Source organism: Rhododendron vialii, chromosome 12a, assembly GCF_030253575.1.
Source record: "Rhododendron vialii isolate Sample 1 chromosome 12a, ASM3025357v1".
NCBI classification, from domain to species: domain Eukaryota; kingdom Viridiplantae; phylum Streptophyta; class Magnoliopsida; order Ericales; family Ericaceae; genus Rhododendron; species Rhododendron vialii.
Genome location: NC_080568.1, coordinates 29409494 through 29532173, shown reverse-complemented (window position 1 = coordinate 29532173; position 122680 = coordinate 29409494). Strand labels below are relative to the sequence as shown.

General features: G+C 38.8%; 6 protein-coding genes and 1 pseudogene across 10 annotated transcripts; all 7 read left to right on the top strand.

The window, feature by feature from the left end:
• Positions 1-6601: 6601 nt before the first annotated feature.
• LOC131310686 (cytochrome P450 736A117-like) lies at positions 6602-8608 on the top strand. The gene is made up of 2 exons (XM_058337850.1): positions 6602-7590; positions 7863-8608. Exons 1-2 carry the CDS (start codon positions 6673-6675, stop codon positions 8463-8465), a joined length of 1521 nt encoding a protein of 506 aa, XP_058193833.1. The 5' UTR covers positions 6602-6672; the 3' UTR covers positions 8466-8608.
• A 15610-nt stretch (positions 8609-24218) lies between these two features.
• Positions 24219-25859, top strand: LOC131310696 (cytochrome P450 736A117-like). The gene is made up of 2 exons (XM_058337860.1): positions 24219-24751; positions 25025-25859. The coding sequence occupies exons 1-2, from the start codon at positions 24230-24232 to the stop codon at positions 25625-25627; spliced, it is 1125 nt and encodes a 374-aa protein (XP_058193843.1). The 5' UTR covers positions 24219-24229; the 3' UTR covers positions 25628-25859.
• A 2218-nt stretch (positions 25860-28077) lies between these two features.
• On the top strand, positions 28078-29397 carry LOC131309639 (cytochrome P450 71A6-like). The gene is made up of 3 exons (XM_058336247.1): positions 28078-28197; positions 28797-29045; positions 29284-29397. Exons 1-3 carry the CDS (start codon positions 28078-28080, stop codon positions 29395-29397), a joined length of 483 nt encoding a protein of 160 aa, XP_058192230.1.
• Positions 29398-57087: 27690 nt separating this feature from the next.
• LOC131310693 (cytochrome P450 736A117-like) lies at positions 57088-89711 on the top strand. Of its 4 annotated transcripts, XM_058337858.1 has the most exons (3): positions 57088-58126; positions 58414-59058; positions 59183-59416. In XM_058337858.1, exons 1-2 carry the CDS (start codon positions 57224-57226, stop codon positions 59017-59019), a joined length of 1509 nt encoding a protein of 502 aa, XP_058193841.1. In that variant the 5' UTR covers positions 57088-57223; the 3' UTR covers positions 59020-59058; positions 59183-59416. The 4 variants fall into 4 exon arrangements, with proteins under 4 accessions (XP_058193841.1, XP_058193838.1, XP_058193839.1 ...); XM_058337855.1 differs by having other exon boundaries at positions 58414-59417; XM_058337856.1 differs by lacking the exons at positions 58414-59058; positions 59183-59416 and adding an exon at positions 88951-89711 and having other exon boundaries at positions 57120-58126.
• On the top strand, positions 71940-117684 carry LOC131310701 (cytochrome P450 736A117-like). Of its 2 annotated transcripts, XM_058337867.1 has the most exons (3): positions 71940-73137; positions 74644-75071; positions 117131-117684. In XM_058337867.1, the coding sequence occupies exon 1, from the start codon at positions 72151-72153 to the stop codon at positions 72916-72918; it is 768 nt and encodes a 255-aa protein (XP_058193850.1). In that variant the 5' UTR covers positions 71940-72150; the 3' UTR covers positions 72919-73137; positions 74644-75071; positions 117131-117684. The 2 variants fall into 2 exon arrangements, with proteins under 2 accessions (XP_058193850.1, XP_058193851.1); XM_058337868.1 differs by lacking the exons at positions 74644-75071; positions 117131-117684 and adding an exon at positions 73285-73432.
• Positions 95851-101611, top strand: LOC131309638 (cytochrome P450 736A117-like; annotated as a pseudogene).
• LOC131310681 (cytochrome P450 736A117-like) lies at positions 111092-113209 on the top strand. Its single transcript, XM_058337843.1, has 2 exons — positions 111092-112075; positions 112360-113209. The coding sequence occupies exons 1-2, from the start codon at positions 111110-111112 to the stop codon at positions 112963-112965; spliced, it is 1572 nt and encodes a 523-aa protein (XP_058193826.1). The 5' UTR covers positions 111092-111109; the 3' UTR covers positions 112966-113209.
• Positions 117685-122680: the final 4996 nt, after the last annotated feature.

Below are 122680 nucleotides of genomic sequence, written 5' to 3'. Positions count from 1 at the left end.
AAGGCATGGCATGATTGAAAGGCATGAGATGACAACTCAATGGAGCAAATCCATGGGAGAAAGGAGAGAAGGGGGGGCCGGCCATAGAGGATGGAGGAGGAGCTCAAGTCTTGCCTATAAATAGCAAGCCATTCCAAGCATTTCAACTCACACCTTCACTTCTTGCTCTCACTTCTCTCTAAAAACCATTTCTGTTTTTCCAGGCAGCCTACTGCCCTTCGTAAATCCTCAGTTTTCCCCCGCTTAGGCTAGTTTTTAGAACCAACTCCCTTCGGAAAAGTTGTAGAGCACTTCGAAACCTTCAAGTTAGACCCAAGAACCATCCCAATCGGTGAAGAAATGACAAAGATATTGGCATCCGAAGTTCAGTAAAAATCTCGGATTTTCATTTCCAGACAGCATACTGTCTCCTCCTTTATCTCCATTTTTCTCCTACCTAAAGTAGTTTCTAGGATTAACCTCCTTCACGAAAGTCGTAGAGCACTTCGAGAGCTTCAATCTCGACCCAAGAACGATCATATTCGGGCAAATATTGACCGAGTTACTGCCATCCAAAGTTTGGTCCAGATTTGCGAGTTTCACCGCCCGTAGAAAACTTTCAACTAGCTTATTCGGCCCCGACTAGTTTCGGATCAAGGTAGATTTTCTCTACTCACTTCCCTAAGTATAATTAGAATCTCTAGTCTACTAACTCTACATACAAAATCGTATGTTGGAAAGTAAAATGTCCGTAAGATCAAAATATAACTTTCTTAATCGTTTTCTCTAGAGTAGATAAGGTTATCTATTGTTTATAACATTGGAATGCATGATGGTTAACGAACTTATTTTCGCTAATGGCATGTTGGAATACTCGACTATTAACTCCGAATAAACATATGTTGTTTAGAATTTCTCAAAAAGTAAGATAGAACGAATCTCGAAAGATATGATTTTTACGCTTGACTTGAAGTATTCATCTTTTGATCTTTGAATGGTTATGAGCATGATTATTAATATAGAATTGGATGATCTTGCTAGTTTAGTTTCAAGATTACAATGAATGATTTATGTTTGTAAAAAGTCATACCGCAGAGTCTATGCATGAGAACGAGACACGAAAATCGAGAAAATAGAAACATAACACCTAGGGTGTGGATAATGATGAGATGTGTTTTGAAACCGCAGTGTGGCCGGACTTGGTAGTCCATTGTGTGTATGAAAACCCGCGATGAGGCCGGACTTGGTAGCCCATCGTGTGGATTGTGAAAACTGCAACGTGGCCGGACTTGGTAGCCCGTTGTGTGAATGAAAACCCACAATGTGGCCGGACTTGGTAGCCCATTGCGTGGATTCGTGAAAACCTCAATGTGGCCGGACTTGGTAGCCCATTGTGAAGATTGCCAATGGGGCCGGACGTGGTAGCCTCATTGGTAATGTGGCTTGGTTATCCGCGGAGAGGAGCCAATGCAAGTTTTGTGTGCCAATGGGAACCCGGTGCGGCGGAACCATTGTGAGGATACTCGGGAACCCGGAACGGCGGAACCGAGGTTGGGTGTGTTAAAAACGGATTTTGAAAATGTTGATTTGGATATGAAAAGTGAAAATGGAGGCACGCTCTACGATGAGTCGCGTAGGAGAAACACATAAGAAAATCATGGACACCAACGTTGATTGAATATCAAATGCGGATGTGTCATTGTTAACTATTTTGGCTAGTTAAGCTTGCACTATGTGGAAATTGTTGATATTGTCTGTAAGTTAAGGGTTAGAGGGCATGAGTTATTCTATTGAGCTTTTGTAACTCACGGTGTTACCTTTGGTGACCCTGACATATTATATTGGTGGCGACGCCGGTATAATGTGTCAGATCTTATAGATGAACAGGGTGAACTTTACACCTTGAAAACGTTTGGAGCCGAAGAGCTGGCCAGAATGGAAGAAGAGGCGGAGCTGTAGATAGGAACCCTAGTCTACCCTCTTTTTGTTTAATAAAGTACTCTTGGGAGAATTATGTTGTAATAAAGAGCCAGACTCTATTTTGAAGTTTCAATAAAATTTCCCTTTTAACGTTCACAAAATTAGGGGCGTTACATTATTGCACTCAAAGAGGTAAGAACTCCATCATTTTCGAATTTCTCTCTCTCTCTCTCTCTCTCTCTCTCTCTCTCTCTCAATCACTTGTTGAACCTCACTTTTTCCTCTTGATCTTGGGGAATCTTGGACCTAGATCTCGTATTGTAGCTTGGGAGGAGCTAGATCTTGGTAGTTTCAAGCTTGGGTCACTTAGGGTTTTGCTCAAAACCCATTGTGGTAGGAATTTTTTTATTTTTGTCATACGTTTATATACCTAGATCGTGCTTTGTTTCGCGCTTGGTTGGATTTTGCATTTCGGTTGAATCTGGAAATTTCAGCCCATTTTTTGAGTTTCAGTCAAATTCAAACAGTCATAACTTCCTCGTCCGATATCCATTTCATACGAACTTTATATTGAATTGAAGGTCTTGAAGTCAGCTTTCCATTACAACCGAAATCACCTTAAAACTCTTAGTATACAGAAAGTTATAATTATTTGAGTGGAGGTGTGTTGGTTTGCCAATGTCTGCTGGCTATTCCTAAGTTTTTTTTCGTTCCGTGTTATGACTCTCTATATGATTAGAACATGTTTAAGTCACTCTCGAGTATGATTATTTGTGTCTTAATGACTCGTTATTCGATCTTGTCTCTTGGCACTCATTAGAGTATAAACTAGTGTCGTTGGGTAAGGAATGTACCATAAGGTTGATAGGAGTACCGTGGACAATAGGGGTAATGTGATGAGTGTTATGGGTAGACATGAGCTTGTCTAGTGATCCGATGAGCAGTATTGAGACTTGTAACCACGTGCCTCATCTTGTTGAGTTCCCTAGGTTCCTTTGGCACTCGTTTTATAAGATTTTCATTTAGAACCTAGCCAGTGATGTGTCGTGGAGTTATTGTGGGTTCGGTACGTGACTTAGGGCGTTGTGATAGACTTAGAGGAATAACAAGGACTTAAAGTAGTTATCAATGTGCAATGTGGTATGCTTATGAGTTTGTAATATATTGTTGATGATGTATGAACAAATGTGAACTTGGAAAATGATGTCTACTTATATACGTATTGAAAATGCATTTGTGTTTATGTGAGTTGTGAATTTTGAATTGAGGGTCCTGCAACGCAAGGTGTGGCAATGCGGAAATACAGGCGAAGAGAATTCACTGTAACGCAAGGAGTGATAATACAGTTGAATGTCTCGCAATGACGAAGGGAGTTATGATTGATTATAAAAGTTCTTCTTGTTGTTTGGGCTGTGCAGTACTTGAGATTGTAACTGTTGAAAAAAAAAGGAAATATAAACGACTGATTTCATTAAAGTTTTTGAAAAGAAAGGAATTTGGTTTTGGAAAAAGGATTTTTAGGAAAAAGGATTTTTATGAAAAATCTTCTGGTATTCAAGAGCGAATCAACGATTCTGGTATTTGGACACAAATCAACGGATTTCGACATTCAAATTTGAATCAACGGAGCTTGACCTGTAATGGTCTTGAGTTTTCTCAAAACTATTTTGGTAATCAAAAAGGAAAATTTTTTGAAAAAAAGGTTTGACGGCAAATGGTATTGAATGATGAGGTTATTTGTGGCATTCATTTGAGTAGTCGTAAAATGGTTGAGAAATCGTCGTGGGTATTTAGAGTGATGTGAGTTCAATGCTGCTTCTAGATGATGTATGAATGGTTAGGGATGTCTTTAAGATGTATAGAATCCCGTAATCGTAGTTTGTCGGTTCATTGTGGTACCCCTTTGTATCTCATGTCCGTTTATTGGAACTCATTCATTCTTGATGCATACCTTATCACATTTTCATATAGCTTGTGTAAAGATTTCTCTACTGGATTAGTGTAACTCAATCTATTATCATTTTTAGGTACAAATTCTGGTTAATGGCTCGCATGCATTGAGTGCTTGGATAAAGAAGAATACTTTATTGGAAGCTATCCTATGTAGTTACTTGACCTTCTCTGTAATAACTTTCTTTCTAAAAAAAAGAAAGAAGAAGAAGAAGATGCAATTGTAACTAAGTTTTACAGATTTCCTTTTGACTGATATAGTTATATTTTCTTTAAACTTTGAAGTTGGATTTGTAATTGGAACTTATGGTAATTATGGACTATTTTGGGTATTATGTTAGTTAAGCGCGAGAATTTCCTTTAAAAGATTTATCTATTTATGTTGAAAATCGAGAGCGTAACATATTAGTTGCAAACTGTTAATTGATTTATCACGATGAGGACATTGCCCACGTAGAAAAAAAATAGTAATACTGTATTATTGCTCTCTTTGTTTCCAAATCTATGATTTCCGACCCAATATGAATGCCTTTTAAAAGCATATTTGGAAGTAAAAATGGCACAAACCGTGAAAAAATTTACATTTTCGTCAATTCTAACTGAATAACAAACAGACTTGCTTTAGTCCATAGTACAAGGGTTGTAAGTGTTTAAAAATATAGTTGATGAGATATCTCTGAAATCGCTTAAAGTGCAAGGGGTGTAAGTGAAAATTCCCCTCTTATCGTATTTATAGGATACACATTTAATTATTTCTTTTATTACAAGCATACTGAGAAAGAAAAAAAACCACTCGAAATAGTATTTACTTTTATTAGAATTTCAAGCCAGGATATTGTATGGGATTTACTTTGGCATTTTACAAAGGGCACAAACGACCATTCTAATTATTCTTAAGAATAAAATAAAGAGAGATGCTACATATATTACATAGTTACACTACACGTCATACTATACTTTATGTGTATTTTTCTGAATTTTCATAAGACCTGAAATAGACTGCACACAAAAAAAGAAGAAGAAGATATAGTGTAACTATATAATGTACATATCATTCATTAGTAATAAAAATAACAAATATTTTGTCACAAGAATTAAAAAGTCCCCTAGCCTAGAAGCACGCAGATGGACCCCTCCTACTGGTAAGTGTGTAGTCAATGTTGATGGTGCTCGAAATCGTGAAGGCATGGCCACATCAAGTGGTTTGTTTGATCAGAGAATCTTCGCAGGTAATTAATTGGATTCATTATTGCTTTCAGACGCCATATTGGAATTGAGTCTAGTCTGGTGCAGAATTGTGGACTCTTCGGGACAGGATAAATTTAGCGGTGATATAAGAAGCTTTAGGCTCCGTTCTAAAAAAGAAAATAAATATTTATGTTCTAAAAGAATAATTTCAAGTTTAAAAATTATATTTTTACGTAAATAATTTTTCTATCAATATGAATCTTATTTGATAGTTCTCATTGAGATCTTTTATACAGTGCAAAAAAAATTGAAAAATTATTTTTTATTTACATTAATTATGAGTTTGAAAATATAAAATAAATATTTATTTTTTAAGAAGGTATTCTGGAACGGAAGATTTCGGATCCTCAAGTAGATATATATGGACGTTAATTGGTTGTGTTATTGAATTTTTTTTTATTCTAAGCCAAAAGGGGAGGAGGTGGCCGACCAGACATAGCAACCCTCTTTAGGGTATGAGCGGAGCGCACATATATAGGAACTCCGCATCAACGGCGGGCTCTGGTAATGGGCAAAGAGCCATATATAGCAACTACTGTCCTGTCAAGAACTAGTGGACCACAGTCGGGCTTCGCTGGAGGACTAAGTTTGAGAGGACATTGTTAATACGAATCAAACCCAAACCCTATGGGAGTGAGCCATCCATTAATGCCACGTGCGGCTGATAGCCTGATATACTAGTTGTGGAGGGAAGCCAGGCCAATAGAGCGCAGGGTAGATCGATTTGTTAGAATAAAACGCTTTCAATTTCACTAATCTTAGTTGTTAGGAGTATGTTTTAGTTGATCCTCCTCCATCCTTATATGTTGCAACAATTTCATGACAATAGGTCTTGGGCTGAAACGGCAAATGAAAACAAAGGAGAAAGACAAAGAATTTCGGGCCGTTTGGGTTCTGTCTTCTAAATGGCGTCGTTTGAGAAACAAATTTTTTTTTTTTCATATTTTGAAAACAAAACAAAAAGTGAAGTGTCATTAGCTAAAAAATGATGAGGTGGGCCTCCCTTTTGAGTGGGTGTGTGCGTGTATTTGGACTAATAAGTTAGGTGACTTATTTTTTTGTCTTTATTTAATTTATTTTGCATTTGTTTGTTTTGCGTTAAACTTTTGTGACTTATTGATTCGTCTCGTTGAGAGGAATCGAAAAAAGAAAAAAATATGATCAAAACTCATATTTTTTTTGAATAAAGGCAAAAATAAGTCAATAAATCCGCTTTTTTTTTACTTATTCTTATTTTTTTGAAAAAAATTATGAGTTTCGATCAAAATTTTTTAATTTTTTAATTTTTTGATTACTCTTGCCGAGACGAATCAATAAGTCACAAAAAGTTTGATACAAAACTAAAAAATGTAAATAAAGACAAAAAATAAGTAAAAAACTGTTCCAATATTCATGCAACCCGACTTTTCTTGGCCTAAGTTTTGAGAAATTTGTTTGTGCTCGACTTTTCTTGAATAAGGGCAAAGGCAGTGAGGTTATAAATTTCCTATAAATAACTGTCCCAATGTTCATGCAACCCGCACCACACATGCATACAGGGTATACGTATTTTCAAAATTTGTTGGAACCAGAGCCATGCATTTCTCACTATACCCCTTCATCTTCTCTCTCCTTCCCTCGTTTCTCTTCCTAGTTTTCCTTCTCAAATGGCTCTCCATCACCGCCCGACCACCGCACAAAAACCCACCCCCGTCCCCCCGAAAGCTCCCTTTGATCGGAAACCTCCACCAAATGGGCCCCTTCCCCCACCGCTCCCTCCACTCCCTCTCCCAAGTCCACGGCCCCTTAATGCTCCTCCATTTCGCCGCCGCCCCCGTCCTAATCGCCTCCTCCTCCTCCGCAGCCCGTGACATCATGAAAACCCATGACCTTATCTTCTCCAACCGACCCAAATCGACCATTTTTGAAAAACTCATGTATGGAGCGAAGGATGTGGCTTTCAGCCCTTACGGCGAGTATTGGAGGCAGATGAAGAGCATCTGCGTCGTCCAACTACTAAGCAACAAGCGAGTCCAATCCTTTCGTGATGTTAGGGAAGAAGAGACATCGCTCATGATCGAGAAGATTTCGAATTCTGGTTCTGATGTGGTGAATTTGAGCGAACTGATTGGGGAGTTAACGGGGGACGTGATGTGTAGGGTGGCGTTGGGGCGGAAATATGGCAGTGGCGGCGGAGGAGGAGGAGGAGGGGGGAGGAGGGGATTTAAGGATGTTTTGGGAGAGTTGGGGGAGTTACTGGGGTTTTTTGATATTGGAGATTTTGCCCCATGGCTGAAGTGGGTGAACAGAGTAAATGGGGTGTATGGGAGAGCGGAGAGACTCGCTAAGGAGTTGGATGAGTTTTTGGAGGGTGTGGTGGAAGAGCATGAGGGTAGAGAGAGAAAGGTAGGAGAGGAGGGAGGGCAGGATTTTGTGGATGTGTTGCTTGAAGTCCAGAGAGAGAACGTGGCTGAGATGCCTATTCATAGAGATAGCATCAAAGCTATTATTTTGGTAAGGCCTGAATCTCTGTTCTTTACGACCATCTCGTCGAAAAAATATTTAATGCTCCTGGAATAATGTTGAGCACGAATATCTTATTTTGTATTGACCAATTGTTTTGTAGCCTTGTTTTTTTATATCCTACTTCAATTACTTTCTATGATTTTTGAACAACAGTAACAATTAACTTGTTGTCAAAGAGATTCTTCTTATCTATCCTTTATTTGTCTCCTTATCAAATAAACAAATAAAAATATTTACTAAATTGTTTTTTTTCCTTGTAGGATGTATTTTCTGCTGGAACTGATACTATATCCACAGCCCTAGAATGGGTAATGACAGAGCTCTTAAAACATCCTCAAGCCATGAAAAAACTCCAAGCTGAAGTTCGACTTATAGCCCAACCCAACCATTCTGTAATTGAGGATGATCTAGACCAGATGTCCTACTTAAAAGCCGTGATCAAAGAGACTCTACGCCTCCACCCTCCAGGTCCCCTTATCGTGCCCCGGGAGTCAACCAAAGACGTCCAAGTAATGGGCTACGACATTGCGGCCGGGACACTTGTGCTCGTCAATGCTTGGGCAATCGGGCATGACCCGACGTCATGGGAAGAGCCCGAGGAGTTTAGGCCCGAGAGGTTTTTGAACAGCTCGGTCGATTTTAAAGGACAGGATTTCGAGTTGATTCCGTTCGGAGCTGGGAGGAGGGGGTGCCCGGGGATTCAGTTCGCGGTGGCGATCGACGAGTTGGCTGTTGCAAATCTAGTGCACAAGTTTGATTTTGCACTGCCTGCTGGGGTGGAGTTAGATGTAAGTGAAGCTGCTGGTATCACTGTTCACAAAAAGTTCCCTCTGCTTCTTGTTGCAACTCCTTGGTCTTGCTAATTAGTACAATGTTAGGTCCTGTTCCGCTAAGAGAAATAAGTACTTATTTTTTGAATTTCAATGACTTGTCTCATAAAACAACAAATAAGTACACTATCAAAACTTTTGATCATTTGTCAACTAAAGCTAGAACCTTGCATGTCTCTTCTTGTGTCCATGTTCCTTATATTGTCTTTGGTGCCGATGTTTTTTTTTTTTTTGCATTGCAATGGGATCCTCTCCCGTCTCTTAAAGAGATTAAAGGTTCTCTTGAGTTCTTTATGGATCTTTCATTGGAACATTAGTCGCCAACCGTTAATTGATTTATCACGATGAGGACATTGCCCACGTACAAAAGAAATAGTAATACTATATGTTGCTTGATTTGTTTTCAAAACAAATTTGTACGTGTTGACGGTAATTTTTTTTATGTAACAATTCATTGAAAGATAGATGTGTTCTATATATACATTCAACATGATTTTAGAGTGAGTAATGTTCTTGATGAGCTCTAAAAATCATGAAAATAACAATTAACTGAGATTATTTCCCCCAAATCAAGCATCTTTCCAAAGAGTAGTGCTTGACCGATTTCTAGACCTAAAATAATGGGTTGCCCCAAGCGTAAGGCTGAGACCGACGTAGCACAATATCCGGTAAGACCGGAGTCGAATCCACAAAGACGGTGATGTGTGCTGACTAAAAACTCGGGTTGTTAGAATTTAAACGGGCTCTTAGGTAGCCACCCTTTGACGATTGATTGAGATTAACTAAAACCTACTAATTGATTGAACTTTTCAAATAATTAAAAGAAGGTATGGTCGTAAGGTTCATAGCACTTGTAACTAGTTCGGATTAACCTGCTCTGTTTGAAGTTCTTAAAAACGTTTAATTTTAGATTGAACAAGATACCCCGCAAGATGCGACACCCTATGGTCGCCGTATACCCATGCGCAGCGAAGAATGAGTTTTGGACCCCCATTCTCCCGTTCACATGAGCTCCGACGATGCCCGGGTTCGTCCGCGGGAAGTATTTTCCAATCTAAAATCATTTTTTCATTGTTCGATAAAAGGAGCAGTGCCCGAACTAGCCACGGTGTGCTAATCACCCCGCGACTCTACCCGTACGACTACTCACTAATCATCATGCATAAAATAAAAGAAATCCTAATTTGAAACATGCTTTTACTGCTCGGAATATAGAATAAACACAGGATCTAAGTTAAACAATAACCAACGAACAATTTTGATAAAAAAAAGAAAAGAAAATCAATACGAGTTATCGGAGTGCGAACAATTGAACAAAACTTCTAATAACATGAAAGAATAAAAAGCTTGAAGAAAACTAAATAATATTCAAACCTAAAGAATTAATCAGGACAGCCCCGTTCGTTTCTATTCCGTTCGTGGTGACGACAGTAGCTTTTTCCTTCTTTTCCACGCAGCGTGATCCCAATAAGATATCACGGCAGCCTCCTTTCTTTGTTTTTTTCGTCCCAAAAGAGTAGTGCTTCGTCCGTCAGAGATATCAGTCTTCCTTCCGCAAAAGCTGCTGCTGCCGCCTCCTTTTTATAATATATTATAATAAAACCTATTCCGTTTCCTTTTTGTTCCAGCCGACTCCAATAATTTTCCATGGCCCACCATTTAATTGTTAACTAATAAACATTAGGCCCAGTCGATGAAATTGAAACCCGTGGACTAATCAGTAAACTCTTGACTCCATATAACCATTCAACGGTTCGCTTCAAACACCATTTAATATTTTAACTTTGTGCTTTTTGTATCAAATTCTTCAACTATCGGCTTCAAGGTCTCGCAATCCAATCTTGACGTAAAATCCATCTTATTCCTGCAAAACTTAACAAAAATCCAAAAACAAAACAAAACACGGCATCAAGTGGAACATGAGATAAAAACGCGCCTCTAACGCGCTAATTCACCCTACTTAGGCGCTCATATCTATGATATCACGCGCCTATCACACCCCCCAATTTGAGCGTTGCTAGTCCCTAGTAACGAACGAACGGAAAGATAACAAAAGGAATACTAACAAGACACAAACGAGGATATAGAGGTTATGCAAGCTGTATAATAACTAGGCGGGCAAGAGATTTTCCGCCTCCTCACTCACCTGCAACTCAAAAACATGCATGTCTTGGCAAAAAGATGAACAAAATTAGTGCCGAAACACATGCAGAGATAAATGCCCCCACGAAGGCAACGATACTACACTCGCTCACTAGAAACACTCAAACATCCCATGAAAAAGCGTTTGGCGAACTACGTGAGACCGAAACAAAGGCCTCCACGCGCCAATCAAAGACAACGCTCACAAAGAATAAAAGCACGATATAACAATCACGATTCCACAAAATGAGCAACATTAATATAAAACATGCATGAACGAGAGTTTAACAACGTGCACAAGATCCACTATGGACTTAATTAGGCTTATAATGACCGCGGTTTCAATTGAAAGGGAAACTACAAAATTAGGCGGCGGCCTATAATAGCGCAAGGTCATCTACCCAGACTGGCCGCCGCCTTACCCTTAGCTACCAACCATGCACCACTGGTGCCAACCAAACCATGTCTAACATGAAATAAAAAACAACATCCACCATAATTCTTATAGACCCACAAAAAATAACAAAAATAAAAAATAAAAAATAAAAAATAAAAAATCACCGACATTAAAGACTTGAAATGACACATAAAGTAACGATAACACCACCACTCTAGCTCCATGCATCACAGAAGTCCGAAATCAATCTGAACCGCTCTTGGCAAAGTCGTCATTAACCTCCAACTCTAGAAACTCGGGATTCTGACAGGAGGTCGAAGACTGTCTTGTAATACGACCATGCAACCACCTGTTCTGATGTGCCAGCATGTGTTGGACCCAACCAACTTGCCTCAACTCATTATCTATTCCACTTTTTTTTTCTTTTTCCTTCTTTTTTTTTTCTTTTCTTTTTCTTTACTTTTTTTTTCTTTTTTTTTTTTTTTTTTTTGAACTTAGCTTTATGCCTTGAAGGTTGGGTTTGGTTCCAAAACATGACACTCATCAAGACTTCTTCACATTCACTTTTGACGACAACGATGCTCCAAATCCAATGCAACAAGACACCCATGATGCACAAAGCTAGACCCCCCAACTACAATCCAACCCACACACCGGTTTCCTAGGCTAGACTCAGGAACTGACTCAAACTGGTTTAAGATTGGTCAATGGGACTCATTTATGGTCTAATCATGCAAAAATGCCTTGTCTCATCCCCTATGCACGTTACCAACTCTCACAAATGCATGCAAAACATCTTACTACTCAATTATGAAACAAAAGCCTACTATTTTTCACAAATGCGAGAAAAAGAAATCAAAGAATATGGAAATGTTTATCAGAATGTATTATTAACTACGTGGGGACACATACTCAACATTATTTATGGCACAAACATGTTCACAAAAGGCACCAAATATATGCATGAATTTAAATTAAACAGGCATAATAATTCGGCTAATTCTAACATGCTTGCCTAACAATACAATCAAGCATAACAACCGTATCCTCGAAAAATAAAAATTAAAAATTAAAAATTACCACCCTAGCAACGCACAAAAACATGTACAAAGTACACTCTCCCCCCAACTAGAAACATGCTATGTCCCCAGAGGATGGAGACACATCAAAAGAAAGCACAAGGGAGAAGAAATCGACCTACGGGTGGCAGCCAACCACCATGACCTCGGCCGATGTTCAAGAAATTTCCTGTCACCCGACCTCAGGGCCAATCACCATACCCTGCAAAAAACATTAGTACCGCCCGGTTCGTGGTATCCGGGCTCCCAAGACAAAAAGAAAAATAAAATACTCCACCAAATCGTCACGCGATCAACGTGTCATACTTTTCTCCCCATCCCTCGCCGGCGGGCAAGAAACGGGTGGCTATACAAGACCATGATGCTATTTTTTTTTTCCCAAGTTTTTAGTTTTTTTTTCTTTTTTTTATTATAAATGAGATAAACAAAAACAACTAAACAAGCGACAAGAACTAAAGAACTAAGAAATGAAAGACAATTATACATAGATTGTGCAAAAAACACCAGAACTTACTAAAATTCAATGTTACCAACACAAAATTGCCCTTACTAACCGGAGCTGGGCACACGATCCTTATTTTGATAGCGGCGTGCGAAGCTATAAAACCCAAGTCAATGATGGGTACCCCTATTACTAGGGGCCGGGTCCACTTCTCAATGAAGAGAGTGGTACGCAAAAGCTACCCGTCAAAACGTAGCCACAACGGCTACACAACAGGGTCATCCGAATAAACAGGATTGACCAACACCGCAACCGGTTCACCTACTTCACCCAGGATCGGCCAACACCTTCATCAAACTCCCTAATTCTGGAGAATCTAAGAATGACGCCTTCTTGGCTATCTCCAGAAGATCCTTATACAAAATATTATCGACATGCTCCTGCACCAGCGTGTCGATCAAACTCACCTCATCATCCTTGACTCGGCTATCCGCATTGAACACTTTCACCTCCATTTTCAAGTCTCCAAACGACAGTTGAACTTGTCCAGTTTTGCAATTCATGACAGCACTGGAGGTGGCTAGAAATGGACGGCCAAGGATGATAGGAGTCTTCTCAAAGACCTCCGGTATCGGACACGTATCCAAGACAATAAAGTCGACTGGAAAAAGGAACTCGCCCACCTGAATTAAAATATCTTCCACTACCCCCTTTGGAACTCTCACACTCCGGTCGGCCAATTGTAGCGTGACCGGTGTGGCTCTCAGATCGCTTAGGCCAAGCTTTAAGTACACCGAATAGGGGAGCAAGTTGACACTTGCTCCTAAATCCAGCAAAGCCTTATCGAATTTTTGGCCCGCGATAGCTATAGGGATGGTAGGACAACCAGGGTCCTTGCACTTGGTGGGGATCTCAACTTGGAGAATGGAGCTCATTTGCTCCGTCAGAAGCACTTTGTCCTGACTCTTGGTTCTCCGCTTTGACGTGCACAGATCTTTTAAAACCTTTGCAAACTGAGGAATTGCGTCAATGGCTTCCATCAAAGAGATAGGAAACTGAACTTTCTTGAATAATTCAAGCATTTGAAAGTTCACATTGACCTTAGGTTTCGCCACCAAGCGATTTGGATATGGAGCAACGGGTGGCGTTGGAGTCATGGGGGCCGCATGGGCAGACACCACCACTTCAGGAGACTCTGCCTCTTTCTCTACCTCAGGGACACTTCCCAAGTCTGGAATGACTGCTGGTGCAACCACCGGCACCAGGGGTGAAACCGATTTTTGCTTTGGAGGTAAGTCCTTATTGATCACCTTCCCACTTCTGAGAGTGGTGATCGTCTTAGCCTCTTCCAGACTGAGATTTGAATTGCTCGGGCCAGAAGAATTACCCACATAATGGGTACCAGCGACATTGACTAAAGGTTGAGAAGGAAACTTTCCCTTCTCTTGTTGAACTTGTCCAACTGCCGCCGTCAACTGGGTCAATTGGGTCCTAATGTCACCAATTGCCTGTTTGGTTTGTTCAGTAAAGCTTAATTGAGACTGCATGAGAGCCTTCATCATCTCATCAGTCTGCTTATCCCGCGGGGGATGGGTTATGCCTGGGGGTGGTCCAAAAGATGAAGGACTGAACCCCTGCTGCTGCTGAGGTGGGTAACGAAATTGGGTCATTTGGCCTTGAGGAGGCCGGAATTGCTGAACTTGTGGCTGAGGTGGTGCTTGGGGTTGCACCGGGGCGTTTTGATCCCTCCAACTCAAAAGTGGGTTTTGGGCCCACCCTGGATTGTAGGTATTTGAATAAGGATCCCAACGCTGGTTAAGTGCGTTCACCTCAGCCCGGTTACTATGGTATGCGTCTTTGACAATGGGAAATGTGGGGCAAGCAGTGACAAGATGCCCCGGACACTCACATAACGCACACACCTCTTCGACTCTCACCTCATTCGCCTGATGGACTTGCTTAAGCTTCAAGTCCTCTAATTGTTTAGCCATCTTGTCCAGCTGAGACTGGACATTGTGCTCTCGCACACTAGAAGGAAAAATGCCAGACCCACTAGGTCCTTGTGCAGCCATGGCCCTATCACCGAGGTCGGAAGGTTCCCAACTTCGGTGTTTCTCGGCCAACTCATCGAGAAAGTCCCACGCATCTTCCGGGGACTTATCTAGAAAATCCTCCTCTTTACAGAGGTACTCCATTTGTTGGACCGTAGCAACATTCAAGCCCAAATAGAAAAATGACACCAACTGGTGTTTCACGAAACCATGATGCGGTAAGGACAACAGCAAGTCCTTGAACCGCTCCCAGCACCTTAAAAATGACTCGCCCTCTTTCTGCTTATACGATTGGACTTGGCGAGTCAGGTATTTCGATTTACTTTCCGAGAAATAATTCTTGTAGAATAAATCTCGGACAGCAGCCCACGTCGTGAGAGATTGTGGCTTCTGCATCCGCAGCCACTTATCTGCATTGTCCCTGAGCGAGGCTGGGAAAAGCTTAAGGCAAGCATTCTCCCACTGAGTAGTGGTGGCCAGGGTGTGCACCAAGCCCTCGAAATGACGGACGTGCTCATACGGATCCTCATTCTCCTTCCCACAAAACAGGGGAAGGGCATTATGCGTACCAGGTTTAATGGTGAAAGCATTACGTGCTTCCACCGTCTCGGTTGGTAATACAATTGGACTGAGAGGAGTGGTCCTCTCAGGATGCATGTGTGCACGCATTGACATCGGTGGTTCTGCTATTGGTGGCTCAATTATTAAATCAACAAAAAGGGCACCGATATCAAAAGAATCACCACTAAAAGACTCTCCCTCCACGATTACTCTCGTCTCTCTCTCAATGGCTACGAGACGTCTGGTATTGTCTCGGTAGTACTTAGGCTTTAGAGGTGATTGCTTTCCTACGATGGAGGATTGCGCACCTCTACCTATGATGGCTTAAACAAAACTAAAAAGAAAAACAAAAATAAAACTAACTACCCGAATTCTTTAACACACGTTACCGTCCCCGGCAACGGCGCCAAAAATGCTTGACCGATTTCTAGACCTAAAATAATGGGTTGCCCCAAGCGTAAGGCTGAGACCGACGTAGCACAATATCCGGTAAGACCGGAGTCGAATCCACAAAGACGGTGATGTGTGCTGACTAAAAACTCGGGTTGTTAGAATTTAAACGGGCTCTTAGGTAGCCACCCTTTGACGATTGATTGAGATTAACTAAAACCTACTAATTGATTGAACTTTTCAAATAATTAAAAGAAGGTATGGTCGTAAGGTTCATAGCACTTGTAACTAGTTCGGATTAACCTGCTCTGTTTGAAGTTCTTAAAAACGTTTAATTTTAGATTGAACAAGATACCCCGCAAGATGCGACACCCTATGGTCGCCGTATACCCATGCGCAGCGAAGAATGAGTTTTGGACCCCCATTCTCCCGTTCACATGAGCTCCGACGATGCCCGGGTTCGTCCGCGGGAAGTATTTTCCAATCTAAAATCATTTTTTCATTGTTCGATAAAAGGAGCAGTGCCCGAACTAGCCACGGTGTGCTAATCACCCCGCGACTCTACCCGTACGACTACTCACTAATCATCATGCATAAAATAAAAGAAATCCTAATTTGAAACATGCTTTTACTGCTCGGAATATAGAATAAACACAGGATCTAAGTTAAACAATAACCAACGAACAATTTTGATAAAAAAAAGAAAAGAAAATCAATACGAGTTATCGGAGTGCGAACAATTGAACAAAACTTCTAATAACATGAAAGAATAAAAAGCTTGAAGAAAACTAAATAATATTCAAACCTAAAGAATTAATCAGGACAGCCCCGTTCGTTTCTATTCCGTTCGTGGTGACGACAGTAGCTTTTTCCTTCTTTTCCACGCAGCGTGATCCCAATAAGATATCACGGCAGCCTCCTTTCTTTGTTTTTTTCGTCCCAAAAGAGTAGTGCTTCGTCCGTCAGAGATATCAGTCTTCCTTCCGCAAAAGCTGCTGCTGCCGCCTCCTTTTTATAATATATTATAATAAAACCTATTCCGTTTCCTTTTTGTTCCAGCCGACTCCAATAATTTTCCATGGCCCACCATTTAATTGTTAACTAATAAACATTAGGCCCAGTCGATGAAATTGAAACCCGTGGACTAATCAGTAAACTCTTGACTCCATATAACCATTCAACGGTTCGCTTCAAACACCATTTAATATTTTAACTTTGTGCTTTTTGTATCAAATTCTTCAACTATCGGCTTCAAGGTCTCGCAATCCAATCTTGACGTAAAATCCATCTTATTCCTGCAAAACTTAACAAAAATCCAAAAACAAAACAAAACACGGCATCAAGTGGAACATGAGATAAAAACGCGCCTCTAACGCGCTAATTCACCCTACTTAGGCGCTCATATCTATGATATCACGCGCCTATCACACCCCCCAATTTGAGCGTTGCTAGTCCCTAGTAACGAACGAACGGAAAGATAACAAAAGGAATACTAACAAGACACAAACGAGGATATAGAGGTTATGCAAGCTGTATAATAACTAGGCGGGCAAGAGATTTTCCGCCTCCTCACTCACCTGCAACTCAAAAACATGCATGTCTTGGCAAAAAGATGAACAAAATTAGTGCCGAAACACATGCAGAGATAAATGCCCCCACGAAGGCAACGATACTACACTCGCTCACTAGAAACACTCAAACATCCCATGAAAAAGCGTTTGGCGAACTACGTGAGACCGAAACAAAGGCCTCCACGCGCCAATCAAAGACAACGCTCACAAAGAATAAAAGCACGATATAACAATCACGATTCCACAAAATGAGCAACATTAATATAAAACATGCATGAACGAGAGTTTAACAACGTGCACAAGATCCACTATGGACTTAATTAGGCTTATAATGACCGCGGTTTCAATTGAAAGGGAAACTACAAAATTAGGCGGCGGCCTATAATAGCGCAAGGTCATCTACCCAGACTGGCCGCCGCCTTACCCTTAGCTACCAACCATGCACCACTGGTGCCAACCAAACCATGTCTAACATGAAATAAAAAACAACATCCACCATAATTCTTATAGACCCACAAAAAATAACAAAAATAAAAAATAAAAAATAAAAAATAAAAAATCACCGACATTAAAGACTTGAAATGACACATAAAGTAACGATAACACCACCACTCTAGCTCCATGCATCACAGAAGTCCGAAATCAATCTGAACCGCTCTTGGCAAAGTCGTCATTAACCTCCAACTCTAGAAACTCGGGATTCTGACAGGAGGTCGAAGACTGTCTTGTAATACGACCATGCAACCACCTGTTCTGATGTGCCAGCATGTGTTGGACCCAACCAACTTGCCTCAACTCATTATCTATTCCACTTTTTTTTTCTTTTTCCTTCTTTTTTTTTTCTTTTCTTTTTCTTTACTTTTTTTTTCTTTTTTTTTTTTTTTTTTTTGAACTTAGCTTTATGCCTTGAAGGTTGGGTTTGGTTCCAAAACATGACACTCATCAAGACTTCTTCACATTCACTTTTGACGACAACGATGCTCCAAATCCAATGCAACAAGACACCCATGATGCACAAAGCTAGACCCCCCAACTACAATCCAACCCACACACCGGTTTCCTAGGCTAGACTCAGGAACTGACTCAAACTGGTTTAAGATTGGTCAATGGGACTCATTTATGGTCTAATCATGCAAAAATGCCTTGTCTCATCCCCTATGCACGTTACCAACTCTCACAAATGCATGCAAAACATCTTACTACTCAATTATGAAACAAAAGCCTACTATTTTTCACAAATGCGAGAAAAAGAAATCAAAGAATATGGAAATGTTTATCAGAATGTATTATTAACTACGTGGGGACACATACTCAACATTATTTATGGCACAAACATGTTCACAAAAGGCACCAAATATATGCATGAATTTAAATTAAACAGGCATAATAATTCGGCTAATTCTAACATGCTTGCCTAACAATACAATCAAGCATAACAACCGTATCCTCGAAAAATAAAAATTAAAAATTAAAAATTACCACCCTAGCAACGCACAAAAACATGTACAAAGTACACTCTCCCCCCAACTAGAAACATGCTATGTCCCCAGAGGATGGAGACACATCAAAAGAAAGCACAAGGGAGAAGAAATCGACCTACGGGTGGCAGCCAACCACCATGACCTCGGCCGATGTTCAAGAAATTTCCTGTCACCCGACCTCAGGGCCAATCACCATACCCTGCAAAAAACATTAGTACCGCCCGGTTCGTGGTATCCGGGCTCCCAAGACAAAAAGAAAAATAAAATACTCCACCAAATCGTCACGCGATCAACGTGTCATACTTTTCTCCCCATCCCTCGCCGGCGGGCAAGAAACGGGTGGCTATACAAGACCATGATGCTATTTTTTTTTTCCCAAGTTTTTAGTTTTTTTTTCTTTTTTTTATTATAAATGAGATAAACAAAAACAACTAAACAAGCGACAAGAACTAAAGAACTAAGAAATGAAAGACAATTATACATAGATTGTGCAAAAAATACCAGAACTTACTAAAATTCAATGTTACCAACACAAAATTGCCCTTACTAACCGGAGCTGGGCACACGATCCTTATTTTGATAGCGGCGTGCGAAGCTATAAAACCCAAGTCAATGATGGGTACCCCTATTACTAGGGGCCGGGTCCACTTCTCAATGAAGAGAGTGGTACGCAAAAGCTACCCGTCAAAACGTAGCCACAACGGCTACACAACAGGGTCATCCGAATAAACAGGATTGACCAACACCGCAACCGGTTCACCTACTTCACCCAGGATCGGCCAACACCTTCATCAAACTCCCTAATTCTGGAGAATCTAAGAATGACGCCTTCTTGGCTATCTCCAGAAGATCCTTATACAAAATATTATCGACATGCTCCTGCACCAGCGTGTCGATCAAACTCACCTCATCATCCTTGACTCGGCTATCCGCATTGAACACTTTCACCTCCATTTTCAAGTCTCCAAACGACAGTTGAACTTGTCCAGTTTTGCAATTCATGACAGCACTGGAGGTGGCTAGAAATGGACGGCCAAGGATGATAGGAGTCTTCTCAAAGACCTCCGGTATCGGACACGTATCCAAGACAATAAAGTCGACTGGAAAAAGGAACTCGCCCACCTGAATTAAAATATCTTCCACTACCCCCTTTGGAACTCTCACACTCCGGTCGGCCAATTGTAGCGTGACCGGTGTGGCTCTCAGATCGCTTAGGCCAAGCTTTAAGTACACCGAATAGGGGAGCAAGTTGACACTTGCTCCTAAATCCAGCAAAGCCTTATCGAATTTTTGGCCCGCGATAGCTATAGGGATGGTAGGACAACCAGGGTCCTTGCACTTGGTGGGGATCTCAACTTGGAGAATGGAGCTCATTTGCTCCGTCAGAAGCACTTTGTCCTGACTCTTGGTTCTCCGCTTTGACGTGCACAGATCTTTTAAAACCTTTGCAAACTGAGGAATTGCGTCAATGGCTTCCATCAAAGAGATAGGAAACTGAACTTTCTTGAATAATTCAAGCATTTGAAAGTTCACATTGACCTTAGGTTTCGCCACCAAGCGATTTGGATATGGAGCAACGGGTGGCGTTGGAGTCATGGGGGCCGCATGGGCAGACACCACCACTTCAGGAGACTCTGCCTCTTTCTCTACCTCAGGGACACTTCCCAAGTCTGGAATGACTGCTGGTGCAACCACCGGCACCAGGGGTGAAACCGATTTTTGCTTTGGAGGTAAGTCCTTATTGATCACCTTCCCACTTCTGAGAGTGGTGATCGTCTTAGCCTCTTCCAGACTGAGATTTGAATTGCTCGGGCCAGAAGAATTACCCACATAATGGGTACCAGCGACATTGACTAAAGGTTGAGAAGGAAACTTTCCCTTCTCTTGTTGAACTTGTCCAACTGCCGCCGTCAACTGGGTCAATTGGGTCCTAATGTCACCAATTGCCTGTTTGGTTTGTTCAGTAAAGCTTAATTGAGACTGCATGAGAGCCTTCATCATCTCATCAGTCTGCTTATCCCGCGGGGGATGGGTTATGCCTGGGGGTGGTCCAAAAGATGAAGGACTGAACCCCTGCTGCTGCTGAGGTGGGTAACGAAATTGGGTCATTTGGCCTTGAGGAGGCCGGAATTGCTGAACTTGTGGCTGAGGTGGTGCTTGGGGTTGCACCGGGGCGTTTTGATCCCTCCAACTCAAAAGTGGGTTTTGGGCCCACCCTGGATTGTAGGTATTTGAATAAGGATCCCAACGCTGGTTAAGTGCGTTCACCTCAGCCCGGTTACTATGGTATGCGTCTTTGACAATGGGAAATGTGGGGCAAGCAGTGACAAGATGCCCCGGACACTCACATAACGCACACACCTCTTCGACTCTCACCTCATTCGCCTGATGGACTTGCTTAAGCTTCAAGTCCTCTAATTGTTTAGCCATCTTGTCCAGCTGAGACTGGACATTGTGCTCTCGCACACTAGAAGGAAAAATGCCAGACCCACTAGGTCCTTGTGCAGCCATGGCCCTATCACCGAGGTCGGAAGGTTCCCAACTTCGGTGTTTCTCGGCCAACTCATCGAGAAAGTCCCACGCATCTTCCGGGGACTTATCTAGAAAATCCTCCTCTTTACAGAGGTACTCCATTTGTTGGACCGTAGCAACATTCAAGCCCAAATAGAAAAATGACACCAACTGGTGTTTCACGAAACCATGATGCGGTAAGGACAACAGCAAGTCCTTGAACCGCTCCCAGCACCTTAAAAATGACTCGCCCTCTTTCTGCTTATACGATTGGACTTGGCGAGTCAGGTATTTCGATTTACTTTCCGAGAAATAATTCTTGTAGAATAAATCTCGGACAGCAGCCCACGTCGTGAGAGATTGTGGCTTCTGCATCCGCAGCCACTTATCTGCATTGTCCCTGAGCGAGGCTGGGAAAAGCTTAAGGCAAGCATTCTCCCACTGAGTAGTGGTGGCCAGGGTGTGCACCAAGCCCTCGAAATGACGGACGTGCTCATACGGATCCTCATTCTCCTTCCCACAAAACAGGGGAAGGGCATTATGCGTACCAGGTTTAATGGTGAAAGCATTACGTGCTTCCACCGTCTCGGTTGGTAATACAATTGGACTGAGAGGAGTGGTCCTCTCAGGATGCATGTGTGCACGCATTGACATCGGTGGTTCTGCTATTGGTGGCTCAATTATTAAATCAACAAAAAGGGCACCGATATCAAAAGAATCACCACTAAAAGACTCTCCCTCCACGATTACTCTCGTCTCTCTCTCAATGGCTACGAGACGTCTGGTATTGTCTCGGTAGTACTTAGGCTTTAGAGGTGATTGCTTTCCTACGATGGAGGATTGCGCACCTCTACCTATGATGGCTTAAACAAAACTAAAAAGAAAAACAAAAATAAAACTAACTACCCGAATTCTTTAACACACGTTACCGTCCCCGGCAACGGCGCCAAAAATGCTTGACCGATTTCTAGACCTAAAATAATGGGTTGCCCCAAGCGTAAGGCTGAGACCGACGTAGCACAATATCCGGTAAGACCGGAGTCGAATCCACAAAGACGGTGATGTGTGCTGACTAAAAACTCGGGTTGTTAGAATTTAAACGGGCTCTTAGGTAGCCACCCTTTGACGATTGATTGAGATTAACTAAAACCTACTAATTGATTGAACTTTTCAAATAATTAAAAGAAGGTATGGTCGTAAGGTTCATAGCACTTGTAACTAGTTCGGATTAACCTGCTCTGTTTGAAGTTCTTAAAAACGTTTAATTTTAGATTGAACAAGATACCCCGCAAGATGCGACACCCTATGGTCGCCGTATACCCATGCGCAGCGAAGAATGAGTTTTGGACCCCCATTCTCCCGTTCACATGAGCTCCGACGATGCCCGGGTTCGTCCGCGGGAAGTATTTTCCAATCTAAAATCATTTTTTCATTGTTCGATAAAAGGAGCAGTGCCCGAACTAACCACGGTGTGCTAATCACCCCGCGACTCTACCCGTACGACTACTCACTAATCATCATGCATAAAATAAAAGAAATCCTAATTTGAAACATGCTTTTACTGCTCGGAATATAAAATAAACACAGGATCTAAGTTAAACAAGAACCAACGAACAATTTTGATAAAAAAAAGAAAAGAAAATCAATACGAGTTATCGGAGTGCGAACAATTGAACAAAACTTCTAATAACATGAAAGAATAAAAAGCTTGAAGAAAACTAAATAATATTCAAACCTAAAGAATTAATCAGGACAGCCCCGTTCGTTTCTATTCCGTTCGTGGTGACGACAGTAGCTTTTTCCTTCTTTTCCACGCAGCGTGATCCCAATAAGATATCACGGCAGCCTCCTTTCTTTGTTTTTTTCGTCCCAAAAGAGTAGTGCTTCGTCCGTCAGAGATATCAGTCTTCCTTCCGCAAAAGCTGCTGCTGCCGCCTCCTTTTTATAATATATTATAATAAAACCTATTCCGTTTCCTTTTTGTTCCAGCCGACTCCAATAATTTTCCATGGCCCACCATTTAATTGTTAACTAATAAACATTAGGCCCAGTCGATGAAATTGAAACCCGTGGACTAATCAGTAAACTCTTGACTCCATATAACCATTCAATGGTTCGCTTCAAACACCATTTAATATTTTAACTTTGTGCTTTTTGTATCAAATTCTTCAACTATCGGCTTCAAGGTCTTGCAATACAATCTTGACGTAAAATCCATCTTATTCCTGCAAAACTTAACAAAAATCCAAAAACAAAACAAAACACGGCATCAAGTGGAACATGAGATAAAAACGCGCCTCTAACGCGCTAATTCACCCTACTTAGGCGCTCATATCTATGATATCACGCGCCTATCAAGTAGTTCTAGGACCACACCTATTTTACACATACATCCAAATGCACACCCATACACACAAGTGTGTGGGCTCCACACACAATAGAGTGTCTAGTGTGTGTGGAGCCCACACACTTGTGTGTGTGGGTGTGCATTTGGGTGTGTAAAATGGGTGTGGTCCTAGAATTATTGCTTTCCAAAACAGAATCCTCCTTCCAATATTTCTAATATTGAAAGTTGTGTTATCTAGAAGGGGTGTTAATTTCCACCAATCTAAAAGCTGTGGACTATAATTTTTTTGTTTTGTTCTTATTCAATTTTTTTTGTTAGTTAATTTTGCGACAAACTTTTATGTATCATTGGTTCGTATCGATGAGAGGAATCGAACAAGTCCAAAATTATGTCTTTTACACGAGTTTTTTTTTTGGAAATATCCCAGAAAAAGTCCAAATAGTCAACATTTGGGCCTTTTCTTGGATATTTTCCAAAACAAAAAGGGTAAAAATCAGGATTTTTTTCTTTTTCCAATAATACATAAAATTTTTGAGGAAAACTAATAAATGCAATTTTTTTTATAAATAAAGAAAAAAGTTTACAACTTATGGATTAGCAAAAACGGGGCCAAACAAGTCGCTGCATGTCTCAATTTGATCTCCATCACTATCATTCCAAACTCTAGAAACCCCTTCTATATATTTAGGGAAATGATTTTCACATACTCTTTTTTTGATAACGGCACTCTATTTTTTTTGTCTTTTAGTAGAGATTTTGTGTGTATTTTTTCACTAAAAAACAAGAAAATGAGTTTATTTATCAACAAGCGAGTACTGGAGGCAGATGAAGAACATCTTCGTCCTCCAACTGTTGAGCAACAAGCGAGTCCAATCCTTTCGTGGCATTAGGGAAGAAGAGACGGCGATCATGATCGAGAAGATTTCAGATTTTGGTTCTGATGTGGTGAATTTGAGCAAACTGATTGTGGAGTTGACGGCGAACGTGGTGTGTAGGGAGGCGTTGGGGCGGAAATACGAAGGCATTGGGGGCAGAGGAGGAGGGGCGAGGAGGGGGTTTAAGGAGGCTTTGGGGGAGCTTGCAGAGTTATTGGGGGTTTTTGATATTGGAGATTTTGTACCATGGCTGAAGTGGGTGAATAGAGTAAATGGGGTGTACGGGAGAGCGGAGAGACTTGCTAAGGAGTTGGATGAGTTTTTGGAGGGTGTGGTGGAAGAGCATGAGGGTAGAGAGAGAAAGGTAGGAGAGGAGGGAGGGCAGGATTTTGTCGATGTTTTGCTTGAGATTCAGAGAGAAAATGTGGTTGGGATTCCTCTTCATAGAGATAGCGTCAAAGCTCTTATTTTGGTAAGGCCGGAATCTCTGTTCTTTACTGTTGTCTCATCGAAAAAATATTCAATGCTCTTGGAATAACGTTGAGCACGAATATCTTATTTTGTATTGACCAATTGTTTAGTAGCCTTGTTGTTTTATATCATACTTCAATTACTTTCTATTATTTCTGAACAAGGGTAACAAGTAACTTGGTGTCAAAGAGATTCTTCTTATCCATCCTTTATTTGTCCCCTTATCAAATAAACAAATAAAAATATTTACTAAATTGGAATTTTTCCCTTGCAGGATGTATTTGTTGCTGGAATTGATACTACATCCACAGCCCTAGAATGGGTAATGACAGAGCTCTTAAAGCATCCTCAAGCCATGAAAAAACTCCAAGCTGAAGTTCGACTTATAGCCCAACCCAACCAGCCTGTAACCGAGGACGATCTAGACCAGATGCCCTACCTAAAAGCTGTGATCAAAGAGACTCTACGCCTCCACCCTCCGGGTCCCCTTATTGTGCCCCGGGAGTCAACCAAAGATGTTCAAGTAATGGGTTACGACATTGCGGCCGGGACACGCGTGCTTGTCAACGCTTGGGCAATTGGACACGACCCAACGTTGTGGGACGAGCCTGAGGAGTTTAGGCCCCAGAGGTTTTTGAACTGTCCAGTTGATTTTAGAGGACACGATTTTGAGTTGATTCCGTTCGGAGCGGGGAGGAGGGGGTGCCTAGGGATTCGGTTCGCGATGGCGGTCGACGAGCTAGCCGTTGCAAATCTCGTGCACAAGTTTGATTTTGCACTGCCTGATGGGGTGGAGTTGGATGTGAGTGAAGCTGCTGGTATCAATGTTCACAAAAAGTTCCCTCTGCTTCTTGTTGCAACTCCTTGGTCTTGCTAATTAGTAGGTACAATTTTAGGTTCCGTTCCACTAAGAGAAATAAGTACTTATGTTTTGAATTTGAATGACCTATCTCATAAAACAAAAAATAAGTACACTATCAAATCTTTTGATCATTTGTCAACTAAAGCTAGAACCTTGCAAGTCTCTTCTTGTGTCTATGTTCGTTATATTGTCTTTGGTGCAGATGTTTTTTTGCATTGGAATGGAATCCTCTCCCGTCCCTTAAAGAGATTGAAGGTTGTCTTGAGTTCTTTATGGATCTTTCATTGTTACGTTAGTCGAAAACCGTTAATTGATTTATCACGACGAGGACATTGCCCACGTAGAAAAGAATTAGTAATACTATTTGTTGCTTGATTTGTTTTCAAAACAAATCTGTACGTGTTGACGGGATTTTTTTTTTTTTTTTAACACTTCATTGAAAGATAGATGTGTTCTATATATCCATTCAACATGATTTTTAGAGTGACTAATGTTCTTGATGAGCTCTAAAAATTATGAAAATAACAATTAACTGAGATTATTTCCCCCACACGCATCTTTCCATAACAGAATCCTCCTTCTAACATTTCTAGTATTGAAACTTACGTTGTCCAGAAGGGGTGTTAATTTCCACCAACCTAAAAGTTGTGGACTATAACTTTTTTGTTTCCTTCTTATTCAATATATTTTTTTTAGTTTTGTGACAAACTTTTATGTATCATAGGTTTGTATTGACGAGAAAAATCGAAAAAGTAAAAAATTATGTCTTTTACACAAATATTTTTGGAAATATCCTAGAAAAGTCCAAATAGTCAACATTTGGGCCTTTTCTTGGAAATTTTCCAAAACAAAAAATGTGAAAATCAAGATTTTTTTCTTTTTCCAATAATACATAAAAGTTTGGAGGGAAACTAATAAATGCAATTTTTTTTATAAATAAAGAAAAAAGTTGTAGTTTACAACTATGGATTAGCAAAAACGGGGCCAAACAAGTTGCTGCATGTCTCAATTTGATCTCCATCACTATCATTCCAAACTCTAGAAACCGCTCTTATATATTTAGGGAAATGATTTTCACATACTTTTTTGATAAAGGCACTCCTTTTTTTTTGTCTTTTAGTGAAGCTTTTGTGTGTATTTTTTTTTCACTAAATGACAAGAAAATGAGTTTTTTTATCAAAAAAAGATTGTCAAAATTACTATTACCCTATATTTAAATGCGTAGTTGGAAACCAACTTTCCTCTTCTACAAATTAATGATTCTTCTCCATAATGTTTGTTTAATTGTCTTTCCCAAATCTTTGATTGTCGGACAGTATATATGGCATAATAATGCTTTTGTTTGAGAAAGAACACTCTTCAAATTGCCACTGACGGACGGACGGACCCATATGGGTTTCGCTTCGCAGGGAAAAGGTCCCTTCTCGATTTTGTAAAATTATAGTAATTCTTACATACTCGTATTTTAGTTCTATTCAACATTTAGGATTGTGATTCAATAAAACTACTCTAGATTTCATTTATGAAGATTTTTGCCTGATCTGTTTCTTAGAGTGCTAAAATTTCACATCTTTCTGCACAAACGTCAGCCCCTTTTCTAATAATTACAAGATGAAGTTACATAAATTACCAACAATTTGTCATTTAGACCGTGTACACTCTTTTTCATTTTACTCCTGATCTAAATAATCCTATACTTTGATACTGTATCTATCATTTAGTAGCCTCTTAAGATACTTTTTCATCCATAATTGGACGTCAAACTCCAAGATGACATGCAAATATGAGTAATTTTTGACCATTATGCCCCATTTCACCAAAATATTAGTACAGAACATTTTTTGTCATCAATTATTGACATGTGCAAATCCAAAGTTTAAGGCCAAATTTGGACGGAAGAGGGAGGGGAGAAGTGAAGTGATCCTAAAGGATAAATTAATTAAGGGGAGGGGGGGTAAGTTGTAGAGCTTTTTAGATTACGGAGGTAAAATGGAAAGGGGTGACAACTTAAGGGGGTAATCTGCAATTAACCCAATGAAAATCAGTCGCCTAAATCTCTGCGTTTGACACATGTCTCAAAGTCACGACCACATTTTCAAAGAAATATTAGGATACATGATTATTGGTTCATGAAACTGAACATGAAAAAAAATGAATGGTCCAGATTGTACCAGAGCTCTTCATGTTAAGATTAAAAATATTTTAAAATACAAAATTGGTAAAATAAAAAGAATATAAAGGTTTAAAAAATGAAAGAAATAGTGGAGTAATTTAGAAAACACCAACAATAATCTAGAAAAGACAAGCACAAGCCAATTGGTCAAAAGTTTAAGGCGAAGTAAATGATTTAACAACAACAATAATTTAGAAAAGACAAGCACAAGCCAATTGGAAAAATGAAAGAAATAGTGGAGTAATTTAGAAAGGATGTGGCTTTCAGCCCTTATGGTGAGTACTGGAGGCAGATGAAGAGCATCTGCATCCTCCAACTGCTGAGTAACAAGCGAGTCCAATCCTTTCGCGATGTTAGGGAAGAAGAGACGGTGCTTATGATCGAGAAGATTTTGAATTCTGGTTCTGATGTGGTGAACTTGAGCGAATTGATTGCATGTGGAGTTGACGGGGGACGTGGTGTGTAAGGTGGCGTTGGGGTGGAAATATGGCGCCGTCGGGGGTAGAGGAGGAGGAGGAGGGGGCAGGAAGGGGTTTAAGGCGATTTTGGGGGAGTTTGTGGAGTTACTGGGGGGTTTTTTGACATTGGAGATTTTGTGCCATGGCTTAAGTGGGTGAATAGAGTAAATGGGGTGAGACTTGCTAAGGAGTTGGATGAGTTTTTGGAGGGTGTGGTGGAAGAGCATGAGGGTAGAGAGAGAAAGGGAGGAGAGAGAGAGAGAGAGAGAGAGAGAGAGAGAGAGAGAGAGAGAGAGAGAGAGAGAGAGAGAGAGAGAGAGAGAGAGAGAGACCAAGATTTTGTGGATGTGTTGCTTGAAGTCCAGAGAGAGAAAGCTGCGGGGATTCCTATTCATAGAGATAGCGTCAAAGCTTTTATTTTGGTAAGGCCTCAATCTCTCTTCTTTATGAACAATCGAGAAATTATTCAATACTCATGGGGTAATGTTAAGCACGAACCTAGACCATACATCGTGCTCAACGTTACTTCTTTCTTTCTTTTTGTGCCCTGTAGGATGTATTTATTGCTGGAACTGATACTACATCCACAACCCAAGAATGGGCGATGACAGAGCTCTTAAAATATCCTCAAGCCATGAAAAAACTCCAAGCCGAAGTCAGAAGAATAGCCCAACCCAACCAACCTATAATCGAGGACGATCTAGACCAGATGCCTTATCTAAAAGCTGTGATCAAGGAGACGCTACGCCTCCATCCTTCGGCTTCCATTATCCCGCCCCGGGAGTCGACCAAAGATGTCCAAGTATGGGCTACGACATCATGGCTGGGACACGCGTGCTCGTCAACGCTTAGGTGATCTGCGGGATCTAGTGTCGTGGGACGAGCCCGAGGAGTTTAGGCTTGAGAGGTTTTCGAACCGTCCGATCAATTTCAAAGGGCAAGATTTCGATTTGGTTCCGTTTGGAGCGGGGAGGAGGGGGTGCCCAGGGATTTAGTTTACGGAGGCGATCGATGAGCTGACCGTCGCAAATCTTGTGCAGAAGTTTGATTTTGCATTGCCTAATGGGGTGGAGTTGGATGTGAGTGAAGGTGGTGGTATGACTGTTCATAAAAAGTTCCCTCTACTTCTTGTTGCAACTCCTTGGTCTTGCTAATTGGAGTACCATGTGAAAATACTTAAGGCTCCTATTATTGTTAGTATGTATGAAACATATATCAACTTTAAATTCAAAAAGCTCATCTCCACCGTAGCAACTATGATTGGTATAGTTAATAAAATTCGATAAAGACATACCATTTAGAAACTACCATATTTCCAATAAGACCTTATAGAATCAAGGTTGTCAATTGATTATGTTACTTTTCACGGCAATATCATGGTTTCAAATATCTAAATTCTTGGAAAAACTCATCCTCATAAATATGACCATGTTGTTTGTATTCCAAGAATTTTTCTAATTTTTTTTCGATGAAAATAATGCATACTCCTAATTTACTTCATGTGTATCCATCCAAATACCTGGGCAAAATACCTTTCTTCGAAACAAACAGAGCCGCCTTGTTAATAATCTGCTGTTCTCCAACCCATTTCCTGCTAAATACCCACTCGTTTCGTGCCAACCATATATGCCTACCATTAACAACCAAAGAGACCCAGCAGTTATTTGCGCTTAGCCCCAGAGGCTGATTCCATTTACCCTAATCCACATTTCTCCCAACCGTGCCTCCACCATCTTCTCCGGTCTGTAGCGAAAACGGGGATAGTAACCACACTCTATGTTGAAAAATGTATGCATTATAATTTGTGAAAATTTATATGCATCTCTATTAATTATTTTGATGATTAATTCAATGATATTTTTATTCGGCAAATACAAAATTATCGAAAAGTCGATTCCCGAATTAAATATTTTCGTGACCTTGAAATATAGCATAAAGTCTCTTGGATTCATGATTTATATTTACAAAGACTTTATTGAGCTCAATACATGCTTTAACGGTTTATTTAGATGAAATTGTGAGCCACAGGTTGACGAACCGGCTGACAAGCCGGCTGTCTGAACAGAAAGCTGTGACAACCGGACGACCACCCGGATGACCACTCTATCAAACGGCTAGTTTCAAACGGCTAGTTTCCAACGGCTAGTTTCAAACGGCTAGTTTCCAACGGCTAGTTTCCAACGGCTAGTTTCAAACGGCTAGTTTCCAACGGCTAGTTCCAACGGCTAGTTTCCAACGGCTAGGAAGCATATGGATGGCTATATAAGGCATCAAGAACTCATTAATGAGTACACACACAAGCTACAACATTCCATATTATTGCAAGAGCAAATTCTCAAAAGATCAAAGCCAAAAATTCTCATTGTTCTTCCACTTTCATATTATTCTTGAGAGAAAATTTGTACAAGTTGTGAGCGATAATTTTCATACCTTCTTCACATACTTGTATTTCCTAAGTGAGTGTTTGAGTCAAACACTTGAAAGCTTAGAAGACCAAATTCGGGTTGGAATTTGGGTGTTATTGTTTTTGAGAAGTTTTCGGAGAAAATTCTTGCGGTTGTGCTAGCTCCTCGGGAAAGCTAGAGGCATTCGGTTCTTGTAAGCACCCGCAAAACTTACAAGTTGTAATCTTTTAAAGATTAGTCTAACCTTCAAGTAATTGCTTGAGGAGAAGTGGAGTAGGGCCGGACCGTGGACAAATCCGGACCGAACCACTATAAACGGGTTCTATCTCTCTATCTCTCTATTTTGATTGCATACTTATTGTTTGCATATATTGTTAGAGATAAATTTTTATTGGTAATTATTACTAGCAATCCTATTCACCCCCCCTCTAGGTTGCATAATTTGGGTAACAATTGGTATCAGAGCCTCGGCTCTTGTTTGTAGATTTAACCATCTAAGAGTTAAGATCCATGGCAACCACTAGTAATGTTTCTTGTATCGAAGGTCAATCGTCCAATAGACCTCCCTTGTTCACCGGAGAAAATTACTCTCATTGGAAAAATAGAATGATGATCTTTATTCAATCCACGGATTATGATCTATGGAAAATTATCAAAAATGGTCCCATTATTCCTACTAAGAAAGTTGGAGAAGAGACTATGCCTAAACCAGATTATGAGTGGAGTCATTTGGAAAAGGCTTCAATAGAAAAGAACTATAGAGCTATGAACCTTCTTTTTTGTGCTATTACTCCCAATGAATATGATTGTGTTTCCGCATGTGAATCGGCTAAAGAAATATGGGATAAGTTAGAAATGTCACATGAAGGAGATAGTCAAGTTAAGGAGTCCAAAATTGATATTCTTGTGCATAGCTATGAGCTCTTCAAAATGAAACCGGATGAATCTATATCTCAAATGTTTGCTAGATTTGCTAGTATTACTAACGGTTTAAAAGCTCTTGGAAAGATTTACAGTCAATCCGAAATGACAAGGAAGGTGCTCCGTTCCATGCCAACCAATTGGGACACTACCACCTCCATCATCCTACAATCCAAAGATTTCTCAACATACACGATGGACAAGCTCATGGGATCTCTCATGACGGAGGAAATGCATCACAACCTCAAGGGTGAAAAAGAGAAGAAAGTTAAGGATCTTGCCTTCAAAAGTACAACAAGCAAATCAAAAAGCAAGGAGGATTCAAGCAACGAAAGTGAGGATGATGAAATGGCGCTCATCACAAAAACGTTCAAGAAACTCCTCAAAAATAGAGCATCTCACAAAGGCAGAGGATTTTCAAGAAAAGATGGAGGCAAAGAAGAAAGTAGTAAAAAGGATCCAATCATTTGCTACGAGTGCAAGAAGCCCGGCCACATCAAAAGTGAATGTCCATATGCAAAAAAATATTCAAAGAAGGACAAAAAGAGAGCTATGATGGCCGCATGGGACAATAGTGACGATAGTAGCTCCGATGAGGACGATGAGCAACAAGAGGTCGCTAACTTGTGTTTCATGGCCATCGAAGAAAACGAGGTAGATCTCGACTCATCCTATTCCTTTGATGAATTATTTATTGCCTATAAAGAGTTGAAAGTAGAATTTGAAAAGGTTGTTTCTAAAAACAAATTTCTTAAAAAGGTTGCTAAAGATCTCTCACTAGAAATGGATGATTTAATTGAAGAGAAAGATATTTTGGAGGAAGAAAATGAAAGTTTAAGAACCTCTTTGGCAAAAGAAAAAGAGTATTTGAAGGATACTTCCAAAAACGAATCTTTAGAAAAACAAATTGATGATTTAACTAATTCTCTTTCAAAACTCACTAATGGAAAAGAAAGTTTAGACATTCTTCTTGGAAAACAAATGGTTTCTTTTCACAAGGCCGGAATTGGTTATAATCCCACTCAACACAAAAATCTTTTTGGAAAAGATGTTCCTCCTTCTAGCCATTCTAAATTGACATGTCATTATTGTGGTAAAATTGGTCATATTTCTCCTACTTGTCCTATGAAAGGATACTCATCTTCTAATGCAAAAAAGGTCTGGGTTCCTAAGAACCGTATCAATGCTAACCTTCAAGGACCCAAGATGATTTGGGTACCAAAAGTCAAGAATTGATGTGCTATTGTAGGTATGCTTCAAAAGTTCTCTCAAGGAAGGAAGTTGGTACCTTGATAGTGGATGTTCAAGACACATGACCGGTGACAAGAGGGCTTTCAATTCTCTTTCGTCTAAAGATGGTGGACATGTCACATTTGGAGACAACAACAAAGGTAAAATCATAGGAATCGGCAATATAGGTAATTCTCCTATTATTGAAGATGTTTTACTTGTTAATGGTTTAAAACACAATCTTCTTAGCATAAGTCAATTATGTGATAGAGGAAATCGTGTTATCTTTGAAAAATCCAAATGTATCATTGAAAATGACAAAAGCAACAAGACACTCTTCGTTGGACAAAGATTTGAAAATGTATATGTTTTTAATCTCAATGATTTAAGTAATTGTGATATAAAATGTTTTTCCGCTTTGAGTGAAAATAGTTGGCTTTGGCATAGGCGCCTAGGACATGCAAGTATGGATGCTATTTCAAAACTCTCTAGAAAAAATTTGGTAAAAGGTCTTCCTAAAATCAAATTTGAAAAAGATAGACTTTGTGGTCCTTGCCAACAAGGAAAACAAACCAATGTTTCTTTTAAGTCCAAAAATGTTGTTTCAACTACTAGACCTTTGCAATTACTTCATATGGATTTGTTTGGACCAACTCGCTCTCCAAGTCTTTGTGGAAACTATTATTGTCTTGTTGTTGTTGATGATTTCTCTAGATATACATGGGTGATGTTCCTAGCTCATAAGAATGAGGCTTATCCTAATTTCACTAAACTTTGTAGAAGAGTTCAAAATGAAAAAGGATTTGTTATTTCTAACATTCGTACGGATCATGGAAAAGAACTTGACAATTCTTTATATGAAAAGTTTTGTGATGAACATAGTATTGGTCATAACTTTTCCGTACCTCGTACTCCTCAACAAAATGGAGTAGTAGAGAGAAAAAATCGTACTCTGGAAGAAATGGCCCGCACTATGCTTTGTGAAAACTCTTTGCCAAAATATTTTTGGGCGGAAGCCGTTAATACCTCATGCTATATTTTGAATCGAGTTTTAATTAGGCCTATCCTCAAGAAAACTCCTTATGAGCTTTGGAATGGTAGAATACCCAACATTAATTACTTTCATGCCTTCGGTTGTAAATGTTATGTATTAAACAATGGAAAAGATAACTTGGGTAAATTTGATTCAAAATCGGATGAAGGCATCTTTATCGGTTACTCTCTTACTAGCAAAGCATATAGAATTTATAATAAGCGCACTAATCTTGTTGAAGAATCTATTCACGTTTCCTTTGATGAATCTAATCCTTGTGCTACTAAGGATGTTGTTGATAATGATGACTTAGAAATTACACATGAGATTCATGACTTGAAAATTCAAGAAAAAGTTGATGGTGATACTCAAGTAGAAAGCTCTCAAATCAAAGAAGATGAAGTTATTAATCAACCTCAAGATGCCATGGGAGACAACCAAGATCTTTCCAAGGATTGGAGATTCGTGCAAAACCATCCAAAGGACTTGATTCTTGGAGAAGTTTCGAAAGGGGTAACCACTCGCTCGTCTCATAGAAATTTTTGTGAAAATCAAGCTTTTGTTTCTCAAATTGAGCCTAAAAAACTTTCCGGAAGCTCAAGATGATGAAAATTGGATTTTGGCCATGCAAGATGAGTTAAATCAATTTGAAAGGAATAAAGTTTGGGCATTAGTACCTAAGCCTCTTGATCACACTATTATAGGTACTAAATGGGTTTTTCGTAACAAGCTAGATGAATCCGGAAATATTGTTAGGAATAAAGCTAGACTTGTTGCTCAAGGTTATAATCAAGAAGAAGGTATTGATTTTGAAGAAACTTTTGCACCGGTAGCTAGATTAGAGGCTATTCGCATATTACTTGCCTTTGCATCTTTCAAAAATTTCAAGCTTTATCAAATGGATGTGAAAAGTGCATTTTTGAATGGGTTCATAAATGAGGAAGTTTATGTCAAACAACCTCCCGGCTTTGAAGATCATGTATACCCCGATCATGTTTTTAAACTCTCAAAAGCTTTATATGGTTTGAAGCAAGCACCACGTGCATGGTATGATAGACTTAGTTCATTCTTGCTTGACAATGGCTTTACTCGTGGAAAAATTGATACTACTCTTTTCATTAAAGCCAAAGGTAAAGATATGCTCATTATTCAAATATATGTTGATGATATTGTCTTTGGTGCCACTAATGATAATATGTGCAAAGAGTTTGCTAAGTGTATGCAAGGTGAATTTGAAATGAGTATGATGGGGGAGCTTAACTTTTTCCTCGGACTTCAAATCAAGCAAACTAATGAGGGGATCCTAATCAACCAAGCCAAGTATGCGAAAGAACTTATTAAGAAGTTTGGCATGGAAGGATCAAAGCCAACGAGCACACCAATGAGCACATCAACTAAGCTAGACAAAGATGAGAATGGTAAGGCCGTCAATGAAAAGATGTATCGAGGTATGATCGGCTCATTACTTTATCTCACTGCAAGTAGACCGGATATAATGTTTAGTGTTTGCATGTGTGCTAGATTTCAATCATGTCCTAAAGAATCGCATTTAAAAGCTATTAAACGTATCTTTAAATATGTTGGCGGTTCTCATGACTTAGGATTGTTTTATCCACGTGGAGTTGCATTTGATTTAATTGGTTATTCGGATGCGGATTTTGGAGGTTTCAAAGTTGATCGTAAAAGTACAAGTGGGACTTGCCAATTTCTAGGGCACTCTCTAGTGTCTTGGCATAGCAAGAAACAAAATTCCGTAGCTCTATCTACCGCCGAGGCGGAATATGTAGCGGCCGGAAGTTGTTGTGCCCAAATATTGTGGATCAAACAACAAATGGAGGATTTCAATTTGCAATATGATCATATTCCTATTAAATGTGATAATACTAGTGCAATTAGCTTAACCAAGAATCCAATTCAACATTCTCGAACAAAACATATTGAGATTAGACATCATTTTATAAGAGATCATGTTCAAAAAGGGGATATTGAACTTAACTTTATTAGTACCGACAAGCAATTGGCGGACATTTTCACAAAACCCCTTGGTGAAGAACAATTTTGTTTCATTCGACGAGAACTCGGCATGTCTAATCATTTATGAAAAAGTTGTGTTCTTGATGTCAAAAGTTTTTTTTTGGATTCAATGTTGAGTTGATTGAATTCGTAAATATCATACTTGATGGAGAGTACAAATGATCTTGATAAAGAAATCACCCTCCAAACATTTTATCATATGATTCATTTTCCTGTGTTTGGTATGCAGAAAAACAGTTTTATGGTCTTTAATGCTACTCCTCTTAAACGTTTTCTGGACTTAACCTGCATTTGTCAGTGTAGAGACCCGTATTTTATTTCCATAATTCTTTATGTTTTATTAAGGCATGAGTTGTGATATAAAATGGAGAATGAGTTCGGATGTCGAATGTCGAATGTGCTAGAATTTAGAAGTTCGGGATGCAAGTGTAATATGCATGGGTGTATAAGTGAAGGTGTGTGTAGGGGATAATTCTCCCCCACATATATTTCTTTTCTTTTCCGGGCAGACACACACACGTTTCTCTCTCTCTACTCCCTCGACCGACTCTCTCTCTTTCTCACCTCTCGTCCAAACTTCTCTCTTCGATTTCATCGCCTTAGAATGAGATTTCGGAAAAATCCCAAGTACTAAAGTTGTTCTACGCGACGAGATCTTCCTATTGATCGAAGAAGAATCATGATCGGAGCACTTTGAGGTTTCCTCCATGTTCGGGCTTGCTTCTAACCCTCGAGGTAGGGATCTCCTACCTTCTTTACGTGTTTAAGTGTTGGTTAGATGTACAAGAATCAAGTTTGATCATTTATTTTGAGTCTTGAACAAATCTGTTATATGCTGATAATTTCGTGGGTTTTGGAAATCTGTCTTTTGGGAGCCCTCTGCTAGAAATCACTGGCATTTGTCATGATTAAGACCTCAAGGGGCGGGTCAGGGTCGTGACAGTCAGTCGGATGTCCAAGCGGATGTCCAACCGGACAACCGTGAGGATTGAGACTTATTCAAGCTTTTGCGTTGCTAACTCTGATTTATTAAGTCTGTTACACTTAGTTTGTATGAACTTCATGGCTTAGTGCTTAAATTGTCTCTTATATACTTCGCCGATATGAATTTCTTGTCTCTAAGCTTGCAGGGATAATCATTCTCGGTAATACCCCTCGCATTCTTTAAAAAGCTCTCTTTTAGGGGGAGCATGTATTAAGGGGACACAACAATAAACACCCGAACACAATTTTCTTCCCCTATTCTTGTTCTTTTCGGCGCCACCCCTATTCTTGTCCTATTCGGCGCCGCATCCCCTATCCTATCTCTATTCGGTGCCGCATCCCCTATTATCTCTCTTTCGGCGCAGCAATTCAATCAATTCGGCGCACCATTTCAAACAATTCGGCGCAGCATTTCAAACAATTCGGCAATCTCATACTCTATAAATTCAACAACACAATCTCTATCTCCTCATCTATCTATCTCTCCTTCTCTCTCGGCCTAAATCTCTCCAAATCTCTATCCTTCCAAATCGAGCAATGGCAAACATACCGCAAGGGTTACCGTTTGAGTTTTACGAAAGAGATGCCGAACGAGCAGAGTTCAGGTTGTTTATCCAAACCATTTGGATGCAACTCTTTATCTTCATTCTGCTGTGTGCGTTACTTACCATGAGAATACCACCATGGTTCGGATGGAATGTAAATGTGGATACTCTGTGGTATTGGATTGGCATTATAGCTGCCGTTGTAGCAGCCATTATTCGAGAATACGAAAATCAAGGACGCCAAGCTCTCAATGTACGAAGATAGAGTGCTACAGGCAAGAGCGGCATGGTGCTGGAACCATGGCCCTATTGTTTTTCTCTTTTAGTTTTTTTTTTATGATGTCACAGGGGGAGAAAAAGCCAAGTTTTAATTGATCTATCTTGCCATTTTGGGCAAATTTAAAAAATTGCTTGCTATGATCTGATGATTATTGCTATTACTCGTTGATCGTAGATAACTGCTTTGGTGCATGTATTAAGGGGGAGATTGGCATAACTCCTACTTGAATAAAAACTATCATTTTGTGTCATCATCAAAAAGGGGGAGATTGTTGAAAAATGTATGCATTATAATTTGTGAAAATTTATATGCATCTCTATTAATTATTTTGATGATTAATTCAATGATATTTTTATTCGGCAAATACAAAATTATCGAAAAGTCGATTCCCGAATTAAATATTTTCGTGACCTTGAAATATAGCATAAAGTCTCTTGGATTCATGATTTATATTTACAAAGACTTTATTGAGCTCAATACATGCTTTAACGGTTTATTTAGATGAAATTGTGAGCCACAGGTTGACGAACCGGCTGACAAGCCGGCTGTCTGAACAGAAAGCTGTGACAACCGGACGACCACCCGGATGACCACTCTATCAAACGGCTAGTTTCAAACGGCTAGTTTCCAACGGCTAGTTTCAAACGGCTAGTTTCCAACGGCTAGTTTCCAACGGCTAGTTTCAAACGGCTAGTTTCCAACGGCTAGTTCCAACGGCTAGTTTCCAACGGCTAGGAAGCATATGGATGGCTATATAAGGCATCAAGAACTCATTAATGAGTACACACACAAGCTACAACATTCCATATTATTGCAAGAGCAAATTCTCAAAAGATCAAAGCCAAAAATTCTCATTGTTCTTCCACTTTCATATTATTCTTGAGAGAAAATTTGTACAAGTTGTGAGCGATAATTTTCATACCTTCTTCACATACTTGTATTTCCTAAGTGAGTGTTTGAGTCAAACACTTGAAAGCTTAGAAGACCAAATTCGGGTTGGAATTTGGGTGTTATTGTTTTTGAGAAGTTTTCGGAGAAAATTCTTGCGGTTGTGCTAGCTCCTCGGGAAAGCTAGAGGCATTCGGTTCTTGTAAGCACCCGCAAAACTTACAAGTTGTAATCTTTTAAAGATTAGTCTAACCTTCAAGTAATTGCTTGAGGAGAAGTGGAGTAGGGCCGGACCGTGGACAAATCCGGACCGAACCACTATAAACGGGTTCTATCTCTCTATCTCTCTATTTTGATTGCATACTTATTGTTTGCATATATTGTTAGAGATAAATTTTTATTGGTAATTATTACTAGCAATCCTATTCACCCCCCCTCTAGGTTGCATAATTTGGGTAACACTCTACATGCCTATACAGCATGTGTGAGGTGGTTTCTGTTGAGATTTGTCCCACATCGGTTAATTATCTCTTCCAAAATTAGTATATGAGTCTGGGTGGCCTCTTCACTCTTTTGCAAATGGTTTAGAATTGGATACTTTAACATGGTATCAGAGCTAGAGTTTCTGAGAATTTCTTCCCCTTGTTTGTGCCATACGTTCAACGTTATTTGTTGTGATCCAAGTGTCATATGGATCCATTATTTATCTCCCCACGTACGAGTCGGAGGTCGCACGTGCGGGGGAATGTTGGGATTTGTCCCAAATCGGTTAATTATTTCCACCAAAACTTGTATATGAGTCGTGTGGCCTCTCCACTTTTTATCAACTGATTTAGAGTTGGATGCTTTAACAATTTCAACCTCCAACCCACAAACAGGACCGATCATCTCCGCTGGCACCTTAATTTCTCCGCATCGAAATAGCAATGACTAACCGAAGCGCATATCATTAAAACTGTGCAGTTCCAAATTTTATCGTCGCACTGACCCGTGGTACTAATTGGCTGGCAAAGAATCCTATCAGCATCTCCGTTATTAAAAACTGACCTCACTAGCTAGTGTCTCCCTCCTCCTTCCAAGTCTTCCCTTCATTATCAATAAGCCGTGTTTCCAACAAGGAAAAGCGGAAAAAAACGGAGGCTTTTTTTCAAGTCATCAACAAGTTTCAATATTTTATCATTTCGTTTACATTAACAAAAAAGTTGTTAGCAACAACTTCTTCAAAAAAAAAAATCACTCATATACCCATTAACAATTTATTCACTAGTGGAAACAATTTGACATTTCTTACTGACTTATTTACGATCGGAAAAAACAAACAGCTTTTCAACAACCAAAAAAAAAAATTCTCCAAAATTTTCCTTAATGAAAACACCCCGAAGGTCACTCACCATTTTACACTGCTCAATGTAGGTGTCTGTGTATGTGTTTGGTTTAAAAAAAAATTTATGAAGAATTTTGTTAGACCAATGTTACACATACAACTTAAAACACAACTTAGAAATACACAATCACATTCGGAATTTTTTTCAACGTACGTGAGTCCACATCCAACTAATGATTCGGACACGTGTCTTTTAAAGTTTTGTGCAAAAACACAATCTGAATTTGTCAGCCTCCTTTGTTTTTTCGCCTTTTATTTTGGACCGTACGTACACTTCCCACTCATTGTCTTTGTACTTGTCTCAAATTTAGATTACAATGAACAACAGCCATTCACATGCTCATCACAACTTCAATAATGTTCTATCCGCCCCACTCGTTGTCTTCTTTTTACTATTTTTATTGTTCTTCGGAAATTCCTCTCAACAATGTCGTGTGCACTCAAGAATATTAAAACACAAAATTGGTGAAATAAAAGAATAGCAAGGTTGGAAAAATGAAATAAATAGTGGAGTAATCTAGAAAACACCAACACTAAAGCACTAGCCAATTTGTCAAAAGTTACGCAAAGGAAAGAGAAATTTTTGGATACCGAGGTTACCACGTGGCTGTGCCCATGTGGTGCCCAAGCAGCCCATTCGGACTGTCAAAAAATGTGTTGGACAACCCAGATTGAAACATTCTCTCTCCTCTCATCCCACTACTCTCTCTCCACTTTCTCTCTCCTTTTTCCTTCTTCAAATTTGAGTCGTCCAAAACCGAAATGAACAGCCCGGATGTGCCGAGCAGACACCTCGTATTACCCACCCGACACTGAAAAATTCCTCCAAAAGAAATGATTGCTCTTTATAAAAATAAAAATAAAAAGCACGCTCCTTTTATTCATTGAGACTCATTTTTTGTCTTTATTCACCAGAAAGTACCAAATTGCTTTTTATAAAGAAAAAATAGCTCAAGAGACCAGAGTAATTTTTTAGATTTTCATGAATGAAAGACAAAAAAAATTCAATAAATAAAAAAAAATGTGAAAATCATTTCCGTCTCACAAAACCCGACCTGGTATAAAGTATAAACTGTTCCAATATTCATGCACCCACTGAGCCACACCACTAAGGCTGCAAACGAGCCGAGCCGAGCCGAGTTTTAGAGTGTTCGAGCTCGGCTCGGCAAAAATTTAGTTGGAGCTCGAGCTCGTGACGAGCTGCAGAACTTGAGCTCGAGCTCGGCTTGATAGGTATTTACGGAGCTCGAGCTCGGCTCGTTCGGCTCGTTTATGAAACAAATATATATAAATATATATATAAATAAATATAAATATGTAAATATATATATATATATATATATATATATATATATATATATATATATATATTATATAATCGAGCTCGCGAGCCAATTCGAGCCGAGTTTCGACTAGCTCGAGCTCGGCTCGTTTATGAAACGAGCCCAGGACTCGAGCTCGAGCTCGGCTCGTTTTTGTTTTGAACCGAGCCGAGCCGAGCCGTTATCGAGCCGAGCTCCGAGCCGCTCGTGAGCGGCTCGGATCGTTTGCAGCCCTACACACCACACATGCATATTGCATACAGCTTTTCAAAATTTGTTGCGGAGACTCATCAAACAACCAGCCATGCATTTCTCATTACACCCCTTCATCTTCTCTCTCCTTCCCCTGTTTTTCTTCCTAGTTTTCCTTCTCAAATGGCTCCCAATCACCGCCCCACCACCGCACAAAAACCAACCGCCGTCTCCCTGAAAGCTCCCCATGATTGAAAACCTCCACCAAATCGCCCCTTCCCCCACCTCTCCCAAGCCCACGGCCCCTTAATGCTCCTCCACTTCGCCGCCGCCCCCTCCTGATTGCCGCCTCCTCCTCCGCCGCCCATGACATCATGAAAACCCACGACCTTATCTTCTCCAACCGACCCAAATCGACCATTTGCGAGAAAATCATGTACGGATCGAAGGATGTGGCTTTCAGCCCTTATAACGAGTATTAGAGGCATATGAAGAGCATCTGCATCCTCCAACTACTAAGCAACAAGCGAGTCCAATCCTTTTGCGACGTTAGGGAAGAAGATACGGTGCTCATGATTGAGAAGATTTCGGGTTCTGGTTTTGATGTGGTGAATTTGAGTGAACTGATTGTGGAGTTGATGGGGGACGTGGTGTGTATGGTGGCGTTGGGCGAAAATGCGTTGGCATCGGGGGTGGCAGGAGGGGGTTTATGGAGGTTTTGGGGGAGTTACTGGGGTTTTTTTGATATTGGAGATTTTGCCCCATGGCTGAAGTGGTTGGATAGAGTAAATGGGGTCACTACAAGAAAAAGTATGTTTAGTGACGAAAAAGTGGCGACAAAATTTAATTTCGTCGCTAAATGAGTATATTTGGCGACAAAAAAATAAATTCGTCACTGTTTTGATAACTTCCTTGACGAAATTATTTTGTCACCAATTATAACTATTTAGCGACGAAAAAAATATTTTTGTCACCAAAGGCTCCTATTTGGCGACGAAATAAAATTTTCGTCGCCAAAAGAGTAAAAAAGGAGACGAAATTATTTTTTGTCGCCAAATATAACTATTCGGTGACGGAAAAAATATTTTGTCGCCAAATGAACCAATTTGGCGACGAAAAATGTTTTCGTCTTCTTTTTACGTTTTCAGTGACGAAAAATTTATCCTTTGGTGACGAAATTTATGAATTACGCTTTGTCACCAAGTATATTTCGGGCATAACTCTTTGCTCAGAACTCTGATTGAGATAATCTAAATTGGGTTTGAACAATAACATAAAGAGCTATGACTTTCATGTTTAATAAAATTGCTAATTTTAATGTTTAATAGTTCAAAATGGCGTTCAAAATATGTTTTAATGTTCAATGTATGTGTTATATATTAGATATTTCAAACATATGCTGAAAAGTTTGTGTGGTGTAGTTGGTTAAAGCTTGCATGCAAAACTTAGGAGACTCGGGTTCGAAACTCCGCAGGAGCAAGAAAGTGAGATTTTTTTCACATATAAGAATGTCTTTCGCGACGAAAATTTTCGTCACCGATGGGTCACCTTTGACGAGCCAAAGAGAATAATTTGTGACAAAATTTTTTGTCATAAAAAAAGCACAATAGGTGACGAAAAAATTTTCGTCACCAAGTCATTTTTCCATGACGAAATTTTTCGTCACCAAAAGGCACTATAGGTGACGAAATATAGATTTCGTCACCAGGTAGGAATCCTCGACAACCTTTAGTCGACAAATTTTTTTTCGTCACCTATATTATTTGTGACGAAAAACATACAATTTGCGACGATTTTCATTCGTCACCCAATGCAATTTTTCTTGTAGTGGGTGTATGGGAGAGTGGAGAGACTTTCTAAGGAGTTGGATGAGTTTTTGGAGGGTGTGGTGGAAGAGCATGAGAGAAGAGAGAGAAAGGGAGTAGAGAGAGAGCAGGATTTTGTGGATGTATTGCTTGAAGTACAGAGAGAGAACGTAGCTGGGATGCCTATTCATAGAGATAGCGTCAAAACTCTTATTATGGTAAGGCCTGAGTCTCTCCTTTATGATTGTCTACTCAAGAAATTATTCAATGCTCTTGGGCTAATATTAAACATGAATCTAGACCATACATCGTGTTCAATCTTAGTTTAATTTTATTTTTTTCACATGCTCAACCTTATTTTATTTTATTTTTTTTCACAATTTTTTTTTCTCATGCTCAACCTTATTTCAGAGTATTGGATATCTTATGTCTGAGTCCTCACGAACAGAAGACTGGCGCGCCTTTGAGATTGGACTCAGATCATCTTAAATTTGTATTGAGCAGTTGTTTAGTTGCCTTGTTACTTTATACTACGATTTCAATTACTAGTTCAATTATTTTTTACGATTTCTGAACAAAGGTTAAGGATTAGAGATATAAATTATACACGGACCCTCAGTGTAGAAGGACCAATAAAAAAGAAGACAACTCAGCGTGGGAATTTGGACACTGTCGAAAAATGTTCTTTTGAATCTTATGGAGCAAAAACTTGATTATAAGAGCTTTAAAGACAAATTTTAATGTGCAAAATACGAATTACCTCCTTGAGGTTTGTCCGTTTGGCACATGATCCTCCTGAGTTTTATTAAAGACTACATCGCCTACCTGTGATTTTGGAGTAAAGTGCAACTTCTAACTCCGTTAACGGCAAAAGTAAAAAGACCATGCTACCCTTTTCTTAAATAAATACTGTAGCTTTTACTATCCTTAACACGTTGAGAGAGAGAGAGAGAGAGAGAGAGAGAGAGAGAGAGAGAGATATGTGTGGAAATTTGGGGCAAATTGAGTCCGAGTGAAACATAGATAAGCCAAATCCAACTCAATTGATTGAAGAAGCATATCGTAAGCAAAATGGAGTTGCATTAAACCAGAAGATTGAACAGCCAAAGGATTTGAGTTTATAATGATTACTAGTTGTATCCTTTTTCTAGTGTATAGCTTTTTATAATCAATCAAAAACAGAACTGGTGGCTTATTTAGGGTTTGTTTGGATAGTTGAGAATTCTAAACAAAGGAATTTGACGTACGACACCGCCCTAGTACTGCCTCCGCCGCCGCCGACGAATGACGCCGCGCGAGTTGGCGGCGCTCGTGGCCCTGCTCTCCTTGCTCGACGGTGCTGGATTGGAGAACACGATCCTGTGGTTGGGTTTGCTGATGTCGATCTGAATCTCCGGCAGGCGGTGGTGGTGGTGGTAGTTGCGGAGGTTGAAGATGGAGGTGGATTTGGAGAGCTCCTTGTTCACGAAGATTGTGTGGTATATTGCTATCTTGGAGAGAGAGAGAGAGAGAGAGAGAGAGAGAGATGAGGGGTGAGTCAATTAGGGGAGCATTGGTGATGGAGTTTTGTTGTTTTTACAGTTGAGGAAAAGGAAGAAGACGAGGAAAAAGAAGAAGATGATAAAAGGATACTATTGTCATTTTATAGTTGATTTTGATGTTACTTTTTTTTTTTCTTACCTACTCTACTTTCTGTTAATTTAAACAGAAAATCTGTAGAGAGCTGTGTTAAATTTTTTTTTAAATTTCATAAATCGTTAGTAAAAGGAAAAAATGTAGGAAATACGAGGAATGACGTGATCATTTGATTTGAGGTTGATATGATAACTTTGTTTACAGGAGGGTGCAAGTGCAATATTTGCTTATGTTGGTATATATATTTGTGGGTGTATGTGTAGAGGAGTATTTTACTCCTCACATTCTCTCTCCATCCCCGATCTCCCCCCCTCTCTTGGCTCTCTCACTCTCTCCCACTCCATCACTCACAAATTCACTCCATCAAAACCCGTGACAAACAACCATCAATCCATCATCCAATCACGTTATTGAGCTTGAATCTCGGTGGGTTAAACTTGGAACGACGTATTTCGATTGATTCTTGGAAATTTGGGGATTCGAAGTTCTAGGACTTGATCGATCTCTTTGGGTTCGGCTTTGGTAAATGAGGTAGGGATTTCTTACTCTCTCTCTCTACATGTTTATGAGTTGATTATGTGCTTAAATCGTGCTCTAGTTGGTTAAAATTCGAAATTATGCTCTTTCTCGATTTTCTACAAATCGTGCATTGTAATGCAGTGGTACCGATACCTTGACTCTAATTGCTCACTGGATTGGTTTGGTACCGATACCTACTTTTTGAGGTATTGTTATCAATGACTCAGAAAACTGTTTTGAACTTTGTTAATCATTCGTCGATTGTGTTAATCCCCGATCACTTCTAACACTCTCCAATCACATTCTAATCATTTCTAAACTTGATTGCTCGCATTCCAGTGATTCGTTGCTTGTCACCACTCTTTCGGCTCTTGTTATAACAAAGAAAGTTGTAAAACTAGACGATTAAGGTACTTGTTCCCTTGCCTATGCATTTGGGTCATCATGTGAGCATTGTGATATGTTTTCATGAATGATATGAACTCGTAAATAACGTATGTGATGACAAGGTTGATCGTTGAATAAAACGGTGGGTGAATTGTGAGTGAAAGCGATAAGTTGACACGTGATGCCATATAGTACAAGGAATGAGTTTGGATAAGGAGTTTGGGATCGAAATGAAAATACGAGTTGGGACGTGAACCGTTTACTTAACATTAATGTCCCTCATTAACCACATTCTTGCAAACTAGAATCCTGAAAACACTTATGGTGGAATACAATACAAATGAATCGGAATCGAATGTACGGGGTCACAAGTGCCCGGAACTTGAATTGGATGTACGGGGTCACGAGTAATCGGAACTTGAATCGGATGTACGGGTCATGAGCACCCGAAATGTAAAATTGATATACGGGGTCACGAGCACCCGAAAATATTTTATGGGTATATGAGGTCCTAAGACCCGGAAGAATTTCTTAAGATCACTATTTGGTATGTTAATGGAAAAATAGCTACTTGATCGAGCTCATATCAAAGATCAATGGGAGATGTACGGGGTCCTTAAGACCCAAAATGTGAGACACTTAATGTAGAAGTGTGCGAAATGAAATCGAGAACACTTGACATAATGAAAGCGGAGAACTTAGAGATTGTTAAGCTTCTGGTATGAAAACGGCGTCGGTTATTATGTCATATCTTCTTGCTCCGGTTCATGTGGAAAATCTTATTGTTGCCATTGTTCTTTTCGGTGCATAACCATCTCATATGTATATAGTTTGAGCAAAAATTTCTCTACTGGGCTAGTGTAACTCAACCTATTATTATTTCAGGTACATTTCAAGGGCATTGATATGGAGTGCTTAATGTGCGTACGACTTCATCATTTTGAAAACTAACAAGGAAGAATTACTTTGACATCTTTGTAAAATTCTTTTGAGAGATGTAATTGTAATTTTGAACTAATCTTTTGACTTGAAAATCATGTAATCTCTAAACTTGCCGTCTTTTGCTTAACTATGAAATTTGGGGCCGGAGTGCCATTATTGTAAACTTTTAAACTTGATTGCTCTCTCGGATGAATTATGGGAAGCATTTTGGAGTATTATGATGTACTATTGCGAAAGATTTTTTATTGAAAATATTATTATTATTATTATTATTATTATTATTATTATTATTATTATGTTGAAAATCTAGAGCGTGACAAAATCTAACGGTTGCACTATACTTCAAAACCATAGGTGGGTGATGTGGTCATTAATAAAACTCATGGAGGTTATGTGGCAAATGAACAAACCTTAGGGAGATAATCCATACTTTGTCCAATTTTAATTATGACCCTTTAGAATAACATCATTAGAATAATAAGATCTTCGCACTGGTTCAAACGGATTAAATATTAGAGCACCTAATTTTTTAAGCATATTTTTTTAATATATAAACAGTTCAAAATTATTAAGCGCTTCAATTTTCAATCGTTTGAACCAGTGCGAAGATCTTTTTATTCTGATCATATTATTTTAAAGGGTCATAATTAAATTCTGTCTCTAAAGCTTTCATAATCAAGTTTCAGATCCATAAGATCCCAAAAAATTATTTTTTCAACATTGTTCCATTTTTGCCCCTTGTCCCACGTTGAGTTGTCTTCTTTTTATTGGGTTGGCGGACACTTCCTTCTACACGGATCCGTGTATAATTGGTGTCAAAGAGATTCTTAATTAATTTGGTGTCAAAGAGATTCTTCTTATCAAATAAACAAATAAGAAATGTATACTAAATAAAACTCATAGGAGTATGTTTTTTTGTTGTCCTGTAGAATGTATTTGCTGTTGGAACTAATACTACATCCACAGCCCTAGAATGGGCAATGACAAAGCTCTTAAAACAACTTCAAGCCATGAAAAAACTCTAAGCCGATGTCCGAAGAACAACTCAACCCAACCAGTCCATAATTGAGGACAATCTAGACGAGATGCCCTACCAAAAAGCCGCGATCAAGGAGACTCTATGCCTCCACCCTCCAGTTCCCCTTCTCGTGCCTCGGGAGTCGACCAAAGACATCCAAGTAATGGGCTACGACGTTGCGGTTGGGACGCGCGTGGTCTTCAACGCTTAGTCAATCGGGCGGGATCCGGAGTCGTGGGACGAGCCCGAGGAGTTTAGGCCTGAGATGTTTTTGAATGGTCTGGTCGATTTCAAAGGGAAGAATTTCGAGTTGATTCCGTTCGGAGCGGGGAAGAGGAGGTGCCCGGTAGGGTTGTTAGCCGAGACCGAAAAATCGACCAAAACCTGAAAAACCAGACCGGACCGAATTTTTTAAACCGATTGAATAATTTCGATCCGGCTCCGGTTTATAAAATTTTATAAACCGGAAAAATAATTTCTATCCGGTTTATGTGTTTTAAAAACCAATCGAAACCGGACCGGTTATATATATACACACACACACACACACACACATAGAGGAGGGGTTGAATTATGGGTTTTTGGTTTATATTTTGTGGTGTATATTTGTCTAATAAATATATTTATTATATAAAATCAATCATATATAAATATATATATATATATATATATATATATATATATAAAAACTGTTTTTATGGGCTTAATTATGTTTTTATGAGGGTTTTTTTTTTTTGGTATTGGGCTCAAAATTGATCATTTTTTGTTAGGCTCAAAAAAAGTGTTGAATTATGAATTTTTTGTTGATATTTTGTAGGTTGAATTGTAAATTTTTTGATGTGTCGAGCCCAAAATATGGCTCATGAATGAAAACTGGATAAACCGGACCGAAATTGGTTGAGCCGGTTGAAACTGGACCGATTTATCTCAACCAGTTTCGGTTTGTAAAAATCTCAAACTGGATAACCGGTTTCGACTGAAAAATACACCCAAGCCGGTCGAAACTGGACCGGTATCACTCTTAGTGCCTGGGGATTCAGTTCACGGCGGCGGTCGATGAGCTGGATGAGCTGGTTGTCGCAAATCTGGTGCCCAAGTTTGATTTTGCATTGCCTAATAAGGTGGAGTTGGATGTGAAAGAAGTTGCTGGTTTGACTGTCCATAAAAAGTTGCATCTGCTTCTTGTTGCAACTCCTTGGTTTTGTTAATTGGAGTACAATGTGAAAGTACTTAAAGCTCCTATTATTGCGCTTCCTTTGTCTATTTTAAATGCTCTTTGTATAAAGTCGTGTCATTTTGACTTTTAAAAAAATCATACTTTTTATAATCTTTTGTGGAACTTTTTTTTACCGTTTGAAAGTATTCATTGCGATCTTTGAATGGTGCGAAACAAAGTTAAAAATTAATTCCAAAAGCACTTTATTTTTTGAGGTCAAAGTTATACGGTCTCCTGTAGGGAGCATTTAAATTAATTGAGACGGAAGGAGTAATATGTATGAAATATGTATTTGTATTTTCATGAGTACATATTGGATATAATAGTAATACTGGCACATTTTGAGAGTTTTCTGTATAATTTTGATGATTCTTATATTGTTCTGGAAAGAAAAGAAAATTTGATAAACTTCACAATAATAAATAATAATTTAGAGAGAGATGAGGGTATGTGTACTCGAGTGTTCATGACACAAGAAATTAGTAAGAGTTTGGTCAATTGTTAACATAATTTTTTTATTTATTTATAGGCAGATTGACTGTAGTATTAGAGTTGATAAGTGTCAACTTACCACCAGAGGAGACAAATCTCCTCGTCCACATTGCCAATCTTTCCTCCACCCTATCTACCACAGTTTGCCAAGTTTGAATTTTTCTAAGATTAGCACCGAGTGGGAGCCCAAGGTAATTCAATGGAAGAGATCCCACACGACACTCCATCACCTGAGCTAATACTTCCACATCCTGTTCTAGACATTTCACCGGACAATTACAGGTAGCCCAAATAAAACTGAAGCAAAACACTGTATGAACTAACTCCAAATGAGTTACATGGTAGCTCCCGGAAGATTTCGAACAAAAAGCAGCATTTAGGGATGATTTATTGTGTAACAAAAAGCAAGCAACTGGGGCAAGTCTAGTCGTGCTATACATGGTCCCATCTGACTCGTTGATATCTACGAGATTCTTTTCTTTTGAAATTTTTTTGGGTGTCGGGTGGCTACTACGAGGTCGTACCAACATGGTCTCCGAGCAACGTATCTGGATCGTCCAAAGGATGTTGGACGGTCCATAATGAAACACTTTCTCTTCTCTCACTCCACCACGCTCTCTCATTTTTCTCTTTCCAAACCTGAGCCATGTAAAATCGAAATGGACGGCCTAGATGCACTCTTCGGGCACCATGTGGTGCCCATTTGGCACCCAAAAATTTCTCCATGCGAAAAAAATCAATCTACTTGGATATCTATAGGTACATGAATTCAGGGCCTCCAGGTCCAGGGCCATCACTTCTGTTGATCCATGTGTAATGCCTCTCCAGAAGACATCGACCACCTATTCAGGGGATGTGCCAAAGTCAGGGATTTATACGGGCTTGTTTCAAAAAGTTGCTGATGGTTGAGAAATAGCTTGGAATGCTCTTCTTTTTCTTTTTCTTTTTCAATCAAGGGCAAAGCCCTCCCCTAGCTTCCGCTGTCGCATAAAGGTAGTGAAAATCCTAGGGGGAGAGAGGGAAAGGAAGAGACGCGGCTAGGAAGAGACGCGTCTTCTTCTCTCTTTTTTTAAAAAGAAAGCAATTTCAAGCTCAATAATCATGTGTTTACGCAAATAATTTTTCTACCAATATAGATCTTGTTTGATAGATCTCATTGAGATCTTTTATACGGTGCAAAAAAAATGAAAAAATTATTTTTTATTTTCATTATATTTGAGTTTTAAAATTGAACAAAAGAACTTTCAGAAAAAGAAGATAAACCGGAACGGGGCCTAAATCGCATTCAGCGTGTTCTTTGGAATTAATGCTCTTTTTTTTATTTTATCCGCAATTAATGCTCCTTTGTTGACTGGATTTCGTCTAAATTTCTTGTATTGATTGTAACGTGCCTTGGAAAAATCCTACTTTGAATCATTCTCAGCTGGCAAATTTGAAAGGACCCACCTTTTGTTTGCGGGGTTAACCTCCTCACCATTACTCTACGAAGCTGGCTTCTCTACAGTCAGTCAATAGATTTGCGGGTGCGAAGTTGAATACCATAAAAAATTTAATTGAAGCGCTTCTTTACACCAATTGATTTTAGGAGAAATGCATGGTGGAAATACGGTCCTACAAAAAGAATCTCGTACATATCAAGGATAAAGGTATGAACTCTCCCCTTTGGGAGTGACATTATCAATTACCTTTTTTATACCACGGTCAGGTTTTGCTAGCACGGAAAATGATTTTCGCACCCCTTCTTTTATTCATTGATGATACTTTTTTTTTTTTTTTGGTCTCTTATTCATGTAAATTTACAAAATTGTCACTACCATGTCAATGAAGTAAATTCACAAAGGCTTTTTCTCTCTAGCTCGATCGTCTCGTCTTGGCCCATGTCAATGAAGGAAATTTCCCCATTTGGTTTTCTACTCTTTCATAATTTTCTCATAATTGGAAAATTATGTACCCCACTTTCTTATTCAGAATCTTACTAGTATTTCCTTTGCTTGTGTTTGACAAATTTGTACAACACTGTGTTTTTGTTGACTTTCCTATAAAAAAAAACTGTCCCAATATTCATGCACGGGCACCACACATGCATCGTTCAATAGATCCCATCGAATGAGATCAACAATAACCATATTGCATAAAAAATTTATTTTAGTAAGTCTATTATTTTTAACATTAAAAATTGCAAATAATTAGTATTACTTATTTTTTTAAGAAGGCTTAGCGGAACAATAAGAACAAACAATTTTACGAGGAACACTGCACAGAACCAAACAAAAAGATTACAAATAGAGGCTACTTAAGATTGAAAAATTTCATCATTGAGTTCTTCTTCATGTCAAGATCCCTAACAAATTCTGCAAGAATTTCTCACACGAAACTTGTACTAAAATCAACTCAACATTAGTTTTTCATCAATTGCAAACAAAGAAATTTCATTTTTTTTTTTTTTTTTTGTCTATGATGAATCGTCTTGAATTTCTTGTGCACTATCAAAGCTTTTGATCATTTGCTGTCTCTTCTTGTGTCTATGCTCGTCACATTGTCTTAGGTGACGATTTTTATAGCATAGGAATGGGATCCTCTCCCATCTCTTAAACAGATTGAATGTTCTTTTGAGTTCTTTTATGGATCTTTCCTGGGAACTTTAGTCGCAAACCCTTAATTGATTTATCACGGTGAGGACATTGCCTACGTATGAAAAAATAGTAGTAATACTGTATTATTGCTTGATTTGTTTTCAAAACAAATATGTGTTGAGGGGAAAATATATGTTTTTAACACTACACTGAAAGATAGATGTGACAGCCGCCTCCTCTTAGGGTTTTGAGAGTTCTAAGGCGATTTTTAGAAGTTACAGTCACCTTCTTTCTTCCCCCTCTTCCATATAGTTTTTTTCTTTTCGTTTTATCCTCCCTCAGATCTGACCCTTTCTGTTCGGCGGACTATGCCGTCACCAGAGTTGTTTGTCCGCATGTAATGCCGGAGCCCTTGTGGCAACAGTGGTGGAGGCAGTGAGGGTTGTGATCCGTTCGGCGGTTTTTAGGCGGCCGAATTTAGAGCAAGATCTGGGAGAGTTTGTAGACACCTCCCACGCGGGCATCGCCAAACAGATTGATCATTGTTGGTTACTTGTTTGGTTGTTTGCTTCATAAACCAAGATCGTGGATATTCTCATGGTTAGGAACATCGCCACACGATAGCAGTTGTCATCAAAACAGAGTCGCCACCTAATTTATGAAAACTAGGAAAAACAGATAGAGATTCCGGGTGCGGGAGCCAAAAGTACAATGAGGGAAAGGTGTGAGGCATCCCTCTTTGTCCAATCGTGACACTGACTCATAATTGTTCAACATATAATATTGAAACTTACATTCTCCAGAAGGGGTGTTAATTTTCAATAACCTAAAAGTTGTGGATTACAACTTTTTGTTTTGTTCTTATTCATTTTTTTTGTTTGCTAGTTTTTGCGCCAAATTTTTATCTATTATTGATTCGTCTCGACGAGAGGAATCGAAAAAGTAAATAATTATGTCTTTCACGAGAGTATTATTGGAAACATCCCAGAAGAAGTCCAAATAGTCAACATTTGGGACTTTTCTTGCATATTTTCCAAAAAAATGGGTAGAATTCAGGATCTTTTACTTTTTTGATTCCTTTCGTTGAGACGAATCAATAATACATAAAAGTTTGAAGGAAAACTAATAAATACAAAAAAAAAAAAAATTAAACAAAGAAATTTTTTTTTTTTTGAAAAAATGGATTAGTAGAAAACAGAGCCTAGATATAATAATAAACAAGTCTCTGCATGCATGTCTCAATCTGATCTCCTTCATCGTCATTCCAAACTCTAGAAACCTCTCCTATATATTTAGGGAAATGATTTTCACAATCTCTTTTTTGATAATGGCACTCTATTTTTTTTTTGTCTTTTAGTAGAGTTTTTGTGTGTATTTTTTTTTACTAAAAGACAAGAAAATGAGTTCATTTTGCAAAAAAAGAGTGCTTATGTCACAATTTCGCCTTCAAATATAAGGTTAGAAAACCCTAAACGTAGGGTTAGATCGTCGGTAGCATAATAAACCGGTAAGACCGGGATCGTACCACAGTGAATCAGAGATAACTTAATCGGATTGAAGGTTTAATATGGTGGATTTCGACGTTTAAGATGACCAACTTGGTTTTACTTTAAATGGTGGAAAATTATGGTGAAAAGACTAGAAAAGAGGTTTAAACTTAGATAAAATAGGCGGAAAGATATAGGGGATCAAAATGCCCGATGACTTAGCCGATTTAACCGTTTCTTCCTATCAACTCAAGCTCAAGAAATAGACAATCTTGAAACCAAAGCACTCAACGTTAAAAGCCAAGCATAATCATGGTTTAAGCTCGGAAATGACTTAATCTCGTTTAGAAGACATTTAACTCAAACGTTTGGAGCGTTAAAAGCCCCAAGCCCCGTGTGCAAAACGAAGGTTAAAACTCCAGGCAACACACGGTCAAAGAAGGTATTAGCCCTTTGGTTTGGCCGAAAATTAGAGATTATACCTCTTTCCTTACTAAAATCATGACCAGGTCATAGAAAAACCGTTAAAACTACTAAACCATGGGAGAGAGATCACCCCATGACCAAGCCTAGATGACTACTTAACCATGCTTAAAGGATTGAACACAATGCTAAAATCAACCAACATGATTAACCGATAGAAAAGTGAATAAAACTTAAGATTAAAGAGAATCTCGTCCGTATGAACAATTTTAATAAATGGGAAATTAACAAACAACAATTACCTTAAGATGTTCTTGAAGGAAAAGACTTGAAAAGCTTAAGAATAGTTATAGAGTTCCTAGAAAACAAGAAATAAGACTTAGGCCTAAGTCTAACTAATGTGGTCATCCTTTCCATAAATGGCATACAAGCCTATTTATAGGGCTTGCAAAATATCCTTACAAAAGACCAAAAGATCCCTAAAATATTCCTAAAATATTCCACAAGTGAAAACTTTCCATAAATAGAAAGTTAACAAAAATCTGCAGTTTTTTTCATGCAGTACCGGTACCCGCTTGACAGATTTTTTGGGCAACTTCGCGGGCTCGTTCCGAACACTCCAAACTTGGATTTGGGTGTTCTTTGGATCGTTGGAAAGCTTGTCAAGTCTACTTTCTAACTCAAGTGGTTTGGATCAAAAGTAATTTGTACATCAAAAGATATGACAATTCTACCCTCAATTGGTCGGAAGATGAGTAGCTTTGGTAAAAGCCTCACTTCTCCTTCAATTCCCTTGACTCTTGGGCGACCCGAGCAACCTCCAAACCATCTCTTCGAGCACCACAATGGGGTGGCACGTGGCCTTGAGTACTTGGTTGCACCCAGAGCATTCTTTGGCGTTTAAACGCGCCTTATTTATACAAATTACCTGAAATATACAAAAACCTACCTTACGTCAATATCGCATAAAAACGACAACATATATGTACAAACACAACGTACTAGAAGACTTAAGCACCAAGAATATACATTATTGGGTGCTTATCAAAGAGTGCGAAAATTATTTTCCTATATTTAAATGCGTAGTTGGAAACCAACTTTCCTCATCTACAAATTAATGATTCTTCTCCGTAATGTTTGCTTAATTTTCTTCCTCTATTTTTCCACATAGGTTATGATTTTTATCCGATCAACACCCTCCATTTTTCTTTCGATTCTTATCAAATTAAAATTAGGGCTGTTGTTGTTACTCCTTTTCTTGTTCACTTTTCAATCAATGAATCAAAAATTTCAAATCGTCTAACCAAATTAGAAGTGGAAACTGAAAATGACGGGAAGACTGAGATATTTTTGGTAGGTGAACATAGCTGCCCTGGTTGAGAGAATAGGTTTTTGGCTGAAATGACAACTGAAAACAAAGGATAAGATAGAGAATTTTTGGCTGTTCGGGTTCCGTCTTCTAAATCGTTTGAGCATCATTTTTTTGTTGTTGATATTTTTGAAAACAAAACTAAAAGTGGAGTATTATTAGCTAAAAAATCAGGACCCGGGCCTCCCACTGGGAACCATCATTTTTTTTTTTAGTGCGTGTGTGGGTGATGATCGAGGGAAAACAAATCTCATGACTATAAAGGACGGGTTATTGAAAGTGAAAGAAATCATCATTATGGAGGAAGAAAAACACCCATCAAGGGCAAAGCCCTCTCCTTCTGCTATCGCATAAAAGTAGTGAAAAAACCCTAGGGGTAGAGAGGGGAAGGAAGAGACCCGGCTAGGATTTTTTTAGAGAATGTGAACAATAAATCACATTCTGTTCTTTGGAATTAATGCTCCTTTGTTGACTGGATTTCTCATCTAAATTTCTGGTATAGATTGTAATGTACCATGGAAAAATCCTATTTTGAATCATTCTCTGCCAAATTTGAAAGGATCGTAATAGGAAGAGTTTCCGATTTTTTTAGAGAATGTGAACAATAAATCACATTCTGTTCTTTGGAATTAATGCTCCTTTGTTGACTGGATTTCTCATCTAAATTTCTGGTATAGATTGTAATGTACCATGGAAAAATCCTATTTTGAATCATTCTCTGCCAAATTTGAAAGGATCGTAATAGGAAGAGTTTCCTCACCGATGGCGTAAGTATAACTAGACTAATGTGCTGAGAATTTCCATGTACAGGTGATGTCAAAGTTAATACGGATGGCGGTTGGTATAATTTTAGCTAGTGACAAAGGAGGATTCAACGGCATTTTCAGAAACTCTACAGGAACTTTATCAATTTTCTGGCAAATTTAAAATTGCTAAAAGTAAAAGGAATTGTTCTCTATCAATTTTTTTTTGTTTTTTGAGTGGACGTGTGCGTGTGTGGGTGATGATCAGAATTGAAAGGACCCATTTTTTTTTTTTTTTGTTGCAAATATCCCAGAAGTGGAAACTGAAAACGACGGAAAGACTGAGATATTTTTGGTAGGTGAACAAAGCTGTCCTGGTTGAGAGAATTGGTTTTGGGCTGAAACGGCTACTAAAAACAAAGGAGAAGACAGAGAATTTCTGGCCGTTTGGGTTCCGTCTTCTAAATAGCGTCATTTGAGCATTTTTTTTGTGTGCATATTTTTGAAAACAAAACTTAAAATGGAGTGCCATTAGCTAAAAAATGAGGAGGTGGGCCTCCCATTAGAAACTATCATTTTTTTTTGAGTGGGTGTGCTTGTGTGTTTGGATTAATAAATTAGGTGACTTTTTTTTTTCTTTATTCAATTTTTTTTTGCATTTGTTAGTTTTACGTTAAACTTTTGTAACTTATTGATTCTTCTCGTCTAGAGGAATCGAAAAAGTAAAAAAAAATATGATCAAAACTCATAATTTTTTAAATAAGGACAAAAATAAGTCAATAAGTCAATTTTTTTTTTTTTACTTATTCTTGTCTTTTTGAAAAAACTTATGAGTTTCGATCAAAATTTTACTTTTCCGATTTCTCTTCCCGAGACGAATCAATAAATCACAAAAGTTTGATACAAAATTAAAAAATGTGAAAAAAGATAAATAAAGACAAAAAAAAAGTAAAAAATTGTCCAAATATTCATGCAACCCGACTTTTCTTGGCCTAACTTTAGACAAATTTGCTTGTGCTCGACTTTTCTTGAATAAGGACAAAGGGAGTGAGGTTATAAATTTCCTATAAAAAACTGTCCCAATATTCATGCAACCAGCACCACACATACATACAGCGTATTCGTACTTTCCAAATTTGTTGGAACCAGAGCCATGCATTTCTCACTATACCCCTTCATCTTCTCTCTCCTTCCCTTGTTTCTCTTCCTAGTTTTCCTTCTGAGATGGCTCTCCATCACCGCCCGACCACTGCACAAAAACCCACCGCCGTCTCCCCGAAAGCTCCCGTTGATCGGAAACCTCCACCAAATGGGCCCCTTCCCCCACCGCTCCCTTCACTCCCTCTCCCAAGCCCACGGCCCCTTAATGCTCCTCCACTTCACTACTGCCCCTGTCCTAGTTGTCTCCTCCACCGCCGCCGCCCGTGACATTTTGAAAACCCACGACCTTATCTTCTCCAACCGACCCAAATCGACCATTGGCAATATAATCTTGTACGGAGTGAAGGATGTGGTTTTCAGCCCTTACGGCGAGTATTGGAGGCAGATGAAGAGCATCTGCGTCCTCCAACTACTAAGCAACAAGCGAGTCCAATCCTTCCGCGACGTTAGGGAGGAAGAGACGGCACTTATGATCGAGAAGATTTCAAATTCTGGTTCTAATGTGGTGAATTTGAGCAAACTAATTGTGGAGTTGACAGCAAGCGTGGTGTGTAGGGCGGCATTAGGGCGGAAATACGACGGCGTTGGGGGCAGAGGAGGAGGGGCAAGAAGGGGGTTTAAAGAGGTTTTGGGGAAGGCTGCGGAGTTATTTGGGGTTTTGGATATTGGAGATTTTGTACCATGGCTTAAGTGGGTGAATAGAGTAAATGGGTTGTATGGGAGAGCGGAGAGACTTGCTAAGGAGTTGGATGAATTTTTTGAGGGTGTGGTGGAAGAGCATGAGGGTAGAGAGAGAAAGGGAGGGCAGGATTTTGTGGATGTTTTGCTTGAGATTCAGAGAGAAAATGTGGATGGGATTCCTCTTCAAAGAGATAGCATCAAAGCTCTTATTTTGGTATGATCTGAATCTCTGTTCTTTAGGAATTACAACTATCTAGTTAAGAAATTATTCAATGCTCTCGGGGTAATGTTGAGCACGAATTTCTTATTTTTGTATTGACCAATTATGTAGTAGCCTTGTTATTTTATAATTCAATTACTTTCAATGACTTCTGAACAAGGGGAAGGATTAACTTGGTGTCAAAGAGATTCTTATCTATCCTTTATTTGTCTCGATCCTTATCAAATACGTAATAAACAAATAAAAATATTTACTAAATTGTAATTTTTTTGGTCTTGCAGGATATATTTGTTGCTGGAACTGATACCTCATCCGCAACCATAGAATGGGTAATGACAAAGCTCTTAAAACATCCTCAAGCCATGAAAAAACTCCAAGCCGAAGTTCGACTTATAGCCCAACCCAATCAATTTGTAACCGAGGACGATCTAGACCAAATGCCTTACCTAAAAGCTGTGATCAAGGAGACTCTACGCCTCCACCCTCCGCTTCCCCTTCTCGTACCTCGGGAGTCGACCAAAGACATCCAAGTAATGGGCTACGATGTTACTGCCGAGACGCGCGTGATCGTCAACGCTTGGTCGATCGGGCGGGATCCGGCATCATGGGATGAGCCCGAGGAGTTTAGGCCCGAAAGGTTTTTGAACAACCATTCGATCGATTTTAGAGGACACGATTTCGAGTTGATTCCGTTTGGAGCGGGGAGGAGGGGATGCCCAGGGATTCAGTTTGCGGCGGTGGTCAATGAGCTGGCGGTTGCAAATCTTGTGCACAAGTTTGATTTTGCACTACCTGATGGGGTGGAGTTGGATGAGAGTGAAGTTTTTGGTTTGGCTGTTCATAAAAAGTTGCCACTGCTTCTTTTTGCAACTCCTTTGTCTTGTTAATTGAAGTACCATGTGAAAGTACTTCAAGCTCCTATTATGGTAGTATGCATGAAACAAATATCTGTATTTTCATAAAAAGTTTTGCCTCTGCTTCTTGTTGCAACTCCTTTGTCTTGCTAATTGGAGTACCATGTGAAAGTACTTCAAGCTCTTATTATGGTAGTATGCATGCATGAAACATATGTCTGTATTTTCATGAGTACGTATTGGATATTAATAATAGTGATACTGGGCCGACCCGAAACACATTTTCCAGCACAGGCAGCATTAGATGTTAGTAGACCAGTAGTTAAACTACAAGCGGACTGTAAATCCATCTATTTGAACCTGAGACTTTGCATAGGTGCAAAAGTGTATTGAGAAAAGGGTAACATATTAAATTTATGTGGATAAAGGCAAGATATTGTTTGGTCACGAAATGGCTCATGGACTGAGTGCGGGCGAGCCAAGACTTGTCGCGTCTAACGTAAGGACTGGATGTCCCTTTTCTGACTTTGTAACTGTAGCAGCAAAAGTGATGCGAACCTAAGGGTTAGATCACAGTGACGGTTTGTGGTTTTGCCACAACGAACGTGAACTTCATAAATTTTTTAACCGTGTAGGAAAGAGAGCAACGTAAAAAAAGGACTTTATTATATCAGAATAACAAAGTCAGGTACAAGGAAAGTAAAAACCCGAATTACTTGAAGAAGTAATTGAGTTGAATATAGAAAAAGTTAATATAGTTGCTTCGCTGAAAAAACTTTGGTTAAGCATTGGACTTGGTCGGTGTGGAAACCCTTTTTTTTTCCCTTCGGATCTTGTATTATAGGCCAAAAGCTTCCACGGTTCTGCATGTAAGGGTATCAGCTGGCTCCTCCCTGTGACACCATGTGTCCCATGATTGAGCTTTTCCCTCCTAAGCAGCGGTTATTGGAAGTTGGCAGGATATATATGGCACATGTTGTCAATCATGGGTAGTTTTCGTGAGACTGAAAGAGAATGGGTCATTTGACTGGGTGGTCAGTCAAATGGCCATGTGGCATAGCATATTCCTATTTTTGCTCGTGCAATTCCATCACGGGCTTCCACCTTCCAAGGCCAAACTTTGTATTCTCTGGGTTCCAATTTAAATAATATAACCCATAGCCCATAATTTCAGAATTTCAACAGTAACGGATTAAAACTAACTGGGCCCATTCAATACTATCTTGGCCCATTAATTTTAATCCAATACATCACTATTTTTCTGCTCAATTTAATCGAAATCCAATTAAATGGCCCTCCAACGCTAGTTTAGGATTGGGTGCCAAAAACGGGTATAAACAGATATGCAGTGTGGATTGTAAAAAAAAAGGAGTGTGAAAATCACTTCCCATAATAAATTATGTAAATTATTATTACAAAACTTTGTTTGTTTTGATTTGTGTGCTTCTAGTAAATATCTGCGAGAGGTTGAGCTTACCTAAAAAATAAGTATTTATTTACAATTTTCAAACTTAAAATAATGTATTTACGAAAATAATTTTTCAATTTTTTTTGTATCATTCAAAAGATCTCATCGAGATCTATCAAATAAATCCATATTGCATAAAAAAATTATTTTAGTAAGTCTATTATTTTTTAAGAATGCTTAGAGGGACAATAAGAACAAACAGTTTTACGAGGAACATTGCACAGAACCATACAAAAAGATTACAAATAGAGGCTACTTAGCTGATTGTGTTGAAGTCTTTTGAGGGAATTCCATGGCTTTTCTGGATTGCAACCGAACTTGCTTAAAAGTGCCATTTATTTTGCTGGTGTCTCTACCTCCAATAAGCATGCCTTCATTGACCTCTTGGGAATTACTGAAGAACAACTGCCAGTAAAGTATTTGGGGGTGCCATTGATTAGTACCATGTAACGCCCCAAAAAATTCGGAGACATTAATAAACATTTCAAAGATTATTTTCACAAAAGAATTTCATGGATTTACTATGTCACCATTTCAAAAGCATATGTTATTATATTACTCCCTCCGTCCCTTTTTAAGTGTCCTGCTTCGTAACTCTAACTTATTAAAAAGACATCATCATTACACATTTCACATCAACTTTTTCCTCCACTTTTCCTACTTACCCATCATCATTACACTTTTACTCACTAACTTTTCAAAATAAAATCTACTTTTAGGGACAAAATAGACAATACACCAACTTTTACCTCCCTAACTTTACAAAATGGACACTTATTAAGGGACAGCCCAAAATGGAATACTGGACAAAAAAAAAGGGACGGAGGGAGTACAACCGTTTCGAATAAATCAAAATACTACAATTTCCAAATAAACTTAGAAACTTCCAAAATAAAGTCGTCTTAAATTAATCAGAGCGACTATGCGCACGGAAACCAATTAATTCTTCCTTAATAGGATTGAACTCGATTGAATCGTACGACACTTCTGTTCCGTCTTCGGGACCTGGTGTTCGAGCTACCAGGGCAACATAGTACCATGAGCGATGTCGCTCAGCAGCCAAAACCCACCCGAACTCATAATTTACAAACAATAGGATATATAATTGAAATGCATTAAAATAACATAAAAAGAGAACAATTAATCATTTTATTACTATTCTTCACCCTATGTGAAATCTCGGATCTTATCCACAGATCCGTTCCTACCCATAACCTCTGGCACAAGACACTGGCGTGGTCCGACTCCCCTTTTTCAGATCCGGATGAAAAATACCTAAGTTATGTACTTGGGTATCCCATCCGTGACCATAAGTTCGGATAAAACTTCACCGGCAACGCTCAAGCGACGTCTAGCCTGAGTTGTGACACAAGCACAATGCCACTTTTATGTCTCGTCCCAACATCCGAGAGCCGATCACCACCATGCCGTACCCAGGGTTTCGTAAATCAACACTTTCAACAAATCATCACCAATCATCCACCAACAATTCAATCCCCGGATTCCTTGTCCGGAATCACAATCACAGTCTCTCACTTTATTTAATCTTCCATTAAGCCTATTTTCACGTCTAAGGTGATAAATCCATACTTTGTAACTAACCCAGGAACCTATTTGTCCAATTTATCAGTACAACAATGTTTCACACAAATTAATATTTCAACTAAAAATACTAACAAGTCAATAATACATAAGCATGCGATAAAACTAATCATATGATTAAAACAATTTACGTGATTTCTTTCATTTTCTCTCTTATTTTCCAAACCAAAGTCTACATTTAATCTACATCACCTCAAAGTGTTGACAATATTAGAACAATTTATTTTTGCAATAAATCTAGGATCGAACCGGAACTAATTAACTTTGAGGCTTTTAATGTTACATTGCAATACACTAGGGTTAGATTTATAGCTACACAAACTCGAGGGACCAAACTGTAATTAATCCATATATTTTTCCAAAAGCCAGCGACTACTGTATTCGGAAAAGAAAACCGGGGGGTTTGGCCGGACTCGACTGGCGACGTCGGGTTGGATTATAATCGTACCGAAATGCTAAAATCAATACAGAACATAACATATATTTAGGGAGGTGAGTACGGACTACCTCGCGTCCAGCGAAAGGTAGTCCGGCGAAAGGATTTACAGAAAGGTTCGGAGCGGCGACGGAGTTCGGTACGTGGCGGTGGAGCTACGTGGTGATGGTGACCCGGCTGGTGGATGTGGGTCTGGAATGACGGCGGAGCTCGGCTGGAGGAGGTGGGTCCGGTGGCTGCTACGGAGAAGGAGGAGCCCAGGGAGGTGGCGTTCCGCGGCTGGAGAGGAGGAGGTGGCTACCAGCGGTGGTGGACGGAGGTGGTGCCGAGAGATGGAGGAGGGACGGAGGAAGTACGGGGGAGGTGGTGGTTATGGAGGTGGTATATGGTGGAGGTGTGATGGCGACTGGATCGTCGGAGGAGGTGGCTGCTGGACCGGTGGGGGATGGCCGCCTCTTTCTCTCTCTCTCTCTCTCTCGCGGACAGATGGGGATGGGGAATGGGGAAAGTATGTTGTGTGTATTTATGTGTATATAATAAAGGGAAGAAGAGAGTGGGGAGATATAATAATGGGGTAGAATTGGATGGGATAGGAGGCAGGGGGGAGTGGGGCTGCCTAATCTGGCAGAGGGAGAGGGTGATGGAGTATCGGTTTGATAATAGTTTGGTTAGAATTCTAGTTTAGGATTTAATTAGGATAAAGTTTTGGTAAAATGATCCAGAACAAATGCATGCATATAATAAGAAATTAACTCGCCAAATACACGCGTGCACAGTCGATTATGGAATAAAATTTGGGGTGACGACATAAATAATTGTTTTCGCATTAAATAAACTAATGAACAAAATAATATCTTTGTTTTAGAAAATTATTATTATTTATTAAAAATACCAGGTCTTTAAATACAACTCACCTCACGAAATAATTTAGTTGTCCACGCCATATCATCACATGTACATTAGCTTAAAAAGAATACAAATGGTCTATTTTCATAATTAGTATTTTCTTTCAAGATTTCTCCTTTTTGATCACACAATAGGTGCATATGATATGCACCTTAAATGGGTGTGTATTGAAGATTTCTCCTTTTTTTTTTATACGTATCGGGAAATCATGTGATTACAACTATTAGATCAAATTGATTTTTCTATACTCTCTCAATGCACCCAAACCTCCAAAATAATCGAGTAATTTAGTTTTTAAGGTTTTTCTCATCATGATGAACTAGCAAAATTAAAGATTTTGTTGATTTTTGTGGGGCCCGTTACGTGTCCTAAAAAGATGATTTAAATTGCAAGTTATTCTTAAAATATTTTTTATGGTTTCTTGAAAAAATTTAGCTCAATCTGATATCGGTAACAACTGTTTCAGAATTCGTAGGGTGTTTTAGAATTCATAGGGCGCTCTACAAATTCTGAAACAATCTTACTAATATCGAGTTGAGCTAATTTTTTTAAGGAACCCATAGAAAATATTTTTAGAATAACTTGCGGTTTGAATCATTTTTTAAAACCTATAATGGATCCCACAAAAATAAAAAATAAAATAACAAGGGTGAAGGCCAACCAAACAAACGACCAGAATTAAAGCCAGCAGCCATCGTTTCGAATGGAGGCGTTTTTGCCGCTTGGCAGGGGACAAAAGGTGGCGTCCCCGGATCAGTATATGAACACGTGTAGAGTTGATTTTTTATTATTTATATAACTCATGTGTTTAAATCAGTTTATATGCAATTTGATTGATCTTGGGAGCCGATTTCACCGGATAGTACTTGCGGAAAGCCCAAGTAAAATCAAAGCAAAATACCGCATGAATTGACTCAAAATGAGTTGCTTGGTAGCTCCCGGAAGATTTCGAACATAAAACTTATAGGAGGAAGCATTTTGAGTTTATTTTTATAGTGGAACAAAAAGAGCGCAACTGGTGCAAGGCTCGTCGTGCTATGCATGGTCCCATCTGATTTCTTGATATCTAACAAGATTCTTTTCTATCTGAGGAATTTTTGGGTGCAGGGTGCGTATCTCATGGCCATGCTCATGTGGTGTCCGAACAGCGCATCATGGTCGTCCAAAAGTGTGTTGAACAGTTCATATTTAAACCCTCTCACCCCGCACTCTCTCTCCTCTCTCTCTCCTTTTTGTCTCTACAAATCTGAGCTCTCTAAACCAAAATAGATGGCCCGAATGCACTGCTTAGCCACCAAGTGATACCCGCTTGATGATAGGCCCGTAAATGTTCACATTAGCGCCCCCTAATTTATCTTTGTTAAGTCCTATTTATATTATTACTTTGAGATTTATGCTTAGCTTGTGTATTGTAGATATTTGGAGGATTTGGTACAAAAAGAGCGCAAAGTCGAAATATTAAATTGTGTTCGAAGTTGCTTCGTTTGGATTCAATCAAGTGGAGTGCCCGAATTGCAAGTCGAGAGTTTGGCACTGGATTTAATTAATCTATAATCGGAGACCCTTGTCTTTTAATGGGCCTGATAAGTATTTGTTATTGTGACCAATGGTAGGCCCAATGTTTATTGCTCCATGGTTGGTTAAAGACTTAAAGTGGTGGGGCCAAGTGAAAGAAGGAGAAAAACCAATTCTCAGCAGTTACCGTGGCCCAAGGCTCTCGGGCAACAAGGAATAGGGTTGTTATATTTTTACAAAAGTAAAGCTGAGAGCAGCAGCTTTTGCGGACGAAAAAAAAAAGGGAAACGCAGTAACGGACGACAGTGAAAAGAAGAAAAAGAAAAAAAGGCTGCGGCATCTGCACGGAGATCTGATCATCGGGGAGAAACGTTGCAGCAGTTTTTTCTAATTGCGTCGTTATTGGAGAGTCCCTTTTCCTTTCAAATTCTATTTGAAGTTTCGTTCGATTACTTGCATTCCGGTAATTTATTTTAATTTCTGTTTTTTATAAAAGTTATTCGTTGATTTTTTGTTTAACTTAGATCTTTTATTTATTTTTCATCTCGCGTTATAAAAGCATAATTAATTATAGGGTTTCTTCTATTTTTTATGCAATGATTAGTGAGTAGTCGTCGGGATAAGGTCGTGGAGTGATTAGTACACTGTAGCCGGATTGGATGCGTTCTGCTCCTATTTCGAAATAAAAAATGCAAGAAAAATAATTTTAGATGTGTAAAATACTTCCCGTGGACGAACCTGGGCATTGTCGGAGCCCATGTGAACAGGGGAATGGGGGTCCAAAACTCATTCTCCGCTGCGCATGGGTAAACGGCGACCATAAGGGTTTGCATTTTACGGGGTATCTTTTCAGTCTAAAATCAAACGTTTTAAAGAACACAGATTGGAGCAAATGAGTCTGGGCCAGTTGCGAGTACTATGAACCCTACGACCATACCTTCTTTTAATTATCTGAAAAGTTCAATCAATTTCTAGGTTTTAGTTAATCTCAATCAAAACGATAAGGGGTGGCTACCTAAGAGCCCGTTAAATTAGTAACAACCCGAGTTTTTAGTCAGCACACATCACCATCTTTGTGGATTCGACTCCGGTCTTATCGGATATTGTGCTACGTCGGTCTCCGCCCTACGCTTGGGGCAACCCATTAATTTAGGACTAGGAAATCGGTCAAGCACTTGACACCCAAAAATTTCTCGGTGCGAAAAAATGAATCTACTTGGATGTCTATAGGCACATGAATTCAGGGCTTCCAGGTCCAGGGCCTGAGACATCACTTCTGCAGCAGGGTCTCTTACAAAAATACTTCTGTTTATCCTTGTGTAATGCCTCTTTGCAAGGGGAAATTTTTCAGTGTCAGGTGGATATCACGTGATGTCCGCTCGGTGCATCTTAGTTGTCTATTGTATTTTTGGACGACTCGAATTTGAAGAGAGAAATATATTGACCACGTGTTCACGGGATGTGCCAAAGTCAGGGAGTTATGGGCTTGTTTCAAAAATTTGCAGATGGTTGAGAAAATAGCTTGGAATGCTCTTTTTTTCTTTTTCTTTTTCCCACCAAAATGAAATGGTAATAGCTTCATTAATAAGAAACTGAGATATACAAAATAATCAGTTGGGTTGACTGCTTTTCTGATAAAACTGTTGGGTTGATGATGTGCAATTATAAGAGTATCCACAATTCTATAATTAAAAGTAAAAAGGTTTTTAAAGTTAACAATGTTGGTGAAAAATATGCCTCGCAATAAAGGGTCATTATCGGACCAGTCCGCCAAGTCACTACGGAAGCTTGTTCGCAGGCTGGGCTTAGAGGGTTTTTATTTTTATGGGGACCGGGCTGTAAACTTAAAGTCTAGGCCCATCCACAGGCTTAGCCCAATCGACGGGCCCGCGTTTGGACGGATCAGCTCACAACGGTTAGAATTCAAAAATTGATTAAAATATGAAAAGCTATATGCACCCGCTACCTAAAATTGGAAAAGCCTAAAATTGGAAAAGCTGAGCACCCAAATTTGATTAGAATAAATTTGCTTCGTTTGAGCAATAGACTAAAATTAAAAACAAAAAAAACAAAACAACACACAATGATGGAATCTTTGCCTAAAAAGTGGGGGTTTTTTTACATGTACACATTGTTTGTGTATGGACAGTTTAAAAACTCCCCAAAGTTGGTTTCTTGGTCCCCAAATGGATAGACAACTTGAAAATAATAAATTATTTTTTTCAAAAAACAAGGAAATTTTAAGGCTTGCAGCGGGCTTGCGGGGCGGACCGACGGCAAACTGAGTAAAATTCATAGGCCCAAGCCACGCCCATAAAAACTTCGGGCTGGGCTAGCCCGCTCATTGGATAGGCTCCGGCCGAGCAATAGCCCAATGGGCTGGGCAGGCTTCGAGGGGTCGCGGGCCTTCGGGTTAAATGATGACCCTTACTCACAATGTTATAATCAAACTTAACAACCTCTTTTGAAATAATCAAATTTTGGGATTTGGATAACCGAAACTAGCAACATTTTGACAATAACCAAATTTTATAAACCCTACGTATTCTTAATCAAATACACCAATCATTATACAAAAATGTTATATCTCTCCTCTTTTCCTCTCTCTCTTTCTTTTCGAACAATATTTTTGAAAAAAAATATTTTTCTAATTTTTTTTTTTGTAGAAAACTGTTTTTTAAAAATAGTTTTTTTCAGAAAAAAATTTTAAAAACTATTTTCTATTTCTAGTAGTAAATAGTTTTTATTAGTTTCAAAACTATTTTCTACTGTTCACAGTTTTTAGTTTTTTATAGGTTGAAAAAATTATGTGACAAGTTTTGGTTATCCAATTTTGATTATGCTGTTGTAGACATCTACATTTTTAATCTTAGCAATCTCTTAAATGAATAATCAAAAGCTGATGTGATAACTTTTGGTTATCAATTTTTAATTATAGTATTGTGGATACCCTAACTCTAGTCATTTGGAAATGGATATATCCATCTTTATATCCATCAAATGCATTTTTCATACCCAATGGGGCCTTGATTTTTGCATTTGGGAATGAAAAATGATTATCCATTTCCCATTAGACTTGCTCTTGAAAGTAGCATCCGCCTTGAATCAAAGGACTAAAAATCTACAAACAAACCACGACTACCCCTACAAACAAACCATTGAATCAGTTTAAACTCCAAAAAAAAGTCATTATCAATCTCTTTGTGAATGTTAGACGATTGAAAAAAATAAATAAAAAATTGCTTTGTGAATGTTTATAAAAATATGGAACCGGTTAAATAACACAACATTTGAGACAAGGTGTGGGACCCATTGTGAAGTTTCTCGTGCCATTCAATTTATTTAAAACAAGTTTTTAAGATGTTTGTTCCTATATTTGACAGGATAAAAATTGAACAAATCGATCAAGTTCTAATTATTAAAAAAAATGTTTTAAACAAATTAAATGGCTCCGATTATTAGCGTGTGACTCCAAACAAGATTTGTGTCAAATTTTGTGTTAAAAACTGTCTGATTATTCATGTAACTTGCTTGTGTTTTTCCAAATGAGTTTGGTTTATTCCCCCCAAGAGAGAGAGAGTACTTAGAACCCGGATCCCCTGTTTGACTGCCCCTGTAGGACCCGCTTATCTCAACCCTCTCGGCCGTTGATCTTGCAAATTAACGGCTGAGATGAGCTGAGCACTTTTTTCTTAAAACAACGTTGTTTTGAAGCAAAACATGCTCGGCCTATCTGAGCCGTTAATTTGCGAGATCAACGGCTGAGAGGAATGGGACAAGTGGGTCGAACAAGGGATCTCAGTCGGAGTAATAAATGCTGTACAATACTCCTATTTCCCGCACTTTAGGCGGTTAATGTTATGCGAGCATGAAGCACCGAAGCTGTGAGCATAATTCAGATTCGTGGTGGGTGCTGCGCAACCTTGCCGACATCGGTCTGATGATCGGGGACGTTTACTGCGTAGTGCTCATCGAATACTACAAGTGTACCAAAATCAACTCGATCAAATATCGTTCTTGGACGTTGTTTTTTGATGGATCAAAGACTCAAGAAGTCTCAGGCTGTAGAGTAATTATCATTTCTTCCCAAAGCCTGAGGACTGAATTATCTTTTCAATTTGATTTCCCATGTACAAACAATCAAGCTGAATATAAACCAATTGTTATAGGCCTTGAAATCCTTAAGGATCTAAAGGCCAGAGAAGTAAAAATTATTGGAGATTCAAACCTTGTAATCAACCACTTGGCAGAGACATTCAAATGCTATAGTGAGAACTTAGCCTCTTATTATATGGCAGCCGTGCAATTAATTCAAGATTTTGACAATATAACTGTCAAACACGTTTCAAGTCTTCATCGGAACACATATAACTTGAAAAGAATTGATTCAGTGGTTTTGATCTAGTGTTTCGTATCCATTAGGATTCATTTTTTTTTCAAGTTATATATGTATTTCGATGAGGCACTTAACAATATTTGATTGAGTTAATTTTTGGTACACTTGACGAGTTCTACCCAGTGGACGTCTCCGATCGTCGGATCGATGCCGGAAAGGCTGCGCCGGCGACCGCGCAACACCCACCCCGAGTTCGCATATTTCCTATTAGAATAATATTAGGATATGTTACCAAGTTTTCTAGGATTTATTATTATGTTACCTGTTTAGGCCGATTGTTATTGTCAGTGGAGGTCTTTCAATTTTTGAGTTTTTAAGTCATAAGGTCCAAACATGTTCAGGCACTTTTATAGGGTTTTAATGGTTTAGGCGCTTTCATAGGGTACCTTAGGGTTTTAGGCACTTTCATATATATGGTACCATAGAATTTTTGACACTTTCATAAGGTACCCGTAGAGTTTTAGGCATTTTTATAAGGTATCCTAGGATTTTAGGCACTCTTATAGACACATTTGTCCTTATGTTTGATTGCAAAAGGTGCTTATCTTTGAGCTCAAAAAATGTAAATATTATGAATTTTTTGCTAAACCTCCCATTGTTATTTATGTCTCCTAATTAGTCTGGTTTCCTTGTTATGGGTATTTTCTTTATTCGTTAGTTTCTTAATCACCAAGTCCTATAGTCTATATAAAGGCATGTTAGGATTTTGTACACAATCAATAATACATCTTTACGCTTTTTTCTTCACATCTCCAAAAAACGACTTACGGAAATTTCGGAAGTAAAACATTTTGCATGTGTATCCATCCAAATACCTGGGCAAAATATTTTTCTTCGAAACAACCAGATCCGCGTTTCGTGCCAACCATATACGCCAACCAATAACAACAAAGAGATCCAGCAGTTCTTTGCGCTTAGCCCCAGAGGCTGATTCCGTTACCCTAATCCACATTTGTCCCAAGTTCCAACCGTACGTGCCTCCACCATTGCCTCCGGTCTGTACATAGCAAAATGGGGATAGTAACCACACTCTACACGCCCTATATATCACGGCTAAACAGCTTGCATGTGTGAGGTGGTTTCAACCTCCAACCCACAAATCGGACCGATCATCTTCACGGGCACCTATATATTAAAACTGAGAGGCCTGCGCCACATAAACATCTTCGTCTTCATGGCAGTCTGTTAAGAATACGTCGTCCCACATGACCACATCTTTAGCAGTCGCATAGGCTGATTTCACTAAGAACTTTCCATTGGACGTACGTGCAGTTCCAAATTTTATCATCGCAATGACCCGTGGTACTAATTGGCAGGCAAAGAATCCTATCAGCATCTCCGTTATTAAAAACTGACCTCACTAGTGTCTCCCTCCTCCTTCCAAGTCTTCCTTTCATTACCAATAAGCCGTATTTCCGGTAAGGAAAAGCGGAAAAAACATAGGCGATTTTTTCAAGTCAACAAGTTTTAACATTTTACTATCTCGTTCATACTAACAAAAAAGTTGTTAACAACAACTTCTTCAATAATTTTTTTCACTCATATACCCATCAACAGCTTATTCACTTGTGAAAATAACTTGACATTCTTACCAACTTATTTACAACCGGAAACAACAAATAACTTTTCAATAACAAAAAAAATTCTCCAAATTTTTCCTTTAATGAAAACACCCCAAAGGTCACTCACCATTTTACACTGCTCAATGTTGGGATTTGACCTCTCAAAGAAAATAGTAACTCTAAAGCAACACAAGTCATATTATATGAGTAGAGCGTGTAAGTGTTTGGTTTTAAAAAAATTTTACGAAGAATTTTGTTAGACCAGTGTTACACATACAACTGAAAACACAACTCAGAAATACACAATCATATTCATAATCATTTCAATACACACGCGTGAGTTCACATCTAACTAACGGTTCGGACACGTGTCTTTTAAAGTTTTGTGCAAAAACGCAATCTGAATTTGTCAGGCTCCTTCTTTGTTTTTTCGCCTTTTATTTTGGAACGTACGTATACTTCCCACTCGTTGTCTTTGTACTTATCTCAAATTTAGTTTACAATGAACAACAGCCATTCACATGCTCATCACAACTCCAATAATGTTCTATCCACCCCACTCGTTGTCTTCTTTTTACTATTTTTAGGGTTCTTCGGAAATTCATCTCAACAATGTCGTGTGCACTCAAGAATATTAAAACACAAAATTGGTAAAATAAAAGAATAGTATAAAAGTTGGAAAAATGAAATAAATAGTGGAGTAATCTAGAAAACACCAACACTAAAGCACTAGCCAATTGTCAAAAGTAACGCAAAGGAAAGAGAAATTTTTGGATACCGAGGGTACCACGTGGTTGTACTCACGTGGTGCCTGAGCAATCCATTCGGACCGTTCGAAAATGTGTTGGACGATTCAGATTAAAACATTCTCTCTCCTCTCACCCTACCGCTCTCTCTCCAAATTTGAGCCGTCCAAAACCGAAATGGACGGCCCGGATGTGCCGAGCGGACACCACGTGGTACCCACCCGACACTGAAAAATTCCTCCAAAGGAAATGATTGCTCTTTATAAAAATAAAAATAAAAAGCGCTCTCCTTTTATTCAGTGAGACTTCTTTCTTTTTTTGTCTTTATTCACTAGAAAGTACCAAATTTCTCTTTATAAAGAAAAAATAGTTCAAGTGATAAGAGTAATTTTTTAGATTTACATGAATGAAAGACAAAAAAAATTCAATAAATAAAAGAAGAGTGTGAAAATCATTTTCGTCTCGCAAAACCCGACCGTGGTATAAAGTATAAACTGTTCCAATATTCATGCACCCACTGACCCACACCACATATGCATATTGCATACAGCTTTTCAAAATTTGTTGCCGAGACTCATCAAACAACCAGCCAAATGCATTTCTCACTACACCCCTTCATCTTCTCTCTCCTTCCCCTGTTTTTCTTCCTAGTTTTCCTTCTCAAATGGCTCTCCATCACCGCCCGACCACCGCGCAAAAACCCACCGCCGTCTCCCCGAAAGCTCCCCATGATCGGAAACCTCCACCAAATTGGCCCCTTCCCCCACCTCTCCCTCCACTCCCTCTCCCAAGCCCACAGCGCCTTAATGCTCCTCCACTTCGCCGCTGCTCCCGTCTTGATCGCCTCCTCCGCTGCCGCCGCCTGTGACATCATGAAAACCCACGACCTTATCTTCTCCAACCAACCCAAATCGACCATTTGTGAAAAAATCATGTACGGAGAGAAGGATGTGGCTTTTAGCCATTACAGTGAGTATTGGAGGCAGATGAAGAGCATCTGCGTCCTCCAACTACTAAGCAACAAGCGAGTCCAGTCCTTTCGCGACGTTAGGGAAGAAGAGACAATGCACGTGATTGAGAAGATTTCAGATTCTGGTTCTGATGTGGTGAATTTGAGCAAATTGATTGTGGAGTTGACAGGGGACGTGGTGTGTAGGGTGGCGTTGGGGCGAAAATACGGCGGCGGCGGGGGTGGGGAAGGAGGAGGGGGCAGGAGGGGGTTTAAGGAGGTTTTGGGGGAGTTCGTGGAGTTACCGGGGTTTTTTGATATTTTGATATTGGAGATTTTGCCCCATGGCTGAAGTGGGTGAATAGAGTAAATGGGGTGTATGGGCGAGCGGAGAGACTTGCTAAGGAGTTGGATGAGTTTTTGGAGGGTGTGGTGGAAGAGCATGAGAGTAGAGAGAGACAGGGAGGAGAGAGAGAGAGAGCAGGATTTTGTGGATGTGTTGCTTGAAGTCCAGAGAGAGAACGTGGTTGGGATTCCTATTCATAGAGATAGCGTCAAAGCTCTTATTTTGGTAAGGCCTGAATCTCTCTTCTTCATGACTGTCTACTCAAGAAATTATTTATTGCTCTTGGGCTAATGTTGAGCACGAATCTAAATCATACATCGTGCTCAATCTTATTTTAATTTTATTTTTTTCACATGCTCGACCTTATTTCAGAGTATTGAATATCTTATGTCGAGTCCTCACGAACAGAAGACTGGCGCACCTTTGAGATTGGACTCCGATCATCTTAAATTTGTTTTGAGCAATTGTTTAGTTGCCTTGTTATTTTATATCCTAGTTCAATTACTTTCAACGATTTCTGAACCAGATTAAGGATTAGAAGACAACTCAGTGTGGGAATTGGGACACTGTTGAAAAATGTTTTTTATTTTTTTTATTTTATCTTATAGAGCAGAAACTTGATTATGATAATTTTAAAGATAAATATGACCCTTAAGAACAATGTCATCGGAATAATAAGATCTTCGCACTGGTTCAAACGGATTAAAGATTGGAACACTTAATTTTTTTAAGCATATTCTTTTAATATATAAACAGTTCAAAATTATTTAGCGCTCCAATTTTCAATATATTTGAACCAGTGCGAAGATCTTTATTATTCTAATTATATTATTCTAAAGAGTCAAAATTAAATTTTGTATCTAGTGCTCTCATAATCAAGTTTCTACTTTACAAGGTTTCAAATAAAGAATGGATACTTAATTATGAGAGCCTTAGAGACAAAATTAATTATGACACTTTAGAAATAACATGATCAGAATAATAAGATTTTCGTGCCAGTTTAAACGGATTCAAAATTGGAGCGCTTTATTTTTTTGAACGGTTTATATATTAGAAAATATGATTAAAAAATCAAGTGCTCCAATTTTTAATCTATTTAAATCAGTGCGAAGATCTTATTATTCTGATCATATTATTCTAAAGGGTAAAAAATGGGACAATGTTGAAAAAATGATTTTTTGGGATCCTATAGAACAAAAACTTGATTATGAGAGTTTTAAAGACAAAATTTAACTATGACATTTTAAAATAATATAATCAGAATAATAAGATCTTCGCACTAATTCAAATGGATTGAAAATTAAAGCGCTTAATATTTTTGAAATATTTATATAATAAAAAATAAGGTTAAAAAATTAAGCGTTCTTATTTTTAATCCGTTTGAATTACCAATGCGAATATCTTTTTATTCTGATCATATTATTCCAAAGGATCATAGTTAAATTTTGTCTCTATAACTCTCATAATCAAGTTTTGGATCCATAGAATCCCAAAAAACCATTTTTTCAACATTGTCCCATTTTTGCCGATTGTCCCGCGCTGAGTTGTCTTTTTTATTGGGTTGACGGATACTTCCTTCTACACAGAGGATCCGTGTATAATTGGTGTCAAAATTGGTGTCAAAAAGATTCTTAACTTGGTGTCAAAGAAATTCTTCTTATCAAATAAACAAACAAGAAATGTATACTAAATAAAACTCATAGGAGTATGTTTTTTTTTGTTGTCCTGTAGGATGTATTTGCTGGTGGAACTGATACTACATCCACAGCTCTAGAATGGGCAATGATAGAGCTCTTAAAAAATCCTCAAGCCATGAAAAAACTCCAAGCCGAAGTCTGAAGAACAACCCAACCCAACCAGCCCATAACCGAGGACGATCTAGACCAAATGCCCTACCTAAAAGCTGTGATCAAGGAGACTCTACGCCTCCACCCTCCGGTTCCCCTTCTCGTGCCTCGGAAGTCGACCAAAGAAGTCCAAGTAATGGGCTACGATGTTGCGGCCGGGACGTGCGTGGTTGTCAACGCTTGGTCGATTGGGCGGGATCCGGCGTCGTGGGACAAGCCCGAGGAGTTTAGGCCCGAGAGGTTTTTGAACCATCGGGTCGATTTCAGAGGGCAGGATTTCGAGTTGATTCCATTCGGAGCGGGGAGGAGGGGGTGTAACGCCCTGATTTTTCGGGAACAATATAAAATAATTTCTTAAGAAATTTTTGTTAAATAAATATAATTTTCCAAAATAAAGGTTTAGCTATTACAATCTCAAGAAAATTTACTAATTCAAAATACATTAACTTCAGAGCTGACTCTAGGCTTGACACGAATCCCGAGCATACTCGATCTCCGTTCCTGATATTCTTTCTGTGTCGAACTGCACCATCATTGAATCTCCTCCATTGAATCCTGCACCCTCTGGCAAATCGTTTGCTTCGCCGAAGCAAACGATTTGCCAAGATACAGACATATCCGTGAGTGATAAATCACCCAGTTGAATAATCCAACCGAATTACCCCTCTTACTTTACAGCTAGCAAGTAACAAGATAATAATGATGCGAAGAAGTAAACAGAGATTTTTCACATAAATCGGTTTATTACTATCCATTAACCCTATGTGAGATCAAAGATCTCATCTGCGAGATCCTTTCCTCCCATAACCACTAACTATGACCGTGTCTTAGAAAATCCCCCCATAACCACTAACTATGACCGTGTCTTGGAAAATCCCTCCTTGCTTGTCCTGCACATAGGGTTTTAAACGAATTCATCTAAGTTATGTACTTCGCATGAATTCATTTAAGACCATAGCAGGGGGCACGATTACCCTTTGGAACGTTCCATGGTGTACCATACATTAAGGTCGCCACCATACTTAAGCCACTAATTATGACCGTGTCATGGGACAATCCCCCTTGCTGGCCTTGCAAGGCACGATTACCCTTTGGAACTTCCCATGGCGTACCATACGTTAGGGTCACCACAATAACATCGCCGGGCCCCGTAGGTCACCCTTAGCCATGGCCAAATCATAATCCACAATCTCACAATTTCAACACTTTACCATTTTTCATTAACTTAGCATCGTCTAGGTTATTTCTATTCGCATACTACCCCATGTCTCTAGGGTCCAATCTAGCATTCAAATCAAGTATTGGAATAATACGCAATTAATCAAAATAGTAATTAAAATAATAACAAGCAATGCAATCACATAACTTTTTATGAATGGGCCATTACGCTTAGTCTTGTATGGCTAAAAAGTTAATACTCCCTCCGTCCCATAATATTTGTCCGGTCCGCAAAACGGAGACGTAAAAATAATACAATTTTTGTAAGAAAAATTGAAAAAAAATTCAACAATTTACTAAATCTTGACGAGTTCTTTTAACTTATGAAAAAAATTTGAATTTTTTCTTGAAAGAAATATATTATTTTATAGTCTCCGTTTTGCGGACCGAACAAATATTATGGGACGGAGGGAGTAATTAAGCAAGAAACTTTTATCTAATTATTAAAATAATAATAATAATAATTTTGGTCAAAAATTAGTAAGCCTAGACTTATACTAGTTTTATTTAAGAATTTAAAATAGATAAATAACCATGATAACTTAAACAAATAGATGATAGTATTGAGTGAAGTAACATGACCTTAAAACGAGTCCTACAGTCCTATGCAATATGTTTGAGTATCAAAAGTTGGATTCGAAGGGTCGTGGAAATATTTAAGAAAGGATATTAACGAAAGTTGCCGAAAGTAAAATAAATAGATAAAAAATAATCTAATAAATAAAATATGTTGAGATTAACAAAGTTTCATCTTAGAAGTGTAAAGAGTCAAAAGAAATTATTTGGGCAGTAATAACATAGTTTTATAAGGTTCTAAAGTAATTTTGATTGGAAACACTTTAAAATAATAATAAATAGCAAATTTAAATAAAAAAATATGCAATTAGCAAGATCTCATCTATGAGATGCGAGAAATCTAGGAAAAATAGTTTGGGTGGTAAAAACGTTCTTGGGAAGGTCGCAAAGATTTTTCGTTTGTAAACTTTGAATGAAAACAAGTAAAAAATATAATAAATAGGGAATAAAAAAAAATGATATTAAAAAGTTATGATCCTTGAGATGTGAAAAATCTAGGAAATATAGTTCGGGTGTCAAAAATTGGGTTTGGAAGGTCGCAAAATAGTTTCGAACCAAAACAGTACATACCGCAAGGTCTGACCGGGTTGACCTTGCGGCCCGCAAGGTTGGAGGGTCTGGTTCTTGCGGCAGCAGAATCCAAAGGTTGCGGCCGCAAGGTCCGCAACAGATTTCGTTTTTTCGTCTTTTCGTCATGGTTTCGATGCATGAGTTTGTTCAGGGCATGGAGTTAAACATATAAACACTTAATATACTTAGAGAAGCGGTTGGAATGAGTTATAATACATTGGGTTGGTAGAATTGGATCAAAAACCGAAAACTTTGAATTTGGAGAAGATGACTTTGGGTCTGGTCAAGGGGGGACCTTGGGGCCGAATTGGATGATGTTTAGGGATGCTTGGAGTTGTGAGAAGTGTTTGGAATGGTCAATTTGGGTTTCGGTTGGTTTTTGAACACAAATCCACTTTTCTCTCTCTTTCTTTCTCTCTCTAAAACTCCATAGATTGGAGCTTTGTTTTCATCTATTTTTCTCTTGGTTCTTTCTCAAAGGAGTGTGGAGGGTGTAGGGGTGATCTCATATGGTAGTGGGTAGGGGTTTATATAGGTGAATTTAGGAGAGGTTGGATAAGATTGTATTTATAGAAGTTGGGTTCGTTGAACTTGGATTGGACGAATTAGGGACAGGTTCGAAGTCAGAGAAGAAGCATGAGGTGGATAAGGATGAATTGAATTTCGAATTTTCTTGGGTATGAAGGATTTTTCCGTTTGGCGCGACGGGGATGAATATGGTTTTCTTGGAGGGAAAGAAATGGAGAGAGAGGGAGCTGTGGGCGATGGTGAGCTGTGGGAGGAAGAGAGAGAGGTTGCAGGAGAGAGTGAGGTGAGGGAGATGAGAGTATGTGCATGCATGTACGGGGAAGAAAAAAAGAAAAGAAAGAAAAATGCATGCATGTAGTATAAATGCATGCATATATGTGTTTTAGGGAAAAAAAAGTATTAAGAAAGTAATACTAGTAATAATATTATTAACACTATTAATAATATTAACACTATAAAAAGAGGATCGAAAATTCGGGTCGTTACAGGGGGTGCCCGGGGATTTAGTTCTCTGCTACGGTCGATGAGCTAGCCGTGGCAAATCTTGTGCACAAGTTTGATTTTGCATTGCCTGATGGGGTGGAGTTGGATGTGAGTGAAGTTGCTTGTAATATCCGTCCCGGATATTTAATATTTTGAATTCATATTTTAATTGAATTATATGTTTCTGGGGTTAACCGCATGTAGTAGAACCTCGAGGGCCTTGTATGTGATTTGTGGGTTGGAGTATAAGTTGTATATGGTTTCGCTTGCGTGGAATGATTTTCCCTGTGTTAACAAAATATCCTCGGGAGAAATATCTCCCCCTTGCCCTTATCATTTCACGTAGAGAGAGAGAGAGAGAGAGAGAGAGAGAGAGACGGCAGGAAGAGGGGAAGAAGAGGAAGGAAAGGGAATTGCTTGGGGATGATCATTTTGTCCTGGAATTGAAGTCCTAACATGGTAATTCATGCTTTCTTGTATTTGATTTCATGTTTATTATGTTTAGTTCATGTTTTGGGTCAAATTCGTGGGTTTTGGTAATCTGTCTTTTGGGGGCCCTTCTGCTAGGAATCAATTTTTGGTGTCTTCATAACTGTAAAAGTACGTTTCAATACGAAGATTTCGGTACCAAGATCATGCAAAACCGATAATCACACAATTAGTTATGAATTTTTGAATACTGGCTGTTTGCTGGATGTGCGATTCTGTGCGTGGCTGTCTTCTTTTAACTTTCTGGGTATGATGAACATTTTGGGTGGCTTTGGGTCTTTTACAGGAGCTGCATATTTAAGTTAAGAAGAGATTGGCGTTGGAATCAAGTAATTTGGTTAAGTATACAATTTTTGGTGAATTTCTAAAGCAGGGTTGGTTGACTGGGGCGAAAATGGATGCGAATCGGTTTTTCTTTTGATTGTTGGGTTAACCTCCTCTCGTTTCTGAACCTGGGATTTTAACTGAGTGTAGGGCTTGTAGTGGTGCAACTTTTGGTGTTGGTTTCAATATTTTTGGGTTTAAGATGAAAGAGTTATGATTTTTCAATCAATTTTACTTATTCCCGCGTAGAATCTGACAGCACCGACGGACTTTGGTATAATGGCCATAACTCCTAGCTCGGGACTCGAAATGACACACCGTTTGTTTTGTTAGAAACTAGACACATAGAGCTTTCCAACGACACATCCCATGCATCATGGGTATGTCCGAGCGATAACAGATTTGTATCTAAAGTTGACCTAAATTCTGCCTTTGCACCAGTTTTTACTGTTTTGTTGAGTTGGTCTGTTTGGTTGAGATTGTACACTTGTGGGTCTTTATATTTGATATTTTTGGGTGTGTTGGAGTACCTTGGAGTATGGAAGAGATGTGTGAGGTCTCCCTGGTACGTGGGTACTCCCGGACACCTCTAGAGATTTTGGTGACTTTGTGTAATGGTTGCCCCATTAGCTAGTGTAGAAGGCATGTTATGATTTGTTAGTCTAGCATTTGGTTTAACATTCCTAGATGTTCATATGCTAATATGGGTTAACTTGTGGCTAGGTAACGAGCCGGTCTTTTAGGAGGTGCCGAAACCGTAAATTTGGCATACTCCAGTCGAATGAAAGGTGAGTGTGTCTGATATGGTTCTTCTCAATAAGATATTGCTATGGTGGTATGTATATATCTTGCTAATGGTATTTTAGCTTTCAATATGATTATCGATATGTAAATAATGCGGTGGAGGTGATCATATATCAATGATATCATGCTAATCGAGGTTTAGCTATTGATATGGATATATGTAGTCGAAATTGTATATCATGCTATATATTGTTTTAGCTAATGGTATGCATGCTTGTTGTATGTTGATTGTACCCGCGAAAGGATTGTGGAGTGAGTCACGCCATGTCGTATGCCATTCCGTCTACTTAACGGAGGTTGGGAGCATGGTTTGCGGGACACAATGCCTTAGGTACATGGGAATGTGGCAGACGTGTCACTGCATGCTTGTGTGATTTATATTCATGCTGTCGTTGATTCAGTTATTACTATGTGGTTGTTTATTGGATAATATTGCTATGTTTGGCGGATGTGGTGGTTATAACTAATGTACTCATATGGGTATTGCAGTTACGTTGGTGGTGAATATTCTTATTGATATTCTTTTGGGTATTGTGACATTTTATTGAGCATTTCTATATCTCACACACTCTGGTTTTCCTTTTTGGACTGCCAGATAGCAGGTGGCTTAGAGTGGGTCCACTACTGGTCAACGCCTTGGAGAGTACTGAGACTCGTGTTGGGTGATGTCTTTGGTTAGATTGTTGTGTAGCTGATTCGTCTAGAAGTTAACCTACATGTTATGTAATTAATTGGAGAGAGGGATATTTATTATAACTTGTGAGTTGAGGTTTTGGTGTTGACTTGGTTGTATTTTAAGTGAGAAGTCTTCCGCTAAGTTGTATTCTGATTGGTTGTAGAGTGTGGTGTGGTCTTTTGTGTGGAATACCACGTGGCCGCGCTGACTCGGGCCCATTCTGGGTGCCGTTTGCGGGGCGGGGCGTGACATTGCTGGTATCACTGTTCACAAAAAGTTGCCTTTGCTTCTTGTGGCAACTCCTTGGTCTTGCTAATTGGAGTACCATGTGAACGTACTTAAAGCTCCTATTATTGCACTCCCTTCATCTATTTTAAATGCTTCCTGTGTAAAGTAGTGTCATTTTGACTTTTGAAAAAATCATATTTTTTATAATCTTTTTTGGAACTTTTTTTTACCGTTTGAAAGTATTCATTGAGCTCTTTTGAATGGTGCAAAACAAAGTTAAAAATTAATTTCAAAAGCACTTTATTTTTGAGGTTACAGTTATACGGTCTCCCATAGGAAGCATTTAAATTAATTGAGATGGAGGAAGTAATATGTGTGAAACATGTATCTGTATTTTCATGAGTACATATTGGATATAATAGTAATACTGGCACATTTTGAGAGTTTTCTGTATAATTTTGATGATTCTTATCTTGTTCCGGAAAGAAAAGAAAATGTTATAAATTGCACAATAATAATAATTTAGAGAGAGATGAGGGTACGTGTACCCGAGTGTTCATGAAACAAGAAATTGGTAAAAAGTTTGGTCAATTGTTAACATAAAAATTTATCTATTTATATGCAGATCGATTGTATTAGAGTTGATAAGTGTCAACTTACCACCAGAGGAGATAAATCTCCTCTTCCACATTGTCAATCTTTTCTCCGTCCTATCTACCGCAGGTTGCCAAGTTTAAATTTTTCTAAGATTAGCATCAAGTGGGAGCCCAAGGTAATTTAATGGGAGAGATCCCACACGACACTCCATCACATGAGCTAATACTTCCACATCTTGTTCTAGACATTTTACAGGACACTTGTAGGAAGCCTAAATAAAATTAGAGCAAAATACCGTATAAACTGACCCAAAATGAATTACATGGTAGCTCCTGAAAGATTTCGAACGTAAAACTTTTGGGAGGCAGCATTTAGAGTTGATTTATTGTGTAACAAAAAGCAAGCAAACTGAGGCAAGTATAGTCGTGCTATGCATATATGGTCCCATCTGACTCCTTGATATCTACGAGATTCTTTTCTTTTTGAGAAAATTTTAGGTGTCGGGTGGCTATTACGAGGTCGTACTCACATGGTCTTCGAGCAGCGTATCTTGACCGTCCAAAAGGATGTTGGACGGTCCAGATTGAAAGACTCTCTCTCCTCTTTCTTTCTGATAGGCGCGTAAATGTTCGCATAAGCGCCCCTTAATTTATCATTGCTAAATCTATTTATTTTATTACTTAGTGTTTTAATGCTTGATTTTTGTGTTGTAGGTATTTTGAAAAATAAATTGGAATACATTTCAAGTCATGGCTAGAGCTACAAAAATTGGGCTTAAAAATGTTCCAACTGTGCATGTGATCATAAAGGCATAATTGGTAGCAGAAGAATGGAAGTCATACATGTTTTTATGATGGGTCAAAGGCCTAGTATTCATTACATCTTATTTTGACTAGTCTTGGACTAAGTAAAAAATTTAGGCCTGGCCCACGATTTTGACGGCAGTAGAAGATTAGAGTTATTATATATATTTTAGAAAAGAAGACTGCAACAGGGAGGAGAACCACGGAAAAACAGAAGGAGGAGGCTGCCGAGACTTTTCTTCGGAATTTCTTTTTCCTTCAAATTTTATTGGAAGTTTTGTTTAATTACTTGCATTTCGATAACTCATTTTTAATTTTTGTTCTTTACAAAAGTTATTCGTTAGTTTTTAATTAGTTGATATTTCTTGTTTATTTATTTCCATCTTGCGAAATAGAAGTATGATTCAAATTAGGGTTTCTTTCATTTCTTATTTAATAATGAGTAAGTAGTCGTACAGATAGGGTCGCAGGGTGATTAGCACACCGTGACCAATTCAAACACTGCTCCTATTTCAAACAATAAAGAAAAGACAATTTTAGGTTAGTAAACAACATCCGTTAGACGAACCCGGGCATTATCGGAGCCCATGTGAATGAGGGAATGAGGGACCAAAACATATTCTCCTCTGTCATGGGTAAACGGTGACCATAAAAGTTCACATCTCTCGGGGTATCTTTTTCTCTCCAAAATCGAACGTTTTTAAGAACACTGAATGAAACAGGTTAATCCAGACTGGGTGCGAGTGCTAAGAATTCTATGACCGTACCTCCTTTTAATTATTTGAAAAAAAAGAACCAAACAATTTCGATCTTATGTTTTAATTAATATCAGCATCAAACGACAAGGGGTGACTACCTAAAAGCCAGTTCAAATTATAACAATCCGAGTTTTTTGTCAGCACTCATCACCGTATTTGTGGATTCGACTCCGGTCTTACCTGATATTGTACTACGTCGGTCTCCGATCTACACTTGGGACAACCCATTAATTTAGAATTAGGAAATCGTCAAGCACTCTCTTTTTTCTCTTTCCAAATCTGAGCCGTCTAAATTCGAAATGAACAGCCTAGATGCACTCTTCGGGCACCACGTGGTGCCCGCTTGGCACCCAAAAATTTCTCCATGCGAAAAAAATCAATCTACTTGGATATCTATAGGTACATGAATGAATTCAGGGCCTCGAGGTCGGGGGCCATCACTTCTAAATTAATGCCTCTTCGCAAGACATTGACCACCTGTTCAGGGGATGTGCCAAAGACAGGGATCTACTTGGAATGCTTTTTTGTTGACTGGATTTCGTCTAAATTTCAGGTGGTCAGGGGATGTGCCAAAGTCAGGGATCTACTTGGAATGCTCTTTTGTTGACTGGATTTTGTCTAAATTTCTGGTATTGAATTGTAACGTGCCATGGAAAAATCCTACTTTGAATCATTCTCAGCTGGCAAATTTGAAAGGATCGGAATAGGAAGGAGTACTTTTGAGAGCTAGTACGACAATTACACTCTATGCCAAGGAAATTGCATGTGGAAGCATTCGATGGCGCAAGCATTCACTTTTAAAAGGCTTTTTTCTCTCCTAGTGAAGATTTATTTGTATTGTATTGTATTTTTGGGTAAATATTCAACTGTTTTTTTTTTTTTTTGGTGTGTATGTGGGTGTGTGCGTGTGTGAGTGATGATTAGAATTGAAAGGACCCACCTTTTGTTTGTAGGGTTAACCTCCTCACCATTACTCAACGAATCCTCTGCGGTCAGTCAACTGCAGAGTAGGGCGAGCAGTTCTATTTGAATTGTTCATCTTAAAAATTAATGGTTCAGATTTATTGAATTTATTATCGATCTTAATCGTTTATTACCGGTCATAAATTTAAAACAAATCTGGACCCTTAAAAACATCATCCGATGACTGCGATCACTTGGACCGCACCAAAATATCCACATAAAATCAACTTCATTTTATATTCATAGTTATGTGAACAATTCGCATTATGTTTTATCAATGACCTTTTTTATACCACGGTCAAGTTTTGCTAGCATAGAAAATGATTTTCACACTCCTTTTATTCATTGATGATACTCTTTTTTTTTTTGTCTCTTATTCATGCAAATTTACAAAATTGTCACTACCATGTCAATGAAGTAAATTGACAAAGGCTTTTTCTCTCCAGCTCGGTCGTCTCGTCTTGGCCCATATGTCAATGAAGTAAATTTCCCCATTTGGTTTTCTACTCTTTTTTATAATTTTCTCATGGAAAATTATGTACCCCACTGTCTTATTCAGAATCTTACTATTTCCTTTGCTCGTGCTTGACAGATTTGCTTGTGCTTGACAAATTTGTACACCACTGTCTTTTTTCTTGACAGATTTCCTATAAAAAAACAGTCCCAATATTCATGCACGACACTACACATGCATCGTTCAAAAGATCTCATCGAGATCTATCAACAATATCCATATTGCATAAAAAAATTATTTTAGTAAGTCTATTATTTTTAACATTAAATATTACATATAAGTAGTACTACTTATTTTTTAAGAAAACTTAGCGGAACAATAAGAACAAACAGTTTTACGAGGAACACTGCATCGAACCAAACAAAAAGATTACAAACAGAGGCTACTTAAGATTGAAAAATTTCATCATTGAGTTCTTCTTCATGTCAGGATCCCTAACAAATTCTGCAAGAATTTCTCAGACGATCAAAACTTGTACTAAAATCAACTCAACATTCGTTTGTCATCAATTGCAAACAAAGAAATTTCAATATTTTTTGCTGTTGTCTGTGATGAATCGTCTTGAATTTCTTGCATGTGCACTATCAAAGCTTTTGATCATTTGCTGTCTCTTCTTGTGTCTATGTTCGTTACATTGTAAAGTCCAGAAAAAATAAATAATTATGTCTTTGACGCGAGTATTTTTGGAAATATCTCAGAAAAAGTCCAAATAGTCAACATTTGAGATTTTTCTTGACTATTTGGACTTTTTCTTGCATATTTTCCAAAAAAAAAGGGTAGAATTCAAGATTTTTTACTTTTTAAATTCCTTTCTTTATTTTCATGAGTACATATTAGATATAATAGTAATACTGGCACATTTTGAGAGTTTTCTATATAATTTTGATGATTCTTATCTTGTTCTGGAAAGAAAAGAAAATGTGATAAACTGCACAATAATAATAATTTAGAGAGAGATGACGGTACGTGTACCCGAGTGTTCATGACGCAAGAAATCAGACGGTCCAATCCAGAAGCGGACGGGAAAAGAACAACATCTTTAGAAACAGATAATTAAAATATAATCACTTGTCCGTGCGTTGCACAGGATGCCGCTTGTTATTGTTTTGATATTTTGAAAATGTTGGTTCTATTGATGCTAATTTGGTTATTGTTTGTGAAGATAGAAAACAACAAAGGGAAAAAAAAATGATGTGAAATTTCATGATTCTTGTGTTTTGGTGACTCATACGAATTTTGTGTAAATAATTTTAGTTTTTGTATACCCAAGATCCAAAACATACGTGATACGTGAAATGTCATTCTAGCTTACAGTAGCAAAGGGTTTGATTTTTTTTTTTTTTTTGATCGACAGAAGATATTTATTAAGAAGAACTCAATAGAGTACATCAGGTCAAAGAGGAGGGGCCGGGACATCTAACCAACGGTTGGATGAAGAAAAGAAACAGCATGAAAAAAGCCAAACAGCACAACCGAAAACAACATAGAAAACCATAGCCGAAAAGACAGCAGAAGATACGCCTCATAAAAGCACTCCAAAACCTCAGACAAACAACAGCCAAGCTCTGAAACAACCAAACCACCCCTTTAGGAAAGGCCCACCTCGACAGCAGAACCAATTAAAGATGGAAACGAAGGGCGTGTTTGATAGGAGGTTTGGGAGGGGAGGATTGGATTAATAATCCCATGGGGCTATTAATTCCTTGTTTGGTTAGGTTTTTGGAGGGGGGACTAGTTGTCCCATGGGATTGTTAATCTCCCAAAATGGGGGTATTAGCAATACCATGGGGGAGGTGTTACTAGTAATCCCATTCCCATGGGATTGAGCAATACATGTTTAAAAACACACTTCAATCCCAATCTCAATCCTAATCCTAACCAAAACAAACATGTTATTTACAATCCTTCTCATTCTCAATCCGAATCCCAATCCTAATCCCGTGCAAAACAAACATGAATAAATAATTCATCTTCTCATTAATAATCCCACCTCATTTTCAATTCCAATCCTAATCCCACGTCATTACGAATCCCCTCAAAACGAAATCTGCAATCAAACACGCCCGAAGGGTACTATAGCAAATGACAGAAGCTAGGGGGGGTCATGATTAGATATGGAGGGCTCCACCATAGTCCATATGGTACAACTCTTAAAAGTTCCCCTGTTCGCGGCTTCTCATTCAACCAAACTGTGGCCGCCAATGCTACGATGATGTGAAAACAAAAAGCTATGTGTAGTTCATTTTCAAAATATTGAAAAAAGCGCTATAGTTTATTATTAGGAGTTTTGAAAAGTATGTTATGTGGAAAATACCGACTGATCGGATATGAATATAGGCATTCGAAAAGAAGATTATGCCTTCAGTGATTCGACCAGGTGAGCACTGATTCCTTCCGTGACATCGGATGAAATTGAAACCAACTTTTCTCATCTACAAATTAATTAATGATTCTTCTCTGTAATGTTTGTTTAATTTTCTTCCTCTATTTTTCCACCTAGGTTATGATTTTCATTCAATCAACACCCTCCATTTTTCTTTCAGTTCTTGTCAAATTAAAAATAGGGCCGTTGTTACTCCTTTTCTTGTTCACTTTTCAATCTATGAAACAAAAATTTTAAATCGTCTAACCAAATTAGAGGTGGAAACTGAAAACCATGGGAAGACTGAGATATTTTTGGTAGATGAACATAGCTATCCTGGTTGAGAGAATAGGTTTTGGGTTGAAACGGCAACAGGAAACAAAGGAGAAGATAGAGAATTTCTGGCCGTTTGGATTCTGTCTTTTAAATGGCGTTTGAGCATCATTTTTTTGTTGTTGATATTTTTGAAAACAAAACAAAAAAGTGGAGTGTCATTAGGCAAAAAATGAGGAGGTGGGCCTCTCACTGGAAACCATCATCATTTTTTTTTTTGAGTGGGTGTGTACGTGTGTTTGGATTAATAAGTTAGGTGACATATTTTTTTGTCTTTATTCAATTTTTTTTGCATTTATTTGTTTTTCGTTAAATTTTTGTGACTTATTGATTTGTCTCGTCGAGAGAAATCGGAAAAGTAATAAAATATGATCAAAACTCATAATTTTAGAATAAAAATAAAAATAAATCAATAAGTCAGCTTTTTTTACTTATTCTTATCTTTCTGGAAAAAAAATTATGAGTTGCGATCAATATTTTTTAGTTTTTCGATTTCTCTTGTCAAGACGAATCAATAAGTCACAAAAGTTTGATACAAAACTAAGAAATGCGGAAAAAATAAGTAAAAAACTGTTCCAATATTCATGCAACCCGACTTTTCTTGGCCTAAGTTTTGACAAATTTGCTTGTGCTCTGACTTTTCTTGAATAAGGACAAAGGGAGTGAGGTTATAAATTTCCTATAAATAACTGTCCCAATATTCATGCAACCCGCACCACACATGCATACAGCGTATACGTATTTTCAAAATTTGTTGCAACCAGAGCCATGCATTTCTCTCTATACCCCTTCATCTTCTCTCTCCTTCCCTTGTTTCTCTTCCTAGTTTTCCTTCTCAAATGGCTCTCCATCACTGCCCGACCACCGCACAAAAACCCACCCCCGTCTCCCCGAAAGCTCCCTTTGATCGGAAACCTCCACCAAATGGGCCCCTTCCCCCACCGCTCTCTCCACTCCCTCTCCCAAGCCCACGGCCCCTTAATGCTCCTCCACTTCGCAGCCGCCCCTGTCCTAGTCGCCTCCTCCACTGCCGCCGCCCGTGACATCTTGAAAACCCACGACCTTATCTTCTCCACCCGACCCAAATCGACCATTTGCAATAAAATCTTTTACGGAGCGAATTTGGATGTGATTTTCAGCCCTTATGGCGAGTATTGGAGGCAGATGAAGAGCATCTTCGTCCTCCAACTACTAAGCAACAAGCGAGTCCAATCCTTCCACGACGTTAGGGAGGAAGAGACGGCGCTTATGATCGAGAAGATTTCAGATTCTGGTTCTAATGTGGTGAATTTGAGAAAACTGATTGTGGAGTTGACGGCGAACGTGGTGTGTAGGGCGGCGTTAGGGCGGAAATACGACGGTGTTGGGGGTAGAGGAGGAGGGGCGAGGAGGGGGTTTAAGGAGGTTTTGGGGGAGGTTGTGGAGTTAATGGGGGTTTTTGATATTGGAGATTTTATACCATGGTTGAAGTGGGTGAATAGAGTAAATGGGGTGTATGGGAGAGTGGAGAGACTTGCTAAGGAGTTGGATGGATTTTTAGAGGGTGTGGTGGAAGAGCATGAGGGTAGAGAGAGAAAGGAAGGGCAGGATTTTGTGGATGTTTTGCTTGAGATTCAAAGGGAAAATGTTGCGATTCCTCTTCAAAGAAATAGCATCAAAGCTCTTATTTTGGTATGACCTGAATCTCTGTTCTTTATGAATTACGACTGTCTAGTCAAGAAATTATTCAATGCTCTTGGGGTAATGTTGAGCAAGAATATCTTATTTTTGTACTGATCGACCAATTGTTTAGTAGCCTTGTAATTTTATAATTCAATTACTTTCAATGATTTCTGAACAAGGGTAAGAATTAACTTGGTGTCAAAGAGATTCTTATCTATCCTTTATTTGTCTCGATCCTTATCAAAAACGTAATAAACAAATAAAAATATTTACTAAATTGTAGTAATTTTTTTGGTCTTGCAGGATATATTTGCTGCTGGAACTGATACTTCATCCGCAACCATAGAATGGGTAATGACAGAGCTCTTAAAACATCCTCAAGCCATGAAAAAACTCCAAGCCGAAGTTCGACTTATAGCCCAACCCAACAAGGCTGTAACCGAGGACGATCTAGACCAGATGCCTTACCTAAAAGCCGTGATCAAAGAGACTCTACGCCTCCACCCTCCTGGTCCCCTTATCTTGCCCCGGGAGTCAACCAAAGACGTCCAAGTAATGGGCTACGACATTGCGGCCGGGACACGCGTGCTCGTCAACGCTTGGGCAATCATGCGGGATCCGGCGTCGTGGGATGTGCCCGAGGAGTTTAGGCCTGAAAGGTTTTTGAACGGCTGCTCGATTGATTTTAAAGGACACGATTTCGAGTTTATTCCGTTTGGAGCGGGGAGGAGGGGGTGCCCAGGGATTCAATTTGCCGACGTGATCAATGAGCTGGTGGTTGCAAATCTTGTGCACAAGTTTGATTTTGCACTGCCTGATGGGGTGGAGTTGGATGAGAGTGAAGCTTTTGGTTTGGTTGTTCATAAAAAGTTGCCTCTGCTTCTTGTTGCAACTCCTTTGTCTTGCTAATTGAAGTACCATGTGAAAGTACTTCAAGCTCCTATTATGGTAATATGCATGAAACATATGTCTGTATTTTAATAAAAAGTTGCCTCTGCTTCTTGTTGCAACTTCTTTGTCTTGCTAATTAGAGTACCATGTGAAAGTACTTCAAGCTCCTATTATGATAGTATGCATGAAACATATGTCTGTGTTAATTTCTTGAATTGAACCTATCCAAGAAGTTACTAACAAACTGATAACATAAATGGTACTAGTGGGGGATGGAGTAAGAGGAAGTTGAGTGGTATGGGAATTCTGTATTTGGCGCGTGGTTGAATTTTGTGATGGGGAAGAGATTGTGCGCTGGACAATGCCCCAAGGAGAGCATGGGGGTGGGACCACAAGTGGGGACCCAAGAATAGAATCACCAGAAAATGGGAAGGTATGCTCGTCAAAGCGGACATGACGGCGAGCAATGTATATACGACCAGTGCTACGATCATAGCAACGATATATTCCCATGATGAGAAGGACTATAACCGAGAAAAATACATGGAGCAGATCGAAATGACATTTTGTGGCTGTTATAGGGTCTCAAAAATGGGTAACACACACACACACATATATATATATATATATATATATATATATATATATATATATATATATATATGCACCCAAACACCTTTAAAAAATTATAATCAGGTTTCTTATTAAAGAGACATTCAAAAAGTGAGAGGTCATTGGAGACAAGTGAGGGAAGACAATTAATAAGAAAAACCGCAGTCTCAAAAGCGAAGTACCAAAATTTTTGTGGCATAGAAGCATGAGCAAGTAAAGCCAACCCAATTTTAACAACATGACGATTCCGTCGCTCAATTTTCCCATTCTATTCATGTGTGTGAGGACAAGGGAGAGGATGAATAATGCCATATTTTTTAAAGAATTTTGGCAGAGTGCGAAATTTCCCACCCCAATCCGTCTCTACCTGGTTGATAATGGTTGAAAATTGGTATTCAACCATTGCTTGAAAATGAAAAAAAACTTGGAACACATCAGATTTGAGTACAATTGGAAAACACCATAAATATTTGAAATAAACATCAAGAAAAAGAACAAAGGAACGATGTCCATTCAGTGAAGAAACAGGAGTGGGTCTCTCAAACATCACTAAAAATAAGATCTAGTGGAGCTTTACTAACAGGCTGCGTTACAGGTAATGACAAACGACACTACGTCCCCAACTAACAAGCATGACAAATATACTGCTGTTTATTTGACGAACATGGTAATTTATTTTGGACAAGAACTTGATGGAAAACACGATGATGAGGGTGGCCGAGACAACGATACGAGCACACAAAATCAACCCTTTCAGAGATATGAGCGGATGGAGTAATTGGTGTGGAGATGGAGAACTTGTAAAGTCCAGATTCAGTTTCCCCGCGAAACAACGTTTTCTTGGTGACCTGATCCTTGATTAAAAAATAAGAGGGATGAAATTCAAAGAAAACACCGTTATCCTTGGTAAATTGAGAAACCGAAAGAAGAGATTTAGTAAGTAAGGGAACATGAAGAATATTAAATAAGCGAAAGGAAGAAGCTGGGGTTTGAAGAGTACTGGTGGTACCAATTTTATGGATGGGTAACCCCTTACCATTCCCTACTTGAAGCTGATCACTGCCAAGGTAATTCTCATGATGAGAAAGAGACATAAGAGCATCCTCAATGGTAATAATCAAAATCAATAACCAAAATATGTCACGTCAGCATTTAATTATCCATTTAGACCACAATCAAACTTCAACAACAAAGCTGAGGATCGTAACCAAGTGGTAGAGCTAACCAAAACAAGGGCAACTTTATGGATCAAAGCCAAATTTGATATCAAGTTGTATACGGTGGAAGATATTAAAAGAAATCTTGATGGGGCTAGACGTCTCATTATTTAGGAGTATTTGGGTGTATTTTTCCTTTTATTTACCTTGTCTTTGTTTATCTTTGTAGGGTTGGGTTGAACTTTCTGGTTCTCCCTTCCCTTTTACTCAATGTACTCTCTTCGAGTTTAATAAAATTTTCTTTTGCCGATAAAACAAAAAACAAAAAAATAACTTCTACCTCCACGTAAGTTATTTTTGCATAGTTGCATCTCTAACCCCAAAAAAAAACCCTCCACAATACACGATGCATAATTATCCAATCGCAAATGAGTTCCAATCACGCACTCGATCACACCAAATTATTCGTCTCAATGAAACAATTCCAATGTGGGGTGTTTTTGAGTTTTTGAGTTTTGAGTTTGATTATTAAGTTTTGGTTATTTGTAAAAGTTGTTAAGTTTGATTATGGAATGGATGAAATTTGGTTATTTGCTAAAAGATTTGAAACTTTGCTTGTTACAATGTGGGATATTTTTTGAGCATTGTTGTTAAATTTTCTTATCTACACTTATTTGCTTAGTACAATAGAGATGCTCTAAGGTCTGGTGTAGCATGATGAGTTGCACTAGTGTCGGGGAACCAACCCGCAAAAGGGGCAGGAGCGAAATTGTGTGAAGCCAAGTGAGCAGAAGGCGGCGTGGTATGGTTGTAGCGCTGGTTGCATGAGAGGGCAATATGATTTGCACCATTGCAAATTTGGCACCGCTAGTGGGAATCAGTAGAGTGATAACTGCGAGACTCATGGGAAAAGTGACAAGCATCACCACGAGAATCATTGGGGCAGTAGCCTTGGTTACGACCGCAATAATTGCGACCACGTCCTCGATAGCCACCATTAGAAGAGGCATTGCGTTGCACAAAATTAGGCTGGGGAAATGCTTTGGTGCTATCGGAGACCGAAAGAGTGGCAAAGCCAATTGAGTCCATGAGCTTGTGACTAAGAAGCAAGCCATGCAATTCGGAGTAAGGAAGTGACGGATGATTTGCGAGTGTCGGAGAAGCAAGGGCGGAGTTGGAGTATTCGAGTGTTGAACGGAGAAGCAAGGGCGGACTCAAGTGTTGTCCAGATTTCCCAAGATGTCGTGGTACCGACAATAAGAGGAATAACATCCTCCGTCAGAGAGGAAATCAAGAGGCTCATTAGCAATTGATCTTGATCAAACCAAATTTGGAAATCAGGATTTGTAATAGCAGCACCATTGGACGAAATGGTGCGTGGTGGACACGGATTAATTGGTGCCGGCAGCATATATAGCCCAGCAAATGTTGTCCACGGAGATAAGGAGTGATTTGTGTCTTCATTTGTGTGAGTAAGTTTGAGGGAAAGAAAGTGATGACCATTTGGAAATAAGGAAGATTTGTTGGTAGCGGTAACTTCTCCAACAGTTTGAGAGGTAGAAGAAGAAGAAGAGGTAGCGGAAGTGATGATTGAGTGGTGCTCTGATACCAAGTTAAATCAACTGATTGGTTTGATAAAGATGGTTCTCACACTTGAACGTGAGAGAGGTTCTTCTATTTATATTGTGATTACAAGGATAGAACATAACAACATACAAGATAAGTATACATTTGAATTGAACCTATCCAAGAAGCTACTAACAAACTGATAACATAAATGGTTTTCCTAATACGTAGGAATGGAATCCTCTCCCGTCTCTTCAAGAGATTGAAGGTTCTTTTGAGTTCTTCATGAATCTTAATTTCATCGGAGCAGTAGTCACACGTTAATTGATTTATCACGACGAGGACATTGCTCATGTAGAAAAAAATAGCAATACTGTATTATTGCTTGATTTGTTTTCAAAACAAATCGGTGTTGAAGGGAAATTTTTTTTGTAACACTTCATTGAAAGATAGATGTGTTCGATATATCCATTCAACCTGATTTTTAAAGTGACTAATATTTTTGACAAGCTCTAAAAACCATGGAAATACAATTAACTGGGATTATTTCCCCCACACCAAGCATCTTTCCAAAACAGAATCCTCCTTCCAATATTTCAAATATTGAAACTTACGTTGTCCAGAAGGGGTGTTAATTTCCAATAACCTAAAAGTTGTAGACTACAATTTTTTTGTGTTGTTCTTATTAATTTTTGTTTTGTTTATTAGTTTTTGCTCAAAACTTTTATGTATTTCGTATCAACCAGAGGAATCGAAAAAGTAAAAAATTATATCTTTGACAAGAGTATTTTTGGAAATATCCCAGAAAAAGTCCAAATAGATAACATTTGGGCATTTTCTTGCATATTTTCCAAAAAAATGGGTAGAAATCAAGCTTGGCTTTGTTTGTCAAGACGAACAAATAATACATAAAAGTTTGGAGGAAAACTAATAAATGCAAAAAAAAAATTAAATAAAGAAAAAAGTTGTAGTTTAAGAAAATAGATTAGTAGAAAACGGAGCCTAAATATAATAATAAACAAGTCGCTGCATGTCTCAATTTGATCTCCGGCCATCACCGTCATTCCAAACTCTAGAAACCCCTCCTGTATCCACTGTCTTTTTTCAGAATCTTATCATTTCCTTTGCTCGTGCTAGACAATTTGTACACCACTGTCTTTTTTCTTGACAAATTTCCTATAAAAAACTATCCCAATATTCATGCACCGGCACCATGCATGCATCGTTCAAAAGATCTTAGTGAGATTTATCAACAACATCCATATTGCATAAAAAAAAAAATATTTTTGTAAGTCAATTATTTTTAACATTAAAAATTGCAAATAAATAGTACTACATATTTTTAAAAAAGGTTTAGCGGAACAATAAGAACAAACAGTTTTAAAAGAAACACTGCACAGAACCAAACAAAAAGATTACAAAAAGAGGCTACTTAAGGTTGAAAATTTTCATCATTGAGTTCTTCTTCATGTCAGGATCCCTAACAAATTCTGCAAGAATTTCTCACACGATCGAAACTTGTACTAAAATCAACTCAACATTCGTTTGTCATCAATTGCGAACAAAGAAATTTCAATATTTTTTGTTGTTGTCTGTGATGAATCGTCTTGAATTTCTTGTGCACTATCAAAGCTTTTGATCATTTGCTGTCTCTTCTTGTGTCTATGTTCGTTACGTTGTCTTAGGTGGCGATTTTTTTAGCATAGGAATGGGATCCTCTCCCGTCTCTTAAAGAGATTGAATGTTCTTTTGAGTTTTTTATGGATCTTTCATGGGAATATTAGTCTCAAACCATTAATTGGTTTATCACGATGAGGACATTGCCCACGTAGAAAAAAATAGTAATACTGTATTATTGCTCTCTTTGTTTCCGAATCTATGATTTCCGACCCAATATGAATACCTTTTAAAAGCATATTTGGAAGTGAAAATGTCACAAACTGTGAAAAAATTTACACTTTCGTCAATTCTAACTGAATAACAAACGGACTTGCTTTAGTCCATAGTACAAGGGTTGTAAGTGTTTAAAAATATAGTTGAGGAGATATCTCTGAAAATCACTTAAAGTACAAGGGGTGTAAGTGAAAATTTCCATCTTATCGTATTTATAGGAGACACATTTAATTATTTCTTTTATTACAAGCATACTGAGAAAGAAAAAAAAAACCCCTCGAAATAGTATTTACTCTTATTAGAATTTCAAGCCAGGATACTGTATGGGATTTACTTTGGCATCTTACAAAGGGCACGAAAGACCCTTCTAATTATTCTTAAGAATAAAATAAAGAGAGATGCTACATACACTACATAGTTACACTATATGTTTAAACTATATTTTATGTGTATTTTTTTGAATTTTTGAAAGACCTGAAATTGACTACACAAAAAAAAAAAATGTAGTGTAACTACGTATTATACCTATCATTCATTAGTAATAAAAATAACAAAGGTTTTGTCACAAGAATTAAAAAGTCTCCTGGAAGCACTTGGGTCATCCAATACATGCAGATGGACCCCTCCTCCTACTGGTAAGTGTGTAGTCAATGTTGATGGTGCTCGAAATCATGAAGGCATGGCCACATCAAGTGGTTTGTTTGATCAGAGAATATTCAAAGGTAATTAATTGGATTCATTATTGCTTTCAGACGGCATATTGGAACTGAGTCTAGTCTGGTGCAGAATTGTGGACTCTTCGGGACAGGATAAATTTAGCGGTGATAAAAGAAGCTTAAGATCTCGGATCCTCAAGTAGATATATATGGAAGTTAATTGGTTGTGTTATTGATTTTTTTTTTATTCTAAACCAAAAGGGTGCAGAAAGGGTCGACCGGGCATAGCAACCCTCCTTAGGGCATGAGCGGAGTGCGCATATATAGGAACCCCACATCAACGGCGGGCTCTGGTAATGGGCAAAGAGCCATATATAGCAACTATTGTCGCATATATATGAACTCCACATGAACGGCAGGCTCTGGTAATGGGCAAAGAGCCATATATAGCAACTACTGTCGCATATATACGAACTCCACATCAACGGCGGGCTCTGGTAATGGGCAAAGAGCCATATATAGCAACTACTGTCCTGTCAAGGACTAGTGGACCACAGTCGGGTTTCACTGGAGGACCAAGTTTGAGAGGGCATTGTTAGTACGAATCAAACCCAAATCCTATGGGAGTGAGCCATTGGTCCTTGATGATCCATTAATGCCATGTGCGGCCGATATACTAGTTGTGGAGGGAAGCCAGGCCAATAAAGGGCAGGGTAGATCGATTTGTTAGGATAAAACGCTTTCAATTTCACTAATCTTAGTTGTTAGGAGTATGTTTTAGTTGATCCTCCTCCATCCTTATATGTTGCAACAATTTCATGACAACGTTGTAGGTGAGATATTTTTGATAAGTGAACATAGCTGTCCTGGTTGAGAGAATAGGTCTTGGGCTGAAACGACAACTGAAAACAAAGGAGAAGACAAAGAATTTCTGGCCGTTTGGGTTCCGTCTTTTAAATGGCGTTGTTTGAGCATCAATTTTTTTGTTGTCGATATTTTTGAAAAATAAACAAAAAGTAGAGTGTCATTAGCTAAAAAATAGGAGAAACCATCATTTTTTTTTTGAGTGGGTGTGTGCGTGTATTTGGATTACTAATAAGTTAGGTGACTTAATTTTTTGTCTTTATTCAATTTATTTTGCATTTGTTTGTTTTGCGTTAAACTTTTGTGACTTATTGATTCGTCTCGTCGAGAAGAATCGAAAAAGGAAAAAAAATATGATCAAAACTCATAATTTTTTGAATAAAGACAAAAATAAGTCAATAAGTCAGCTTTTTTTACTTATTCTAATTTTTTTTTTAAATTATGAGTTTCGATCAAAAAAATTTCATTTTTAGATTCCTCTTGCCGAGACGAATCAATAAGTCACAAAAGTTTGATACAAAACAAAAAAAAAATAAGAAAAAAATTGTAAATAAAGACAAAATAAGTAAAAAACTGTCCCAATATTCATGCAACCCGACTTTTCTTGGCTTAACTTTTGACAAATTTGCTTGTGCTCGAGTTTTCTTGAATAAGGACAAGATCGAGTGAACTGAATTTCATGTTGCTGGGATGGTGGCGGGGTATGGCGGTGTGGGGTGGTGTTGATTTTGCAGGTGGGCGGCATCAATTTTGGGGTCTGGGAGGGTTCGGTGTTGGCAGTTTGGCGGTGGAGCACGGCGGTGGTTGTCGCTGGTGTTGAAGGCTGGATGTTTTGTGTGGATCGATGGGATTCGGTTGGGCTCCAGTGGAGGTGGCGGTTGGTAGTGGGCTGTGGTGATGGTAGTTTTGATCCATCGTTGAGGCAACAACAAGGGCTGGTTCCTCGGGTTTTGGTGGCGGTTTCGGACTATCTTGGCTCGGGTCTAGGGTCTGCGGCTCGGCAGCGGATGAAGGCGGCGTCTTGGGTTTGCTTCTGTTTGGGGGCTGTTTAGGCTAACCTATGTTGTCTATGGGTTAGTTTTTATTATGTTCGGGCTGGCCTATGTTGTTTATGGGCTAGTTCTCTGGGCTTGGACCTTGCTTTTTAGGCTTTTAATTGGGTCTCGTTTTGGATTTGATAGTTGTATTTGGGTTACAGGATTTTTGTGGGTCTTTATGTTATATTTCTACCTGTACAGACTCTTCAGGTGTTTTGGGCTAGGCCCACTGGATATTTTCTTTGTTGGCCCCTTGCCAACAAGGATTTCTCTTTTTTTGTACTCTTCCTTCTCTTCTTTTTAATAAAATTCTTCTTTGCCGTTCAAAAAAAAAGGACGAAGGGAGTGAGGTTATAAATTTCCTATAAAAAACAGTCCCAATATTCATGCAACCCGCACCACAAATGCATACAGCGTATGCGTATTTTCAAAAAAATTTGCAACCAGAGCCATGCATTTCTCACTTTACCCCTTCATCTTCTCTCTCCTTCCCTTGTTTCTCTTCCTAGTTTTCCTTCTCAAATGGCTCTCCATCACCGCCCGACCACCGCACAAAAACCCACCCCGTCTCCCCGAAAGCTCCCTTTGATCGGAAACCTCCACCAAATGGGCCCCTTCCCCCACCGCTCCCTCCACTCCCTCTCCCAAGCCCACGGCCCCTTAATGCTCCTCCACTTCGCAGCCGCCCCTGTCCTAGTCGCCTCCTCCACTGCCGCCGCCCGTGACATCTTGAAAACCCACGACCTTATCTTCGCCACCCGACCCAAATCGACCATTTGCAATAAAATCTTTTACGGAGCGAATTTGGATGTGATTTTCAGCCCTTCCGGCGAGTATTGGAGGCAAATGAAGAGCATCAGCGTCCTCCAACTACTAAGCAACAAGCGAGTCCAATCCTTCCACGACGTTAGGGAGGAAGAGACGACGCTTATGATCGAGAAGATTTCAGATTCTGGTTCTATGGGCTACCAGCCCGGAAAAATTCCCCGTCTCTCTTTTTGTATTTTTAGTGTCACAAAAAGGGGAATGTTGGTTCGTTTGAGAGTTGCCACCCGGGTTTTGAAAAGGATTCACCCCGAGAAACCGTTTATTTGAAAAATGTGACTCCTTTGGCTTTAAAAAGGTTTTGGTGTATTGAAAACAGAGAGTTTTAGGTTCGGGAGCCAGATTACAAAGGGGGAAGGTTTTGTTTAGAAAAGCACCCTCCTCGCCCGATAAAATTGGTCTCTACTAATATTTGTGGAATTTTGAAAAAATCATTTTATTACTTAACTTTTAATGCCACACAAACAGTTTATAGCACGTAAACAAAGGATATTAATAGGCATGCCAAAAATCAATTTAAACAACTTGCATCTAAAGAATAACAGTCATGCTTGCATATTGAAAATTAATTGCAGAAAATAACTAAAACAGTATTCTATTTCACGGAAACTCCACCGCACGGCAGAGGTATGTGCCGTACGGTACTGGTCCTCGTGGTTGAGATTTCAAAGCACATGTGAAAAGGGAACAAGCATGCATACTGATGCACTGGATGATTAATGTTCATTTCAAAGAATAAAAAAAAATGAAGCTAACATGCTTCGTAAGTTCTAAAACATTGTAGCATGGCATATATTATTCTAAGTAGAAAGTAGAACTTCATTGCATATTAATATTGTCATGAAAAGGAGAATGGATGAGATGGAAAACAGAACCTGTCCCCCTAAGAGTTTCTGCCGTACGACAGCAATATGCGCCGTGCAGTAGAGATATATGGGGTGTCGACTTTATTTTCTTGCGATTACTTAAGCCTTTTTAGCCCAAAATTGGTACGAGGAGCCAATTCTGAACTTAGTGGCTTCCCCTCAGATTACAGAGACAAGTATTGGATAAAAGATTTATACCTCTTGGAGCGAAACCTTCCTTTGGAAAAATGTGAAAATTGCAAAGTCTTTTGGCACGAGCGAAGCTTTGGTATACTGCGATGACAAAGTATGAGACTTGAGATTTTTTTTTTGGACAACTTTTGAAATGGTTTTGGACTTGGTTTTGAGGTGTTTCGGTGTTTCACGGCGACGGAGAGTGAAAAAATGGCTTGTGTTCCGAAATGGGAATAGGCAAGGGTATTTATAGAGTGAAAATGGCTTGAAAATGAAGCAAACTTGGTCTGCACGCATTTTTAACCGACTTTGTGTCCACCGTACGGCACATAAACTCTACCGTACGCTACTAGGGTTCCACCGTACGGCACATCCCAACCGACTTAAGTTTAGGCGGTTAAAAACTCTACCGTACGGTAGAAATAAGTCCACCGTACGGTACAGGTGACTGCTCAATAGGCCGAACTTCGCAAGGCCGCCCCAGACACTCCCGAACTCGGTTTTGGGTGTTCTTTGGACCGTTGGAAAGCTCATTAAGTCTACTTTCTAATCCAAGTGGTTTGGATAAAAAGTATTTTGTACATCAAAAGATATGACGATTTTACCCTCAGGTGGTCAAAAAAGAAGTTGTTTAGACAAAATCCTTGTATCTCCCTCATTTCAAATCGGATTAAGGCATATTATATATCGATAAAGAGGGTTTTGAATGTACTAGAAGATGGTGGATTCCAAACATAAAAATAAGGAAGTTTGGTTTATGAAAAATGGGCTGAAAGCAGACTAAACCGAAGACCGATAGTGCCACGATGGCCAAAACACGTACTCACTCATTTTAAGTGTCACTTGGCACGCTCATACCTAGTTCTAAGGTGTTTTCTCACTCCTTTGAGTACAAAGACCATTGTTTGAAGCTTTCAAGACACGTTTTCATTATTGGGAAGCTTATAGGCCATTTGTCCACGAATTTCGAAGATAGTACTCCAAAAGGTTTAGATCAATCCAAAAGTTTAAATCATGCTTTGTTTATCATCATTGGGGACTTAAAAGGTGTCCGGAATTTCCAAATTGGGGTGTCTACAGGTTCTGATGTGGTGAATTTGAGCAAACTCATTGTGGAGTTAACAGCGAACGTGGTGTGTAAGGCAGCATTGGGGCGGAAATACGCGGTGTTGAGGACAGAGGAGGAGGGGTGAAGAGGGCTTTTAAGGAGGTTTTGGGGGAGCTTGTGGAGTTATTGGGGGTTTTTGATATTGGAGATTTTGTACCCTAGCTGAAGTGGGTGAATAGAGTAAATGGGGTGTATGGGAGAGTGGAGAGACTTGCTAAGGAGTTGGATGGATTTTTGGAGGGTGTGGTGGAAGAGCATGAGGGTAGAGAGAGAAAGGAAGGGCAGGATTTTGTGGATATTTTGCTTGAGATTCAGAGAGAAAATGTGGTTGGGATTCCTCTTCAAAGAAATAGCATCAAAGCTCTTATTTTGGTATGACCTAAATCTCTATTCTTTATGAATTACGGCTGTCTAGTCAAGAAATTATTCAATGCTCTTGGGGTAATGTTAAGCAAGAATCTCTTATTTTTGTACTGACCAATTGTTCAGTAGCCTTGTAATTTTATAATTCAATTACTTTCAACGATTTCTGAACAAGGGTAAGGATTAACTTGGTGTCAAAGAGATTCTTATCTATCCTTTATTTTTCTCGATCCTTATCAAATACGTAATAAACAAATAAAAATATTTACTAAATTGTAGTATTTTTTTTGGTCTTGCAGGATATATTTGCTGCTGGAACTGATACTTCATCCACAATCATAGAATGGGTAATGACAGAGCTCTTAAAACATCCTCAAGTCATGAAAAAACTCCAAGCCGAAGTTCGACTTATAGCCCAACCCAACCAACCTGTAACCGAGGACGATCTAGACCAGATGCCCTACCTAAAAGCCATGATCAAAGAGAATCTATGCCTCCACCCTCCGGGTCCCCTTATCTTGCCCCGGGAGTCAACAAAGACGTCCAAGTAATGGGCTACGACATTGCGGCCGGGACACGCGTGCTTGTCAACGCTTGGGCAATCATGTGGGATCCGGCGTCGTGGGATGAGCACGAGGAGTTTTGGCCCATAAGGTTTTTGAACGGCCGTTCGATCGATTTTAAAGGACACGATTTCGAGTTGATTCCGTTTGGAGCGGGGAGGAGGGGGTGCCCAGGGATTCAGTTTGCCGAGGTGATCAATGAGCTGGCGGTTGCAAATCTTGTGCACAAGTTTGATTTTGCACTACCTGATGGGGTGGAGTTGGATGAGAGTGAAGCTGTTGGTTTGGTTGTTCATAAAAAGTTGCCTCTGCTTCTTGTTGCAACTCCTTTTGTCTTGCTAATTGAAGTACCATTTGAAAGTACTTCAAGCTCCTATTATGGTAATTAATATGCATGAAACAAATGTCTATATTTTCATAAAAAGGTTGCCTCTGCTTCTTGTTGCAACTCCCTTGTCTTGCTAATTAGAGTACCATGTGAAAGTACTTCAAACTCCTATATGGTAGTATGCATGAAACATATGTCTGTATTTTCTTGAATTGAACATATCCAAGAAGCTACTAACAAACTGATAACTGAAATGTGGGGGATGGAGTAAGAGGAAGTTGAGTGGTATTGGAATTCTGTAATGGGCACGTGGTTGAATTTTGTGATGCGGAAGAGATTGTGCGCTGGACAATGCCCCAAGTAGAGCATGGGGTGGGACCACAAGTGGGGACCCAAAAATAGAATCAACAGAAAATGGGAAGAAGGTATGCTCGCCAAAGCGGACATGACGCGTGATGTATATATGACTAGTGCTATGATCTTAGCAACAATATATACCCATGATGAGAAGGACTATAACCGAGAAAAATACATGGAGCAGATCGAAATGACATTTTGTGGCGATTATAGGGTCTCAAAATGGGTAACATATATAAACACCCAAATACCTTTAAAAAATTATAATCAGGTTTCTTATTAAGGCGACATTCAAAAGGTGAGAGGTAATTGGAGACAAGTGAGGGAAGACGATTAATAAGAAAAACTGCAGTCTCAGAAGCGAAGTGCCAAAATTTTTGTGGCACAGAAGCATGAGCAAGTAAAGCCAACCCGGTTTCAACAATATGACGATGTAGTCGCTCAATTTTCCCATTCTGTTCATGTGCGTGAGGACAAGGGAGACGATGAATAACGCCATATTTTTTTTTAAAGAATTTTGGCAGAGTGCGAAATTCCCCATCCTAGTCCGTCTGGACCTGTTTGATAGTGGTTGAAAATAAGCGTTCAACCAATGCTTGAAAATGAAGAAAAACTTGGAACACATCACATTTGAGTGCAATTGGAAAACACCATAAATATTTGGAATAAACATCAAGAAAAAGAACAAGTAACGATGTCCATTCAGTGAAGAAGCAGGAGCGGGTCCCAAACATCACTAAAAATAAGATCTAGTGGAGCTTTACTAACAGACTGCGTTACAGGTAATGACAAACAGCACGACTTCCATAACTGACAAGTATGACAAATATACTGCCGTTTATTTGACGAACACGGCAATTTATTTTGGACAAGAACTTGACGGAAAACACGATGATGAGGGTGCTTGATGAATTTCTAGTCCTAAAATAATGGGTTGTCCCAAGTATAGGGCTGAAACCGACGAAGCACAATATCCGGTAAGTCCGGAGTTGAATCCACAAAGACGGTGATGTGTGCTGACTTAAAAACTCGAGTTGTTTTAATTTAATCAGGTTCTTAGGTAGCCACTCCTTATCGATTGATTGAGATTAACTAAAATTTAGACATTGATTGTACTTTTCAAATAATTAAAAGAAAGGTACGGTCGTAGGGTTCATAGCACTCGCAACCGGCTCAGACTCATCTGCTCTAATCGGTGTTCTTTAAAACGTTTGATTTTAGACTGAAATAGATACCCCGCAAGATGCGAACCCTTATGGTCGCCATTTACCTATACACAGCGAAGAATGAGTTTTGGACCCCCATTCCCCCGTTCACATGGGCTCCCGACAATGCCCAGGTTTGTCTACGGGAAGTATTTCACCAATCTAAAATTATTTGTTCTTACATTTTTTTTATTTCAAAATACGAGCAGAACGAGTTCGAACCGGCCGTGGTGTGCTAATCACACCACGACCCTATCTATACGACTACTCACTAATTATATGCATGAAAAAAAAATCCTAATTTGAATCATGCTTCTATTACTCTATACAGAAAATAAATAAAAGATCCAAACCAAACAAACAACTTTTATTAAGAACAAAAATTTAATCGAGTCACCTCAGTGCGAATAATTAAACAAAATTTCCAATAACTTAAAAAAAAAAAAAAAAACTCAACAGAACAAAAGTCTCGATAGCCGGCAGCCTCGTTCTTCGTTTTCTGTTTCGTCTGTAAAGATCTTTTGCAGCCTAAAAGTTGCTTCTCCTTTTATAAGCCACGTCTGCCGTCACCCTTAAAACCCCATTGGCCCCCAATATTATTAGGCCTAATTCTCAATCCAGCCGTGTGTTCTCCAAGAGCAAAAGTCTTGCTCCTCTTGAATTTATTTCCTTTTTTTAATCACCGAGTTCCCGATATGACAATCTAATTTATTTCCCTTCAAAAGCTGTAATTGATTGGCCCACATTGGAATTAAAATTCCACTGCTTGATTTGGCTGATGATGAGCAACTTATAGCCTTGATAACAGTTAAATCCCACGGCTTTCAACTTGCTTTGAACGTGAACGTCAAGACTAGCATATACCAATTGAATTTGACAGCTTCAAACGGACCAATTTTGAACGCCATGTAATATTTTAATTATGCACTTTTTGTACCAAATATCTATAATACACAAATTAAACATAAATATCTAAGTAATAATATAAAAATAGACTTAGCAAGGATAAATTAAGGGGCGCGTATGTGAACATTTACGCGCCTATCAGAGTGTGGTCGAGACGACGATGCCAGCACACAGAATCAACTTTTTCAGAGATATGAGCAGATGGAGGAATTGGTGTGGAGGTGGAGAACTTGTAAAGTCCAGATTCAGTTTCCCCGCGGAACAACGTTTTCTTGGTGACCTGATCCTTGATTAAAAAATAAGAGGGATGAAATTCAAAGAAAACACCGTTATCCTTGGTAAATTGAGAAACCGAAAGAAGAGATTTAGTAAGTATAAGGTAACATGAAGAGTATTAGATAAGCGAAAGGAAAAAGATGGGGTTTGAAGAGTGGTGGTACCAATTTTATGGATGGGTAACCCCTTACCATTATCTACTTGAAGCTGATTACTGCCAAGGTATTCTCATGATGAGAAAGAGACATAAGAGCATCATCAATGATAATAATCAAAATCAATAACCAAAATATGTTACGTCAGTATTTGATTATCTATTTAGTTCATAATCAAACTTAATAACCTATACCTCCACATTGGTTATTTTTGCATCTCTAACAAAAAAAAAAACCCCCACAATACACAATGCACATTTGTCCAATCGCAAACGAGTTCCAATCACGCACCCGACCACACCAAATTATTCGTCTCGATGAGACGATTTCAATATGGGGTGTTTTTAAGTTATTGAGTTTTGAGTTTGGTTATTGAATTTTGGTTATTGGTAAAAGTTGCTAAGTTTGGTTATGGAATGAGTGAAATTTGGTTATTTACTAAAAGACTTATAACTTTGCTTATTACAATATGCGGTGTTTTTTGAGCATTGTTGTTAAATTTATTTATCCACACTCATTTGCTTATTACAATAGAGATGCTCTAAGGTCTGGTGGAGCATGATGAGTTGCACTAGTGTCGGGGAACCAATCTGCAAAAGGGGCAGGAGCGGAATTGTATGAAGCCAAGTGAGCAGAAGGCAGCGCAGTATGGTTGTAGCGCTAGTTGCATGAGAGGTCAGTATGATTTGCACCATTGCAAATTTGGCACCGCTAGTGGGAATCAGTAGAGTGATAACTGCGAGACTCATGGGAAAAGTGACGAGCATCACCACGAGAATCATTGGGGTGGTAGCTTTGGTTACGACCATGACCACGACTGCGATCATTGGGACCACGTCCTCGATGGTCACCATTAGAAGAGGCATTGCGTTGCACAAAATTAGCCTGGGAGATGCTTCGGTGCTATAGGAGACCGAAAGAGAGGCAAAGCCAATTGAGTGCATGAGCTCGTGACTAAGAAGCAAGCTATGCAATTCGGAGCAAGGAAGTGACGGATGATTTGCAAGTGTCGGGATCAGATTTTGGAATGTAGACTTGAGGCCTTTGAAAATGTAAAAGTTGAAGTCTTGTGAGGAGAGAGGACAACCCGCAACATTCAACTCATCATAAAGACCCTTGGCTTTTTGAAGATAATGGGTAATGGAGAGCCCGCCTTGCTTGATGTTCTGAAGATGAAGATGGAGTTGGAGTATTCGAGTGTTGGACGGAGAAGCAATGGCGGACTCAAGTGTTGTCCAGATTTCCCGAGATGTCATGGCACCGACAATAAGTGGAATAACATCCTCTGTCAGAGAGGAAATCAAGAGGCTCATTAGCAATTGATCTAGATCAAACCAGATTTGGAAATCAGGATTTGTAATAGCAGCATTATTGGACAAAATGGTGCGTGGTGGACACGGATTGGTACCGTCAGCATAGCCCAGCAAATGTTGTCCACGGAGATAAGGAGTAATTTGTGTCTTCCAGAACAAATAATTTGTGTGAGTAAGTTTGAGAGAAAGAAAGTGATGAACATTTAGAAATAAGGAAGATTTGTTGGTAGCGGTAACTTCTGCAACAGTCTGAGAGGTAGAAGAAGAAGAAGCGGAGGTAGCGGAAGTCATGATTGAGGGGTGCTCTGATACCAAGTGAAATCAACTGATTGGTTTGATAAAGATGGCTCTCACACTTAAACGTGAGAGAGGTTCTGATTAACATAGCTTAATAATGGAGTTATTACACCCTAGGTCCTTAGACTTTAGAACATGCTACAAGCTGGTCTCTAAACTTCTTAAAGTTTGCACTTTAACTCATTAAAATATAAAGCCTCCAAATATCTACAAACAAAAGAAATGCATCACTAATCTCCAAATAATAATATAAATGGACTTAAAAAGGCATAAATTAGAATGATTAAATGGATGCTTTTCAGCACCTATCACATACCCACATGGTCTCCGAGCAGCGTATCTGGACCGTCCAAAAGCCCCCCCACGGGGCAATCACTAACGGCACAAACGAGCAAAACTCAACCACACCTGCTTGACCTTGTAAACGCGACTCAGAAAAACCCAGCCGCACATGCCTCCAAATTGAGCCTCTATCTTCCAATGGGTACCTCTCACCCAACGCATCCCTCCCGAATACACAGGAAGATCTGCTCAAACTCCACACGGAGTTAATTACAGACTCCACCGCGGAGTTACTTACCGAACGAGTATACCGATAAATATAGTCTCCTCCTCAAACTCTTGACAAACTTTATACATCTCCTCCAACAAAAAAACCCTTGAATAATCCTTATTGAACAAACTTCTCAACTTTGTAACAAGTCACCATTGAAACGATCACCAATTGCACAGTCCACAGCGGAAAACGAAAGCCTCGAATTGAAAACCCGGAGCTTTGATACCAGTTTGTTGTGCCGAAAACGAAATTGAGAATATAAACAAAACAACAAGCGAAAATCAAGAACACAAGATTTACGTGGTTCCCCAAACTGGGTACGTCCATGGGAGAAGAGCAAGAGGATTCACTATAAACGGAGAGATAACACACAGAGCCGGCTATACCCGTAACTCTCGTTGAAGCATCTAATTACAGATATCTAGGGACAAATCTCTGGCAGAACCCGATAGGGATACTAAAACCCTAGGTGGAACCCAATAGAGCATAAACCAAAACCCTAATATCTAATCTTCAAACATGAGAGACCCCCTGGGGCCTCTTCAAAGGGATTCACTCAAGAAGTCCAAAACCTAATGAAGAGAATAAGGCTATATTTATAGCCACAGAGTCCTTTCTAAAACCAATACTTACCCAAACAAAATTTCTTGCACCCAAAGTCTAAACCAACAAGGAAACAAATCAGAATAGTTGTTCTCTTTACAATTCAAAAAGCATTTTTCAAAAAATTCTCCCTAGATTCCTTCTATTTTCAGCATTTCTCTCTCTATCTCTCTCCACTTATTACTTCTACTATTTTTTAAAAAACTTTTCAAAACACAAACCAAACACAATATTAGAAAGTCAAATATCTTTTCTACCATCCCAAATTCAAGGCATATTTCCAACATTCAGGGCCTCCAGGTCCAGGGCCATCACTTCTGCTGATCCCTGTGTAATGCCCCTCTTCGAAAGACATCGACCACCTGTTCTTTGGAATTAATGCTCCTTTGTTGACTGGATTTCATCTAGATTTCTGGTATTAATTGTAACGTGCCATGGAAAAATCCTACTTTGAATCATTCTCTGGAAATTGCTTGTGGAAGCACGCATTCACTTTTATCCGCACCGATGGCGTATGTATAACTAGATTGGGCCCCGTTTCGTAATGAGAAAAAAAATCCTCATATTTTAAGAATGCAATTTCAAATTAATAAATTTTAGATTTATTAAAATCTAAAAATATGCAATATGGATCTTATTTGAAAAATCTCGATAAGATCTTTTATACGATGCAAAAAAAATTAAAAATTTATTTTTCGTTTACATTATTTTGAGTTTGAAAATGTGAAATAAGCTGCTTATTTTTTAAGAAGGGTTTCTGGAACAGAACCTAATATGCTATGGGCAGGAGGCTAAGGCCCTATTTCCACCGACAAAAATAGCTAAAAACTTAAAAGACTTTTTTCTCATCTAGTGAAGATTTATTTGTATTGTATTGTATTTTTGTGTAAATATTCAACTGTTTTTAGAAAGGAAGGATTCGTCTACTCCTAAAAAAATATGAGGTGTGTGCGTGTGGTGATGATCAGAATTGAAAGGACCCACCTTTCGTTTGTGGGGTTTAACCTCCTCACCATTACTCTATGAACCCTACTTCTCTGCAATCAGTCAACTGTAGATAAGGATGTGCAGTTCTATCTGAATCGTTCATCTTAAAAATTAATGATTCAGATTTGTTCAATTTATTACCGGTCATAATCGTTTATTACCGGTCATAAATTTAAAACAAATCTGTACTCTAGAACATAATCCGATAACTGCGATCACTTGGACCACACCTGTGGCAACTCCGCAGCCAAGCCAAATTCTACTCTATTCTCCATAGTACTCTTCAAAACTTTTTTCGTGGGCTGGGTTCACGAGAATGATTCAAAAAAATTTACCTCCAGGATATTCACAAAGAAAATATCCACATAAAATCAACTTCATTTTATATTCATAGTTATGTGAACAATTCGCATTCTGTTTTATAAAACGGACAAGTACAATTTGAACCGTAAATTGTCTATATCATACGAATTGTTCATGTATTAATTTGTAGATACCCAACTAGATTGATTTTTTTGCATGTATCTCTTTCACACTGTATCCCCACTAAATGGACGGATTGAATTATTGTGATAGGCTCAGAACATGACTAAAGAAAAGTGTTGGGCCGGAGTGTCCTAGCTATGGATTTGGTTACACAGTGTCACTCCCTGCGACCATTCTAAAAACAGATTTGCGGATGCGATATTGAATGCCATAAAAGATTTAACTGAAACGCTCCCTTACACCAATTGGTTTTAGGAGAGATACATGGTGGAAAAAAAGGTCCGATAAAAAGAATCTCGTACATATCAAGGATAAAGGTACGAACATGTCTCCCCTTTGGGAGTGACATTATCAATGACCTTTTTTATACCACGGTCAGGTTTTGCTGGTGCGTAAAATGATTTTCACACCCCTTCTTTTATTCATTGATGATAACTTCTTTTTTTTTGGTCTCTTATTCATGTAAATTTACAAAATTGTCACTACCATGTCAATGAAGTAAATTCACAAAGGCTTTTTCTCTCTAGGTCGGTCGTCTCCTCTTGGCCCATATGTCAATGAAGTAAATTTCCCCATTTGGTTTTCTACCCTTTCATAATTTTCTCATGGAAAATAATGTACCCCACTGTCTTATTCAGAATCTTACCATTTCCTTTGCTCGTGCTAGACAAATTTGTACACCACTGTCCTTTTTCTTGACAAATTTCCTATAAAAAAAACTGTCTCAATATTCATGCACTGGCACCACGCATGCATCTTTCAAAAGATCTCGTCGAGATCTATCAACAATTTCCATATTAAAAAATTATTTTTGTAAGTCTATTATTTTTAACATTAAAAATTACAAATAAGTAGTACTACTTATTTTTTAAGAAAGCTTAGCGAAACAATAAGAACAAACAGTTTTACGAGGAACACTGCACAGAACCTAACAAAAAGATTACAAAAAGAGGCTACTTAAGATTGAAAATTTTCATCATTGAGTTCTTCTTCATGTCAGGATCCCTAACAAATTCTGCAAGAATTTCTCACACGATCGAAACTTGTACTAAAATCAACTCAACATTCGTTTGTCATCAATTGCAAACAAAGAAATTTCATATTTTTTGTTGTTGTCTGTGATTAATCGTCTTGAATTTCTTGTGCACTATCAAAGCTTTTGATCATTTGCTGTCTCTTCTTGTGTCTATGTTCGTTACATTGTCTTAGGTGACTGATTTTTTAGCATAGGAATGGGATCCTCTCCCGTCTCTTAAAGAGATTGAATGTTCTTTTGAGGTTTTTTTGGATCTTTCATGGGAATATTACTCTCAAACCGTTAATTGATTTATCATGATGAGGACATTGTCCACGTAGAAAAAAAATAGTAATACTATATTGTTGCTCTCTTTGTTTCCCAATCTATGATTTCCGACCCAATATGAATGCCCTTTAAAGTATATTTGGAAGTGAAAATGTCACAAACCGTGAAAAAATTTCTGGAGGGAAGCCAGGCCAATAGAGGGCAGGGTAGATCGATTTGTTAGAATAAAACGCTTTCAATTTCACTGATCTTAGTTGTTAGGAGTATGTTTTAGTTGATCCTCCTCGATCCTTATATGTTGCAACAATTTCATGACAACGTTGTTGGTGAGATATTTTTGGGAGGTGAACATAGCTGTTCTGGTTGAGAGAATAGGTCTTGGGCTCAAACGGCAAATGAAAACAAAGGAGAAGACAAAGAATTTCTGGCCGTTTGGGTTCTGTCTTCTAAATGGCGTCGTTTGAGCATCAAATTTTTTTTATATATTTTTGAAAACAAAACTAAAAGTGGAATGTCATTAGCTAAAAAATGAGGAGGTGGGCCTCCCACTGGAAACCATATATATATATATATATATATATATATATATATATATATATATATATATATATATTTGAGTGGTTGTGTGCGTGTATTTGGATTAATAAGTTAGGTGACTTATTTTTTTGTCTTTATTCAAATTTTTTTTCATTTGTTTGTTTTGCGTCAAATTGTTATAACTTATTGATTCGTCTCGTAGAGAGGAATCGAAATAGGAAAAAAATATAATTAAAACTCATATTTGAATAAAGACAAAAATAAGTCAATAAGTCAGTTTTTTTTCCTTATTCTTGTCTTTTTGAAAAAAATTATGAGTTTCGATTAAAATTTTTTACTTTTTCAATTCATCTTGCCGAGACGAATTAATAAGTCACAAAAGTTTGATATAAAACTAAAAAATGCAGAAAAAATGTAAATAAAGACAAAAAAAAAAGAAGTAAAAAACTGTCCCAATATTCATGCAACCCGGCTTTTCTTTGCCTAACTTTTGACAAATTTGCCTGTGCTCGACTTTTCTTGAATATGACAAAGGGAGTGAGGTTATAAATTTCCTATAAATAACTGTCCCAATATTCATGCAACCCGCACCACACATGCATACAGCAGTATACGTACTTTCCAAATTTGTTGGAACCAGAGCCATGCATTTCTCACTATACCCCTTCATCTTCTCTCTCCTTCCCTTGTTTCTCTTCCTAGTTTTCCTTCTCAAATGGCTCTCCATCACCGCCCGACCACCGCACAAAAACCCACCCCCGTCTCCCCGAAAGCTCCCTTTGATCGGAAACCTCCACCAAGTGGGCCACCTCCCCCACCGCTCCCTCCACTCCCTCTCCCAAGCCCATGGCCCCTTAATGCTCCTCCACTTCGCCGCCGCCCCCGTCCTAGTTGTCTCCTCCGCCGGCGCCGCCCGTGACATCTTTAAAACCCACGACCTTATCTTCTCCAACCGACCCAAATCGACCATTTCTGAGAAAATTGCTTACGGAGCGAAGGATGTGGTTTTCAGCCCTTATGGCGATTACTGGAGGCAGATGAGGAGCATATGTGTCCTCCGACTGCTAAGCAACAAGCAAGTCCAATCCTTTCGTGACGTTAGGGAAGAAGAGACGGCGCTCATGATCAAGAAGATTTCGGATTCTGGTTCTGAGGTGGTGAATTTGAGCAAACTGATTGTGGAGTTGACGGCGAACGTGGTGTGTAGGGCGGCATTTGGGCGGAAATACGACGGCGTTGGAGGCAGAGGAGGAGGGCCGAGGAGGGGGTTTAAGGAGGTTTTGGAGGAGGTTATGGAGTTAATAGGGTTTTTTGATATTGGAGATTTTGTACCATGGCTGAAGTGGGTGAATAGAGTAAATGGGGTGTATGGGAGAGTGGAGAGAATCACTAAGGAGTTGGATGAGTTTATGGAGGGTGTGGTGGAAGAGCATGAGGATAGAGAGAGAAAGGGAGGGCAGGATTTTGTGGATGTTCTGCTTGAGATTCAAAGAGAAAATGTTGGGATTCCTCTTCAAAGAAATAGCATCAAAGCTCTTATTTTGGTATGACCTGAATCCCTGTTCTTTATGTATTATGACTATCTAGTCAAGAAATGATTCAATGCTCTTGGGGTAATGTTGAGCACGAATCTCTTATTTTTGTATTGACCAATTGTTTAGTAGCCTTGTTATTTTATAATTCAATTACTTTCAACGATTTCTGAACAAGGGTAAAGATTAACTTGGTGTCAAAGAGATTCTTATCTATCCTTTATTTGTCTCCTTATCAAATACGTAATAAACAAAAAAAAATATTTACTAAATTGTAATTTTTTTTGGTCTTGCAGGATATACTTGCTGGTGGAACTGATACTACATCTGCAACCATAGAATGGGTAATGACAGAGCTCTCAAAACATCCTCAAGCCATGAAAAAACTCCAAGCCGAAGTTCGACTGATAGCCCAACCCAACCAGCTTGTAACCGAGGACAATCTAGACCAGATGCCCTACCTAAAAGCCGTGATCAAAGAGACTCTACGCCTCCACCCTCCAATTCCCATTATCCTGCCCCGGGAGTCAACCAAAGACGTGCAAGTAAAGGGCTACGACATTGCGGCCGGGACACGCGTGCTTGTCAACGCTTGGGCGATCGGACAGGATCCGACATCGTGGGATGAGCCCAAGGAGTTTAGACCTGAAAGGTTTTTGAACGACCGTTCGATCGATTTTAGAGGACACGATTTTGAGTTGATTCCGTTTGGAGCGGGGAGGAGGGGGTGCCCAGGGATTCAGTTCGCAGCGGTGGTCGATGAGCTGGCGATTGCAAATCTTGTGCACAAGTTTGATTTTGCATTGCCTGATGGGGTGGAGTTGGATGTGAGTGAAGCTGCTGCTATCACTGTTCACAAAAAGTTCCCTCTGCTTCTTGTTGCAACTCCTTGGTCTTGCTAATCCGAAGTACCATGTGAAAGTACTTCAAGCTCCTATTATGATAGTATGCATGAAACATATGTCTGTATTTTCATAAAAAGTTGCCTCTGCTTCTTGTTGCAACTCCTTTGTCTTGCTAATTGGAGCACCATGTGAAAGTACTTCGATCAAGCTCCTATTATGGTAGTATGCATGAAACATATGTCTGTATTTTCATGAGTACGTATTGGATATTAATAATAGCAATACTGGGTTGACCCGAAACACATTTAATTTCCCTCACAAGCAGCATTTGATGTTAATAGACCAGTAGTTAAACTACAACGCAGGTGGACTGTAAATCCATCTATCTGAACCTGAGACTTTGCATAGGTGTAAAAGTGTATTAAGAAAAGGGTAATATAGTAAATTTATGTTGATAAAGGCAAGATATGGAGTGTGGATTGTAAAAAAAGGGAAGTGTGAAAATCACTTCCCATAATAAATTATGTAAATTATTATTACAAAACTTTGTTTGTTTTGATTTGTGTGCTTCGGGTAGATATCTACAAAAGGTTGAGCCTCTTCGTTGAAAGAATTAACTAACCCATTCCGCTAAACCTACCTAAAAAATAAGCACTTATTTACAATTTTCAAACTTAAAAATAATGTATTTACGAAAATAATTTTTCAATTTTTTTTGCATCGTTCAAAAGATCACTTCGAGATCTATCAAAAAGATCCATATTGCATAAAAAAATTATTTTAGTAAGTCTATTATTTTTACATTAAAAATTGCATAGATGTACTTATTATTTTTTTAAAAGGCTTAGCGGAACAATAAAAACAAACAGTTTCCCAAGGAACACTGCACAAAACCAAACAAAAAGAATACAAACAGAGGCTACTTAAGATTGAAAAATGTCATCGTTGTGTTCTTCTTAATGTCTGGATCCCTAACCAAATCAGCAAGAACTTCTCACACGAAACTTGTATTAAAATCAACTCAACATTCGTTTGTTATCAACAAAAGAAATTTCAATATTTGTTGCCGTACGTCTATGTTCATTATATTGTCTTAATTGGGTTCCGTCGTTTTTTGCGTAGGAATGGAATCCTCTCCCTTCTTTTCAAGAGATTCAAGGTTCTTTTGAGTTCTTCATGGATCTTTCACGGGAACAGTAGTCGCAAGCCATTAATTGATTTATCACGATGAGGACATTGCCCACATAGAAAAAATAACAATACTGTATTATTGCTTGATTTGTTTTCAAATCAAATCGGTGTTGAGGGGAAATTTTTTTTGTAACACTTCATTGAAAGATAGATGTGTTCGATTTGAAAGATAGATGTGTTCGATATATCCATTCAACATGATTTTTAAAGTAACTAATGTTTTTGACAAGCTCTAAAAACCATGGAAATAACAATTAACTGGGATTATTTCCTCCATACCAAGCATCTTTCCAAAACAGAATCCTCCTTCCAATATTTCTAATATTGAAACTTACGTTGTCCAGAAAGGGTGTTAATTTCCAATAACCTAAAAGTTGTAGACTACAACTTTTTTGTTTTGTTCTTATTATTTTTTTTTTGTTTGTTAGGTTTTTGCGTCAAATTTTTATGTATTTTGTATCGACAAGAGGAATCAAAAAAGTAAAAAATTATGTCTTTGACAATAGTATTTTTGGAAATATCCCAGAAAAAGTCCAAATAGACAACATTTGGGCCTTTTCTTGCATATTTTCCAAAAAAATGGGTAGAAATCAAGATTTTTTACCTTTTCGATTTATTTCGTCAAAACGAACCAATAATACATAAAAGTTTGGAGGAAAACTAATAAACGCAACCTAGGTTATGATTTTCATCCGATCAACACCCTTCATTTTTCTTTCAGTTCTTGCCAAATTAAAATTAGGTTTGTTGTTATTACTCCTTTTCTTGTTCACTTTTCAATCTACGAATCAAAAATTTCAAATCGTCTAACCAAATCAGAAGTAGAAACTGAAAACGACGGGAAGACTGAGAATATTTTTGGAATTTTTGGTAGATGGACATAGCTGTCCTCGTTGAGTCTTGAGAAGAGTTTTCGGGTTGAAACGGCAACTGAAAACAAAGTAGATGACGGAGAATTTCTGGCCGTTTGGGTTCCGTCTTCTAAATGGCGTCATTTGGCTGTTCATTGATGTACAGACTGGGTGTTCAAAAGTTTGTGAATTGGGTGTTTATTGATGTATGGACTGGGTGTTCAAACTACTTCAAAGCATGAGCAATCCTAAAATTTTTACATATATTATAGCAAATTATTTTTTTTGGGTGGTCATGTGACCATGGTGCTCTTTATGTGGAGCCGCCACTGAATTTAGGGCCTCCAGGTCTAGGGCCAGGGGCATCACTTCTGCAGCGGCACCCTTGCCAAGCGGGTGCCGAGCGGCCAATCCGGCCGTTCATCTCGGAATCAACGATCCGGATCGAAACATCTTTTTCCTTTTCCTATCTTTTTTTTTAAATCCGTTCGGTACCTTTACATCTGAGCCGTCCAAAACACTTTTGGACGGCCGAGATGTGTTCGACACCCTTGCCAAGCACCCCTGCTTGGCATGGTCTCCAGGTCCATCGGAATAGGAAGAGTTTTGAGAGCAACATGGCAATTAATTACACTCTATGCTGGGGAATTTCCATGTGCAGGTGATGTCAAACTTAATATGGATGGCTATTGGTATAATACTGAGATCTTTTTGGAATTATTGGTAGATGTACGTAGCTGTCCTGATTGAGAATAGGTTTTGGGCTAAAACTGAAAACAAAGGAGAAGACGGAGAATTTCTGGCCGTTTGGGTTTTGTCTTCTAAAGAGCATCATTTGAGCATTTTTTTTTTTTTGATATTTTTTAAAATAAAACTAAAACTGGAGTGTCATTAGCTAAAAAATCAGGAGATGGGCCTCCCACTGGGAACCATCAATTTTTTTTTTTTTTTTAATGTGGGGTGTGTGTGGGTGATGATAAGAATTGAAAGGACCCCACCTTTTGTTTGAGGGGTTAACCTCCTCACCATTACTCTATTTTCCATATATAGTACGTACTCTTCAAAACTTTTTTCGTGGGCTCTATTTCGGGTTCACAATAATGATTCAAATTATTTTAAAAATTTTATCTCCTGAATATTGATCTTTTGATCATTATCTCCTGGATATTCACATAGAAGATATTCATATAAAATCAGACCGATTGATTTTTTTTGCATGTATGTCTTTCTCACTGTATCCACTAAATGGACGGATTGAATTATTGTGATAGGCTCTGAACAGGACTAAAGAAAAGAATCTCGTACATATTAAGGATAAAGGTATAACGAACATGAAATTGTCTCCCTTTTGGGATTTGACATTATAAATTTTGGGAGTGACATTATCAATGGCCTTTTTAATACAACGGTTAGGTTTTGCTAGCAAAAAAAGAATTTTCACAGCCCTTCTTTTATTTAATGATGATACCTTTTTTTGTCTCTTATTCATGTAAATTTACAAAATTGTCATTACCTCTTGAGTTACTTTTTCTTTATAAAAAGCAATTTGATAATTTCGTGTGAATAAAGACCAAAAAAACAAAAGTCTCAATAAATAAAAGAATAGTACTCCCTCCGTCCCAAATTATTTGTCCGGTCCGCAAAATAATAACTTAAAAATAATGCAATTTATTAAAGAAAAAATTCAAACTTTTTCACAAATTAATAGAACTCATTGATATCTAGTAAGTTGTTAAAAACTTTTGAATTTTTCTTGCAAAAATCGTATTATTTTTAAGACTTCGTTTTGTGGACCGGATAAACATTTCAAGACGGATCAAAACTTTTTCCGTGGGCTCTATTTCGGGTTCACTAGAATGATTCAAAAGTTGTATCTCCTGGATATTCACAAAGTAGATATTCATATACAATCAGACTGATTGATTTTTTTGCGTGTATGTCTTTCACACTGTATCCACCAAATGGACGGATTGAATTATTATGAATTAGACGTCAAGTAATGGGCTACGACATTGCGGCCGGGACACGCGTGGTCGTCAACGCTTGGGCAATCGGGCAGGATCCGGCATCGTGGGATGAGCCCGAGGAGTTTAGGCCCGAGAGGTTTTTTGAACGGCCGTTCGATCGATTTTAGAGGGCAGGATTTCGGGTTGATTCCGTTTGGAGCGGGGAGGAGGGAGGTGCCCGGGGATTCAGTTTGCGGTGGCGATGGATGAGCTCGCCGTTGCAAATCTGGTGCACAAGTTTGATTTTGCACTGCCTGATGGGGTGGAGCTGGATGTGAGTGAAGATGTTGGTATCAATGTTCATAAAAAGTTGCCTCTGCTTCTTGTCGCAACTCCTTGGCCTTGCTAATCCAGAGTACCATGTGAAAGTACTTCAAGCTCCTATTATGATAGCATGCATGAAACATAAGTCTGTTTGGAAATTAGTTATTTTCACAACATGGGTATTTTGGTAACTAATTAAGCAAGAGGGACTCAAGATGGGATTGCTAATACCTGGTCCATGGTGGGATTCCTAATGCACCCATTTTGCTGGATTGATAGTCCCATGGGTTTCATAATCCGATCAACAAATGCAAAACCAAACGCAGGCTTTGGCGGCCCCACGGGATTACTTATCACATCCCATGTTTGTTTGTTTTTCTTGTATTACTGCATACACCTTTTCTTTTAACCTGTACACTTCTCGCCTCCACCCGAAATCGCCATGAAATTGCCATAACATTGCTCAAATCGCAGACCTTTGGAATGCTACCTTTAAAATCTGAACCCTTTAAAATTTCGGATACACTAGATGCATAAGCATCTGCCTAGAAAGAAGAATTTTTCGCCCCTCGATAGGTGTTATTAGGTGTTGCCATATAGGCTGGTCCTGATCGAACCTGGTGTTCGGTCAGAAAATAGTAATGTTAAATTTAAATTCAACTGAGCACTCTTCCATGTCAAAGTATCGTATTAGGTTACGTGTGGAGTGGCATCGAACCAACTCGTTCTATGGAGTCGGGTAGCCTTGATCTTTGTAATAAGGGTTTTTGGTTGCCTTTGTTTTTTTTTTTTTTTTATTTTTGAAAATTAATAAAATTCCTTTTATCGATTAAAAAAAAAACCTCGTTCTGTGAAGCCCCTTCGATGTTATCATGGATGGCAAAGTAGCATGCTTTTCGGAGCACGATTATGTCGACTTGGGCTGATTTCAAAACCTTATAATGCACAATTGGGTATAATAATTTTCGGGTAGATTACGTACACAAACCTCCTTTGAGGTTTCTGACAAATGCAGATACGTAGCTCCGCCGAGATTTCCGTTCCGAGCATTTGGTCAAAGTTTAAATCCTATATCAACTAGATGCCATTTTTCTAGCTCTTCCTATTTCACGATCAGACAGATACATACGTATGTTTATTGGTATATTCTCTTTTGTATATATGCCTGATTTGTTCTTTAGTTCTAAGAAAAGTAGTTCTGAAATCTGAACGGATCATATTTGTCTTGAGGAGATAAACGGTCGTGATTTTGACCAACGTGAGGTTCAACGACGTGATTTACACCTTCAAACTTGCAAAATATGGAACTTCGATTGTAAAAATGAGCGTGTGGTGGGCTTGATGGGCTTGTCGCCCAATGACACTTCACCTTTTCCACATAGAAGGTGATTATTCGATTCTCAACAAGAACGCAAGTGTTTGATATTGTGGTTGATGCCTTTTGGACTTGTCCCACCCGTAATGCCACTTAACGGTACCCCTTCCACATCCCCTTACGAATAGACTAGACATCTAGTGAGTGGGAAAAAAAAAAAATTCTCCCACTCCCTATCCTGACTCCCTCTTTAAATATACAAGCAAGTGGCCCATTTTACGTGTAGATATATAAACTACTCCATAATATATATATAAAAATAGAGGGTGGCGGAGAGAATAAAGAAAGAACAAAACAGTAATGGGGTCTGATCAAATAAGTTAAATAAAATTCATGTTTTTACGAATTTTTAAACAAGTCATTTTTTTTATATACATCAACTAAAATATTACTACTACGTAGTATTACTTAGCAAAAACAACTAGACTATTGCTAGTTACCTATAGTCCATTTAGGCCCCATTCCGCTAAGGGAAACCATTCTACTAATGTTCAAATAAGTACTTATTTTTAAATTAGTGAAACACATCCTAAAATTTAAAAAAACGATTATCGTTACATAAAATACCCAAGCAAGTGGTACATTTTAATGTAAAATATATATACACTATAGTATAGAAGGTGCTAGATTAGGAGAGTTTGGGTGAAGGTGACGATGCTGAAGCTTGAAATTCAGAGTAAATAGACGGTTAGGTTCCTGTCACTTAAAAGAAGGAATAAAGAAAGAAGAAGAAAAAAATACGATGATTGGGAGGAGATTTTAATGAAGAGGAACTCCCCTGTCCCATGGTGTATGGGGGGAGATTTTAATGAAATTACCTCTATCAGTGAAAGGAAAGGGTGCCAGCGGTTGGAGAGAGGAATGAAGGATTTTGTGGATTTTTGTAATTCTATGGAGCTAATAGACATACCGATGATTGGGAGGAAGTTTACTTGGACCAACTATCAAGATCATGCCATCCTTAGTCGTTTGGACAGATTTTTGCTCTCTCAACAATGGCTGGACAGATTCAAAGTTCTTCAATGGGGGCTTCACAGGCCCATATCTGATCATTGTCCTATTATGCTGCTAGATGACGGAAGAGATTGGGGCCCTAGACCATTTAAATTCATGGATATTTGGCTTTCAAACCCGAAGTGTATGGCTATTGCTAAGGAAACATGGGAGAATACACTAGTAAATGGATGGGCTGGCTATATTATTTTGCAGAAACTGAGAGCAATCAAAGAAAAGCTCAAGGTATGGAACAAAGAGGAATTTGGGGATGTCAACGCAGCTTTACAAGATAAGGAAGCAGAAATTCATCGTTTTGATCTTTTGGTGGAGGAGAGAATGCTCAATTATGAGGAGAATGCCTTGAGATGTAAGGCTAAAACAGAATTTTGGAGGCTATCTAGATTGGCTGAAACTTTGTGGAGACAAAAATCAAGGTTGACTTGGATGAAATTGGGGGATAAAAACACAAGATATTTCCAAGCCATTGCAAATAATAGGTTTCGGAGGAATATGGTGGGATCGGTAAAGGTGAATGATAGAGTGCTTGAGGATCCCTTGGAAATAAAGGCTGCTGCCGTTGAATACTTCAGAGAGAACTTTAATGAGGAGAGAAAGCTCAGACCAATGTTCGGGGGTGTGCTCCCTAGAGTTCTAAATCCGGACAATTCCAGTCAGCTAGATAAAGCTTTTGAGGAGGGGGAAATCTTTGCGGCTTTGAAGGACTGCAGCAGCATCAAGGCTCCGGGTCCGGATGGCTTCAACTTCTCGTTTGTTAAAAAAGGGTGGGATTTTATGAAGGATCTGTTGGTGCAATTCTTCTCTGAATTCCACTCTAATTGCAAGCTCGCAAGAGGTATCAACTCAACTTTTGTAACTTTAATTCCGAAGGTTGATTGCCCCAGGTCCTTTAAAGAATTCCGACCCATAAGTATGGTAGGTTGGATTTATAAGGTGCTTGCTAAAGTTCTAGCTAATAGACTCAAATGCCATCTACCTCCTCTTATTGGTGAATCCCAAGCTGCGTTTATTGAGGGCAAACAGATATTGGATGGTATTCTTATCGCAAACGAGGTTATTCATGGGTGGAAAAACAGCTCCCAAGGAGGTTTGATCCTGAAAATTGATTTCGAGAGAGCCTATGATTGTGTCAATTGGGGATTTTTACTTAACTTATCCACAAAATTGGGCTTCGGGGAGAAGTGGTGTGCTTGGATTAAGGAGTGTTTGTCCTCGGTGTCTATGTCCGTACTGATAAACGGTTCTGCATCTAAGGAATTCCAAATTCAAAAGGGCATCCGACAAGGGGATCCTCTATCTCCCTTTCTATTCAATATTGTGGTTGAAGGGCTCAATATTCTGCTAGAAAGGGCAAGGGAGCTGAATTTCATTAGAGGGACTAGAATTGGACCGATTGGAGCAAATGGGATTGTGGTTTCTCACCTCCAATTTGCTGACGACACGATTATTTTCTGCAATAATGATGTGGAGGAGTTGGCTAATATCAAAAGAATTCTGCGATGTTTTCAACTTATGTCAGGATTAAAGATAAATTATTCCAAAAGTTCTTTGTGTGGGATTAAGGTGATCCACCAGGATGTCACTGCCCTTGCTATGGTTATGGGATGCAAAATTGATCATTTGCCAATCAAGTACTTGGGGTTGCCATTGGGAGCTAATCCAAATAGAATCAAAACATGGGATCCGGTGATCGAAAGAATGGAAAAAAGGCTAAGTGTATGGCGTAGGAGATTCAACACTTCTGGGGGTAGACTTACTTTAATGAATTCATCCCTTGGAAGTTTGCCTATATACTTCATGTCTTTATTCAAAATGCCGATGTCAGTTGCCAAGGCTTTAGCTAAAATTCAGAGACAATTTTTTTGGGGTGATACGGTGGATAAGAGAAAGTTACACTTGGTCAAATGGGATGTGATTTCCAAAAAGAAAGAGTATGGAGGGTTAGGGGTCAAGAATCTGATGATCCAAAACCAAGCTCTTCTGGCCAAGTGGTGGTGGAGATTTTACAAGGACAGCGATTCTCTCTGGGTAAAGGTGATCAAATGCAAATACAAGTTGGAGCCAAGATGTTGGTTACCTCGGTTGCCCTCTTCTGGTAAAGCATCTAATATTTGGAAGGACATCTGCTCGGTAGGGGAGACCAATTCTTGTATTGGATCCATTCTCCAGGAGGGTTTTAAATTAGAAGTTCACTCGGGACAGGAAATATCCTTTTGGAACCAAGTTTGGCTAGGGGACTCAACCCTTAAAGAGGAGTTTCCTCGCCTCTATCTCATCTCTACTCAAAAAGAGATGGTGATTAGTGATCTTAAAGTTGATAGATGGAACTTACTATTCCAGAGAGGGCTACGGGATTGGGAAATTCCGCAATTTGAGGATCTGCTTTTGAGACTTCAACCGGTGCATCTGGATCCAACCAAGGGTGATCTGTTGAGGTGGAAATGGGCTCCTGATAATTGCTTTTCGGTAAAATCTGTATATAATAGATGGGAACAGGTGGGCTTCTCAACGAATCGGGTGTTGGGTTCGATCTGGAAGAACATTTCCCCTCCTAAAGTGGAAATTTTTTCTTGGATGGCACTTCAGGACAAAGTGGCTACGAAGTCAGCTCTACTCTATCGAAATTTGTTACCTGAAGGCCATTCGGTGATGTGCCCTTTTTGCTCGTTGATCGTAGAAACTCCGGAGCACCTCTTTCTCCATTGTTTATTTGCGTGGAATGTTTGGTCATTAATTCTAGACTGGTGGCATGTCAGTTGGGTTTGTCCGGCCACCTTGGTAGACCTCTTTACATGGTGGTTAGATTTTGGTTTCAAAAATCTGGAGAAATTCTTGTGGGAAACAACCTTTCATGCTACAATTTGGTCCGTATGGCTGGTAAGAAACGATATTGTCTTCAACAATGCTTCTTGGCGAGTGGAGGACCTTGGGGATCTTATTAAAACCAGAGTTGCTATGTGGATCAAAGTGAAGTTCGATATTAAGGTGCACTCGGTGGAGGATTTTAAGGGTTACCTTGATGGTATGAGGAAGGTCATAGTGTAAGCTCCTTTTTCGTGAGGATAGATGCG

Coding starts and splice junctions, on each gene's coding strand:
- LOC131310696 (XM_058337860.1), top strand. CDS start 24,230: ATGAAGAACATCTTCGTCCTCCAACTGTTGAGCAACAAGCGAGTCCAA. Junction 24,752..25,024: donor GCGTCAAAGCTCTTATTTTG/GTAAGGCCGGAA, acceptor TTTCCCTTGCAG/GATGTATTTGTTGCTGGAAT.
- LOC131310686 (XM_058337850.1), top strand. CDS start 6,673: ATGCATTTCTCACTATACCCCTTCATCTTCTCTCTCCTTCCCTCGTTT. Junction 7,591..7,862: donor GCATCAAAGCTATTATTTTG/GTAAGGCCTGAA, acceptor TTTTCCTTGTAG/GATGTATTTTCTGCTGGAAC.
- LOC131310681 (XM_058337843.1), top strand. CDS start 111,110: ATGCAACCCGCACCACACATGCATACAGCAGTATACGTACTTTCCAAA. Junction 112,076..112,359: donor GCATCAAAGCTCTTATTTTG/GTATGACCTGAA, acceptor TTGGTCTTGCAG/GATATACTTGCTGGTGGAAC.
- LOC131310701 (XM_058337867.1), top strand. CDS start 72,151: ATGCATATTGCATACAGCTTTTCAAAATTTGTTGCCGAGACTCATCAA.
- LOC131309639 (XM_058336247.1), top strand. CDS start 28,078: ATGAAGAGCATCTGCATCCTCCAACTGCTGAGTAACAAGCGAGTCCAA. Junction 28,198..28,796: donor TGAATTCTGGTTCTGATGTG/GTGAACTTGAGC, acceptor TGTGCCCTGTAG/GATGTATTTATTGCTGGAAC. Junction 29,046..29,283: donor AGTCGACCAAAGATGTCCAA/GTATGGGCTACG, acceptor AATCTTGTGCAG/AAGTTTGATTTTGCATTGCC.
- LOC131310693 (XM_058337856.1), top strand. CDS start 57,224: ATGCATTTCTCACTATACCCCTTCATCTTCTCTCTCCTTCCCTTGTTT. Junction 58,127..88,950: donor GCATCAAAGCTCTTATTTTG/GTATGATCTGAA, acceptor TTGGTCTTGCAG/GATATATTTGCTGCTGGAAC.